Genomic DNA, 144,179 nt, shown 5'->3' on the forward strand with positions numbered 1-144,179 from the left:
GGATTCTATTTTTCTATATGGCCCCTTGCATTGTTAAGGATTGCCTAGTCCAAACTAGTTTGAAAAGTTAGTTTCTTTTTTGTTTTTAACAAAAACGAGTGAAACAATACAAAATATCAGTTGTGACATAGCTGGTTGGAACAAGTAAATTTCAGGTTGTACATGCAGTATTTTACTGAATTTGAATATTATGTTTAAAGAGATGAAATGTGTTCTCTCCCCTTTAAAGGGCAAACTAAAACATGAATCAAGAAAAATGAAACACTAAATCAGTGAAACCGTCTAGTAATGGTAGATATTTTTAAAAGCACAATACTAAGAATTCTTTTTTGCTTGCTTGTTTTGGGTACCAGGGATTGAACCAGTGGTGTTTAATCACTGAGCCATATCTCCAAACCTTTTTATTTTTTTATTTTGAGACAGGGTCTTGCTAAGTTGCTGAAGGCCTGGCTGAGTTGTTGAGGCCAGTCTTAAACTTGAGATTTTTCTGCCTCAGTCTCCCAAGAAGCTGGGATGACAGGTGTGAGCCATCTCACCTGGCCTAGGAATTATTTTTGCTAGCATTCTCCATGCTTCATACACTGATCAAATGTGCAAAATAATCAGATACGTACAGACAAAGGTGGTAAAGTTTAAATAATGGAATCATTCTTGAGCTTCTTTGTTATTCCTGGAAGAATGTTCTTGAACCCACAGAAGAGAAGCTGAAACAACTGAATGATCATGGACAGACATAATCGTCTGTCGTGGTCAAGGATATGACAAAGCTGAAACTATGACAGGTGCTCACAGTGGTGTCAGGCACAAATCAGGAATGTCCCAATCCTTGAGTATATGTTACAAAAACCATTATTTTTTTTTTTTCTTTGCAGAGTTCATTCTTTTGAAAGTGTTGCCTTATACATAGTTCCTTTGAAAATTTGGAGAAAAAAAATATTCATTCATTTCATTCTTGCTGCAGTAGTAGGAAAAACTGCAGCATGTGTGTCTAACAGTGAAAAGATTGTCCCAGACTAGATGGGATACTTGTTATGAATTGCACAGTCCAAACTAGTTTGAAAAGTTAGTTTCGATCTTTAAAGTACCATGCAATCTAAAATAAAATGTGGACCCAAGAGAATTTGTTTAAAATTTCTCTTTGTTGCATGACTTTTTTCTTTTGTGGGGTTTTTTTGTTTTGTTTTTCTGATGTGAAGTTTTAGATGAGATTACTAAAATCCAAAAATGTCTGTAGACAGTCAAAATCAGCTGTGGGCAATGTATAATTAGACAACAAACTTTAATACTGCTGCTTTAAGATTAAGACACAGAAATTCTGAATACTGTAATTATGCCACAAAACACCAAAGAGACCAAAAGCCTACCAAAATGGCATCAAGTGAAAATGCCTGAGCTATGGAGGAAGGAGAAAGAAGTCTTATCTGAATTTCCCTTATTGGATCATATACAGATTTAGGAGAGGTTGCTGCTGCAGAGGCCCTCCAAACTCCCAGGGGTGGTCTTCAGTTAGGGAGGTAGCTGACCTTGGAAACTGGGCTATTCCAAAAATATTGTACAGACAAACCTCATCAAAAATTTTCAGGACTGGGGATATAGCTCAGTAGGTAGAGTGCTTGCCTTGCATGCACGAGGCCCTGGGTTGCAACCCCAGCACCACACACCCACAATTCCAGACTTCGAAGTCCTAACACCCCCATACCCAGTACCTCTACCTACTAGACTGTTATATAAACTTTTATCCACAGATGCTCAGGGAGCAGCTCTCTCTACAGAGTATTCCTGCATGTACAATAAATTCTTCTCCTTTTAATCTACTGTCAAATAATTCTCAGGGTCCTAACCATTCAGACTTAAGTTGGTAGAAGAGAAATTTTCCTCCCAAAAACATATAAAAATGAAAGAAAAATTTATCAGATTCTGGAGAAAAATCCCAAGAGAAATAACAAGAGATGCCGGTCATAGATTGCTAGGAGATCTTGAAATGACTGGGATTGGTTCATTTTATTGTTCTTACCAGATGTTCTAAGGCAAAGGATCAAATAATATTTCTGATTCTTGTAGCTAAAGAAAAATTTTGAAAGTTGTTTTTACAAAATATGACCTATACAAATTTACTAATAAGAATTTTTTTTTTCTTTTGCTGGAGACATTTGAAAGCAACTAGAATGAATCCCAAAGACAAAATGACATGTTCAGTATTACAATTTCTAGAATTTATTGTGAAATTGGATTTATTTGAGTCTCTGATAAGCTTATCCTGACACTTAAGACTTCTCCCTACTATTTGTATATGTGCTGCTTCAAGAAAAAGTAGCTTTTGAAATTAAAATTAATAAAAAGTGTTTTTGAATCAACCATGAGGGACAATAGATTGAAAAATTGAGCTTGGAAATCATTGAACATGAAACTGTAAAGATCCTTCGGGATGACATTAAGGTTTGAAAACAAAAATACATAATTCTATCATTATTATAATATTATTCATTAATATAACAGAACAATCTGAAGGCATAAACTTTTCCCCATTTTTTCCAAAAATCTCATTGCAACCATTGAAATATATTAATTCATTATTTTTTCTTTCTTCTGAATATTTTGGTAATCTTTTATTTTTTACTGACATGATTATATATATATATAAATCAATGCAACATTTCTAACTATTTGCATTTCTTTTCTGCCCATATTATTTCTTTCAGCTTGTAATATCAATGGTGATTTCCTAAACACAAAATCTTTTGACTATGTTTCATAAGAATTCGTTTATGTAGACATGCTATCTGCTTATATTCTAGAACTGGTACCAAAGAATGACCGGGTTGAATCAATGCTTCGTTGGCTTTTTCTACTGGAAATAAAGCCACACAATGCTGTATACTAGAAATTATATGATAGTGATTTATAAATGTTCTTTGTTGGTAAAATCCAAAAGATAGAATATCTAGTTCTTAAGAAACTTAAGCAAATTAAAAATCTATATAATACATAGAAAAATTCTATTTGGAAGAGACATAAGCAGATTTAACTAAGGTTTAAAATGTATTAATTTCCTTATTTACTGTGTCATGAGGTGAAGCAGGATATGAAAAAACAATCGATTTGGCTATCAGATCTTCTAGGTCTGCCTCCAGCTGCACCAGTGTGTGCCCCCATGACCCCCTTCTCTGCCTTCCCACCCTTCCTGGCCTTCCTCCTGGTGTCCCCCTCTCCCTCTGGGCTATTATTTTAGCCAGGGTGGTGGTGTTCAGGTGGAGGTTTCGTGCCAGTGGGGTAAAGCCACAAACTCCTGGACCCACTTCTCATCATCCTTTGTCCTGGAATGTGGGCACTCAGTACAGTTTGCTCTTGATCTCCAATTCTAGAACATAGGGAAGATTTTGCTCAGCCCCACACACCACCGCACAGTTTAAAACAACCGGGAGATCTGTTCTTAGATGTCTTCTTCTTTTGAACCTGACTGTACCAGACCAGCATTGCTTAAGATGATGCAGTGATTTTTTTATTTAATGGATAATTTCGAGACTTTCCCTAGTAACATTTTTTAAAATTCCAGCTTTAGTTATTATTTACATCACTTCAACCTAAAGTTTTACAGTAGAGTGGGGAGAGAATTTTAAAATAGGGAATGAGATAACTTTAATGAATAGAAGAAAAAAATAAAAGGTGAATTAACTCTTCTTTCCAGTTCTCAATACCAAGAGGATTCGGCAGTCATGGAAAACTTTGCTTCCTTTTCCAATTGATACACACAATGATATTTTGCAAAGATGTATGTTTATTAAATTAGGTTTTAAAACTTGAGATTTCAAGACATAAATCCTCTCTGAAATTATTCAAAGTTGCTCTCAGACAAGCCTTATTCCAGTTTCTTCATCTGCTTTTGCTTCCTCAGGCCAGAAGTATGAGAGTTTGAGGGTGAATGATTCTCTCCATGGTTCCCTCCTGGGGAGAAGCCATCATACAGACCTGCAAATGAGCAGCCAATGCTCTCTGTGTTCCCAGGTCAGTGAACCAGAATGGTGGGCAAATGGAAGCCAGTTTTATTTTTCTCTTTTCCTCCTGTTATTGGGTGGTAATTTAGGGACATGAGATCAGTGTGTAGTTGATTTTCTCTGGCTAAGCTAACCCATCAGGTGGAGCCCTTGTAATAACACTGCAGAAAGGGAAAGAGAAAAACAAGATAATGAAATTTCTGTGTCTTTTGATTTGGAAGGAGTTTTATACTTTGCTTAATGATTTCTTTATAGCATACACTGCATGAAAAGAGAAAATTAAGGTCTTTGTACGTCTGCTTTCCATTTAAAGAGAATGTTAGTTCTAGTTCGTTCACAGAGGCAGGAAAATTAGTAAGCCAAATTCAATCATCATGATTGATGCCATCCTCAGAAAATCTTTAAAATTATGCATCTTTTCTTTTTTAACAAGAGGCTATCTAGATTTGAATTTTGAAAAAGAATCTCTCTACATGTTTAAAGGCTCATACTTCAAAGGAAAAAAGCTTAATCCTAAAGGTTGCTACAGTACAGTCTTAATCCATATAATGTCTTTTATTTGGGCTATACCCATAGCATTAGGTCATTTCTTTTACCACATTTTTTTCTTGAAATACCAATACTGCAATGACATCCACTGGAAGCTGGAATAAATATTTTCATGGTTAATTAAGAATGGCTCCCTGCTCTATAAGTCAGACACCACTTGACTAATGCTTCAAAACCTTTTTTTTGAACACCTCAAACTTGCCTTTCAAATCCATGTTTGCACAGGGTAAGGTAACAATTGTGAAACTATAAATAGACATGAACTAGAAATAAAATATTGACTGTTAATTGTATTCATTTATAGCAAGTTAACTGAGACTGCTATGGATTTTGTCCACCTAAACGACTTTCCAATTGTCTTCTCAAAACAGACCCTGATCCATGGATCAAGGCATGAGCCTGTGGCCAAAGCAGAGCCAATCATAGCCCTCACTTGGAGTCATGAAATGAATGTTCAGAGGAAGAGAAGTTCTCTTGATTCCAGCTGGGCTACTAAATTGGGACTACCAGAGGACAGGATCCCTGCTACAAAGAGATCATCAGTAAGAGAGAGTGACTTCACACAGAGAACTTGAGGGCAAGCAGAGAGAAAGAATCCAGGTCTGTGATCTCCAGATCTCTTCTCTCAGACCCAGTTCCTGAAGCCCTTCTTTTAGATTTGTCATTTATGGCAGTATTATTTCCAGTTATTTGAGTAATGAATTATCTCCCTTTTCCCTATTAAAAAAAATCATTTCAGTTTGTACAATTTGCAACCAGTATGTCCCGACTAATACATATACTATTTTTATAGCACTTATTTTTTTATTTAGTTTTTTGTTTATATACAGGAATACTTTGTATATTGAGTTGTATGATTTTCTGTTAGCTTTGGAAAGTGCGTAGAGATGTATAAGAACCATCATAATTAAGATGCAGAACAGTTGCTTCACACCCAAAAATGCTCTTGTCTATAGTCAGTTCCTATACCTGAAATGATCCCTGGGAATCAGTGATCTCCATCTCGGTGGTTTTATCTTCTCCAGAATGTCATATAAGTGAAACTACAGAGTACGAAGGCTTCTGTATCTGACTCCCTTCACTTATCACGGGGATTGGCAAACTTTTTCTGTAAAAGACCAACTAATAAATATTTTCAACTTTGCAAATCATATCCTCCCCATTACAGCTACCCAACTTTGCTGTTGTAGCATGAAAGCACCCACAGACAATACATAAACCAATAGATGTGGTAGGATTTGGCCTGCACACCAAAGTTTGCTGACCCCTGCCTTAATATAATGTAGTTGAGGTTCATCCATCTTATTGCCTGTATTAATAGTTTGTTCTTTTTTCCCCCCTTTTCTTTCTTTGTTTTTTTGTTTCAGTTTGTTTGTTTGTCTTGATGCTGGAGATTGAACCATGGGCACTTTACCACCAAACTGTACCCTCAGTGGGTTCTTTTTGTTTTGTTTTGTTTTTAATTTTGAGATAGGGTCTCACTAAGCTGCTGAGGCAGGTCTCAAACTTGATCATCCTCCTGTTTCAGCCTCTGGAATCACTGGAAATAGAAGGATGACCATCAATCCTGGCAACAATTTGTTCTTTTTAATTGCTGAGTAATATTTTATAATATGAATGAATTACAGTGTATTTATCCATTCGGCAGGTGAAAGCACTTGTGTCGTTTCCAGTTTGGGGTGAATATGAATTAAATTGTGCTATGATCGAATGTGTCCTCCCAAATTCATATGTTGAAGCTTAATCAACAATGTAATAGTATTAAGAGGTGGGGCTTTTAGGAGACCCCTCCCTCATGAATGGGATTAAGGCTGTTACAAAAGAGGCTTCTCTGGGACTTGGTCTTTCTGCAGTTCTACTACATGAAGGCACAACATTCACCCCCTCTAAAGGATGCAGGCACGAGCTTAATTCTTTTATGGAGCAAATGTTTTTAAATTCTGATGAAGCTCCATTGATCAATGTTTTCTTTTATAGTCATGCTTTTAGAGTCATATCTAAGATCTCTCTCCCCAGCTCAAGGTCATAAAGATTTTCTCCTATGTTTTCTTCTGGAAGTTTTATAGTGTCATATTTTATGTTTAGGTTTATAATTCATTTGGAATTAATTTCTGCATAAGATCTATAATTTCAAGGTCCATATTTTTGCATATGACTGTCCAGTTGTTCCAGGTGAAAGGACTATTCTTTCTCCATTGAACTGTCTTTTTATCATTACCAAAAATCAACCAACATATTTCAGTGGATCTATTTATGGGCTCTCTATTCTGTTCCATGAGTCTACATTTTGCCAATATCACACTATCTTGACTTCTGTAACTTTATAGTAAATCTTGAAATCAGGTGATATATATAGAATCATTTAGCAAATCTGTTTTATTATTTGCAGGTAGTGATTCCCACATTCAAAACCTATGTTCATGAACCACTGAGGGTTCAGCCTGGGACCTGGGCAGTAAGGGTAGATCATAGTTGAGTCCTCAAATTTTTTGCTTAGCTTCATTGTGCATTTTGAAATGCACTATTTGGGTTGGCCTTAAGACAGTGAGAAAGAGAGGGGAAGAAAGAATGCCTTACCCTGTTATAAGGAATAACAACTTCCTATAACAAATTAGCAAAGATTAAATGGCTTTAAAGCAATAGAACTTTATTTCTCACAATTCTGGAAACTAGAATTCTGAGATCAAGGTGTCAACATCATTGGTTTCTGGTGAGGGCCCTCTTTGGAGTTGCGGAATATAGATTTCTCACTGCATCCTCCCATAGTAGAAGGTCAACTCTCTGGGGCCTCTTTTGCAAGGACACTAATCCCAACCATGAGGGCTTCACCCTCATGATCTAATACCCCTCAAAAGGCCCTGCCTCCTAATGCAGGGGTTAGATTTTCTGTATATGAATTTGGGAGAACCCAGATATTCAGTTCGTTGCAGAGGGGAATCCTCTATACTCTCGAGCTAGATCCTTTCCCCAGTCATTCCTTTGGCTAGAAAGAGCAATTGAGTTCCTTGACTATGCCCACCATACTGTTCCCAGACTTGGCTCATCCGCAGGTGAAAGCTGCCGTAAAAGGGGAACATATATTGGAAAATCATGATTGTGCTGAAGGCCTTAGTTTCAGGTTTTGACTTCCCTGTTTAATTGCCTTTTATTGCTTACTTTTCAGAGTCCTCAGGTGGTCACATTTTATAGTCTGTCCAAATTTTAGTTATAATACTAAAAGAAAAATTGTAGTGGGTTTACTCTATCTAGGCCAGCACTGGAATTTCACATTGCCTTTTTGGGGGGTGTGAAGGGTACTAGGGGTTGAACCAATGATCTTGCCCATCTAGGCAGGTATTCTACCACTTATATTGCTTGTTTTTAATACTAACCTTTAAACTTCTTAAGTTAGAAATTATAAATAATATTTTTCTCTGTCCTCATTTGGAAACTTTCAATTTTACAACCTCTTTCCCTGCCTCTGATGTTTCATTAAAGTCAGTTCCTAGGCCCTATTTTGATCAGGCTCCAGACCTGCACTTAATCTTTGTACCTAACCTGAGAAATCTTTATGTTCTTTTTGTGTTTGATTTGGATAGCAGAAAATCATGAGAAGTTTCAATGAGAAAGTGCTAGATTATTAAAAATAAAGGTCTTATATTGTATGAATATTGGATTCTTTCAGGAAATCTGATCACTTAAAACTACCAAACATTCAGTTTTTAAAAATAATATTGCTGCAGTGATTGAAGGGATACTTGGCATCTAAGAATAAAAGAAGTTATTTGTGTAACATTTCCTGAATGCTTAATAAATGTATATTGCACTTTAAAAAATAACCTACCTAACATTCAATAGTCCCTATTTTCTAACTGTCTCAGTTCTTCTGACATGAGCAATATGGAAGAACACGTCAGAGAAGACAGAAGAACCAAACTGTGTTAGTATACCCTGCTTCCCCCATATCCATGTTTCTGAAGTGCTTTAAAAGTGTACAATAGACTGACTCAGAGGTGGAGATCTTGCCTAGCATGCATGAGGCAGGCCCTGGGTTCAGTCCCTAGTACTGCAAAACAAACAAACAAACAAACTAACAAAACACAGAAGATTACACTCCAAAGTCCTGATTATTAAAAGTGTAGATCAAGAGAGATGAACTTTAATCCTGACGCTACCCTTTACTGACTTGTGAACTTTGATTATTTTGTTTCTCAAACTTAATTTCCTCATTTGTTAAATGGACTTATTGGACAACAGGTCTCTAAAACCCTTCTTTTTCCAGTTAGGACATTCTATGAATTATTTGAAAATAGACTGTTCCAAATGTGAACCTGAATGGGGAATTAGGGAATCACTAATCAATTATACCACTGAGCCCACTAAACAAGTAGGTAATCAGTATGATCCCTGTTTTTAAGAAAAGCAACAATCACCGAGTAATTAATCTAATATTTTTGGACAGTTAGTGGCTGTCCAATTAGATTACAATTTGAAAATGTATGATTTGCAATTAAGCTAAAGTCATGCCTGAATAATTCTGAGTTTATGATTGAGTTGGCATCTCAGTTCTGCATTGATAGTGAGGCTGAGGAGTTGGCAGATTTAAGATGAAAGGAAATAGCATTCCCTGGGATGTAGAGGTAATTATTATAAGTTAAATTCAGTCACTTCCCCTCTTGCTGAAGAGCTCTGAGAGAAGAGAGAATGAAATGTGCCCACGTTCCAAGCAGAGCTGACCTATTTGGTTAAAAAGAATTTGAAATAATAAGAAAAAAAAATGAAAAACAAAAACCCCAAGAATGTGAAATAAACAGATGGAGAATTACAAAACCACTTAAACTTTCATAAAAAGAGATAGGAAAGTCTGAGCAATTGCAATAAATAAAAATCACCAATTTTTTGATGAAAATATTAATTTTATACAAGTTTGCTGAGTTTTGGTCAAATTCACTTTTCACTTCCCCTTCCCCTCCCATTTTTTCAGATTTTAAAACATTTAGATAAATATTATCATACTAGATATATATCTTTCAACTTGATTTTTCTTCCAACTGCAGACCATTAATAGATATTACATTACAACTCATCCACATGACATAATCTGTTACTTACCATTGAACAATTGTGCAAACATTGGTCTATTCTCCTTTTGGTGATTGCTATATTGTTTATTGTCTTATGCTATTGCAAACAATGGTATCTTGTTTCTATCATTCTATTGTATTTTCTGTTTACCTTTATTTTTTCCTCCCAATTTTCCCCCTGACAATTTTGAAGCTATATATTTTAGGCAATTAAAATTATTCTTAATTTAAAAATAGAAATATTTTAAGTTTATTTTTTTCTAACAATATTGAAAAGTTTTTCAGTGCTTCAGTATTCCTCGATAGGACATAGACCATACTTCAGCTTATTAATCAATCCCTTCCCTTCTGTTATTTTTACAAATTTAAATTAAAATTTTTTTCAACACAAAAAAATAGTTGAAGTGGTACAGTCCAAAGATAATTAGTGCTTATTTTTATCTCTTTATGATAAATTTTATTTCTTATAACTCAGTCTTATGAATTCACTTCTTTTGGGAACTTGTAAAGTGTAAACACTTCAATTTGGTCTGAAAATGTCTTTTTACCTCAACTTTGATTAATAATTTATCTAGACAATAAAATTTCAGGTTGCTAGTTATTATTGTTCCTTTAGCACTTTGAGGATAGTAGTGCTTTACTTTTTACTTTTCATTGTTGCTGGTGACAACTATGAGTTTGTCTGTTCAATCTAATCATCATTCCTCTGTAGCAATAGCTAACAATTTTGGAATGCCTACTCTGTATCAGTGTGCTGAGCACAAATGTGACTCATATTTCACAACAGCCCTTGAGGTAAATGCTGTTAATGTTTCCTTGTGATGGATGAGGAAACCAGAGCACTTGCACTTTCAGTATCTTGATCAATGTCCACAGCCAAGTCGTGACAGCTGGGATTGTGTATTTACCTTTATCATGCTCAGTACTTTGAGTGTGCTTTTGGGCCATGTCCTTCTACTCTGCAAAATTTTGAACTTAACTCTTTTCAAAATCTCTGCTTTTCCACAATTCCCTGCTTATTTTCATCAAACTCTTTTTCTTGGCAAAGACACTCTGTATATTTGTACAGGTAACACATTGCACAATTCTGGAGGGACTGTTCAAACCAGAGTCTGTGAACTGTTTTCAACTTATTTTCAGTCAATTCACCTGGAAATATTTTCATCAATTATCAAAGAATTGATGTTTAAATAAATTTCCACTATTTGTCAAGTAGTTATTATATATTTGGTGCTCAGAGAAGACTGTTTCTGATTATTAATTGCCAAATAATTCAGGTTGACCTATCTCCTAAATATACTACTACTAATGGCAGTGATAATAACACCTTCCTCATGTGTCATGTTCCACTGTCTTAAAACTGATGATTCATGTACATTACTTAACCTGATTCTCACCATAAGCCCGTGAGAAAGTTTCAGAGTATGGTACCATCATGCCCATTTGATAGATAAGGAAATGGTATCCCAGAGAAATCAACCAACCTACCCAAGGCTACAAAGCTCCTGGATGGCAAATACACGCATGTCTTCTGAGTCTAAAACAGCACTCTTCATGCTCAGAGCTAGTGATGGGCATGTTAAGGAGGTCCTTTGAGATTAGTAGGGTCTTCTGTACCACCCATGACTTGTCATTACTATGAGTAAACATGAAATGAACTTCATTCAGGAACACAATAGACTATGGTACAGGGTAACATGTTCTGGTGTGACACACAGTTGTTCAACATAAATATTGCCAGGGGTTACCCATGATACAAGAATGAAGTCCAGGCACCAGAGCATGGCCCAGATAGCCTTTTGTGTCTTGCCTCCTCCGCAAGGTTTTTCTGGTCACTTATTATCCCTGTCCCAGGAACCATAATTTTTCAATGTTCCTAAGTACCTTGAGTCGTTTCAGAATTGACATTTCTCTTCTCTCTGGTTTCTGCCTCCTCTGCTCTCAGGGCACAGGAGACCCCCATGAGGTTGCCACGGATGAGTTAACCTCATTTTTTACTTCCTTCCCAATTCTCTTCTTAGCTCTGCCTGCTTCTTTCCCCCTTTCTCTGGCTCCTAGAGAGAGGGGCCAGTTCTTTTTTGTCTGCGAATCCACAATTCTTAGCACAGGGTTCGGCCCCCCCCCACAGTGTGTCTAACATTTTGAGAAGGAACAAATTAATTAAAACAAAAAAGCACTTTTAGATAAAATATTTTTATGAAGTTTGACAATTTGAAAACACTTTTATATGTCAATACCTAACCTTTTAAGCTCTCTGAAAAATATTAAATGTTACATTATTATATGTCAAATGAATAGTGAGCAAATTATCATATGAATGAGTTAGTGGATCATAACAATAACGTAAGGTAATACCTCCATTTGTGGGGTCTAATAATAACTGCTCTCACTTTAATATTTAATGCAGTTGGTTTCATGTGTAATTCCTCCCACTCTTATTGACATTTAAATCTATAAGCTCAAAAACGTAATCCTTAAAATAAATGCAATGTAAAATGTTTAAAATTTGTCAAAGAATCAGAATAAAAAAGTGTGAGCAAATATAACTTGCCATGTTAGATATTGATTTCATCATTTCTCACCCAGGAAAATAAAATCAATGTTTATCACGGGGGTAAATGAGGAATGGCGGGAGCTAAATGAGCTTCCTGTGTGTATTCATTCTGATAATAAGTGAAACAAAAGGAATCCACCGTGAATTACATCTGTGGTGAAGTTGATTAAACCTGTGTGCCACTGTCACAGCGTGACTGAAATATCATCGCATCCATGATGAGTTGCCCTTCCGGATACTGTTTGCCTTGTGGGAGCAGCAGGCGGGCAGCTCTTCCTCAGTTCAGTGATTTTACTGCATATACACAATTTCAGCCAAGTGCAACAGAAAATACTCAGAATCAGGGCAGCCCCAGAAATACAGCCAAGCCCTGAATGACAGAATGGCTGTTCCAGAGAACCCCCATGCAAGAAACAGTGCAGTTTAATAAGCATTAAGAAAGGGGCAACAGACGCAATGTCAAAGCCAGACTTGAGAAAATCCTGTCTCTTTGTTGACTTTCTCAGCAGCTAAGAAAGGAGGAATATAAACAAATATTCAAGGAGAGAAAAATATAAAAGTATTGTTTTCACACCTGGTCCCAGTACATCATGCTGTATTATACAAGGAATTTAAGAGGCATGGGAGAGCCACTCCTACAGAGAGAAAATTCTATCATATGGTCAACCTCTCTTCTTCATTCACCACATATTAATATGGCTTTTGCCAGGATACAGAAAGGATGCAAAGACATCTGTGCTCAGGTAGATGGCTAAAATGCACTTGCTATTATCAATTGGACTGTAGTTAGAAGTTATAAAGAAGAGCACTTGTTTTTATGTTTGTTTGTTTTGCTTGAATACATTGGCCCACATAGAGTTCACAGAGTTCTTTGTTACGCTGGATTCCATGACTATTATGTTATCATAGAGACATTTATTTTGGGAAGAATTTAGCATCTTGTGGGCTGTAGGAATGTAGCTAAAGAAATGATTTCTTCAAGTCCCTTAACATTAGTATCTATTTTAGCAGAGGTAACATTCAGGAGTCTTTTATTTATTTACATTCAAATTCAGCAATTTGCCTATTTCCTAAGGCTTTTTATTAATCTGGTATTTTTCCAGCCCATTTTAGAAATCTCTATTAGGCACATCCATTAAAACTGAATTATATTTCTTCCACAGCAAGATATTAATACTAGGTGACAGCTAAAAGCTTATAAACCTTTTTTTTTATACCCAATACAATCGTGAAAATAAACATGAATCCAAAAGCTCATAGGTTAAAATATCTGCACAAGTAGGAACCAGGGGGCACTTCTCCTTTTGTGAGGCAGTGTTTTAGAGCAACTGACTTCTCTGCACTTCACAAGTTGAACATGAAAACTGGAGGAGGAAGGGGGAAACATCAGCAACCGCTGAGTACAATGCTTGTCAGGGGCCTTGTGCTATTTTAAATAATTCTCTGAAATGTTATCTAGGCTTCTTAGAGATAAGCTGCCTCTATATATCTTGACTGTTTTCTCAATTATTTGGCATTTGGAACAAACGCTTCACTTTATATTATGTTATGCTTGTTTAATTCTGTTTAATAAACATTTTAAAGCTTCTACTAAGACTGTGTATCCCCAGTGTCATAGCTAGAAGTTCTGACTAACTAAAGCATAAACAGTGACAGTTTCTGGAGTATAAGCTTTACATAGGAGTCAACTTTATTTATTTATTTATTTTTATCTCACCCTGTTTCCCAGGCTGGCCTTGCTCTCATGACTCTCCTGTCTCAGCCTCTCAAGTACATAGGATTACAGGCATACACCACCATGAATGGCCTTACATTTAAGCATTTTTATATTAAAATTACTAATACCAAAGGAAACAGTTCACTGCAAAATTCACATGAATTTCTAAGCTAAAGCACATTTTCAAAGAAATTCCGTCTCTTAGCAATCCTTAGGCCTGTGTTCCTCTGCTATAAGTAGTACTCAGGGAGAAAAGGTGAGAACATTCTCTGTAAGGCAGGTTATTAGGCAGAGAACACTGGGAAGTACAGAGAGTCTAGCCATGGTCCTTTTACTCATGGAGCTTAAAATTAGAAAGTAGAAAATGTGCTCACCACAGAAACAAAGAGAATCTGTGGGAAGACACCATGGAAAAATCAATTTTGATGAATGGAAATGCCATGTGAGTGTTGGTTCTTGGAAAGAGCATGGAAATCTGGGTAGAATTGGAGCAGGTGGAGTGTGGGCGAGAGCTTTCCAAGCAGAGCGACCAGCTTGTGCAAAGGCACAACCAGGATGATAATTTAGGAACAAAAAGCCGAGGCAAGTGACTAGAATTTGAGGTGGGACAGTGGGAAAAAGAAATCAAAAGTTGTGCTCATGTATATTTTTTCTATTATTCCAAATAAACCAACGTCTGGTCCTTAAGAAACTTCTAGTAACATGTTAACTTTATAAAGGTGAAATAATTTCTGTATTTATCTGCAAAAGGATTGGATTTTAAAATTCATTTAGGACTGGGGGTGTGGCTTGGTGGTGGAGTACTTACCATGCTAGCATGAGCAAGGCCCTGAATTCCATCCCCATGTCTGCAAATACTACTAATAATAGATTGGGGCAAAATGCATGTTAGCTTCTACAATACATTGGATGAGGATTTTTCCCTTCATTTGTCCACAGTGGGGTATTATTTATTTATTCCACAAATGACATTGCCAGGCACGGTGTTGGAACCAACTGGCTAAGAATTCTTCCCAATTCCCCCTCAAAGAAGACAGACAACCTTCTCTGAAAGAAGGCACTAAGCCTATCTTTATTTAAACACTAATGCTCCTCTGAGCCCCAGAAGAATACCCGGGCTTATTCCAGTGTTGGGTTAATCCAGGAGAGTGGCTACCTGCTGTATTCCTTTTACTAACACTTCCCAGCTAAGGCCTGACCTTAAGTGCACAAAAAGGTCATTCTCTGAGATACCACTGTATTTATACTGTAGACAGTATAAATAATGAAACATAAATGAATTTAGACTTGAGTGCATACACAAGACATATCATTATGTATATGTAAATATTCCAAAATTTAAAAAAAAAACAGAAATCAGAAACACTTCTAGTCCAAAGCATGTTAGATGAGGGATACCTCTACCTGTACCAATATTTCTTCCCAAAGAGTTGCAGGATTTCTATAGAAATTTCCCTTAATCCCACTTGCCTTTACTCAGAAATGAATCCCTGGTTTCCTATGAATGATATTGAGAAATTTAAAATTATGAAAAATCAAGAATAATGCCCACATTTAAGACTTTTTATTGGGATGAAAGGCACAGCTGTTCAGATAATTTATGTCAGTGTCAGAAAGAATATTAACACAGATCCACATTAAGTCCATAGAATGACATAGATGGCAAAATCAATTGGGACCTTGTCAGAAGAATTCCATGGTGCCTGAGACAGGCCAAGAGGGGTGAGGAAGACTGACGAGGACAGAGGGCAATGCATGATGAGGTGATTCCTCCTTGTGGTCACTATAGCCAGGGCCTGCACACCAGCTTTCCAGGGTCAGGAACTGAATTTTTCTGTATTCCCCTAATTATCAGTCTTGAGTGATTTAAAAAAAAAAAAAAAAAAAAAGCAAAGCAAAAATTCCTTTCCCTGATACGTGGATGATGATATATAATGGCAGTTGGGGGGGGTGAGGAGTAAGAGAAGAATGGAGGAACTTTGGATTATGTCAAAGGAAATGAGAGGGAGGGGGTGTATGAAAAATTGTGGAATGAGACAGACATCATTACCCTATGTACATGTATGATTACATGAATGGTATGAATCTACGTCATGTACAACCATAGAAACAAAATGATGTACCCCATGTGTGAACAATGACTCAAAATGCAGCCTGTAAAAAATAAAAACTAAATAATAAATAATTTTTAAAAGAAATTCCTAAGGTACTAGGCACAATACCAATTTACTAATCCTGGGATTAGTGGTTAGAAATATTCTTTTCTGGTGGATGGTCATACACTGCCACACAGAGAACCTATCTATCAGTATCTTGGGAAGGCCTCAGAAGCTTCTAGACAAAGGTGAATTGGAACGAAGGAGGGTGGAGCTGGAAGTCTAAGTCACACAGGTCTCTGTGTAGTAATAAAAGGGGAATCCCCTCTATCATACCAGAGACTACAAGGTACTGGGGACATGTTTGGGGTCAGATCTGGGTTTCAGCCCAGCCCAATCATGTATCAACTCTGGAACCCTGGCTAGTTATGCAGTCTCTTTTACTGCCTCACATTCCTCATCTACAAAGTGCTGTGTGGATGGCAGTGATAGCTAACCCTCAGTGAGCAGCCACGGTGAACCAGGCTATGTGATTGGTGCTTTATATACATATTTCAACATACTACAACTTTCAGAGGTAGGTGCTATCATGACTCAAATTCTGCAGATGAGGAAATTGAGGCACTTCTTCCTATAGAGATGATGAAGGTACATTCCACTACAATGCCCTGTGATCCTTTCCTGGAAGGCTGTTTTCCTTCTCCAGGTTTCTCCTGGCTCACAGAAAAGTGCTCTCTGGATCCACAGACTCTTTCTGAGGGCAGGTGGAAGAAAATATCATGAACTCTGGGCTTGTGATTCAGAAGGGGAAACCAGTGGTGAATTGGACCTTCTCATCTGCTGAATTATCTAAGATCAAATGTACATCACACCATAAGATGTCATTTTATTTCCTCTTCTCTCTAAATCTTAATCTGGCCCATGAAAGGGATTCATATCCTTATTTAAATATTTTACCTTATTTTTTGTTAACTAATAATCCTGATATTAGTCCATTGAGTGCATATGAAACACCCTCACTTCTCCATGGTATATTCTTAAACTTTCCCCCACTGACCAGCAGTGACGGGGCCAGTCCCCAAATATGGTTCCCTTCTCCCTTGCTTCTTCTCATGGACTGGATACAATTACATTCAACCATATCACCCAGCCACAAGAATTCTTCATCTAGTGACCAAAATATCAACGTGCCAGAACATGCGTTTTTGCTTTTATGGAAAAAACACTGGCACATTGTTTGGTTTCATGCATCACACCCCAGATAAGAATAAATCCAGCTAAGAATGCTATGGACTAAATGTTTTGGCCCCTCAATCCATAAGTTGAAGCCCAAACTCCTAATTGGATGGTATTTGGAGATGAGACCTTTGGGAGGTAATGTAGATGAGGTCATGAGGGTGGGGAGTCCATGACAGGATTTGTATTCCTATAAAAAGATACCAGAGTTTTCTCTCTCCACTCCTTTTCTCCTTCCTCCCATCTCACCCCTGCTTCTACTCCTTCACCCCCCTTCTCTCTCTCTCTCTTTCTCTCTCTCTCACACACACACACACACACACACACTCACATACACACACACACTCACTCACTTACAGTAAGAATGTGACCATATATAAGCCAGGAAAAAACAAACAAACAAACAAAAAACACCATCTTATCCCAACTTGACCATCCCAGCACCCTGATCTCAGACTTCAAGCCCCCAGAACTAAGTGAAAGTAAATTTCTGCTATTTAATTCACCCCATCCATGGTACAGATGCTTTTCAACTTACAATGGAGTTACATCCCTGTGAACTCATTGGGAAAAAAATCCCAAATTAAAGATGCTCTGAATTCACCTAATCTACCAAACACTAGCCTGGGGAAAGATCAGATTCGAAATTCCAAGAACAGTTTCTACTGAGAGTATCACTTTCACACCATTGAAAGTCAAAAATTGCAAACCAAACCAAGAAGAGAGTTTGTATCTAACCTGGTCTTCCTGCCAGGATCTTAGAGATAATTACTAATTACTTTGAAATATAGGTTATTATCTGGGTATATCAAGGCTCGCAAATCAGAGACAACTGTGATTGAAAAGATAGATGGGGGCTTGGGGTAGTGTTAGCACAATTGCCTAGCACGGGGGAAGCCCTGCGTTGCCTCCCCAGCACCACCAAAAAGAAGAGAAGAGAAAAGGTAGATTGCTTTATTCAGAGATCCAATGAAAAGGTGGGACACCATGCTATTTAGGGAGTTAGGTCGGGGAGGTACCTGAGTTGCTCAGGAGGCAGAGGGAGCTGGGGGGAAATGTGAACATGAGCCTTTATTGTGGGGAGGAACTGGTGAGGCAGAATTTCCCAGAGGTCTGGGGTATAGAAACCGTTCCTGCTGTCTGATCCTTAACCCTGAGGTGATTTGGACAAGTGCATAGTGGCTAAGAGTGAGACAGCAAATGAAAGAGGTTGTTGGTGAGAGGGGTACACACTTTGAGTTGGTTGATGCACTTAATGGCTGAGTAGTTTGTTATCTCTAGAAATTCGCTAATCCTGGGAGGGGCAATCCTCCAAGGTCAGCAAAGCCTCAAGATGTCAAAGCATCAGAAAATGAAAAGCATGGTAAATACACCAATCAAGGTCAATTTGATATAGACATTAATTCTAGAGAATCTCATTAATTCAGTCCTTAATAAAGATCACAAAAGGAATAATAACTTAATGAACAGAATAATTAATGAAGACCATGTGAATTAAGAGTTATAAACAAATTACTCTGAATTAATTTGTGCATAGTATTTACTAAAAACTATAAACACTATGCACAGTGTTTATAACTATCAATGTGATCTTACTGGGACTCTTAGAACCCTTAGCAGCATGGCTAAAGGAAGTTTTCTTTTTTTTTTTTTTTTATTTATTTTTATTGTAAACAAATGGGATACATGTTGTTTCTGTTTGTACATGGAGTGACAGCATACCATCTGCGTAGTCATACATTTACATAGGGTAATGGTGTTTGATTCATTCTGTTATTTTTTCCTTCCCCCCCACCCCTCCCCCCCCGCTTTTCCCTCTATACAGTCCCTCCTTCCTCCATTCTTGCCTCCCTCCCACCCCCCATTATGTGTCATCATCCGCTTATCAGCGAGATCATTGATCCTTTGGTTTTTTGAGATTGCCTTATCTCACTTAGCATGATATTCTCCAATTTCATCCATTTGCCTACAAACGCCATAATTTTATTATTCTTTATGGCCAAATAATATTCCATTGTATATATATACCACAGTTTCTTTATCCATTCATCAATTGAAGGACATCTAGGTTGGTTCCACAATCTGGCTACTGTGAATTGAGCAGCTATGAACATTGATGTGGCTATATCTCTGTAGTATGCTGATTTTAAGTCCTTTGGGTATAGGTCAAGGAGTGGGATAGCTGGGTCAAATGGTGGGTCCATTCCAAGTTTTCTAAGGAATCTCCACACTGCTTTCCAGAGTGGCTGCACTAATTTGCAGCCCTACCGGCAATGTATGAGTGTACCTTTTCCCCCACATCCTCTCCAACACCTATTGTTGCTTATATTCTTGATAATCGCCATTCTAATTGGGGTGAGATGGAATCTTAGGGTAGTTTTGATTTGCATTTCTCTTATTACTAAAGATGTTGAACATTTTTTCATATGTTTGTTGATTGCTTGTAGATCTTCTTCTGTGAAGTGTCTGTCCATATCCTTAGCCAATTTATTGATTGGGTTATTTGTATTCTTAAGGAAGTTTTCTTGTTTGTTTCTTTCTTTTCTGCTTCAGTCCTGATATTGCATCCCCAGCTGATCCTCTTTTGTGACTCTCGTCAGAATGTTGGAATGGTCACTTGTTTATATTCTTTATCACTAATTTCGACATTTTTCAATCTCTTGCATGGCAACCATTGAAAATTTGGATTTTAGGAATGTGAAATCTTCCCCAATTTTATTTCTACAACTGTCAGTCTATTAACTTAACTTAAACTTTTTTTCAGATGATCTTCATGAAAGGTCCTTTGACAGTGATGTACCTGGGAATCATGCTGATTTGCCCAGTTAGGAAATTTGACTGGTTGGTGTTTTAAGAGGTTTGTATCTAATATGATTATGAAAAAGGTTACATTTTCTTCTCTTCGCCTTGACTTTTGGTGTTCATGGTTAGATCTAACCCATCTGAGCCTCCTTATCTCTGCTCTTCTTCCCTCAGGGCCACGCTGACAAACCCCCCAACCCCCACCCTCGGCCTCCCTGAGCTCTGCTAACCCCACAGAGTCTTCAGTGTCCTTCCACAGAGGTGGGGGCATATTTGCATTCTTCAAATCAAACTTATGTTCAAATCCTCTGCTACTTACCAAGCAGGTGACATTCAGTCAGTTAACCTAATGTTTACAGCCTCAAATTCTTCTTCTATATATGGGCCCATGATAATGCTAACTCACAAGACTCTGTTGAAGACTAAGCGAGAGAGTGCCCATATCACACTTAGTGCAGCCCCTGGCACGTCGTAAACGCTCAGAATGGTTAGAACTATATCATGGATCTCCCAACTTTGCTCTTCCCAGGAAGCTTCATATATTTTAAAGTTATTTTTATAAATTATTGGTCTCATTCATTATGTTCATTTTACTAGTTTTACTCTCAAACTGTCACTTTATGTCTAAATATAGCCATGAAATACCAACTACTAGTCCTAGAATGCAGAGACCCTTACAGTCTCTGCTAGTTTTCATCAAATCTGAAATTTTATAAATTCCTCTACATCAAGACCTATAGTAGATAGGGCTTCACTATAACTCACAGGCCCTTTTCTCCATTAAAAAGTCATAAAAATTAAATTTTATGACTAAGTTGGTATAAAATATAATCCAGACTGCATTTATCACTGTATTAACTATTATGATCATATTTTTATTCTGATTAAAATTGATTACAATTAAAACAATTTCCATGGACCCCTAAAAGTATCATGGACCATAGTGCCTACTGTTTTTAAACCTTAAATCAACCCTGACAGTGTACTCAGATCATAGTGAGCTTCAAGGACCCACTCCATAATATTTCTGAAGACACAATTTAAGATATTACTATAGCTCTTTTGTTGATGTGAACAATAGGTCCATTACTAAAATCATTCTTGTAGTAAAATCCAGAATGGTAATAGTTCTATATCCCTTGAAGATGACCTAGTTCAAGACCCATAATTCACAGATGGAAATCAAGACTCAGTGTGTGAGAGGCTTGGTCCCCAGGGTGATGCTATTGGGAGGTGATGGAAGCTTTAAGAGGTGGGGCCTAGTGAGAGGTCTTTAGGTTATTGGAGGTATATCCTTAAAGGGGATTGTGGGACCCTGGCCCCTTCTTCTTCCTCTCTTTTGCTCCCTGGCTCTTTATGAGTGGTTTTGCTCTTGCCACAGCTTTTGCCATAATGTGCTGCCCAATCATTAATTGTAATATCCCAAACTGTAAGTCAAAATAAAACTTTTCTTTTTATAAGTTAATTATCTCAGCTATTTTGTTCTAGTGAGGGAAGTGGACCAACACACAGTGTCGAAGTGATGGTTGGGCTGGACCCTGTTCTTCTGATACCAGGCAATGATTTTTTACCGCACTACCTATTGTTCTTCTAAGTTTTATTTGAGCTTAAGCCAAAATGTAGTTTAATCTGTTCCCACAGAAAAGCAGTGCCCTCAAAACTATAATGTCTTGGATATTTATTGACTCTCATAAAATTACACATAAGTTGTTACCTATGGGATGGCATTTGAAATTTCTCTTGCCCACTGCACTATTAGCAACTATCTTTCAGGGCAAACTGACACTAGGTTTATTTAAAATACCACTTATTACTTCTCAACCTGAGATAAGCCAATTTAACCATTAATAGATAAACAACACAACGTTGATATATTTGGTGACTCTCGAAAATGATGTGCTAACATGGTGCTAAAATGGTAAGTATCAAATAGAAAAAAGTAAATGATGTTAAATATTCAGCCCACGGATAAGCAACCACCTGTCAAATATTCAGTCCACGGATAAGCAACCACCTGTCCTCTGCCAGGTCCTATACTAATCACTGATCTTAGTCCTCTAAAATGGAGAGCACCTTTTGTCTTGCTTCTCTAAAGCATCCTTTACTCACAGTGTTACACGTGAGTAGTAGTTTTGGTTTCTGATTATGGAAATAATATGTTCATTGAGGATGACGTGTAACTCTTTAAGTTAGACATTACATGTTATTTTTAGAGCATATAGAGAACTTAAAATGAACATTCTTGGCTTTGTCTGAAAATTTATTTATTTTGCTCACTCTAAAAAGGGTTTCTGTGAACACACTAATCTAAGTTGATGTTATTTTCTTTCAGCACTTTGAAGATATTATTTCACTATTTTCTACTGTTAGCTAGCATTCATTGATTCTGTTGAGAAGTTGCCCATTAGTCTAGTTTTAGTATAATTTGTCTCTTGATCCCCCTAGATCATTTTATAAACTTCTCTATGTCCTTTCATAGCAATGGATATAAGTAAAAATCATTTTTTTTAATTTTAGATTTGTTTGTGTTTCCTGGACCTTAGAATTGAGTCTTCCTACAATTTGGGGGGGAAAAAAATTCAGTATCTTCTTGCATATCACCTTTTCTCCATTCTGTTGCCTTTTTAAACTATGACTCAAATATTGTTAAACCTCCTTACACTAGATCTTTTTAAAAATATTTTATCTTGTTTATCTCTATCATTTATTCTGTGTAATATTTTTAGTTGTATATGGATACAACACCTTTATTTAATTTATTTATTTGTATGTGATGCTGAACATTGAACCCAGTGCCTCACACATGCAAGACAAGTACTCCACCACTGAGCTACAGCCCCAATCCCTGTGTAATTTTTTGTTTTTTTAGATCCTAACTTACTATTCACAAATCTCCTTTTAGCTAGGTCTAAATGCTATAAAGTTACCCATGAAGTTTCCTATTGCAATTATTATATAGTTCTCTATTTGAAAAGTTTTTATTTTAACTTTCCTGGTCATTTTGTACATCTCTTGGTGCTCTTCATGTTTTTAATACTTCTAAATAAGTTCTTTATGTCCATTAAACATACTTATTCTTTTCTACCTAGCCTCAAATTCTTCATTTTGTTGAGTCTGAAAACTCCTGGTTCGGTGATTTATTTCTTCTTTTCTTTAGTGGTTTTTTATTTGAGCTCATCTTTCCTGATCATTCTCTGTAAGACGTTCTTGTTTCTGGGTGTACCCTGCTTACAGTGGAAGACCCCATTTTCCAGTGTTTGTGACACTGGAGCATCTTGTACAGTTAGTTCTCCCCTCTGTCCTGCCCCTCAATTCCTTCAGTGCACCTCTATTCCGTGGAAGTGTGTGGGCTGGTCAAAGGGTCTGGAAGAGGACTCCTTTGGACATGACTCCTCCTTAGGGATGGAAACCTCAAAATCCAGGCAGCAAAGGAGGGGAAAGGGAATTAATAACTGTTAAGCGACATATATATTTATAACAGGGTCCTAACTAGATTATTTTTTCAGTGCTGAGGATCAGATCTGGGGCCTTGCACATGTTTGGCAAATGCTCTACCACTGAACAATACCCCCAACCCCAAACTGGATGTTTTATGACTAATCTTTCTTCTAATCTGGAAAGTACTTGTTGTTATCTCTTATCTTAAAGACTTCTAGAACCACTTGCTAAGTGAATCAAGTATCTAGTGAAGCCTGGTGCTAGTTAGTCTTCTCAATATACTGGACCTCTTAGACAACCATCTTGTCATTGACTCGCAATTTTATAGTGAATCCTAACACTAATTTAGCCTCTGGGGTCATAAATCTAGGCTTTCCCAAGACCCATACATATTTGAATATCACATCCTCTGCAAGATGTACCAAGTGGACTAGCAACGATGGTTCCAACTTTGCTATAAAATGGGCTAATTATATTCTTGTGACAATTCCAAAAGTAGCCTGAACAGCCTTAGAGACTATTTTCCTGCAGTGATTAAATGGCCATCCACATTTCTCAGAATGGCCCTCCTGGTATTTCACAGCCCTCCTAATGTAGCTAGGTCAATCCTCTTTGTTACAAAGCATCAATACTTCCATAGGATAGTTTCCATACGGATCATCCCCACGTCAACATATCAAAACAGTATATAAGATGAAATATTTAGCCCAAATGGAGAGGCATTTAAAACAAGGGCCAGCTGTTGTGTCTGTACTTAGTGAAGAAACAGCTGGAATTGATAGAACTTTTAAACCCATGGCTAAAGATGTGCTTGGAGTAAGGAATGTGCTCTTGGGGGGAAAGAACCTTGCATTCATGTACAACTGAAGCAGAAAAGAAAAAAATCTTAAAAGCCAGGGATTAACCTAAGCTACGTGACAGACATGGAGAGTGAAAGCTGTGAGAGTTATTGATTATAAGAAAGCCATGATAAACTGCAGAGTTTTAATTAAGTCCAGCACAGTGGCAGTGAGGGCCAGTCCCAACCTTGTCCTAAGTCTTAGGAATCAAGAATTAGTTGAGCCTCTTATAGCGTCTTAGTGGCCTGCACTTTAGATCTGTGCTGCCCAGTGTGGCAGTACTAGCCAAATGTGGCTATCTAAATGTAAGTTAACTGAAGTTAAACGTAGTATAAATTCAGTTCCTCAGTTTTGCAATCCACATTTTTAATGTTCAAGGGTTACATGTGGCTAGAGCATACTGTATTGGATAGCACAGATATAGAACGTTTCTGTCTCTACAGAAAGTCATTTTGGACAGCACTCTACTAGATGTTCAAAAAGTACATGTCGAGGGCTGGGGAGATAGCTCAGTCGGTAGAGTGCTTGCCTTGTAAGCACAAGGCTGTGGGTTCAATCTCCAGCATCAAAAAAAAAAAAAAAAAAAAAAAGTACATGTCAAATGGATGAACAAATGAATACCTTTTATGGTTCAGAAATGGGTTATCCCCCAAAAACTCATGTGTGAGATAACACAAGAAAGTTTAGAGGTGAAATTATTGGGTTATGAGAGCCTTAATCACATAAGTGCATTAATTCACTGATAGGGATTAATGGTGTGGTAACTGAAGGCAGGCAGTGTGTGACTGGAAGAGGTGGGTCAGTGGGGCTGTGCCCTTAGGGTTTATATTTTGTCCCTGGTGAGTGGGGTCTCTCTCTGGTACCTGGTGCCATGTCCTGAGCTGCTTTCCTCCACCACACTTCTCCACAATGATGTTCTGCCTCACCTCAGGCCCTAAGCACTGGAGTTAGCTATCTATGGATTGAGACCTTTGAAACTGTAAGCACTGAAAAAGTTTTTTCCTCCTCTAATTAGTCTTGTCGGAACTTTTGTTCACAGTGGCAAAAATCAGACCAAAACAATACCCAACATTCAAAAGGGCAGAAAAGTTATCACTTTTGTAAAAAGTTAGGTCTGTTCTCTTAAAGAAGATATATATTCTCTTAAAGGAGGTATATTCTTTATTTGTGAAAAAAGGCAAAAAAAAAAAAAAAACCAGCAATGAAACGATAGAATGACATTTTAAGAAGTACATAATGTCACAATTATGCTAGACATTGCTTCGATTTCTGTGACAAATCCTCCACTCAATTCCTAAGTAAGTTCAGTTTTGTTTAAGCAGACAAGTGGTTAGGAGCATCTTTGAGGGGCTTAGTTAAGGGGATGTATTTCATAGCGGGGTTCATAAGGTATAGGAAAATGTCTGACATAAGGAAGAAGGTGAGGTCATAAGATCCTGTGTGTACCCTAAACAGGAAACTTAGGAATGGCTTTGAAATTCCACAGGTGGAACTGTGTTCAACCCAGTTTTGCTTCTAATTAAAGTACCCTGGTTTATATCTAGGCCCTTCTTTAATATACTATATAAAGTGTTGGCAAACTATAGTCTGCAGACCAAATCTGGCTGATCACCTGCTTTTGTAAAGCCTATAAGCTAAGAATGCTTTTTACATCTTTAAATGACTGTAAAAGAAGCCAAAGGGAATGTTTAATCACACATGAAACATATATAATTCAAATTTCAATGTTCATAAAAGTTTTGTTGGAATACAACCTCACCACTTATTTATGTATTATATTTTGCTGACTTGACATTACAATTCCAGAGCTGAGTGGTTATGACAGGGACCACAGGGTCTTAAAAGCTTGAAATATATACACTCTGGTCCTTCATGTAAAAATTTTGTCAAATTCTATACTACATCATCAGCAGTGAGAGAAGGGATTCACATCACGAAACATCAAGGCTAGGAATGGGTTACACTAAGCTACCGCTGCTTCATAGGAGGCCAGGACAAAATGAAAGTTTTAATAGAAAAACAATGGGAGAATGAAAGAATTACTTAACAGGAATAAAACCTCTCTATCAAGCATAAACTGTTAAGGTTTCTATTGATAATAGCATGGAATTGGACAAAAACACCAGAAAATGGTATGCACTAAAATAGTAATCTACCCTTTCTGAGGATCAGTTTAATATACTCCTCACATTTCATGAGATTATTTTGAAGTTCAAATGTGAACATACATATATATATGTGTATATATATATATATATATATACATGCATACATATATATATGTGTGTAGTGTATATGCACTCAGACATATATAAGCACTTTGTCACGTAAGTATGAGGTACAATTCCTACTGATAATAAGTATGGTTAAAAAATTAAACACATAATAGAAACAGATAAAATTATGAACAATATCTCACAGGGGAATTAGTAGACAAAGTGTTCTAAAATACCTAATGAGAGTATCGCTGAGCTGCAGCCAGGGCCAGGTGACCAGGTAAATTCCAAGTATGCCAAACATTCAACTAAATGGGCAACGGGTGCTCACATGTTGTCTCACCCTCTCTGGACTGGGGAAAAGGACAAGCTGTCTGTCAGACAGCAGGCAAAAGTCCATATTTGATGTAAGATAGCTCACCACTGGAGGCTACAGGTCATTTGCTCAACAGATGCTCACTCAGCACCTTCCATGGGCAAACTGTGCTAAAAGCAATGGAGGGAAGGTTGGAAAGCCAAAATTATAGTACCTATTCTTCAACAGCTGTAATCATCTTGGATAGATAAGAAAATCAGATTAGGTTGACAATTATGAGGCAAAAGAGAAATTTTGGAAACAAGTTGCAATACCTTTCAGAAAAGAATGAGCTTAAACTCAGAAAAAGTAGTCAGAGAAGGAAGTATAGAGAAGGAAGGACAGCCTTGGACTGACACCCTGGACTGATGGGAGCAAGGGGAACGGAAAAGCCATTCCTGATGGTGGTTTGGCACAGGGTGAGAAAAAGGCACAATCCAAAAAAGAAGAGCCCAACCAGGCTGAAGGTGGGTATGATGGGAAGCTGGAGATGGAGTCAGGTAGGACAGGAATGAGGGTTTTGGAAGGTTTTTGCAAGGCAGGATGAAAGATTTTTTCATTTGACAATGGAGAAACTGAATGTTTATGCAGAGAGATAAGAACTTGATAGCCATCAAAGCAATAACACAGAGAAGAGCTATATAAACAGAAAGGAAACAGAAAATTATGATATTTAGTCAGAGAGAGATGAGAAGCTTTAAATAGAGTATACACCTTAGTCCTTACAAGACACAGAAAGGATACAGTTCTAATAGACACATCATATAGAATTCCTGAGGATAAAATATAACAAGGGTCTAAGAGCAAAGGTAGAAATTGCTGTACTGTGAAATCGGGTATATCATGGGGATGACCAACTGCAGGCCACATGGCCAGTGGCTTCATTTACACACCAAAACTGATGAACCTCTTTGAAAACATGAGTGGAAGCATTGGAATAGACTCACTTCCAAGAAAAGCATCCTAAAGAACTGGAGGACCACAGATATCGCTTACCCTACCAAACAAAGGATTAGAATTCAAGGAGTGAGATTCAGAGGACACTTGCCGAGGCTATTGATGTGATCTGAATTCTTGTGACCCTCAAAGTGCACATTTTAAAATTTTAACAACACGATGATAGTATAGGAATGGAGACTTTGGGGGCATACTAGATCATGAGGGTGAACCTTTGGGGAGGGGATTGGTGCCTTTAGAAACACACCCCTTGGAGCAGCTTTGCCTATTCTACCATGTGGGGAAATGGGCCCTTGTCAGAAACCAAATCTGCCAGTGCCTTGTGATCTTGACTTCCCAGCCTCCAGAACTGTGAGAAATAATTTTCTGCTCTTTATAAGCTACCAGTCTGAGTTATGTTTTAGAGATGTGCATAGACTAAGCCATCGACCTCAGTGAGGGAGGAGGAGTCATTCTGAGTGGATCCCTGGGCGACTTTCTTATTATTCCTTGACATAGTATTTACAGAGCTTCCCTCCAAATTCTTGGAGAGGAGGGTGAAGGAAGTGTAATGTTTGAGAGTGAACCAGACACAGTAGTTTACTATGACAGAAGCTGATGAAAACTTTTTTTTTTCCACCTTCTTTGCTGACATAAGGAGGTGTTTCTCTTCTCAGTGTGGTAACAATCAGAATGAAGTAATGGCAAAAATACTGACCCCAGAGACTGATAGGTGACCACGTCCCCACTGGTAATACTGAAAAACAGTACTCAGAGCCATTAAGCTTGGAGAAGACCATTATAAGAGAAGCTTGAAGCACAAAGGTATATGAAAGTCCATGACTACCTATCCAAGATGATAGGAGTCTAGGAACTGCCACTGAAGAAAGTTCACTAAAATGGTTAATAGTAGATGATAATATTTTTATGCTGTCCTTGAGATCCAAGACTTTTTTCCACTCAAGTTAGTGGCCAACCCTAAAAATTTGGTTCATACATTAAAACAAAATTATCTTTTAAATAAATCAAAGAAGAAAAATGTTGTTAGTTTGCCAGTAGGTTTAGCATTGGATATGGTTTTCATTAGGAGTCTCTGAGTCCCAGTGGTAATGCGGTTATGGTAATCCTCTCAGGGAATGCTTCAGGGACTCCGATCCTGCCTCATTCTTTGAGATGTTAGTGGAACTCTTTAAGACCCCACAACTCTTGTATTCTGCATGCCTACAAAATCAGCATCTTGTGGATAATACCAAAGTCTCCCACCAGCTTGAGTATTAATGGCCTGTGATTGCATGGGTGACTGAATATGGGGAAATGAATCATGGGGAAATAGCTCCTCAGGCAACCCTGTGCAACAGTTGCCTTGGGGCTCTCTTCTCAATCTAAGGTCTTTGAGCCTAAAGTGGGAGGATCTTGCTGATTCCTAAGCTACCCCAAGACATCTTTCCTAATGTCCCAGTGCAAAGTACTTGGCTTTTTAAAGACACTGATCTCTTTAACAAGCATACCCTCCTTGGTTGTGACTTTGAACACAATTCTTTGCTCGGAAAACTGCAGGTTTTTCAAAACTTTCTGCTCCATTTTTTATTATTGATTCTCACTATAAGTCTGGCTAAAAGTGGCCAGAAATACCTAGACTACGTAAATGCTGTATTGCCTTGAAATGTCTTCCACTGAACTAATTACCTTTAACCTCAGTCTTGCACAAGGTCTGAGGGCATGCACAGAATGTAGACTAGTTCTCTGCCCGAATGTAACACAAGGGCCTATAGTCCAATTCCCAACACACTCTTTATTTCTATCTGAAATCTCATGAGCACAGCCTTAATTATCAGCATTCCTGTTAGGATTCTGGTCTTCTGAGCTCCCACCAAAATCATTCATTAAGCTCCACTCACAGCATTCTAAGAATATTCTAGTCTGCTTCTCCAAACTTTTCCAAATTCCTCCTGCAAACCAATTCCAAAGACTTCTGAACCACATTGTCAGGTATAGTCACAGGAAGGACCCCACTTCTCGGACCTAATTTTCCATATTAGTCAGCTTTTCATCACTGTGAACAAAATACCTGAGAAAATCAACATAAAAGGAGGAAAAAATATTTTTGTCCATGGTTTCAGTCCATCATCATCTGGCACCATCATTTTGGGCCTGTATCAAGTAAACATGGTGACATTGGAGCATGTGATGGACAAAGCTGCTCACTCCATGGTGGCTGGGAAGCAAGAATAGCTTACTTTTATAATGAAGTCCCTTCCCCCAAACCCATTAAGCCATGAATCCATAAATGGGTTAATGTACTCATGAGGTCAGTGCCCTTATGGTTGAATCACCTTCCAAAGGCCCCACCTCTAAACATTGCTGCACTGATGACCAAACCTTCAACACATAAGACTTTGAAGAACACTCTGGATCCAAAGTATTACACCAAGAAATAGTGGCATAAAGTTGTTTTGTTTGTTTTGTGTATATGTGTGTACACATGTGTGCATGTGTGTATGTGTGTGGTGCTGGGGATTGAACATAGGGCCTCATACATACCAAGCACATCAGCCTACTTGGAAGTTTTCTTGTGTATGGTCTTGAGGATCGAACCCAGGGCCTTTTGCATGCTAAGCAAGTACTGTTTCACTGAGTTACATCCCCAGCCCTGGTGTAAAATGTTTATCAACTTTTTTTGTTTCATAATAAAGCTGTTTCCCTAATCACACAAGATCTATCTGTCAATTGATTATCTTCTATTTCATACCTACAGGAGCCTTCTTAATCAAGGAATAGTTTTTATTTTTTCAGCAGTTACTTTGTTCTCATAGGAACAATAAGTATATTTATGATTAGTATTGACAGGATCTTTCACGTAAGATAAAGATAACTTTTGGAACATTCATTCCAAACAAGTATGACTTACTCAAATCAGGGGTCACTGATGTGGCAGGTTAGTCTTACAGGCAATTAGAGGCCACTGCAGCCATGGTTCAAGCAGACCTGGCTATTGCTGGTGGGAGACCTTGGCACCGTTCACATGATGCTGGTTTTGTAGGCACAAAGAATTTGAGAGATGTGGGGTCTTAGAGAATTTCCATTTGATTGCCAGTGCAGCAATGTTAAGAGATGGGGGTCTTTGTAAGGTGATTGGATCATGAGGGCACTGACCTCATGAGGGGATTAATCCACTTATGGATTCATAGCTTAATGGGTTTGGGGAGAGGGGCATTTTCTTTTGTGTGAAAGTAAGCTTATTTTTTTGCTCTTCGGAAGCCATGAGTTGAGAGTTTTGCTACACCATATGCTCCCTGCTGTGATGTTCTGCCTTGCCACAGGCCTAAAAGCAATGGAGTCAACAGAACATGGACTGAAACATCTGAAACTGTAAAAAATAAATCTTCCCTCCTTTGAAGTTGTTTATTTCAAGTATTGGTCCAGTGATGGAAAGATGACTAACACACTTGGTAAACGGAACTCATTTTCATTATATCCATGTATAAGATTTAGTGTGAATGGTGAGAAGACATGAACTTCACTGTTTTATGTTTAAGATGGTCAAAACGCTTAATCTTATTCATCAATCCACAATCACATGAGTAACTTGAATAAACAGATATTGACGGCACTAAAATTGAAACATGGTTCTAGACTAATTTTTATAGAATAGGGATAAATTAAATTCTATGGTGAAAGAAAGTGTGCTATAATATAATATCAATGACTTATTTTGCCAACAGAGAAGGGGAATGTTTAAACATAATAATAAAATATACCGGGTTGTTAGAGAAACTATATCTAAAAGCTTTTCCATTTAAAACTAGACCTTTTAGGTTAAATACTTCCTATTGCACTGGAATGATTATAATTAGAATTAGATTATAAGAATTCTAGAAAATGCTTCCAAAAGTAAAGATGAACTTTAAAAGACAAATGTTATCTTGGAAAAATTATATGTGCATGTTTCACTGAAAGTAAAGCACATTTAAATGCTTAGGTATTTAAGAAGTCTATTTTATCATGAAGTTCAGGTCAGTTCTTGCAGTGCATCCTAATAAATTGTGAATAGCTATTCTGGTACTATCTCCAACACCATAAATTCAACAATGGTACAATGTGAAAATAAAGGAATATATTTACTCATCTTTTGGGAACTCCATTTCCTGAATCCTAATTAGAGAGCAATGCATAAAACATTTTCTTGCTAACCAACCTATTTGGAGTTGGGATATGGTCCAGGGAATATGTCCTCAAACGAAGAGGAGAATATATTTTGGGTAATCGTTATTCTTGATTATTAAACATCTCTCTCTTCTGAAAATTGAATTGCTCCGAGGGAAATGTTTATTTTTAAAACAGTAAGTTAGGGAAATGAAGTAGGTATAGCAAAACTCACAGTTATGAGATAAAGATATGCTCGTAGGTGAAATTTAAACTTAAATGTATTTACGACTCACTTTTACCTCAACAAAAACAGGGAGGGGGGCAGGGGAAGAATCATCCCTTTTCAATTAACAATTGTATTGAACACAAACTAGAAGTTCAGAGGTAGAAGAAGTCAGGGCACACGCCACAAGTGCCCAACCTAACTTACTTCAGGGTGGGGAATACGGCTCTCTGGCCAGCAAGTGCAGGCCACTGAGATGGTTTACAGTGCTCTTGTGTTAGGGAGGCTCTGTTCACTCTGACAGAATACGGAATTCAACAGGGATCAGAACTGTCCCGATTAGAGACTAAAAAAATCCCTAGAATATTAACAAAATGGTGCCTTCTACTATCAGAGCATCCTAAGACACACTTGCCCTGCAGCCTAGGAGCCCATGTCCTATGGCTCTGAGAGAAGTATCTGCAGGTTCATTAAGTGCCATCTTTGAATGCCAGCATCACAGTTAGACACCATAATAAAACGTCTTGCTCTTTTGAGAAAACAGACTATTCTTATTTGACTGAACTGATCAAGATCTTCCAGTGTTCAGGGTGGATTCAAATTTTATGAAACTTGAGATTATCCAAAATTAGAATACAAAATCATACTTATAAGTATTTATACTCAAAATCACACTTAAAATGCTTATAAAATAAGAAAAGATATTACATCAATTATACATTTAAAAACTGATAACATTACCAAATTCAGAAAGATTACGTTTTTATCATTAAATATCTAGCACATCTCTGTAATACCATTTCCTACATTTTTATTATATGTTCTTTGATCATCTCTCCATAGGAAAATTATTTAGTAATCCAAATTGTAGAAAAAGTTGAATTCATTTTCTCTTCTAGCATATTTGATTGAACTTTCAAAAAATATTGGTAGTATAGAAAAATTGCCCCAATTCATCATTGGGAATGATATGTATGTTTTTAGGATGCATCTATAAAGTTTATGTTACATAGGTGTTATAAGATTTCAGGGCATTTCAAGTTTTTTATGCAGTGACTAATCTTAAGTATTCTATGAATTCAGTTTTGTGGGTCATTCTGTCTGGAACCACCAGACTGTGTCAGGGCAGCATGTGTCAGGATTGCTAAGATCAATGCAATGCGTTGTGAAGCATAAAATAAGTGACATCACATACACACTCACTGATATGCTATAGGTTTGTGATTCCAAACAGAAATTCCAATAAATTTTATTGGAATTCTGAACAATTCCCATAAAACAAAACAAAATTCCATATTGCTTTTATAATTACGTATGCCACTTACATCCTATACTCCTGACCAGGGAGAACTTTGTTTTTGACAAGGAAACAGGAAGAATAACTGTACACACTGATTAATGGAAGGACATTTCACAGACTAGCTTATGGCTCTGTACATTATAAACCTTATTTTTTTTCAATGCCTGTTTTCTTCAATGGAAGTTGCTGTTGGACATGATTATGGTACGTTTCTATTCTTGGCCCTTTGTCATTGTGCCATGGTACCATGAGTCAGCATGGTGGGCAAGGGGAAGATTCCTGGAGCTCATGCCACACCTGGTAATAACTTCCCCATAGAAAAAGTGACCACAGAACATACAAATATTTCTCAAACCTAATGTATCCCCAATTCGACTCCCCTTTGACTGTCAATCCAATACTCTGACTCAAGAGAAGTGGTGATAAGTGTGTGCAAAGAGACAGTCTTAGTTGGTTTTATGGATGATTTTGCACAAATATATGATCATATGAGCACATTGCTAGGGCTCCTTCCATAGCCTTGAAAGGCAACTGCAAATCAGGGGTCCTGAAGCTTAACGATTATAACTAAATTCACCTCTTTCAGTTATTAATTCAACCATAGACTTCTTGGTTTTTCCAAAAAGACACTTACTATTTGGTCTTTCTTTAAGCTGGAGATAGTGAAATTGAGACTAGATGTTATAACTAAATGTGAAGAGCTTCTCCCAAGGCATTCTGAGCTAAAATCAATCACTTATATTAAGAATCAGTGTGGGCAACTCTGAAACAGTTAAGCAGCATTTTAGTCATTTGAAATAGTGTTCCAATTTGAGGGCATAAAAAGCTATATAATTACTATGTTGGAAAAAGCATATTCTTATTTAAAGTGGAAAATCCTAGCACTCTATGCTGTTTCTGACCAGTTACTTCCCACCATACATTTAATTTTTTATGATAGATAAATAAACTTCCATGGAGCTTAATCCATCGTAACTGGGTTTCAACCACTGGTTGCAACTCACTGACCTTAACTGAGAGAGGGTGGTATCAGGACTCCATGTGGAGCTCTGCTGAGTTATCTCCTCCTCCACCCACTGTGCTCCAGCACAAGGAGGCCCAGAGCTCTGTGCCTCCTGCTGGGAGGAGGCCTAAGCAGAGAGAACACCTGGCTGATTGTGGGTTCAGTTATCTGTTGTAGTGAAACAAAGGACCTGAAACTTGACTTACAACACCTTATTATTTCTTGTGATTCTGTCGAATGGATGGGCCTGGCTGGGCAGTTCTACTCCACAGGATGCTGGTTGGGATTTCACGTGTGGTTGTGTTCAGTCTGGCTCAGTGTGCACTGACCATCTCTTACCACATGGTCTGTCATTATTGGGTAGTTGAGCTTCCTTACATGGTAACAAGAGATCAAGAGAGTAAAAGCAAAAGCTCACAGAACAGAGGTTTAAAATTAGTAGTGTCATTTTCACCACATTGTACTGGTCAATGTAAGTCACTAGGCCAGGCAAGATTCACAAGGATGGGAGATGGACACCCTCTTGACGGTGATGTGGTCTGTGAGTTCAGGAATGGGGAAGTGTGATGGCAATCATCTTCAGACAGTCTACGTGCAAAGAGGTGGGTAGAGAAGTAAAAGGACTCCTGAAAGGACAATAAGGTAGTGGTGGAGTGGAACTCAGGTTTTCACTCTTTTGGCACAAGAATCCCACCGTCTCCACCTGTCAGACTCCAGCCCCTCTCCCTCTCTATTCAGTTCTTGCCCCTATAGAAAACTGAGAAGGCTGGCTTCAAAAAGAGGCTGCCTGCTTGCCTAGACTGGGCCGCCTAGTCTAGTGGGAACAAATTGGGGTAGCCAGGTTCCACAGTCCAGCCTTCAGTGGTACAGGCCTCCAAAAGAATTTTTTTAGTACAAGCCGAATTGATTCATTTAGAAATAAACAACATATGCATGCACACACACTTACAAGGGTTGTGATGGTTTGCTGATTTATTAAGTTTGAAATTAGAAACTACTAGTAAGTACTCCAGAAAACCTATGTTTTCTGGTCAGCACATTCTTTTTAAGTTCCAAAAAAAAAAAAAAAAGAACTAGAATCAGAACAGAGGAATTAGATTATCTTAATGAGGTGTGTTCTTCTATAAGGCTTGAGGGAAGTGCTTGCCAAGTGGACAATCAGCTAGGCTACCAGCCCACACACTAAATCAAGTCTGTTTATGTGCAAGCTAAGAGTGATTATATATTTTTAAAGGATTATTTTAAAAAACAAAGAGGAGCATATGATAGAGATCATATGTGGCCCACAAAATTTAAAATATTTACTAACTGGTCCCTTATAGAAAAAGCATACCGATCCCTAAGCTGAAAAGTAAATGATTTGAAGGGACATACTGTTTTGACTAGAACAGTGTTGACTAACTAAAACAGTGTTTTACAGACTGCCCAGAGAAAAGCCCTGGCATGGAAGGTAGGGGAGGCTTAGGAGAGAGGCTGGAAGTGGGATTCAATACCAGGTGAATTCTATTATGCACACTATGCAGCAGGAAAGGACGTGTGTGACTGGGAATGATGACAGTAAGCACTTAGTGTTAAAGGAATGAAGATCATCTGCAGGAGGCCTCCCTGCAGGGCCGGTGACTGAACTAAACTAATTAATAGGCAATTTAAAAATCTTTCAGATTCATTATGATTTATTTAGAGGAGAAAATTATTATATATATTGACTGAGTAAAAATAAATATTCCAACAAGTATAGCAATTAGTCTCTCATTTTTAGTTGTGATTACTTTTTTTAAAAAGGGGACAAAAATAATGGGAACAAAAAGGACATCTTCATATCAAAGTTTGGTACATTATTCTAGAATGGCCAAAGGTAGAGATAAGACACAACTAGGTACTGAAGTATCTGTGTGGGTATTGCTATTCTTCCACATAGTAGACTTTCTAGGCTTTGCTTCCTGAGTAGAACTGATGCCTGGAAGCACACACTTTTTTCAAGACACTAAAAAAAACTAAATAAATAAAAATTAGTTATAAATGCTAGATAAATTACAAAAGTAAATGATAAATAATAAGTAGATAAATAAAAAACCATAAGTAAGATAAATATTAAAAATAAATGACAAAAAGCTTGTTGTATTCCAGAGAATAAGTTGAATTAAGACAGTTCTTAAATTAAGAACATGATGAAGCCCACCCAGTTTCTAATGCACTAAGAATTACACAAAGGAGTGACATGCCAAGAGGAATAGCCCTATTACAGAAAGTCTCCAACATATTATGTAGCGTGACCAACCAACCGAGAAGCTATTATTTAGGTTAGACAATAGGAAGGTTTACCCTTCCTGCTATTAATGAGACAGTGCAAAACTTAAAACACTCTTAATGACCACATTTTAAAATAGTGAGTTGCCCCGCCCTCACATTACATATTTTTAACTTCCTTCTCTGATTTATTTCGTAAAAATCCTCATAGAGTCGTTAGCATTTCTGACCTCCATTTTCCTCAGTCTTCACCTTCTCATTTCTGGGCTCCCAATGTTTTGTTGGTTCTCCTAAGCTTTTGCTGCAGTGTCCTCCTTTTTTAATGCTTGCCTGCTTCCAGGAGAGTCCTTAACAGCACACCTGCTACTAGAATTTTCTTGCCCCAACTTAAGTTTTTTCTTTAGTAATTTTCTGTAGGCATCACTGGCTCTATTCCATTTCTTTTCACTATTGTTCCATTTCAGCAACTGTTTCTATATTTTTTGTCATATAAATAATTAAGGATTTTATCCAAAACTCAGATCCAAAACCAAATCCAAAGGATGTGCCCTAGTGTTTGTTTGACCTGACTTTTCTGAGATCCTTCTGTCCCTTGACTTTTCATAAAATACTTTCTATTGTTTTTCTCAATTTTGGAAGCAACCCTTGTTTTCTGTTCTTCAGGTTTAGCTATGAAGTGTCCTCTAAAAGTTCATGTATGAGACAATGCAAGATGTTTCCAAGGTAAAATGATTAGATGTGAGAGTTGTAACCAATCCACTGATACAGATTAACTGGGTGGAAACTGTAGGCAGGTAGGAGTGTGGCTGGAGGAAGTAGATCACTAGGTGCATGATTTTAGGGTTTATGTATTGTCCCTGATGAGCAATGCTCTCTGCTTCCTTGTTTCCATGTTCTCAGCTGCTTTCCTCTTCTGCCATGAAGTTCTGCCTCATCTCCAGCCCATTGGTATGGAGTCAGTGGACCATGGACTGAACTTCTGAAACTGTGAGCCAAAATAAACATTTAAACATTTCCTCTTGCATTGTTCTCAATCAGCTCTTTTGATCACAGTGACACAAAGCTGACTAAGACAGATATACTTACTTTAAATCCTTCAAAGTTTTTTTTTTTTTTTACCTCTATAGCACTGTTTCACAAATACAGTTGTGACTGAATCACCCGAGGATCTTGTTAAAATGGAATTTCTAACTGGAGTGGCATCTAATAAGCTCCACATGATGCTGCTGGTCCGTGGACCACACTTTGAGTAGTAAAAGTTTATAATGTTTGAATCTCATAGCATGGAACACCAGGCCTCTTAACAATCTAGTCCATATACCTCCATCATTCCAAACCTTTATTCTATCTCAGTACCCTCAGACATGCCATTATCTCTGACTGAGGCTCTCTCCTTTCAGGTTCCCTCCCCAGGAAATCCCTTTCTATTGATTGATCATTCATTTATTCACTTATCTATGATTTCAGCTTAAACCAGACCTAACAAGACCTTTCTGGCAGACTCTTCAAGACCAAATTAAGTTACATGACTTTCCACCATGTGTTGGTAGCACTTTCATTGTGGTTATCTTACAAATAAATCATCTAACGCATAAAATGACTGATCTGTTTACCCTTGTCTGTCCACCTTTGTTATGCAGCTGGGCTGTTTTTCCCTGAAGGGAACTTTTTTGTCTTGCAGATCTAGCACAAAGTGTGTTTGCAGCTTCTTGTTAATCTTCATGCTCTTCTTATCAAAACCTTCCAGTCCACAAGCTTTTCAGGCAAAGGATCTGCATAGGTTTGGAGACTCAATTCAGTGGCCCTCAGGGTCTTTAGCTACACTTCTCCTATCTGTTGTCAGTCAGTGAAATAGGCACCAGCTATTGGATTAGTTCATATTCAAAAGATAAAAAATCAAATACAATTTCCATAATAGCAGGGAAATAGATGTTTTACAAGTTCTTTAGTGTAAAATGGTTCAATAATATCACATTTGTTTCACATTTCTTAACAATTCACCTTTGGGTCTTTACCACGGAGATCTTTTTCTTCTTAATGAAAATCTCACTAAAATTTTCATGAGGCTAGTGGTGAGAGAACAAAACTATATTAAGAGTCTTATGAAAAATATATTATACATCCTTCTCTAGAATTGTCTTTTAATAATTTCATTGGATCATCAAATGCATATCTCCATTCCAGCATTATAGTTTTTTGTTTTTTTTATCAGTAGAAGTGGCTAATAAAAAGGTAGATTAAAATGCATTTGACTGTTTGACAGGAGTTGGACACAATTTCCTATACCATGAACAACTGGGAAGCAGTGTTTATATAACAGATCCACCTCTTTTCTTTTCTTTTTCTTTTTTTTTAAACCCAGAACAGCTAGTACTGTAAAAAGGCCAGTCCCTCTTAACATAGCTAAGTCATTAGAGATAGCCTGATTTCCTACCACTTTCAGCAACACAACCTAACATCTTATTAATCATGGAAACTATGAACTATTTTCTACATTTCTGGGTCTTTACATACACTATTTACTCTGCTTAAAATTACCTATATTACCCATCTGGCTAACTCTTCCTGATTGGTCAGAGCTAAGTCAAATGTCACCTGCCCAGACATCTGAACTGATTACCTCATCTGAGCTAGTCTGTTACTAAGTTACCTATAATTACAACCTGGCCCTGTTGGAGAATCTGATTTACCTAAGTGATCCTAACCTCGCTCCATTAGAGGTAGGGACTTTATATATCCTAGTGCCTGGTTCACAGGCTTGGCTGATATATTGCATTGGTAGGAAAAATTATGTCCTCCCCTACCAAAGATGTCCATGTCCTAATCCTTGGCACCTGCAAGTGCGTTTGCCTCTCCATGACAGAGGTGACTTTGCAGGCGGATTCTAAAGATGTGTTTATGCCAGATTATTACATCGGTGGGTCCAATGTAATAGTCACAAGAGTCTTTTCAAGAGGGAGGTAGGAGTGCCTCAGTCAGAGAGAGGGGAGGTGAGATGTAAGCAGCAGGGCAAGTGATGTGGCCTTGAGCCACAGAATGCAGGCAGCCTCCAGAAGCTTGAAAAGGCAAGGAAGTGGATTCTCTTCTGCAGCCAGTGGAAAGGAGAGCATCCTACCAGCATCTTGATTGTATCCTGTGAGATCCACCTTGGACTTCTGATCTTCCAAATTCTACGATGTCTCTGTGTTGTTTTAAGCCATTAAGTTTGGCTAGTTTCTTGCAGCAGCAACAGGAACCCAATATGCTGCTGAATTAATGTTCTTGTACAGAATGTATGAATAGAAAGCTACCCCAGTCTCGTCTGCTACGTCCTTTATTCATTCTATCTCCTCTCTCCCTGAGCAGCAAGGGAAGCTGTAGGTGAGAACTCTGGGGCCTGACCAAGGTATCTTTTGCACCCATGGGTATTCTGCCCCAGCATTCTGTAGAGTGCCTCACCGTATCACTTCACCAAACACAAAGTCAAGCTTATTGAAATATTTTCTATTGCCCACTGATGCAAGATCCTATGACTGGTGCTGTGGGAAATCTTAGTTGGTCTATGATTTAGTTTTTTTTTTAAATTATTTTTAAATTTTTTTAATTTTTTACAGACTGCATTTTGATTCATTTTACACAGATGGGGTACATCGTTTCGTTTCTATGGTTGTGCACCATGTAGATTCATATCATTCATGTAATCATACATGTACATAGAGTGATGATGTGATTTAAAGTCTCTAGAATTCCTTAAGAATAAGCACTGCAGTAAAGCATAATGCTTCTGGTCCTGGGCTCTTGCCCTCTCCCAGGTCTCTGGTCTCTCTACCCCTGGGGCCCCTGCAAGAGAATAGGCACACCCACCTCCCTTCAGAAACAGGTAACTTTCTGAAACTCTGCAAAACTTCCCCTTCCCTAACCCTTCATTTTCAACTTAAGTAAACATTATATACTAAAGACTTTTTGAAAGGTAGGTTTCATTTTCCCAGCTATGTTTGCACTTTCTTTTTTTTGCCTTGGTTAACAGTGAAAATTTAACACAAAGCTCAGCCTGTAACTTGTACTCAGCTATCAGGCCTCTAGGTGTCGCCATGACCCAAGTTCTGACATGAAAGGGCACCTGGCTCTGTACATACGCCACATATTCAATGTTTTTTTTTCAAAATGGTATTATCCAGCAAATATATCTATATATATTCATCATAGAACATTGACATTTTCTTCTGTCCCATCCTAGCTCTAGTTTTTTGTGTAAAATTCAAACTAAGAGAATATGATGTGCCTGGTTACTTATGTTTTATTTTTTTGTTCTGTTTTGTCTATTTTAGCACCAGAACATCCAGATTTTTTTTTTTTTAATCTGAGTATTGATTAAAAGTGAATCCAGTTCTGTGGACGCACAAAAGTTGTTTTCCTTATACAACACTGTTTTTGTACTTTTCCTTCCATTAGATTTGTTTGCATTTTTGGAAGTAATTCTAAGTCATTTGGTCTTCAAGACAGATGGAAGGCAGCAAGCAGTGAAGGACAGATGAATTAAAGTGCTGGAAGTAAACTCTGAAAGCTCACTCGTCAGTCACTAACACTTGCTCCTTTCCCATGCTCAAACTAAGTATACTAGGTGGGAGAATTTAGGATTTATAGAAAAGGTGAAAACCCTACTTCCCAATCCCACCCTTTCTGATTTTATGAATAGTATTTCTCCACGTTGCAAATTCAGAAGACTTGCCTCTCTTGATTTTAAAACGTGACGATTGTTTTTTTGTGTTCGTTTTTGTTTTGCAAAAGTTGTCAGTTCACTTTTCCTTTTTATGCTAGAATTGCCTCTTTTGTTCTTGTGTCCTTATTTCCAAGGTATTGCTAACCACTTCTGCAATTCTGCCTGCGATTCTCTCCCAATGATTGTTCCTGTTACTGATTTTGTAATTGCTGCATTTTACACCTGATGGTTGCTGTAGGTCACATTTCATAGCTAAGGCTAAGACTTAAAGTCAAAATACCTGGAAAGAATATTCTGTTTTAAAATTCTCTCTCTCTCTCTCTCTCTCTCTCAGATTTAGTAGAAATAAATATTGAGACAAATGTCCACTAAGATATATATGTAAGTATGCGTATATACAACATGTGCACACACATCAAAAATGAGAGATTTCTCAATCTTACTTTTAATATTTATGCAGTCATTCTCCAACGGCTTTAAATATAACCACAGTTTTTGTTAGGCAAAGAACTTCGCCTAAAATCAAGGTTATTGTAAGACAAGAGAACATGGCTGTTTTTATCATCCACCCACTTGCTCTACTCAAGAAAAACACTGAACAGCAGTTAGCTCATATTAAGGACTATATCTAGTAACTGCTAAACTGTCAGACTTCTGTCAGGCTTCTATAAGCAGTTTGTATTGATTTTTGACATTACAGCTAAAATTAATAAGAAGCCCAAGAAGGTCAGGATTTCTTCTCAATCAGTGAAATAATCCAAAGGTTGTTAGTGAGTAAATTGTGCTAGTTCGGGGTTTTAAAAAAATGTGCATGCAAATAAAACAATATCAATCTAAGTGAAAAGGTCAGGTTTTGGTCTGTTTTCATTGTAAGCCAGTAGTAATCCTTCCATTTGGAGAAATTAGTTAACTAATATTTTGCCAAAATTATAAATAGTCCCAAATCTCCCTATTTGTCCCTAGTATGCATATAAATGCCTGGCAAATTCTAGGTTTATGGGGTGAGCGAATTAACATCTGGAACTAACACCAATGTTAGGCACTGACTTGGAGATATCTGTAAAAATCCTTTCCACAGAATTAAAAGGCTCCAGAGGTGTCCAAGGCTGCCTCCCTACAAACACAGCATCCTTTCTACTGGTGGGCTTGACCACACCATACTGGTGTCACTACTGCACAACAAGCTCCTAAGATAATAAAGCCACACTAGAAGTTAATCTCATATTCCCAAAAAGGTCCAGAATGGTACTGGTACTTTATCAGCATGTCTGGATGGCACACAAGCCTCCACGGTACTGATGAGAAAAATCAAAATAGAAAACAGGTACTTCAGGGTTCAAGCACCAAGGTGAGAGCTGCACTGATAAGGAAGGGCATGTCCTTCCTGAGCCAGCCATCTTTCAAAGTCAGTTATTTTCTCAGTGAAATGAATTTTTCCTTGACTTCAGTTTTGCACAGAGTTAATAAAAGGCATATAGCAGGATCCCCTGTCTACCCAGCCACTTAAGTGCTAGTATCCCTGGACTAAGAGTCAAGGCATGCACACTATTGTTGGATTTAGTTGGATCTGGTGCCTACCATTTCCAAATAGTCCTCTGCTTTGTTTTCTATACCAGGTAAAATCTTTCAGGGTGAATGAATGGGTCATATATCATAGAAACTTTTTTCAGTCCCCATTTGCCACAGGATAAAATTAAAAACAAAAAGAGAGCCAATAGCTATGTCCTTTATAGAACTATTGGGTTCTTCATATTTATTGTTTTGGAATTACAGAGGGATTACAGGGCTGTAGAACAATGTTCTAAAAGTAGTTAGTGCATTTCACTGAATAACTGATCACATGAGGAGTCATGTTTATAAGTTGTAAAACAGACTTCAGCACCATGCTTTTTCCTTGAAATTAAAATTTCAATGTGTTTATGAAATTGGGTTTAGAATCACAAAGTAAGGAAGACTAGAAGATTTGTAATCTGATTTTGTGTCTTTCTATAACATCTGTATTTGTGACAAGACACTCATCAGCTTTGTCACTGAGTCACTTGCTTCCCATAGTAAACCTCCAGATACTTGGTAGCAAGGCATCAATATTGCTGGTAATAGAGATTTTCACTTCAATTACCTACACTTTACAAATTGCTGACAATCCTTTTGCTCTTGATGAACAGGACTAATTCCAGATGAGAGGCCCCTAAGACAATCCTTTCACAGAATCCTTTTATGAAATGTGCTTGTCATCCATTTATGGCATCTCCTTTCCAAATCCACTCTTTAAGCGAGGCTCTGTGGTAGTGGGCAGAGTGCTCTTCCACAGTGAGCATGACATTTACTTTCTGAGTAGTGTGTTGGAGGGATACCAGAGGAGGAAGGGGTTCTTCTGTAGAGTCCAGCTGCTGCACAGTGGGACAGTGGTGTGATTAGCTCAACTCAAGGTCCCAGATAATGTGGTCCCTGAGGACCTTGCCACCTTGGCCTGGCCTTGACAATAATTTCCCGAGGTCCTTGCAACATGGACACGTGTGCTCTAGACCAGTCTGCACTGCCACTCCTCCCTGAGTTCACGTGCTCAGTCACTTGCTGTGGCTCACTTGGCCCTGCCTGTGCTCAGAGGACTGCTTCCTGCTTCCTCAGAGAACTTCCCTGCCATCCAGGAGCTACAATTATGACTTCAAGGTCTGGGGGCCAGTCTCCCTTCAAGTTTGTCCTTCCTTGGACATCCTTCCTTACCTCTAGGGTAGAATCTCTAGGGTAAAATGCAGAGTTTCCTTATATCTGATAGCTACTCTTTAATCAGAGTTTATCGGTTCTTATGTTTGACTTCCCTGTTTAAATCTCCCTGTGTTTATTTCCTGACTGGTCTTAGAATGACACAACATATTTCGAACTTATTAACTGGTAATTGTTAGCAGGAAAGAAGGTAAAAGGAATCAAAGTTCTAGTGATACAATAAGAAAAAAACTAAACTTTTCAGTACGTGGTCACATGTTTAAATATCAAATAGACTGTTGAACACATTCTAATAAACCATGTATTTCATTTGACTGTAGAATCAGCTTTTATGACAAATTTATTGTATAACAGTAAAAAGAGTACAAGTAATTGCTCTCTTAGGACAAAGCTGGTCCAAACCAAATAAAATTAAATACACCTAAAAAAAAAAAGCAGCTTCTGAAATAATAAATAGTAAATATTCACACTGTTAAATTACAAATACCATACTTCAGCAATATCAGGCAACGTAACTACAATACTTGGTATCAAAAAACTCCGTAAAATGATCTTACTATGAGACAAGAAAGGACAAATCAGTTTTTTATAACAATACATTTGGGTTTAAACTGACTGGTGATTATGCCCTTAATGAAATAGCAAAGGATTTATTTTCCTCTCCCTCAGATATTCACCAAGTAAAAGACACAAGACAAGGCACAAATCACCACATGATGCAAATTCAATCAGCAAAAAAGTAGAATATAAATTATAATACATTGAAAATTCTACCCAATAAAGGGCCATTTGCATAAGCATGACTAATAAACAGTTTTCAGTTAAAGGGAGAACAATGGAGAAAACAGATCTCCATCAACACCTAAAATCCATGTTTGGCTAAAATGCTGCACTAAGAGACAGTTCCTCTCCCACCAGTGGATCATTTTGCTTGCATTCGATTCGAGCGGATCTGTCTATCCTCAATGAAGGAATCCGTGTTTACGTGTTCAGGGTTCTGGTAAAGCTGCCCCCAGAGAACTGGCTCACTCTGGAGCAGCTTCCTGAGAGGCAGTCAGGCACCCTCAACGAGTCATGACAGGGAAGGGGTCTCTTGTGTTGTATGAAGCTGTCCCCCAGTCTGAATGCTGTAGTCACTGTAGCTGTAAAATACCAACTGCTAAAATTCTGTTTGCAGGGCCACCTTATGATGGCTAAAAAATTTGTCAGCATTCAGTTTATTTTTATTGCAATACTGTATAATAATAAGCATTTATCAGGCATGTGAAATGGGACATGCAGTAAGGGAAGCTGCAGCAGTCATCCTTCTGATTCCCAGTCTTGTGTGGGGGGATATGTAAAAATACTATTGTCATCATTTCTGTTACACTTACTATTTAGTTGGGACATGGCTTGGAGCATATTGTTTAAGTGGTTTACCACAAAGACAGCAAGAGAGGGAGGAAAAGTTAGGACTGGGCTAGGGTCAGTCAGTCCTGAATTGCTGGTTATTGGTCTCAGTCTTTGAGTCAAACTGTGGGCCCTCCCAGACCCTAAATCTGTATTCATACCTAGTAATGTATTAGTTTGTGATATGAACTAGATTGGTTGGGATAAAAATGAGAGAACTTAAATGGGATAATACCAAAAAAACTAAATCAAATTAGCACGAAGAATATTTGTCTATATTTACCTTGGACAAGTTGTTCAATACCATCTCCAAAAGCTTAATCCTTCATAGGTGTGGCAGTTCATTAGAATGACCAATAAGGAAGCCTAAAGCAACAGCATTACTAGCTACATGAAATACAGTACTTGGCATCTCTTAAATTTGCAAGGGCTATAATTCAATAGCTCTCTTATTTCAGGGAAGAATTCCAAACAAAATCATACCAAAAAAAAAAAAAAAAAAGGAAAAAGGGAAATTACTCCCCTTAATGAAAACTGTCAGTTATTTTAATAATAAAAATACAGGTCCCCTCCCTGAAAAATATTTTTTTCTAATAGAATAGCACAAAGAAAATGTTAAAAATCTGAACAGAGCCAAGCACAATGGTGCACACCTATAATCCCAGGGGCTCGGAAGGCTGAGGTAGGAGGATTGTGAGTTCAAAGCCAGCCTCAGCAAAGGTGATGCGCTAAGCAACTCAGTGAGACCCTGTCTCTAAATAAAATACAAAATAGGGATGGGGATGTGGCTAAGTGGTTAAGCACCCTGGGTTCAATCCCCGGTACCAAAAAACAAAATCAAAAACAAAAATATTTGGAAAGAGAAAGAAATAATTTTCCTGTAATACAACATTCTGTTTTAATCTTTGGCAATGAGATCGAGGAAGATTATCCAAATATTCTTATGAGCTCAAGTAAGTTTTATAGATACAGAGAAATCTGGGACTAAATCCTATTAATATTCATCAGTGTTCTGAAGATTAAAGATGGTTATCTGTGTGGTTCATTAAATCCCCTTTTCAAAAAAAGAAAAAAATACAAAAAATAACACTGTGACTTAGTTCAAACATAATCCAATTCAACAGGAAGCATAGACTTTATAAGATGGCAGAATAACAAGAGACTGGACAGAGAGAGATGTCACATGTTATGATAACCCATAACATTACTTTTAACTGTTATTCCAGGCAAAAAATAAACAAAAAACCTTACAAAACACAATACAAATAAAAAATCACCTTTTCTTTTACCAGGAAATGCTTCAAGTTAGAGGGACAAAAAGCAAAATGAGAAAAGTCTTTATTTGACAGCATTATTAGAAAATTATGTCCCCAAAGACATTCACACATCTTTCATTATTACAAATGAAGGAGATATTTTGCCAAACATTTTTAGAGGTATTTGTTTCTCTATTGTAATTTGGGGTAAAAATGTTGGTATAGAACAGTGCAGTCCTGGAGAAATACAATAAAAGTCATATATGTAATTTAAAATTTTCTAGTGGCTACCTTTTTAAAAAGTAAAAAGGTAAAAGTAATTTTAATATTCAAAACTCAATATATCCAAAAATTATCATTTGAATATATAATCAATGTAAAATTAATGTGATATTTTACTCTTTACAACAAAGTCTGCAAAATCTGAAATATATTTATACTCAACGTGTCACAAATTCAACTTAGGCACATTTTAAAAAATTTGTTCTTTTTTGATATACATGACAGTAGAACGTATTTTGATGTATCATACATACATGGAGTATAACTTCCCATTCTTGTGGTTGTACATGATGTGGAGTTACACTGGTTGTGTATTCATTTATGAACCTAGAAAATGTCTAATTCATTCTACTGTCTTTCCTCTCATCCTCCCTCCCTTCCCTTCATTCTCCTTCATCTAATCCACTGAACTTCTATTTTTCTTTCCCCTTCCCCTTATTATGTGTTAGCATCCACATATCAGAGACAACATTCAGCATTTGGTTTGGAGGGATCAGCTTATTTCACTTAGCATGACATTCTCCAGTTCCATCCATTTACTGGCAATTGCCATTTTTCATTCTTTATGGTGTATATATACATTTTCTTAATTCATTAATCTGTTGAAGGACACCTAGGTTGGTCCCATAGCTTAGCTACTGTGAACTGAGCTGCTATAATCATTGATGTGGCCATATCACTTTAGTATGCTGATTTTAAGTCCTTTGGGTATATGCGAGCGGGATAACTGGGTCAAATAGTGGTTCCATTCCAAATTTTCTGATGAATCTATGTGGAGTCCCACCAGAAATATATCAGTTTTCCTTTTCCCCCACATTCTTGCCAACATTTATTGTATTTTTGATAATTGTCATTCTGACTGGAATGAGATGAAATCTCAGTGTGGTTTTAATTTGCATTTCTCTAATTGCTAGAGATGTTGAATATTTTTTCATATATTTGTTGACCTATTGTATTTCTTCTTCTGTGAAGTACAACTAGGCACATTTTAAGAGCTCAACAGCTTATGTGGTTTATTGGTACCATATTGGACAGCACTGTTCTGTACCCTGGAACTTTGTTTCTGCAACATTGGTGCAGACAGAGACTTTTCATAGAGCTTTTTAGTGAAAGCTTTGGTTATAGTGCATTTTATTATTACAGGGCCAAAAATGATATATCTTACAACAGGGTAGTCCTGTTACATAAAAAGGCCTAAATCGTTGTTCTGTTCATTACAAAAATACTAAGTTTTCAGTTAATACATTTTCAAATTCCAGTGTCCTCAGTCTATTAAAAATGCCTCAAGTTAGCAGGAGTCTCAGAAGGTGAGACTGCACTCCAGTCTTTTGTTCCTCTGTGTGCCAATCAGTCCCTGCACATGTAAACATGCTGCCAGCACAGTACTTGGGGTTATATTCAGTGTGACACTGATCTATCTCATTCAGCTGAAAGGTTCAGTAATGATAAGCAGAGGTTCAATACAATCTCCTATGACTTAGAGAAATAATTTTAATTTTTTAAGTATAATATCATTGTGACTTATTGCTACAGGCCCATTGCATTTTGACATACTGAAGAAACAAGTATATACAAACATCAAGTCTATATAAAGATTTCCTTTTGGTGAAATCCTGTAGCAGAAAACTAAACCATAACACTAATGATGTTAATTTCCTGTCAAATAACTGGAACTGATAAGCCTTAAAATAGCTTCACAGAAGGAACCATCCTACAGCAAAGAAAGGTGCCCAAAGTATCTCTTGGCTGATATGCTGACAGGCTGAAAATCAACATGCAGAAGCACGTAATATATTCACTCAACTTTATTTTCTCCAAATAAAGATTCACATGCGTTTCATATTCCTGGAAATTGCTTTAGAAGATTTTTCTACTCTTTATCTGGTTTGTCTTCCCTTTAATAGTTAAATCATGGTAGAGCATTTGCCTAGAACGTGCAAGGACCTGGCATCACAAACAACAAAAAGCTAAATCAGTATTGACTAATAAAAGGAAAGTATAAAGAACATTTTAAAATTAATAGTAAATGAACAACTGAATAGGAAAAAAGGCAAAAGACATTAAGAGGTATTTTCTAGAAGAAGAAACAGAAATTTCTATAATAAACACATTCAAATAAGTAATAAGAGAAAATATGCCAAGTGAGACCACAATAGATACCACTTTATGAGATATCCAACTTGGCAAAAATTTGATTCTTCCAAAGGTAGGCCAGGATCTGCAGTCCTGAAAATTTAATATTCTGCTGGGAGCATTAAGTTGGTACCATTACTTTAAAAAGCAATTTGACCTTATCAATTAAAGTTGATGATGTGTTTTTATTGTTCAATCCAGCAATTCTATTCAAGGTATATGTCCACTCTCATGAATGTGCACCACAAGACACATAAAAGAATGTTCATAGCAACATTTCCTTTTCTATTTCAAAGATGCAGTTCACTAAGCAGCAGCTAGAGAAGGGAAAAATTGGGATATTTTCATTCAGTGCAATATTTAGCAGTAAAAACTCCCATTGCAATAAATGTAATAAGGAAATGACAGAAGAATATATCCAGCTTAATTCCATTTATTATCCTTTATGGATACACACATGAAAGCAAAATGATAAAGAATAGGAAGGTTATAATCAGCATGAATGCAGAATAGGGCTCCTTTTATCAGACAGGGAGGAGGACAAGTTGAGGGAAGAACACACAGTGCTTCAAAGGAAGACAGTAAGGTAGGTGGCAGGCGCACAGGGATTTATTATTATTATTATTATGCTTCATCTTTAATATACGTGTATGTAGGTGTCTGTGTGCATTCCACTGCAAGTATGAAATTTTAAAAGTTGGGATGGTTTTAACAAAGGAAAGGATTACATGTAATTTTTTAGATGAACCACAGATGGCCTGGAGTGCTAAGAACTTACTCAACTCTATCATTTACCACCAGATGTAACTGCTGTTTTTATTTCTGCTTCATCTTTGAGGGTGGAGACTACTGTCCTGCTTAGACAGAACCCATCACATTTTAAGGGCTCAATATATGCTGACAGAAAAGATAGCCAATTGCACTTCTAGAAGTAGGAAAACTTTGCAGATCTGGACCACAAGCAGGTAGTGGTCACTCTGCTTATTTAGTTTCATGATTTAGCACATTTCTGCAAACTTACAGCTTGTTCCCTTTGGTCCCTCCCTCCTCCCTCCCTCTATCCTGGTGTTTAAGGTTTGACATAGTTTAGTGATGAGAGCAACCTCAGCTACTGCCTTCGGCGATGTTTTCTTCTGCTTTTCTTCTTCTTTTTTCTGGTGGCTGCCTCAAAGGGACCCTGGCAGAAGTACTGGCTACCCTGTCCTTGTATTCTGCAACCAATAGGGGGCCATGTCCATTAGCTGTGGCTTCATTTGAGACCACATATGGAACTAACCAAGGCCATGGCCAAGTGATTAACTCTGTCCTTGGCCCTGATTACTGTCTGAGATGACCCTGTGTTCCCCTCCCAACATACTCAGGCAGGGCAATCTGCATGACTCCTCAAATGATCACATGACCTATCTGCATTGTTTCTTTTTTTACAACCAAATCTGCAGTTTTCATGCACAGGTTCTTGGAGGGGAGTTGAAACAAATCTTCCCAACTAAACAGAAAGGATTCAGTCAAACCCAGAACTAAAATTAGAAAGTGTAAGAAATGGGAAGAAACAAGACTTCATCTTCAAAATACTTGTTTTCTGGAATTTATTTTTCTTTAATGCTGAATATAAATATCAATGCCTTGAGAGACAAACACATACAAACAGAAATCTAAACACAATAATTAAGTACACTGAAGTGGATCCTGACACTTAAGAAAAGCTGTTAAATGAAAAGTATGTCTAGAAAAAGCAAAGTCCCACAATAAAATCAGATAATAAAACAAAACAGAAAGAACCTTTGGTACTTTTCAATAATAAAAGATAAAAATAAGTTCAGTTCATTATTAAATTCATGTACTACAAAAACATCTATGTGTGTCAAATTAATCTATAAAACAGAAAAAATTTTCAAATATATTAGTCTGAGGGCAAAATACCTTCCTTTTCTTTTCTTTGATTTTAATAAAACACCAAAATTTGGAAAAACAAGTATTTCCCCAATTAAATTTTCTTCTGGTCTGCATACACCTTGCAAGATGGCACGCTATAGTTTATGTAATTTTAAAATGGCATACTGATTTTAGCAGTACAAGAAGCTTATTACAGGTAACAAAATTTCTGCCTTGAAACATCCTTCTTGATATTAAATCTATGCCTGCAAATCCACTTCTTTCCTAGGTTTTAAAGACTAGGATTATCAAAATCTAAAGGCAGCTAATTAAAGGAAATAAGAACATCATTTCTTTATGCTTGGAATTCAGCTGGTAAGAGTACAATTAAGGACACTATATTCTCTGTAAACAGTGGTGCTGGAGGGCAATATTTCAGTACTCTGTGGAGCCTGGATACTATGGTAGATGCCATACATTGTGCTTCTATATTGACACCCCTGCCCCAAATCATCATAAAAAGATGATTTGTACCTGTTAGTAATTTAACACTATGTTTAATATAATCACACTAAGCATATCAGAGTTAATTTGAAAGTTATCAGAAAAATTTGGGTGGCTTTCTCTGGTTAGCAAGCATGGTATTAATACTACAACCCTAGAATTTGCAAAGCCTCAACCTTACTAAGTTGGTTCTCAGCACTCACTTGAAAGAACAGACTAAATATAAGCTGGATAATCACAACATAACAACTTAAAAATTTGCTGTTATCTTAAAAAAGAAATTCTACCTGGGCATGGTGGTGCATGCCTGTAATCCCAGTGTCTCAGGAGGCTGAGGCATGAGGATGGAAAGTTCAAAGCCAGCCTGAGCAATTTAGCGAGACCTTTTCTCAAAATAATATAAGACAGAGGGGATGGGGAGATAAGCAGTTGAGTGGTAAAGCGCCCCTGGGTTCATACAAAACAAAACAACAACATAAAATACTAAGTCTTAGCAGAAGACTCACATACTAACAAACTTAAACACAATATCCGCTTAGGAATAAACATTCCTAGATAGTCCCTGGGATATATCAAGTGGAAAATGACCTGGATCTTGTTTAATATCAACTAACCAGTAATTCCCATGATTTGACAACAGTTTTCCTTGGAGAGAAAATTGCAGATCATATATCTTCCAGTCAAGAACTCTGTCATGCTTTCCTCTGACTGTAGTCCTGGACTGCAAATCTCAGGCTGCAATTTCAGCTTCAGCATTCAAAAAGTGCTTTAGAATAGTCCACATTTAGCAAGATATGGGGACAGGGTGCGTGGAGCTTCAAACTCATTTGTTCTTTCAATTTCTTATAAATTTCCTTCTCAGAATCATAATGAAAGGACCAGCTTCAGGATGAGTATTTTAGTCAGTCCTCTCCGAGTTTATCATATTCAAGGCTGTTCCCATGTTTGGCAATTCAAAACGCTTAAGATATATAAGGATACAGAAAAGTCACCTCTGTTTTAATGAAGTAACATGTTCAGTGTTTATCAGCATGCACTCCAGTAGGAGATCTGTTTGCCAAGTACAACTTGGAATTTCTCTTTAGACAGCCCCTTTCTCATATATGTTGCTCTGAAACTCACTTGTGCTCATATACGGAATAAGAATGTGTATTAGTTTTACTCTGAAAAGTCTGAGTCTGTGCAGTGGCTAGAAACATGAAAAAACTAGAAGAATGATCAAAAGTAATATGGGAAAAAATTAATTCTACAGCAATATTGGTATCTTTTAATATGCCTCATCAAGGGTCCACAAAATATATCTAACTGAGATCTTCCTTCTCAAAAAAATATAATCCTTTCACAAAATAGAATAAGCAGCTGTTGGGGAGCTGAATTTAAAAATATATGTGCACTTATGTATATATAAATTGCTAGAGCTGAAAATGCCTTCAGATACTAATCAGACAATTTTCCTATAAATTGACTATCTAATTAGTGCACTTCTTAAAATATATCTTTCAAGCAGTCTTGTGCATTTAGGTGAAACTTTCCCCTTTCAAGAGATAAAGAAGCATATATTTTCCAAAATAGTAATTATCTTCATCCCTGTAACTTGGTTGTGATCATGCAACATTGCACCAGTAATTTCTGGAAATATCTGCAGGAGCTTAGAGGATTTGTGAGGGTTAAGAGTTTCCATTATAAAAAGGAGTCTAGAACATCTAACATTTTCAACAGGTGTTATTACAAAGAACTGGAATAGTGATGTTTATGATTCTGTAGCAAAAACCTTCAATGCCTTTTGTCAATCAGCATTGCTTTTGCCTTTCCGATTCAAAGATTCTAACAGCCTGGCAGACTAATTTCAAGGATGCAATCCAGGCAGCTTAAAGAGAAGCAGGTTTATGCAATACTGGCATCTATTATATCCTAGGGCAGACTCAACATTTTCTCCCTAATGGTGCCACCCACTTGTCAATTGTTTATTAAGGAAGCACACCCGTAACAGGAGACAGTACTTTCAGGTGAGTGAGGCAACTGCAGGCAAATTGGGAAGAAAAAAATCCACCACAGTCCTGATTTGGTTTAAAGCAATCATGCAATCCCCATTATACCCACATCTTCCAAAAACACCTTTTCCATGGCAAGCAAAGTTACTGATGCATGTGGCTTTTGTCACAGTGATGCATTAGGTAAGCAGGTGTGCGCTGAGTACCAAGGGGTGCTCCAAAATGCATCTCCGTCATCTTCCACTCTGCCTCTCTAAGGTTCTGCCTGTTAAAAAACAAACCAAAAAAAAAAAAAAAAAAAAAAAAAAAACCCAGTTATGGTACTGCATTATATTGAGAAGAAAATCTGCTTTTGGTTGGTTTTTTTTTTTTTTTTAAATGTGAGGAACAGAGATGTTGGAAGTCACAATACATTACCCCCAAGTGATTGATAAGAGCAAATCCTGGGTTTTGGAATCAGAGCCCAGATTTAAATCACACCCAGTCAACCTGCCAAATACCAAAAATAGAAAGCAACATCCCACTAAGTCTCCTCTTAAAGGTACCTTTCTTCTAGTTCATGGGTAGGTGGGCATTATCTCACCCAGGGGGCATGCAGAGGCCCTGGTTTATGATGACCCTATGTGAAGAACAGCACTAGTATGGCTGTAACTGCTGGTAAATAGTTGCTGCTCCAATCACCCAAGTGCCACTCCACGGCTTTCCCATGATCCAACTGCTAAACAGCTGTCGCCTGGCACAGGAGACCTCCATGGCCTCCAGCTCTGGCAGTTTTTCCCTGCTGTTACATATTCTAAATATCACCCCTGAATGGCAGAGATCAGGAAGCAGAAACTTCCATAACAGGCTCTGCTTAGGGTCTATTAAAATAACAAACTGACTAATAACTAAAAGGTATTAGTCAGAAGGCCTCCTTTTCCTGAGGTCACACAGGTACCATGGTGGGCCGACCACTGCTGGCTCCAGCCATTCACAGGGGGGAGTGCTCCCTCACCCTGATTTCGACATCTTCCAACTTCAAGAAAAGATAAAAATCCGTATTTTAAATATTAGCAGCTTACACAATTACATGACCAATGAATTCTACATCATGTACAACCAGAAGAATGAGAAGTCGCACTCCATATGTGTATAATGTGTCAACATACATTCTACTATCATGTATGACTAATAAGAACAAATTTAAAAAAATTAAAAATTAAATAAATATTAACCCATTTACTTTTTACTTTCAAAAATTCTGCACTGGACAAATAACATATCCAGAGCTCACGTGGCCTGTGGGCCACCATTTGGTGATTTCCAACTTTCCTCTGCTCTGCTTGCTTTTGGGAGCGGCTCACTCGGAATCTACACTGCACTTGTGCCTGTGGGGCCCACAAACACTCTTTTCCCACTTGTGGAGCAATTACAGATGCTAACAGCCTCCTTATGTTTCCTGGTTGGCTTTCCTGTCTTTCCACGTGTGTGTACTGCAGTAGAAGTAAGAAAGGAGACGAAAAAGGGGGCTTCATCCTTTAGTATATCAACTCTGTAACACACTGTCAGAGTCTTAATCTGAAGACCATATAATCAATTATTACCAAAGTGGAGAGCAAGTGACTAAAATGGGGGGAAAATCTACATTTTGTTCCTATCATTTCACTCCTGCCATATAAAGATGAAGTCTGAGCTGCTACTAACACTAAGCCCCGGAATGTTTGTGACAGCAAGCAACACAGACACTGCACTATGGACATCTGCTCTGATCCCAAGTGCTCCAAATGGTTGGCTGAATGGGTGGGGTTGCCCAAGGCACTTACTGTTTTTGGACTGGTGTATTGAAATCAAGTCAATTGCAATGGCATGAAGACCAACTTTAACATCATGGCCAAAAGCCATGTTAGAATGTGTATTTTACAGATAATAGATTTTTTGAGACATTTCAGAGAGAATAAATTTTGTTTTGCTACTTTTTTGGGGGGTAAGGGGGATGGGCATGGAACCCAAGGCTTCATGCAGGCTACGCAAGTACTCTACCACTGAACTGTATACCCCCAGGCCCAAATGGCTTAAAGAGTAAAAAAGTCAGTCTGCACAGTGCCTAAGGAATCTACATCTTTGGGGAAAATGATAACAAAGATGGCAAGCACACAGAATTTTTTAAAAGGCTTTTACATAGACAATGGTGTCCACTGGGTTTATACATTCATTAGATTATCCCTACTCTGGTTTTTCTAGTTTTTTGAAGATAAATCTATATTGTTTAATATGTTGGGATGAAACATGTTATAAAAATACTCTAATTTTCCTAACAAGTATTCAAATGTTATATCTTCATAAAAATACTTTTTAAGAACCTGTAAATACTTTATGTGTGGGTTTTGCCTCTGCTTAAAACATGTGCATGGAAACCACCCACAACCATCTGTTGACTTGCTGATGTAAAAACAAAGCAAGATTTCACACTGGCTATGCACTGCAGGTGCTAGTGTATAATTTACATCACTGATGGCTGCTGTCTTCCTCCCACAGGTGTTTCAGAGATGGTACAGATCCTGGGTAGTCTCAAAAGACCTATTACTTATAGACAATAAAATTCCCAGTAATGTACTTCCATTTCAATTATTTTTTTTTAAAACACACACACACATTTTCAAATTTTATTTGTAAATACAGTCAAAACCTCAACTTCCATATATAAAGATTACAAGGAAACACACAAAAATATCAATGTGGATGGCTTGGGGTAGTGATTTTTGTTTTACTTTACACTTTCTTCATGTTTCCAAAATTTCTAAATGAGTCTAGGCTATTTTTATAATCAGCAAAAATTATTTTTTATAAAAATCAATCAAAATATTATCTGACTTAATAAATACCTTTTTAATTTTGAAAGTAATTTATCAAATCCAACGTGAAAACATGTATCATTTTTAGGTCTAAACATGAGACAATCAGGGTCCTGTATGTTTTCCAAAAGACATATGACTTAATAAAGGGTCTTTAAAAATATTTTGATTGGGTTAAGAATATATTTCCCAAGGTTGACCACTTATTATATAACACCCTTTCTTCACTGTAAATAAGTTAAATGTGCAAAAGACTTTTCAAATATGGCTTTAATTTTGCTCTCTCAAAAAATTTAAAGTAGAGTTGTCCCTCAATATCTGTGGGTGTTTGGTTTTGGGACCCCCTTTGGATCTGCAGATGCTAAAGTTCCTTAGAGAAAATATTTGCACACAATGTAGGCCAATCTACCTATATACTTCAGATCAGCTCTAGATCACTTATAATATCCAACATGAGGTAAACAGGTATTATACTATGTTATTTAAGAAATAATGACAAGAAGAAATAGCTGTGTGTGTTCAATGCAAAGGCAATTTTCTTTTCAAATATTCTTGATCCACATTTCAACCCACCAATGCAGAGGGTGAACTATGATATAAATTTGCAATTTAAAATAGAAAGCAGCTACTACCTTGTGCTACCTTAAATTCTTCTTGGAAGAAAGGAGTCTAAATTATAAATAAATCAACATTCCAATTTATGGCAATGACTGAAAATTGGAAAGAAAAAAACTAGGCTTGTGTGTCTTAGAACTGGATAATCTAGAATTATGCATAGGGACTATCTGTGCATCTCTTTAGCACTTTCAACCTCTATCCCTGAGAACAAGAAAGATAATTTTAAAGCAAAAAGAAGAAAAAATTAACCTACCTTTGATGCCAATCGTGGTTTCAGGCCTAAGAATGAAAAGACAGTGTTGCTTTCCTTTGATTCAAAAAAACTGTCATAATCCTAGGAAAAAAGGAGAGGAAAGTAAAACTAATAAACAAAAGCAAACAATTTGGTTGGTGCTTTTGACAAATTCTTTTTCTTTCTTTCTTTTTTTTTTTCTGGTATTGGGCTTGAACCCAGGGGCATTTAACAACTAGGCCACATCCCCAACCCTTTTTAACATTTTATTTCTTTATGGAAGTAGAAAGTGTATCATTGCTCTGTCCAGGCCAGAGAGGAATGACACATACCTACTAGATTTAATCTATTAGGGTCTAAAATTTTCCTTGAGTATGATGATGAATGTAACAAGTTTTTAATTCAAAATCTGTGACAGGATTAAAATGTACAACGTTTGACAACAGAAATGAAATAGGGATACATGCCTTTTTCCTCATGTGCCAAACTAACACCTGTCTGTGTGAGTCACATTGACCTAAGGTTTTACTTGAGGCTTCAACATGGAAGGATGCCTCCCAATTACACTCTTGATATTTTGCTATCTGTGGCTTAAAAAAAAAAAATCAGTGGGTAAATATAAAGCCACAAAGTCTCCATGTGTCAATGATAGTGCTTCTATTCTGCTTTTGAAGTTTTCCACATTCTTTCAGACTATGTCTTCAGAGAGAATAAAAAGATCAAATAAAGACCAAAAGAAACTATATTCTCTATAACATTTATCTTTGCTTTAGACACAGAACCATTTTTCTCTTGCTACTTTCACAAGAGAGGCTATGGAGAAATTCTAGTCAGTGTATTAATTCTTTCCTTGCCAAAGTTCGCATGTATCACACTGCCAAGTTTCCAAATTGATGTAAATCAGTTTTAAAATTGACTACTTTAATAACTTTATCCTAAGGATAAATACTGTAAGTAGACAATAATTAGAGTCATTTGCAGGCCTTCGTTTTGTGCTAGGTGCCTTAAAATCATACATCATTTAATCTTCACCACAGTTCACCAGATTGGAGACTGGCTCCAAGAGAAGCAATATGGTGTCCAAGTTTGACCACCAAGTGGGAAAGCTGAGATATGGGGCCATCTTTAACTGGTGTTGAAACAGTTATTCTATGATGCATTCTGCCCAAGAGGAACCAGGCACAGGGTACCCTGTATGCTGCAGACACTGAGCCCTAAGGAATCTCTTGCCGAGCAGAGTCAATGGCATTACAAGTACTTTTGAAATTGGTCTAGAAATCTAAATGAGTTGGCAACCTGTAGTATAGAGGTTTGCTTTTTGCAAAGCATGCCTCATTTGATGAAAAATCTTTGAATTGTTTGGTTCTGTGGACAGATCCTCTTGTCCAAAATCTTCATCAAGCCGAGTCTCATGATTTTGAAGTTAAGTAATTTTAATTCATGGTCATTTTGCCTCAGGCTTTGCATTTAAGTTGAAATATGAAGAAGCAGAATTAGCACAGGAAGTGTTGGGACAGGGTCATCCAGAGCAGGGAAAAGCACAGTAAAGGGCAGGGTTGACTGAGATCTGCATGTGCTGACTTTGTAAACCAGGAAAGAGTCTGAATTTAATTTAAATACCAAAGGAAATCATGTAAAGGTTTTGAGCAAAGGAACAAACTGATTCACTTTCCTTTCAGGAAATACCTAAATAGTCATATGAAGAATGGCTCAGAGAGGGGACAGCAAGAAGGAAACCAGAGAGAAAAGTGAGGAGAACACCATGGTAATTCAGGTAAGAGATGTCAGGGACAGCTTGCAGCAGAATGATGGCAGTGTAGATAGTGACCTAGACAGAACAGAGAAACTTTTAGAAGAATTGATACTTGGCTGTGGATCAGATGTGGAGATTAGGAAAAAGTGAGAATAAAGGGGCTCTGAGCTTTCTGACTTGATGGAAAAAGATTTGAGAAAAGGTTTAAGCCAAAACTGGAGTTGAACATGTTAAATTTCAGAAATTATATAAGACACTCAAGCAAAGAAGATATTGAGGCAGTAGAAGGTTGCTTTGCATACAAAATATTTCATGGAATTTATAAGAAAATTTGTAACTTTATAGGACAAAATATGATTCTAATGATAACACAAATTGTCTAAGTTCAATATATAATGTAGGCAACATTCCATGAACTAAAAATATTACATTCTTTGTCACAAAGTAATTTTCAAAAAGTCCAGTGACATTTCACTGATGTAGATTCAAGAAATAATCCTGTTCCATGGATATTTCTTTAACAATTTTTTTTGCTTAGAGTAAAATATGGTAAGAGAAGGAAGAGAGTTAAATTATGGGCTAGATTTATTCCATCCTTTTAGATATGCACTATATAAATTCAGTTACTTGTTCCTCTTTATAGTATATTCTACTTCTCTTGGATCTAAATTCTTTTCCTAGGAAATCCATTCTAATTAAGTTCATATGTCCTAGATCTGAACTCTCCTTTGAGCTCAGGTTCCACATAAGCAAAAAACTGTTCATAGACTCTTAAACAAAATAGGTCTAAACCACAATGCATGATCTTCCACTCCACAATAAGGACCTCTGAGAAACTGGCACCCTATTACCCTGCACTTAATCCCTTTGCTTCAAGAGGTCTCCCTGCTCATGTGATATGGACTAAAATCTTTGATATGGTAAAAGAGAACAACAACAACAAAAAGCCCTATGTAATCTGGTTCTGCCTAACTCCTCAGTTTTGAGAAGACCAATGCACTAACCACTGTCTGCTTCACAAATTACATTTCTGGGACACTGAGTGGGGTATATGCTCAAGCATCAGCATCTGTGGATCTGTGGTTTTAACACCCACCAGTGTACCATGTGAGTTATAGGACCTGATCATTTCACCTCCTCAAACTTTCTGCCCAGGTATGTCAGATACTATGAGTCCCACCGACTCCAGATTTTATTGATAACCTGATAGATAATTCCAGACTTCTCAGAAATAATGTAGCATCCAGTAGAGCTGCTCTTCAGTGGACCATAAGTTATATCCAAGCACAAAATCCAAGCTAGATATTCCTATTACTGGAGAGAGCAAATTAAAAACTTGTTCCTCTTGTATTTAACTGAATAGAAAAGACCGAGGACCAGTAACTTAGTCATTAAAATGCTGTTCCTGCTCTTGAGTTTAAAAGGCTTCTATTTGACTAAAAAGCTCTGATGTCATTGTGAAATTCAGTAGTGTGAAATTAACAATGTAAGAAATTTGAAAATGAGAAATGATGACTCAATTTCTATAAATATAGTGTGAATTTTACTTTCAAATGATTATAATAGTAACATTAAAATATCTGCATATAGATGAATAAAAAGCAAGTTGCAATGAAATAATAATTATACTTCAGGTTTCAGTGTTTATATTTAAAATACCAAAATCATCACAATTCCTCAAATCACAAACTGGAAATCAGGTAAGCTTGCATCTAAGTTTCATATACATAAAAACAACATCTAAAAACATACATATAAATGCAAGTAGAGAAAACATGTAACATGATCAACAAATCACTTCTCCACATTAAATTGCTCTTATAAGTTTTCATCACTAGCAAAAGTCAGATATTTAAAAATCTCAAAATGACATTTCTAATTTATTAAAAGAAAATTTTCTCTTAAACAGTATTTGTGTCATAAAAATCATAAATATTATTTTTATTTTATGAACTTTTAACTCAATACCATATCACTAAGGCTCGGTGGCTTCTTGCCCAAACACTGAATTAGATTCACTGAAGAGTTTAGGAAATTTCATTTACGGTATGAAAATAACAAGTACAAAGTCTGCTAATTAACTTTAAAAGCAAAATAATTCATAGAAAATTATTTTTAAAAATCAAACAGACTAGTACGTGACATATATCAGGTTACTAACACAATCTGTGTCATAAGGACAGATGAGTTGTGTTTGTAAATAAATGACCAATGTGTCACGCCTTAGGTAATATCCTGCTAGTAATATGGTTTGAGTAAATCCTATTCCTACTCTATTATTTACCAGTTTTAAAAACAGCATAAAAATTTTACTTTCCGACATTCAAAAACTTTTTCGTGTTTTGATAAATCCTAAAGTGTACAAGTTAAACTATTTTCTTTGTCATGTTTGGACAAAGAGTAGATGAATGATAATTTAACTTCTAAAATCTCTTAATAGTTAATGCCTCCTTTCAGAGTTAAATTTTATGATGTGAAACCCTTTAGGAGGAACATAGCTTTAGGAATTTAAATATCACTTCCTATTACATTATAACTTTTTATATTATGGCCTTGAGCCATAATATTCTGTAATAAAACAAAAAATTCTGCTTTGTTACCAAATTTGCTTCACTTGTCAAGATGATTTTTTTTTTTAAATATTAGAGTTACTACTACAAAGGTTAAAAGCATTATAGAGTTTAAAATTCACATAAGGTTTCTAAACAGACTCGCTGAATTCCATAGAGTTTTAAAGGTACTTTCCCAGAAGTGTTTGTAAATATGTGTCTGCAGACTGCAAATTTCAGGACAATCAGCATTCTGCAATATAAATATCAGTTAGTACTGACTTTGCAGAGGATACAAACACACAAATCACATGCAAAATTAGAGCACCCAGTTTCAGAAGCCACTACATTTTCATTACATTGAAGACAAAGGATAAAAAGTATTTCTAATGCTGTTTGCTTAGAAAAAGAAAAAAATTTAAACTGTATAGATAATAGCATAACTCAGCATTCCTATTCACTAGAGTTAATATTTATTTAAAAGCTATAATTTTAAGAAGGAAAAAAGCAAGCTAAAGAGTTTTAAAAAAAGGAAAAGGAAAAGAAAAGTCTCCCCCCACCTATACTTCTGTTTGGGGTTCAAGTGAAAACCAATGTGAGAGACATTTCAAAGCTCAAGATAAAATCTACAACAGGTAGAGTTAACAATAGTCTCATTCTTCCAGGAGCTCACATAAGGACATTATCTGTACACCCCAATTAGACCATTACAGACTAAGCAAGCATTTGAGACAAAGATCTTAAAGTTCTTTGCCCTTTCAGTGTTCCCTAAGAGAACAGTTAGGAAAGCCCACAGCAGCGGGCTCTGAAAAGCTGTATTGCTTCCCACAGCTCAATGACAATTAAGTGACAGAACCATATTATTTCTACATGCCAGGGGCACAAGCAAATAGGAGGCTGCAGGGAACAAAAACAACACACGGCCAACAAGGAAATGGTGGCAGCAATCAGTTTACATGACTCAAGAGGAAATCTGGTCTACCCAAAAAAAAAACTTACAGGGAACTTTTTTTTTAAGACTACCAGAGTTGCTACCACAACTGCTGCTGCTGTTACTGCTGCTGTTTAATATGGGGAGAGATTCCTTCTGCTTAAGTTCTTTCAGGTCTAAAAGGTAGCCTCTGAGCAAATTTCTTGATTTAGTGGATAATGATCTTTGATGATACACTCTGTGTTATGAAATCTTGATGCAGAAAGAAAAAAGCAGTTGGCAGTTCCAGTTCAGGTAGGATAGGTGAGATGTAGTTATCTAACATGGCTTCACTCAGCGATTTCTATGCCAAACACCGAAATAAGCACAAGCCCAAAGCTGAGGCTTTCAAATTCTTAATTCATGTTTAATATTTGTGACCATACTGGTTCAAGATGGCAGTGTAAGCACATGCATCCATCTCTTCTCTTATCCAAGTGCCACTGAAGTGGGAGGGGAAAAAATCTTCGTGCTAAACCTAGGAAAGGGATCCAGCGATAAAATTTTAAGAAATGCCTGGAATAGCTGGGTGCGGTGGCACACTGGTAATCCCAGCAGCTTGGGAGGCTGAAGCAGGAGGATCTTGAGTTCAAAGCCAGCCTCAGCAACTCAGTGATACCCTGTTTCTAAATAAAATACAAAATAGGGCTGGGAATGTGGCTCAGTGGCCGAGTGCCCTGAGTTCAATCCTTGGTACCCTCCCCCAACAAAAAAAAAAAAAAAAGAAAGAAAAAGAAATGCCTAGAATATATAAAACAAATACAACTGGACTGGTAGAAAAAACAGCAGAGGAAACCATGGCCCAAAACAACAGAAGAGCAATCCTTCCCAAAGGAACTCCCACAGAAACTAAAAGCCTGAGACAATGACTACAATGATCTGGAGAAGTCTGTGTTGGGCCAACACCAAAGCACAAAGGTGTGTGTGTGTGTGTGTGTGTGTGTGTGTGTGTGTGATACATCGCAGAGGCAATCCTTGGCACAGTGTATCACAAAGGTGTGTGTGTGTGTGTGTGATACATCGCAGAGGCAATCCTTGGCACAGTGTAGCCAGAGCTCTCAAGAAGTGCTCTCAGGACAACACTGATTGCGACCTGATGCAAACTCCTGAGTCTGTGGTCAATCTGGGCTCCAAATCAGACAGAAAGCAATGGAAAGGAGATGTGTCCTAGAAGGACACTGTCCTCCACTGCCTTCGTAACGCTCTTGCTCTTTCTTTAGCATGTGAGGGATCCAGGCTGCTTCTCTGTGCCACCCAGCCTTGTACAGTCTTAGTCCTCCTACCAAAGGGAAAAGGCCTGTGCAAGTCTGGGGAGAAGTCATACCAGCTCTTAAGGGAGAAAGACAGAAGTCAGAAACCAGAAGTAATGCTGGAGAACATGGAGATAGCTTAGAGAACACAAGAAAAAAAAAAAATGCTTCTAACTAATGTTTTTGGAGCAATTAAAGAAAATACCACATCAACAAACCAGAACAAGCCAATATTTTTAAAGGAATAATAAGAAAACAGCAACAAAAGGGCTCCTGGTAATTAAATTTGAATGCTAAATTAAAAAATTGATAAATGCATTAAATAACAGAATGATACAGGACTAAAAACCAAGCTAGTGATCTAGAAAATAAAATGTAAGAGTGTCTCTCAAAGTGTACAGCATTAAGACTAAGAGATGGAAATTATTAATCAGGTTAATTATTGATGGTATGAAGGGTAAAAAGTCCCCAAAACAACAAATCCTGCAGGGGAAGAAGAAAGACAATGGAGGGGAGGAAAAAGTCAAATCACAGGACTTTTCCAAAGTGAAAGAGAAGTTTTCAGATTGAAACTTCCAACAATTGCTGTGCATAGTAAATTTAAAACACACACACACACACACACACTCCAGAACTGAAACACACACACACACACAAGCTTAAAACCTTCCAGAAAGAAAAGTAAAAAAAAAAATCTACCTCTAAGAATCTAATCTAGCAGATGTGAAGTCTTCCAGAAAATACCATAAATACAGAAAATGAAGTAATACTTCCTAAGGGAACATGATTTTAATTCTAGAACTTTAGACCCAACAATATTATCTACTAAAAATGAAAATCAAATGAAGACTTTAAAAAAAAAATTAGAAAGTTTACCAGGTAGAGATACCAAGTATTTTTTCAGAAGTTAGTCTAAGCAAACAAAAAAGCAATGTAAGAGAAAAGGTATGTTTCTTCTCGTGTTTCCAGACAAGTATGTGCTGGAGTGAGTGAAATTGCTGAACTTTGTGAGGAGAATCCCTTGGATACTGATGTTTGTGTCATTCTCCTCTAAGCCAGGGACTGAAAAGGTTATATACCCTCTGTGGCTGCTCACTCTACTGAACAGTTTTGTAGGGAGCAGTATTTACAGAATCACACCAATATATTTATATAAACGATTATCACAGTCAATATTATGTACATATGGGTATTTGATCAAAATGGGGGAGACCTGACAGAAGTTACCTCCCTTCATCTATCAAAGAACAAAGTAAACACTTCAAATTTTAAATCAAGGAATAGAGATATTAATAAATTAATCAGAGAGGAGAAAGAATTTAGCAAACAAGGCAGGACTTACATGAAGAGGCTCCATTTTGGGAAAATGGAGGGGGTCACCTACAAAGAAAGCAAAGGAAGTCTGCTTTCCATTCCTGACTTTTTAAAAAATTACTTTTTAATTTTTTACTGACTGCATTTTGATTCTTTTGTACCCAAATGGGGCACATCATTTCGTTTTCATTCCTGCCTTTTGGAAAACAAGCTTTGCTGAACTGACATTGATATCAACATGCCCTTACTGTCTTAACCATTTTGCCCTTTCTTCATTATCTTTAATTTAATTGTATATAGCTAAGGAAGGAAGAAAAATGTTAAACAGAAAAAAAATCTAACAGTTTGGATGTTAGTTCACATATACTTCTAAACATGCACCTGGGGTGGCCTCAGACTGTCTGGATGAAAGCTTTCAATATTCACAGCACAAGTCATCATTTTTATGAAAGTCACATCCCAGGGATTCGTCACTGTAGAATATCCGAGGCAAACATCTTGGTAAGGTGAAAATGGAAGATTAAACATTTATAGACAGAAGAATAAAAATTACAGTTATAGGAAAGAGAACTGCAAAGATTATCTAACTCAACTGTTTTGCTTCTGGGCATACGGCTGATCACTAATTAGCGACAAAGAGGAATTTCTATCACCTGCTCCCCACCACTTGAGTTTCCCCTTCCTAGTATCTGAGATTACGCCACATAAGAATATTTACAGTAAAACACATGATGGAGAAGATTCTCCTTGATTAGATAACTGATGTTTTAGACAGAAGGGCTTGGAATACAGATTTTCAATTTCAGAAAAAAAGATTCCTAAGAAAATTCTACGCGTGAAATAGATGAGGTTCTAATAGAGGTACTTTCCCAAACAATTTTCATTGTAAAAGTCTACAAGAAGGTTCACTGGATTTGTTTTTGACAAATTTGGCTTTGACCTTTATTAATAAAATGGGAATGCTACAGTCTGGCCTAACAGACTTCAAATCATACACCCCAAAGGCTCAGTCCTTGATGAGGAGACCCAACAGAAGGACTGATGTTTATAAAGTATGTCCCACGTTCCTAGCATTTTAACGAGTAACAGATTATAAGATAAGCAGGCCACATAACATGATGAGGGTGAATGGGCACAAGGAACTTAGGGACCAACTGAAGGCAAAGACATCAAGAAAATTTTTGAGATAAAGGTCAATAGCAGTAAAAAGTCAATAGCAGTAAAAAGTCCAGAGTTGCTGGGAATGGGAAGGGGAAGTAATAACCAAAGTCCTAGTTAATTAGAAGTATAATAACAGGCACATCTGAATTGAGTTTTGAAAGTGAAACAAGACAGAATAATTGGGATTTGGTACTCTGGATGTATGAAGTGAAGAAAAGGGTGTGAGGATTTTCAGGGCTCTACTCCAAGTATCATATAGATGATGCACCATTAACTCTTCAATAATATCTACACCTTAGAGCACAGCCTCCTGGGGATGAGGAGGAAAATCTGGGACTTTAGTTTCCCTTATTTTTCCCCCTATTAACTCTTAAAATAGAGTTCTGTTGGCACACAGTTACTAGAGACAGGCTATGAAACAGGTGCAAATTTCTTCCTCTCATTATGTTCTAGTCTGCTCCACTGTCAGAGGATAGACTTAAATGCCATGAAGGGACTGGGGAAACAGCCAATTAAGGGCTTCTCAAATGTGACCATGGAAGAACTCTGGGAACCTGAGGGAAGGGTGAGTGACCCATCCTGAGAAGGGTAAACTACAGCAGGTGCCATGAGCACTGAACAGTGTTAACATTTTGTAAACAGTTGGGAAACAAAATAAAACCAGACAAAAATCAAAAGAAAACAATATATGCAGCAGAAAACTATGTGGCTCTCGAAACCTAAAATATTTATTGATCACCTGATCCCTGATCTAGAGCACTGGAAGATAATTTTGAAACAGTCCCTGCCAATGTGAAATTCCTGAGAAGCTTAGCTTAATCCTAAAAATTCATGAAATTGGAACATCCTGCCCTATAAATTGTCAGTGTTTATTTTGCTGTTTAAAATATATGTTTTGCAATGTGCCCAATCGCCAAGTCGAATGGATGTTTTGAGTAGACAGACTTTATTCTATGATATTGGGCATCTGTGGGCAACAAGAAACTCCTCTGATTATGTCCGCAATGTATACAATAATCATCGAGTTTTAAATTTTCTTACTTTTATTTCATCAAATGACTTTTTCTTGACCTTGAAACCAGATTCTAGAACTAATAATAACTTGGCTCATATTGATAACCATATATCACAAACATTGCTGTTGCTTGACAGAGACTTTGAGGACAGAAAGAATGGAATAGCCTAGTTGGGCATGTTGGTGCATGCCTGTATTCCCAGTGACTCAGAAGACTGAGACAGGAGGATCCAAGTAGAAGGCCAGCTTCAGCAACTGAGCAAGGCCCTATCTCAAAAGAAAAAGGACTGAGAATGGAAGAGCCTAAAATGAGAATGTATTTTCTAAAATAGCTTTCAATTTACTGCCCTTCAGGACAGCTTGTCAGTAATTAACTGTCATTTCAAGTGACTGAAAACAAACTAAATAGCCCAGTAGGGGAATGATTAAGTTAATTATAATAATCCACCCACAGGAATAGTATGCAACTTCTAAAAAATAAATTTGGGGTGTAGGAGGGGGGCAAGAATGGAGGAAGGAGGGACTGTATAGAAGAATAAGAGGGGTGGTGGGGGGAAATAACAGAATGAATCAAAAACTATTACCCTAGGTAAATGTATGATTACAAAAACGGTATGCCTCTACTTCATGTACAAACAGAGAAACAAGATGTATCCCATTTGTTTACAATAAAAATGAATTAAAAAAAAATAAGTTTACAAAGGGCATAGGAACTATTTTTGTTAGAGAATAAAGCAGGGCACAAAATGAAGACATACAGTATGTTCAACAGTGTGATTTTAAAAGTTTAAAACTATTTTAAGAAAAGAGAAAGTATAGAGAACAGAGGTTTGCAGTATTATTAGAAAGGTAAAACTGACTGCTGCCCCTACTTTACCATTCTCATTTTTCAAATTATCTCTACTTGCATATTCATTTTAGTGTTGAAAAATCAGAAACATTAATAACAATAATGCTAGAAAACCAATTACTTCAATGTGTAAACATTTTAAGTATCTCTTCCCAACACCTTCTTGGTGAGACCATGGTTGAAGATCATTTCTTATGTTCATATGTGGGCATTTAAACACACACACACACACACACACACACACACACACACACACAGAATAGTAGTAAGCCTTTTCAAAATGAAATCTTACATCCAAATCACAGATTTGTAAAACATAATTATAGGAGCAGGTTGTTCAGGATTCAAAAATAAGTTCCCAAATACACTTAAAATACATGATCCCAAGACAATCTTCTCAAAAATCTCACATAAGCACTGTACCTGGGATAACTGTGGCTGCATATACTTAGGTGTGCTTGGGGCGAGGTCCTAAGCCTCTGCCAAGGCACTTCTCCTTGTCTTCTTACATGGGAGAGGTGAAGGAGTGACATAAAAACCTACTGCTGGTCATTCGCCCTTTCTGCTCCTGCTGAAAATTAGTTTAACCCATCTCTAGTCTACTTTCAGGTCTCAATTCAGCTAGCATGTGGTAAGGCAGGCATAGTTAGCCCAAAATCACCATATAAAAACAACCAGCCAATAATGTCCTCTGATTTGCTTTAGCAATACATCCAATGATTAAACACAAATTTAACATTCTAATTCATTTAAATACCATTTGAAAGTGTAAAAAAAGCAATAATTTTAAAACATTCTTATAAGTTGCCTAATGGAAATGGTCAAAAGGTTATCATTACATAAAATTGTCCATTTGTCTTTCAGATAAACTGTCCTTTCTCATTTTAAGACAGTATTTTCACAACAAACTCTAACTACATCTAATCCGGCTCCATGTCTCCTCCCTGTTGCCCTAAGCCTGACTGAGCACTGGCATCCTCAGTCAAACCTACACCGACTTGACTATCTGAACAGTCACTGCTTTTCCCCCCTTGATAGGTAATCCATGAATCAGTGAATCCATGGAACTTCACTGAGTTTCCATTTCTAAGTAACTTGTTAAAAAAAAAAAAAAAAACCTAAAAACTGAATTCAGCAAAGCTGGAGGACAGAAAGAAGGAGAGGTAAAAACAACCCCTGAATCGACCAAACCTGCACACCACTGCACCCCCATGTCCAGTGCCTGTGTCCTGCCACCATTGCCATCATTGCCACCAAAGAAGGAAGAGACAGTATCTAAGGGGAAGAAGGAGAAATATGCCCCTGACAGGGATGTGAAGAACCCTGAGAAAATGGAGATGCCAAACTGGCCAGGCACAGAAAGCTGAAGGTGCCACAGATGCCAAGGGATGTGTGTGTGTATTTTTTACAACTGTGTATGTAATGGTTTCAATAGATAAATGGTTTCAAATAGATAAATGGAAAAACATAAGACTTGAAAACACTTTTGTTCATCAAAGGACACAGTCCACAAAGTAAAAACACAAGTTCTGGAATAAGAGAAAGTATTTGCAAGTCAGATAACTAAAAAAGGATAACTATCTGACGAGAATATAAAAGAATTTCTATAACTCAGCAACAAAAAAGTCAAATAACTTGACTAAAATAAGGAAACAGGAGGTGACCATTTTCCCACAGATAAAATACAAATGACTAACAAACATATTAAAAAGATATTCAATATCACTAATCATCAGAGATATGCAAATCAAAACCACAATGAGACTTTACTCCCACAAGAATGACTACCATAAGAACTAAACAAAACAAAGCAGAAAATAATAGGTGTGAGTGAGGATGGAGAAGCTGGAACTTCAGTGCACTGCTGGTAGGACTATAAAATGATCCAAGAGCTATGGAAAATGGTTTGGCTGCTTCTAATGAAATTAAAAGTAGAACTTACCATATGATCTAGCAACCCTGCTCCTAGGTATAGATCAAAAGGAATTTAAAATTTGTAAACCCATGTTCATAGCAGCACTATTCATAACTGCCAGGAGATGGAAGCAACCCAAATGTCTGCTGATGGATAAATGGATAAACAAAATATGGTGTATACCCAAAATGAAACAGTATGCAGCCTTAAAAGGAAGTAAGTCTTGTCACAAGTTATGACATGGATGAACCTTAAGAATATTATGCTAAGTAAAAGAAGCCAGTCAGGAAGGGATAAACACTGTGTGCAATTTCACTTATATGAGGTATCTAGAGTAGTCAAATTCTTAGAAATAGGAAGAATGATGATGGTCAGCGGCTGGGAAGGAAACAGAAGGGAGTTACTTAATGGTCATACAGTTTCAATTATGCAAGATAAAAAGTTCTAGGGGTTTGTTTTATACCAGTGTAAATCAATTTAATACTACTGAACTATACACTTAAAATGGCTAAGATGGTAAATTTTATGATACATTTTTTTACCACAATAAAGATTTCTAATAATAAAATAAAAACATATTTAAAAATCCAAAAAATAAAATAAATATTAATTTAAAAAAATCCAAATCATCTACTTGCTAAACAGAAAGAAAAGGAATAAAAGGAGAGTAAATATTTTCCCTTTGGATATATGGATTTCATTTCTAGTACATTCCACACATGCCAGTTCTACAGAAAGAACAAAGAATTAAACCTTGAACATGAGGATCCCAGCTTTCTAAAATCCAAATCAGACATTAAAACTCATCAGAAAAGTCTAGCTGTTGGGATGTTTACTTTTAGAACCCATCAGCCAGATTTGCAGAGAAGAATCCTGCTCACAGCAGAACACTCCAGGGAATCAGCTAGAATAACATGGCTGTGCCACACACAATACCTTTATTTTATCTGTTTATTTATATGTGGTGCTGAGGATCCAATCCAGGGCCTCACGCGTGCTAGACAAGCGCTCCGCCACTGAGCCACACCCCAGTCCCCAGTTCTGGTTCTTGAATGCAAACTAGAAAGGTCACTGGCAACTTTAGGGGAAAGGAATTTATGGAGGTATAGTGGGGAACTGACAGAATCCACTTAAAGCTGGGGAACCAGTTTAGAAAACAGGAAGAATTTCGTTGTCTGAGCAGTCAAGAACACACCCAGTTTCTGCTGTGTAAAGACACCTGACACAGCTATAGTCTGGCCCATCCACCCCAGACACTCACTGCCACAGACTCCAACTGAACTTGTTTCTTCATCATCCTCTGATTGTTCAAAATCTGGGTGAGAGGAACTGATAGTCAAGCCAGGGAACTTCCAAACAGCTCAAATTCCTCCCAACAGGTGGGATATTCTAATGCTAAATTTGATAGAGAAGTCCACTGGTTACACTTACTCCATGTCCCACATGCTTAGTTCATTCAGTTGGAAATAAAGTAATAAATCTGTAGCCAATTCAGGGTTTAGAAGAATGGGCAGGCTCTCTGTCACTTGGAATGTGATAGGTTTCTACAGGTTAACCAACCAGATGAGACCACTCATAAAACCATCCTTGGGTAAAGCAAGGTACCCAGGAGCAGGTGGATGAATGAGGTCTAGAGTTGGTTGCCCTCTAATGCTTTTGTCAGGGTCATATTTACTTGATGCGGATAAAAGCAGACATTGTCTTCAACACACCTGCCAGAACAGACGATAATGACAGGACACATACCAGCAGCTCTGTCTTCACTACCTGGGAGCAAAACCGCTGGAGCAGAGAAGATGCCATTTATCCGGCAGTTTAATCAATAGATAGCCTTTAGCCTGCTCCCAGACGGTCTACCTAAAACGACCTCCACCGACTTCACAGGGCAAGATACAGAGATTCAGAAGTCATAAACAAGTAAAAATAGGGGGAATGAAGTTAACTACTTCACAACATTACACCCTTTCATTCATTCTATACATTCCCCTGTTCAAGGGGCTTTAAAGGCTTTTACGCTTTTAATGATACAGCAAGGACGTCTCCACTGCCTTTCTTTCAAACAATCAACATAACAAGGGATTTTAAAAATAGAAACTTCATTTTTTGGATAAAGCTGGAGACATCTACTGCCCTGATCCATGACATACGTGGGTAGTGGGTGGACAAAGGGTGAGGGGATGTTAGAGAACAGAAGATGGTGAAACCTCAGAGTCTGCAGAGGCAACACAAACAAGAAGCGAGCTGCAGGGTCCCAGTCAAGCTTGGGAACTGGAGGCACCAGCTACTGGGAGGGTAAAGTAAAGGGGCAAAGGCAGAAAATAGAATGACTATTTGAAAGTCTATATGGGCAGCAGTTGGACTCCAAGGACTCCTTAATTTCTTAGAAGAAGCAAGGAGGGACATTAGAATAACAGATATGCCTTCAGGGAAGTCAAACACTTAAAAACACAGGTATTGAAGAGAGTGGGTGAAAACAGGGATATGAAGAGGTATGACAGAGGGCCACCCTCCAGTTCCCTCACCTGACAGGTCCACCACTCCAATAGCCAGGATGTTATTCCCAAACCACGAGACTGAGAAAAGCATTAGAGAGCACTGTAGCTCCTTCTCCAGGCCATTGTTGAAAGAACTGTGGTCCCAAAATAAACACTGACTCTGTACTTAGAGTTGCAGCAAATGGCAAATCTTAACCTACTCATTAGAAAGAAAAATGTCATTTTTTTTTCTTAACTGAAGGAATAAGAAGGTAGGTAGATAATTAGAAAAAAATTATCTTCACCTTCTTAAATAGTACATAAAGCAGAAAGACACCTAATAGATTTTAGATGTTCATAGTGATCCTTCTTGGTTCATAATCATAAAATATGGAACTCCGGTTTATAATCAGTTTTTAGTAGTTATTTAAGCCATACAGGGATAAAGATTCAAGAATAATTCCCTCTTCTACTCTGCCCCACCAACTGTATTAATTGAAAGATAAGTTTCATTTAGAAAATAACGAATACATAGTTTCCCTCCTATCCCCTCTTTCAAAGCAGAGAGGAACAGGAAAACCAATAAACATACATGGATTCACACTCACACACCACACAACCAGTCACATACACACGCTAACTGTAACGCTGGATTCATATGCCCTCCAACTTCGCCTCTGTTGGACTTGTGACCTTGAGACAGGCCCTGAGTGAAGGGGTCACAGTCTTCACTGTAAAAAAACCCAACTGCACTCTAGCTGACATGCTATGAGTAAGAAAAGAAAATAGTGTAGTAACAATCCAGCCACTTACTCCACAGTATCGGTCACCATTAAATATTTGAGGTGGCAGTGGGTTGCCCTGAGCGGGCTTCTTCTCTGGGGGGATGTTTTTGTACATCCATTGCCTCTGTTCTTCTGACATTGTGATATCCACCTCCTCAAACTCTATCTTGTTGGCTTCCAGAAATCTGACCACATCCTGCTGCTTCTTCTTTATCTAGAGAGAAGACAAACAAAAAAGGAGAAATGCTCATCTGAAACAATAAATAAGTTTCCAAATTGAACTAGATTCAATTTCTCATTGTCAGAGGTAACTGATGCAAAAGAGAAGTAGTTGACAAAAGTGTCCTGCACTGTTGGCACTTTGGACATCCAGTGCTGGACTAAGTAAGTCCTAACACAGAGACTCCTCCACCTGGGTTTCCCAGAACACTAAGGCTCCACTCAGATTGCCTGGAAGGAACAGACTCGAGGGGCGAGAGCCACAGTTCTCCATGGGCCACAACCATCCCCATCCCACCCCCAACCCACAAGAAGTTGACATTTATAGTCACAAAAGCTCCCTTTGCCCAAAACCATTTGAAAACCATGGGCATTGTGCCTGAGAAGCTGACGTTTCATTAATTCATGAGAGCAGCAGCATTTTATTCCCCTCAGCAGCTTCTTTCAGATATTCCACAGCTATAACCACTGACATGAAAGAATCCTTTCATCAATTCACGAGAGAAAAATGTTCTCCACTCCTAAGGTGAGAGTAAACATGAGAACCATCTTCCTGTGAACAGTTCTTAACCCTCTCATTCCTCTGATCCTTCTCCTTTCCTTCTTCAGTCACTAGGGGTCAGGTGCACTCCTAAGGAGCTGTGGACACATCTGCAGGCATGCCAAATGTTAATCCACCTTCTAAATCTAAGGGTCTATATTAACTAATATAGACGGGATGACAATATTCAATGTCTTAAACCAGCATGTAAAATGTAAGACAAGCTTGCCTTTTCTAAGTGATTATGGGGAATCTGCATAAAGAACAAACTTAAGGGTGAAGGAAATTTTACAATGACCCAGGCAAAGAATCATTTTGAGAGGTCAAGCAGTCAGAAAGACCTCTCATCCAAGGAAATAAAAAGCTTAGAAAATAAACTCTTACCCACAATTATCTCCATCCCACCCAAATGCCCCTACAAAAAGCCTCAATGGATTGAGAGTGAAAATGTTATATGCTATGAGCAAGGAGCATTTGTTCACTGGGTTGAAGTTCATGAATGACTAACATGATGGTGTGGTTAGTATGGACACAAATAAAATGTTGGAAAAATAGATCAACTTCAAGTTCAGTGATATTGTAAGATGAGAGAATAACATCATGTTTATAATACAAATTGATAAAAGCATTATCTGAATTTCTTGAATACAGACTTTTCTCCTTTCTGAAAAAGCTAACTTTCCCCCTTACTGATACAGTTTTGGAAATGTGGTTATATTATTTTGAAACTTCAACACCTAAAAGCATCATTCACTCCTACTTAATTTCCCCTTAAAAACCTAGTAGGTAGATTTTATTGTTCCTGTTATATAGATGAGGAAACTGAAGTTGAAAGTGGTTACTTATTTTAATCAACAGTAGAATATGTTCTTGTGAAAACAATCATGTCATTTTCCTGCTTAAAATACTTCCAAAGGCTCTCCAATATCCTTGGGTACATAAATTCTGTGTTAACCCATCAGTGTTTCATCACTGGGACTAAAACACCCAACAAAAACAACCTGGAAGAGAAAAGACTTATTTTGGCTCACGATTTCAGATATTTCACTCCATAGTTGACTGGCTTCATTTCTTTGGGCCTGAGGTGAGGCAGAATATTATGGCAGAAGGGCATGGCAAAGGAAAGCTACTCAGATCATGGAGCCAGGAAGCAGACAGAAAGATGGGAGGAACCAGAGACAAGATACAGTTCCAAGTGCATCCCCACCATGACCTACTTCTTCCAACCATGTCCCCCCTGCCTGTAGGTTTCATCACAGTCCATTCGGTTATCAAGGGATTAATCCACTGATGAGGTCAGAGCCCTAATGATCCAATCACTTCCCCAAAGCCCACCCCCGAATGCAGTTGCATTGGGGACCAGGACTTCAACACACAGCTTTCAGGACATATTCCAGATCCAAACCATAACAATCCCTCCTTAGCATATTATGATATCTGATAAACTTCATGATATAGTTTGATTATAAAAGCAACTTATTTGCATTTGTAAAAGTCAGGAAAACATACAACAGTGACCTATAATGCTACTACTAGGCAACCATTGTCAAAATTCAGAGGAATGAACTTAAACTTTCTGCCCCTGAGAACTCCAAGATACATAATAAAACCTTGGTTTTCCAAATAATGTATTTATATGTATGAATGTATGTATGTATGTGTATATATATACAAATATACACACACACGTACACACACACACACACACACACACACATATTTATCTCATTGCCTTTATCCCAAACTGTGGCTACTTTAAAACTCATATTGCTCATTACGAGGAAACATGGCAAAGACAACATAGCTTCTTTGCTTTCCACCCCTATCCTACACACGCTGATACACATTTGGCACACACCACACACATTGATTGCTGCAATCCCTATGACAAATGGTCTTTCCTTTCATAGGATCACACTTGATAGAATGGACTGCGTCTTGCCCCTTTCATTTAACAATACATCATAAATACTGTCTCCAGACTTCTGACATTTTTCAAAAGCATGAATTTTAATATCTGCCTGAAAATTCCACTATGTACATATACAGCTAACTACTACTCTGTTACTGGATAGTTAGTATAGCTGTAACTTATATAGTGGACGTCTTAGTCTATTTGAGTTGTTTTAAGGAAATACCAGACTGTATGGTAAACAAATTTATTCTTCACAGTTCTGAAGGCCTAGAGGTCCAAGATCCAGGTGCTCCAGAATTGGAGTCTGGTGAGGGCCCATTTCCTGATTCTCAGATGGAACCTTCCTGCCATGTCCTCACATGGTGAAAAGGACAAGTTGGTTTTCTGAAGTCTAATCCCCTTCCAGCAGTGCACCTCCTAACGTAATCACATTGGAGCTTAGGTTTCAACATATGAATTCTGGGGGGACACAAACAGACCATAGCAACATCTTTATAAATTTCACTCTCTCAACACTACTTAAGGTCAAAGCCTATGCAAGAAACCCAGGTGTCCAAGAACAGAGACATTTTTCAGGTTCCTTACAACCCCATGCAGGTCTCTGAACAAGGCCACATCAATTTATACCTCCATTAGTGATGTCTGAAAGTGTCCATGTCTCAACACCTCTCCCTTCTTGTGGTATCTTAAAATTGTTTGTGAACATTAATCCTAGAATATTAAAATTAAAATACACCCTTAACACTAACATGTTCAGAAAGAAGCACACTTCCCTACTAACAATAGTGATAACGGACAAGAGTGCTACAAAGAGTAAAATGTATGTAATAATGTCTCTATTTTAAAAGGGGGAAGCAAGAGAGACATGGCTGGGTTTTTATTTCAAAGACATTATTTTAATACAATGCTGCTTAAAAAGAAAAAGGGAGAAGCTCTGTATGTATTTGTTAACACTGTTAGGAAAAGATCTGCAAGATATATCAGTAGGTAAAAAAAGAAAATGGGGAGAACTGTCCATAGATTAGACTCACTGAATAGAAAAAACTGGAAAAAACTGGAATACATTTATAATTGCTTATATTTACATTTTTAAAAAGTCTTGTTAACGAACAGGGACAGAGAAATAGGAACTGGCAAGAGGAGGAGACAAAATGGGAGCAATAGTTTTATTTAAAATTTTTTGACATTAAAAAATGTACTAATATTCAAAAGATTTAATAGAAGTAATGTATCCTGAAAGACAGAGACAGACATATGGGCCGCCAGTATCCTAGCTCCATGTGAAGAACAGCCAGGAGGGGAGTGGTCCATGGCACAGAGATGCTGTGTTTCCTATAAACCAAGTGCTCATGTTGTAACATGAGGCACAACCTGAAGCCTTTTGTTAGCCATTGGTCTCCATGATTCCTTATACTTATATGAAAAACCTAATTGAGTAAAACAAATAAATGGAAGAAAAAAGAAAAAAACTAGGACCATAGAAGGTAGCTAATACTATATAGCAAATCACCCACTACACAAATTGGAAGAAATTTAACCTAGAGAAGGAAGTTTCCCAGTGGATGTTTGTGACCTTAGCATCAGGAAGATATGAGTCACACCATCACGAGTTGTTTTTAAGATCTGCGGAGGTGACTGTGGAGTAGAACATTGGGGCCCAGGCTTTCCAGGCAGAGACGGTTTAGAGCTCATGGCCTGCAGGGTGGGCCCCAGGTAACAGAAAGGTTTCCCACATAGCAACAGGAAGCCACCAGGGGCACCTCATGTGCTGGGCATGATCCCAGAGTCCAAACAACAATACCATGCACAATCACTTCCTTCACACAGTGAGTTCTATTCTCTCCACATTTCAGCTTTTCTTGAAATGTAATGCATCTTACAATCAATATTTTAAAAATCTGTTGAGCAAATGAAGGAGGAGTAAATTGTGGGACAACAGTCTCTGATTCATCTGTGTCAACTTATCCATGGGTGGAAGGTACCTGCAACTCCCATGTTTGTTTTTATTTAAATACACTTATTAGCCAAAGCAGACAATTGCTATTTACCCAGAAACCAATTTCCTTTTCTTAATAAAAGAAGTCTCTTTTGTTTAGGAGAGCAATGAGCTCAGCTACAAAAACTTGTTTACCGGAATGCTTTCGTAGCTCAAGGTGATCACATGATAGTTCTGGCCAAAGAGATGTGAGGTAGATGGTCCTTAGGAAGGCTCCACTTCATGAATGAAAAGACAAAGTCCTGGGCTAGGACTGTAGCTCAGTAGTAGAGTGCATGTGAGGCACTGGATTCGATCCTCAGCACCACATAAATAAATAAAATAAAGGTATTGTGTCCAATTACAACTAAAAAAAACCAAACCATTAAAAAAAAAGATATTGTGTTCATTAAAATATATATAAATAAATAAAAGACAAAGTCCCCTTTTGCCCTCACCTTTCTCTTTCAAATAAATGGAGAAAATCTGGAGTACATTTACAACTGTTTATGTTTATATTTTTTAAAATTCTTGAAGGTCATGAAAGAAATTCACAAAAAGGGTCAGGGAAATAGGAAGGGAAGACATGGTACCTGGAGGTACAGAAATCATTTCACAAGGTGAAAACGAACACCAAGGTTAAGCAGAAAGCAAAAGCCTGTGTCTGTGATGGCATTTTACAGTTGCCAGCCCAGTCTCTTCTTGCACCGTCTACTCTAAACATTTCTGTATCAAACAAAACCCTAACCAGGTAAGCCACTCTTTATCCAATTTCTTACAGTTTGCACCCAAGTGCAATACCACCTGATAAAATTCTTAACTGTTGCTTCAAATGTCTTTAGAAATAATGTATTATCAGGAAGGTTTCTCAATAAAAGCTATTACCAAACAGTAGAACCTAGGAACAAAAGCCGCAAGACATAAATCAAATATAAGTGAGTGAATATTTGGACAAACTGATGAATTTTTACTACTCTCTTCGTAAAACAACCACCAGGGTGTTGGACCTAAAACAGGAAGACATTTACAAAAGGATGAAAACTGCATTCACTTTACTATTTAAACATATGCCATAACATACCATACAGAGCAATTACGGGGAAGAGATACTACCCAATCTCTCAGGTTAGACTGGAAGTAGGCAAAATATCACCGACTATTTTTGTATGGCCTGAGGCTAAAAATGACCTTTATATGTTTAGATGGTTGGGAGAAAATCAAAATAATATTTCATGACATATAAAAGTTATATGAAATGCAAATTTTCGTGCCAAAAATAAAGTGTTTATTAGTGCCATAAATAAAGCAACACTCATTCATTTACATGTTGCCTACGGTTGCATTTGCTCTACAATGGCAGAGCTGAGGAGTTTCAACAGAGAAATTGTGGTCCCCAAAGTCTAAACTAATTACTAAATACCCTGTGCAGGAAAAGCTCATCTACCTGTTGGGTTGGATTTTAGATCTTCACTCTTAATTTATGGTTCAAAGTTCACTTTCTCAGTGAGCCTTCCACTACCCACCAGATTTTACATTTTAACCAGCCATGGCAGAACCCTCTCCATCCTGCCAATGCTTTTTCACCATAGCATTTAGCATGAACATACTCATTTGTCTGACCATCTCCCCCTACTAGAATATAAACTCCCTGAGGGCAAGGGTTTTGTCTGTTTTGTCTACTGCTGTATCACCAATGGCGACTGGCACATGACAATACACACTTGTTAATGAGTACAAAAAATGTTCACAGCACTTGAAGGGCAGTAATACACTCTGTCAGTGCTCTTTTCCTTGGATCTTAGACAGTCCTCTCTCTAACCACTCTGCAAATATTTTATTACCTGTATTTATTGATATTTTATTTACTTATCCATCTCCCTTTTTTTCTTTCCCTCACATCTTCCTCCTTAATGCCACTTCTGTAAGAACAGGGACCGGCACACTCAGGTGGTCTTCAATAAATACTAACTGAATAGATGATTATCACTTCAGCAAGGAACATCAGAGATTTCTAGGTGAAATTAAAGAAAAGCTTTTCAAACTGACTTGGTAATTTAACTCAGGAACAAATGTAACTGAGGTTTAGCCTAACAGAAACATGGATCAAACATCAGTATTTCTCAGTTCTCAAGCTGCATGAATTTAAAAAGTGAGTGTCTAGGATTCTATATCTAACTGTAAATAACCAAAATAATTCAGAAGAGTCTCTAGATCCTGAATGTTTGTTTACTTCTAACTTTGACGAGGTTTGAAGTTGTAAGACTAAGTTTAAATTCTATTAGTTAATTTTTAAAATTGCAAGAACATAACATAGTGCTTCACTTAAATGATTTTAAATTGTTATTACATTTGCAAATTGATGGTAATTGAGAATTAAGCAAAAATGTTGGGTATTTCCCTCATTCTGCCTCTAATTGCTATCATAAGACTCTTAACATCCTGAACCATTTCCCCCAAGTATTTCCAGGAGCTCTGGAAGAAGATCCTCAGATGTGCTTCAAGCAGTCTTCTTGGCCATGTCACAGATAAACCTTTACCCTTTCAACTCTAGGATCCACTGAGGGCCCTAAGGCCTCATCCAAGCCCTCGTGAATCACCGCCATAGGCCTTGGGAAGCTGTCCAGGCTGTGCTGCAGATTTTGCTGACATGGCATGGACACTCAACGACCCGTGGAAATAAATCTTTGTGAAGACCGATGTAGCTTTCACTGACAACCTCCTGGCCCCAAGAGTCCCCAGGGAGTAGATCAGAAGACAGGCTAAATAAATTACATTGCAATTGTCTCAGACTTACCCCCTACTCTGCAGCAATGACCTCTAAGTAAACTTGCATGCTTTTACTCCCTTTTGTAGGATTAGTACTTTCCCAGGAGGCTGCCAGTTAACTTATATAATTAGGCAGCCCTTGCAAATTCCTTCCAGAGACTTCCAGACATGTCTCATCATGTTTAAATTCCGAGTGTGCACAGTTGAGGACCTTTGTATACACTAGTAAATAAGGAGGCAAAATCAATTTGATAAGATGGGTTTATTTTTTTAATTCAGATTGAATATGAACAACTGTGGGAAAACAAGTTTAATTATAGACAAATGAGACACAGATAGAGGACAAAGAGGATAAGGAAGGAAGGAAGGAAAAGAAAAGAAAAGAAAGAGAGAGAACCCATGTACTTCAGAGATAAGACTATTTTGGTTATAATCAGGGTTCTGTCATTTGGGTAGTCCTAATAGAGAAATTACTTAGCTTCTCTCCCAGCCTCAGTTTCTAAATCCATGAAATGAAACCAGTAGCTTTCTTTTTTCAATATGTCTAGTGGAGAATTAAATAAGAGCTAAGCAGTAACAGACACTTGCTCAACTGTTCATTTAAACATATTAGTCTTTTTCTCTTTGCCCTCGATGTGACCTTCTGTAAAAAGTATAAAACGATGTCTAAGTGCTTTCAAAGGCAACAGGTTTTTATTTCACCTACTTTCATACTTCAAATACACAGCTTCCTTTTTTATGATACGAGATAGATATAAGGCTTTTTATGTATCTCATGATTAGGGCTTTTTATGTATTTCAAACGGAAAAAAGTCAAAAGGCAGAAAGAGGAAAGAGATGAGAAAGAGGGATGTTCTTAAAACTTGACAAAATTAGCAAAGGAGAGGCTGGACTGGACTAGGGGAGGGAGAAGGCCCAAGACAACTCCTCCTTTCAACTAAAAAGGGAGGATGGGATAGTTCTTTTCCCTGTTAAAGACCCCAGGAACTTTTCAGCAATTGGGCAGATAACTCAGATATATGTGATTTCATGGAAAATTCTTTAAATAACATTTGACTCTTAGACTCACTGGGCATTACCTTGTCATAAAGGGATGCAGTATGACCTAGCTACAACACTCCTTGGTATCTACACTGAAGAATTAGTCATCTTATTACAGTGATACAAGCATACCAATGTTTACCCGTAGCACAATTCACAAGAGCATAGCCAAACTATGGAACCAGCCTAAGTGTCCAACAACGAATGAATGGATAAAGAAAATGTGGTATAAATATACAATGGCTGTTTATTCAACCATAAATAAAAATGAAATTATGGCATTTGCAGGAAAATGGATGGAACTAGAGACCATCATGTTAAGCAAAATAATTCAAATGCAGGTTAAAGGTGGTGTATTTTCTCTCATATGTGGAAGCTACAGAGAAAAAAGGAAAACAGGTAAGGGTAATCTCATGAAAAACAAAGGGAGGTCAGTAGAGGAAAGGGATCAAGGGGTGGGAGGATGGGGAGTACTGGGGAGTGATATTGGCCAAATTATATTGTTAAATTGTGTGCATGTACAAATATGTAACAACAAATCCCACCAACATGTACAATTATAATGCACCAATTAAAAAAAAATGTGGGGAAAAAAATGAAGCGGATACAAATGGCAGGAAGTACCATGGTAGACACTGCACATGTTACCCCAAAGCCATTCCATACCTCTCCTGTGAAAGCTAAAAAAACAAAAGTTCTAGTTTCCCCGCCGTTCTTCTGTTTGACACCACCACATGACACAGATCAGGCCAGTGAGGTGTGAGCCCTCCTGGTGCAGCAGATAGATTAAGATGCCCAGATCTTTCCCTGTCCCTCCTGTTCTTCTTCCTTGGAACCCAGGTGTGAGCCTAGAGATGGCGGGGGTCAGCCTTTCCCCCTTGAGGGAACAAGCAACAGGTAAAGGACAAGAGAATCCCAGTAATACAGGCCCTGAACAAAGTTTAGCCTCCAGACTTCCCAGGAGACACCGTAATACCTCTGTTTAAGCTCAAGTTGGTTGGGTTCTATATTACCTGCAGGTAAACACATTCTAATTGAGCCACTCACCGATGTTTCACTGTTGGGGAGGATGGCAGAATAAGCGTAGAATAAGCCCTAACAAGCCATCGGCTGTCAACATCCCAACAATACTTAAAAATGAGATTACACGTGCCTCTAGTTTCTATTTCAGTTTATCTTACTAGAAAGAAAATACCAAGTTATTAAGTCAAAGGTGACAAAGAGGCTGTCTTGCAAGAAATTGAAGCTTGGATTTCAGAGAATCAGAATCTCAGAAAGATGGGTTGTAAAACACAGGGCAATTTTTGAAAGAACCATTATTGTATGCTGTAAATTAAAACAATACAATTTTAATAATGCAAAGGCTATGTTTTTTCCATCTATGTGTCATTAGAACAGTTCTTAATATTTAGTAGACACTCATATTTCTAGTCAACAAATAAATATTAATGAGCTTGATTGAGTAAATAATCTTATCGTGTTTTTCTTTTTAACCAGTCAACATTTTTGGTCCTATTTTCTTGAACAACTTGCACTGATTTCTTTTCTCCGTGTTTATAATGCTAAATCATCGTTTTCATTTGAGAAGTTTTAACGTTAAAAAAAATCTCATCATCCTAAAGTATTTATTTTCCATACTCCCTTCCAGGTACTCAGCATTTACCTTACAGAGCTTCCGTAATAATACATGTGTTTGAGGTAAAGATGTTTCGGTTGCATTACAAAATTTTCTGTTTCTATAATCTTCATAGTTATCATAATCTATGCAAAAAAATTCTATTCAGTACTTAATACTACTATATTAAAACATTATGCTAACATTGGAAATTCATTGTTTTAAAGATTTTTTCTTTCATATAAAAAACAAGTTTTTCAAATTTGCTGGTTCTTTTCATGATAACAAATGGTTGTCAGAGTAGGCTACCTAGCAGTTATTAAAACACACACAGATGCCAGGTGTGGTGGCACACACCTATAACCCCAGCGACTCAGGAGGGTAAGGGAGGAGGGTAACAAGTTCAAGGATAGCATAGGCAACTCAGCAAGACTCTTGTCTCAAAAAGTGAAAAGGGCTGGGGATGTAGTTCAGTGGCAGAGCACCCCTGTGTTCAATCTCCAGCCCCTTTAAGAAATGTCTGACACTGCTATTTTGTTACTGAAAACAACACCATCAACTATAAAAACTGTCACTAAGAATACCTAGACAGATTTTTCTACTTTCCTAAAAGTCTTTCAAATGAAAGCTTTAATGAGTTTTTTAAATGTAAAAATGTACCATCTTTCAAGTTGATTTTCTGGAATAACAGATGGATATTTGAGAATACAGTATGATTTTAAGTATCAAAATTTTAACAACCTTTGCATGACTAGAATGGAATCAGAAAATGATCACCATTGTTCTTCAATTCTAATGACATTCATCCTTCCTTCACATATACATGTTTTGTGGATTTTCTTTTTGAGCAATGACAACTGTTAAAAGCAAATCTTCAAATTATAATATTTATCATTAGCTCACATTGTTCTCACGAGTAAAAACTGGTGAGGGAAAAAAGGAATATACTTAATCATTAAAAAAAATTAAAAATAATGTTAACTGTATCTCATCATTTTAATTATTATTTTGTGAACATTTTATAATGTACACAGTTCATTAGAATAGTAATATATGCGCTGAATTTATTTAAAAGTACAGTTTATAAATTACTATTATATAAAACTTTAAAAACAGAAGAAAAAACCTCACATTATATTTTCTACAAGCATGGCTTGTGTCCCCATATGCTTTGCTTATAAACATTCTAGCACATCTATGATGAGAAAAAAATATCAAACTAAAAGTACTAGAAAATTAACTAGAATTACAGTGTAAATACAGAAGAATACTATGTAGAAATATACTAAGTATACTATGTACAGAAGTATACTTTAAATCCCCAGTACCATTATAGACAGACAGATAGATATGAGACATGGTAATAACCTAAAAGCATAAAGGACAGGAATGTAACGCGTACTGACACAATTGAATCGGGCAAAATGAAGACATAAACCCTCAAAAAATCCTTCAGGATCTGTTTTCCCTTCACACTGGTACTTTTACCCTTCGTGATATCACATACTCCCACAACTTCAGCTGTCACCTCTATGAAGATATATCTAAAATTTGCATCTTGAAACTGGCCTCTTTCACAAAGGCCAACACCACAGCTCCAATGCCTTTCTGAAAATTTATGTTTAAAAGTCCCATCACTACCTCAATTTCATTGGTAAAAGAGAACACCAAAAACCCTTGTTGTCACACATCAACCCATCCATCTGCCTCTTCCTCCTCACCCTTCTGTTTCTATTATCAATAACACCACCACTTTGTTGGCCACTCAGCATGACAACAGAACTGCCTACAAGTGCAAAACTTAACACTGCTACAAAAATAACCCTCACAAGATGAAAATTCTCTCTCACACACACACACACACACACACACACACACACACACCATGTCGATTTGGCAGCAGTAACACAGGAATGGTCTAGAGAAGGTAGGGAGGTTAGTGTGAATGGGACGGGCAAGATGCTAGGTCTGTGAGAGACCTGGTCGATCTATGAACAGGTGGCCCTGTGGTCTGAAAATGGTGTGGCCCGATCCTCATCTTTTAGCTTGCAGTTACATTCTAGTCATGAACCTTGCTAGTCCAAAACAGTCAGAAAGGATGCACCTTTGTCCCCTTGGGCAAGTTACTAATTCTACCAAAGCCTTGGTCTCCTCATCTGTAAAACATAGGTAGCAACTCAGCTCAGAGAGTGGCAATGACAACTAAGTCGCAATAGGCTCGTAGAGTTCTCAGAGGAGTGCCAGCATGTCAAACAAGAGTTCACCAGACATTACTTATTATTTTTATAGTTTTTATTCTAAGGTCATAAACCTCATGAACAATTCTGTTCTTCAGCAAGTGGAATCCATGCTACTCACTGGTGACATCAGTACAACTCCATGGCCAGTTGGCTTCTCCTCCATTCATCTATTGATTGACTCATTTGTTCACTCTACAAGTATATTCTAGCAAGCGCCTGGCACTGGTCAAGGCATGGGTGGGCATACAACTGCCTCTGCTTTGTCCCAGTGCACCCCCAGAGAGCTATGAGTTACAACTGGGAATCAGTTTTCAAACACTGATAGTACCAAAACTATAAAACCATATTTAAACAGAGGATCCACCCTCTGGGAGCATATGCTCTGGTAAGAATCAGTTTCCTTTTTAAATATGAGCACAGTGCTATCTAGCAGAACATGTTCTCTGAGATTTATATCTTCCACCCAGGCTTATGCTAACCAGTCAAACACTCATCCAACCCCAGCAGCAGGTTAAGGCAGAATGGAAGTGATCAGAACAGAAAAAAGGGGTTCCTCATGTGTAGCTCTAACCACCTTGTGGAAGACTCGTCATTAGCAGAATAGGATTCAACTAGTCTGTTCGCATTAGTCAAACTTAGGAACGAAAAGGCACTACTTATTCATGTGTGTTCAAGAGACTAAACTTTTTAATTCTCTCATCTTTGATGCACACAGCAACTCAGAAAAGGAAATTCAAGTTAAAATGAGAGTAGAATAGGGAGAACAAGAGACTTTGGCCAGGTAAAGAGGAATTAACAAATGTTCCCACTATGGTCCCCTGGGGGACTTGAAACATCTTTCCTGATCTGTTTTAAAACTGACACTTTGCATGAATTTAAACACCTTTTATTTTTAATCAATACCCCATTTTGTTTTTCTTTCAGAATTACATATTAAACTCAAGAAGTTAATATGTAATTAGGGGCTGGGGCTGGGGCTCAGTGGTAGAGTGCTTGCCTAGCATGTGTGAGGCACTGGGTTCGATTCTCAGAACCACATATAAATAAATGAATAAAATAAAGGTCTATCAACATCTAAAACAATCTAAAATTAAAAAGAAACAAAAAAGAAGTTAATATGTAATTAAATCCAATCACTTCATTAGTTTCCTAACTGAAACTTGCATATGGTCTGCTATTTTGAGTTGAAAGGAATATATTTGAATAGATCAAGGAGTTAACATTGCCCTGTTAGTGGCTGAATGCTTCCTCCTGTGACCCTAATCCACTCATGATTTGAATTTGGAATGTTCCCCAAAGACTCATGTGTTGAAGGTGTGGTTCCCAGCTGGTAGCACTATTGGGAGGTAGTGAAAACTTCAAGAGATGGGGCCTAGTTGGAGAAAGTAGGTCACTGGGAGCGTGCCTTAAAGGGTAAATCTTGTCCCTGGCCTCTCTAACCCCTCTCTGCTTTTGAACTGACACAATGTGGAGCAGCTCTGTTCTGCTACACGTTCCCGGCTATCATTTTTTGCCGCACCACAGGCCCAGAGCAATGGGGTAGGAGACCAGGAACTGAAATTTCTGAGACCATGAGCCCAAATAAATCTTTTCTCCTTTAAGATGATTTCCTCAGGTATTGTGTCACAGCAACAAAAAACTGACCATCACATTTATCAACGATGAAAATATCACCTGTATTTTCTGATTGGAAATAGTATTATCAAAATACCTCAGTCAGTTCCTTTCACATTCCAGATTATACATTACTAAAGCAATAATTTCTCCTAATCTTTGTGTAATTTAAAAATATTTAAGTAGGACAATAGTAAACTAAGTTAAAATTTTAAAAGATCAACAGATCTATAAAACCTATTACCTCAAATTAATATTTTTTTGAAATTTTTTTGAAATTATACTAAAATGTTTAATTCCATGTACTTAATCATGAAGACTAAAACCAGCGTCTTCCACAGCTCTCTCCTCCACAATTCCTCCACCACTAGCTACAACAGTCACATCCTCTTCCAGTTTCCTAGTGACCTCTCATCATCTCCTTCCCTTCCTTCTTTGCTCTTTCCTTTAGCTGGCAAATCCTGGAAATTCCACTACTCCTGAGTTTACAGTCCCTATCTGGCTGCTATCTACACCTCCAAAAATCTACGGTCCTACCCACTTTCATCAAAAAGTACACAAGAGTGCTCTTCTTGAGCACATGTCGCTGCCTTTCAGAGTTCTATAATTTCTTACTGGTTCTTGCTTTAAGAAAAAAAAAAAAAGTTCCACAGCCTTCTGGTCCTACATTACCATGTCTCTCACCAGCCACCCTGGACTCTATCTCACCTTCAGAATCCTGAAATCTTAACAGGTGCTGCTTTTCAAAGTGGCTGAAAACGCAAATCTCTTCTTCTTTCTCATCAAAACACTCCCATCTTTTCCCTCTGAATCATGCAAATGCACTTTGCTTGGAAAGACTTCTACACACAAACCTAGATCTAAACACTTTGATGACATCTTTATTTTCCACCTTCTCAGACATTTATATTCTTCATTTTGTACAGTTACTGCAGGCTGAGTGTGTGTACTGATTACATGGATCCAGAGGTGCTGTAGTGTGTCCTCTCAAGAGTATTTTCCACATGGTCCATGTTGCAATGCCATCTGATGTATTTTCTCTGGGGCTGTCTAAAAGAACAGATTCTAGAGGGAGGAATGAGTGACCAAGATTTAAGTACATAACAGAAAATTCAGAAGACCTTAGTGATGATGCCACCACCCACTGATCGGCCCAACCTAGAAACCTGGATTTCACCTTGGTTCTCCCTGATGACACAAAAAAAACCAATAAGTCATGGCTTTTCTGCACTTAAAACTTTCCCATTCATATTTCTCCATCTTTACTAAAAAAGCTAAAATGAATTGTTTTAAAAACATCAACCAGATGATTTCACAGCCCTGCTTTAAAACCTTTCAATAACTTCCCAGCATCCTTAAGATGAGGGTAAACACCAAGGACCAGCAGTAATAAAACCACTCAGCTCTCCAGCTTCACATCACCCTTCTCCCAGCCACCTGGAAACAGTATCTCTTGACCAATAAGTAAATCTGGGTTCATCTGAAGGACTTATTCGAACACAGATTACAGGACAGTATCCCCTAGAATTTCTGACTCAGTAAGATTAAGGTGGGACTCAAGAAGTTGCATTTTACATTTTTAAATAATGGAACATTATTTGGCCATGAAAATAAATGAAGTACCGAGACATGCCGCAACATGGATAAACTGAAAACATGATGCTAAGTGAAAGAAGCCAGCCCCAATGGACCACATAGTGTATGATTCCATCGAGACAATATGTCCAGACCAAGTGAATCTAGAGCAGACTAGTACCCGATTAGGGTTAGAGAGAGGAGTGTGGAAGACTCGGGTATGATGGCTAAAGGTGGTTTTGAGATTTCTTTGTAGGGTAACAAAAAAGTTCTAAAAAAATAGTTGAACATTACAGAGTAACATTCTAAACTCTAAATGTCCTGAAAGTCAATGAATTGTATACTTTAAAAGGGTGAAGTGTATGGTATGTTCATTGTATCTCAATACAGCTGTTTTTTAAAGTCCATAATTTGCATTTCTTATAAGTTCCTAGGTAATTCATAGATTAAAGGGCTACTGCCCTAAAACACTACCCAGGTCTCCCCTCAATTATTCCAATCTTTCTGCATCAAACATAGAATGATCAACAATCTATGAAATCTCTTCCCCCTCCATTCGCCCTCACCTAGCTAACTCAATCTGCTTTCGTATGGCCTCAGTCTTACCAGCCCTTCTCAAGTAAATCTTTCCTGACAAAAGCACCCAGGTTAGGTAAGGTCTTCCTTTGTACACATTTTCACTGTGCTCTTAATTCTTTCTTGTACCACCAATTACACTTTTAATGAATTAAGTAATAGGTTCATTAAATTTTATCTCTTCTACTACAATGTGAAGTAGGTTAGATAGAAGGAATGTCGGCCCTCTTTTCAGATGAATCACAAGGGCAAGCCATGACAGAATCTCAGTAGATCCCAGCACCAAAAATGAATGGAAGTAAAGGTGAACTTTAACACCATGACCCTTAAGCAGGCTAACAGCAAAGATTCTCAACCCTGTGCCACAATAGACATACTGTTAAACAAAACCCCACACAAATTCCATCCACTTATTCACTGTAAAGAACTGAGGAATTCACTTGATTTTTAATAAAAATATATCACTGTGTGCTCATACCACACCAAGTATTCTTACTTTTCCTTTTCAAAAGGTAAATTTTTTTCCACTGAGTATACTCACTTTTCACAAAGTGAATAAAACACAAATTTTGACCCACAGAACTTCATATCAACCATGTTAAAAATAAGTAGCAGTTGAAATTTTTTTTTAATTTTGAAGATCATTGAAAACATTATTTCTTCTTTCATACACTGTGTTTAAGTTTAAAGTTCTCCCTCTCTGTTCACCTACATCCTAACGAGATCCTGCCACTCCTCCCACTAAGAGAGTCTATTTCTCCACCCCTAGAGTCTGAAATGTCATGTGACTTTCTTTCCTCAAAGGGGTATTCACAAGTCTGATGTAAGCAGTGTACTGTAAACCACTTAGGGCTTGCACTACTGCTGCAATAAGGACTGTGACACTACCACCAAGTGAAGAAGCCTGAACTAGCCCACTGGACAATAAAGCATACATGGCTCAGTCACCCCCGTCATCCTGGCCAACAGTCAGACCCCCTCCTCAACTTGCAGCTGCTACCCCTGGCATGCTTTCCAAATCTTTGTTGATTCCATGTCTATTCTTTCTTAAGTTCTACTCATTTGCTCTTTTGCATATGCCATCTCTATGACACCACTTTCTTAATAGGACCCAAATAATATACCATTCCTGTTTATTCTATATTGGTGAATATCTTGAAAATTCATTTACATATCATTTGATTGGCCTAAAAACCTTCCTAAAAACCTTATTCTGACTATAGAATAAAGTTCGCACTCTGAGCCTGGCACTTGAGGCTTATCACAGCACAGTTCCAACCGATTTATTCATCTAATCTCCTCCCACCTCTTCCTTCCCTATACCTACTTCCTCACTACAGTGACTGTGCCCTGGAAATCTTCATTGGTTTTCTCCATTCACCTTGCCTCAAATGCCCTCTTGCCTTCTTAAGTCCTGCTCACCCTACAAGACCCAACTTAGAGCCTACCTCTCACATAATACCACCCCAGTCCAAAATATTCACTTACTTCCTCTCAACTACCAAAGAACATGCTACCTATATTCATTCTATTACTGTCTAAGAGTTACTGGGTCTTATCTAGATGAGTAATTTTAAATTCTGGACAGGAGGTAATATGTGCTATGTCTCTTTAATTTTAAGGTAATTTGCACAGTACCTCTATAGATGATGAAGTTGCAAAAACAGTGGATATGAAGTTGCCAATGCCTAGACCATGCTTCTGAAATCATTCATTCATCCCACAGCTATTTAATGACCTAACAACCTATTATGTGACAAGATAATACAACAGATGCAGAGAGGTTAGTAATGTACCACAAACAATTCAGTATGTAAGTGGTAGCTGTCAAAACTGGAACCCAGATCTTCTAAGAAGCAATCCAATATCTACTTCCCCATTCTGATGAATGGTTTGAATTTCATACATTTCATGACAAATGAAAATACAAGGCCTAAAGCTTCACATATTATTTCAAGCAATTAATTTTGGGAAAGTAGGAAGAATATTCAAAAATTAATCACTCCAAGAAATAACACATTGCATCATGAGCTAGAGTTGCAAAAAAAAAAAACAGGAGGAAGGGGACAAAAAAAATCTCACAAGCACTTCAGATTGAAATGATCAGACATAGGATATAAAACATGTATGTTTGATTTGGTCAATGAAATCCATCCCATACTCATGGACTTGTAGTATCAACATTGTTAAATTTCCAAACTACCCAAAGAAACCAACAGATTTAAGGCTTCCATGCAATCCTTATCAAAATACCAAAGACATTCTTCATGAAACTAGAAAAAAACAATCCTAAAATTTATATGGAACCAAAAAAACAAAAACAAAACAATAGCCAAAGCCATCTTGGGTAAAAAGAATAAAGCAGGAAGCGTCATACTATCTGTCTTCAAAATATGCTACAAAGACGTAGTCATCAAAACAGCATGGTTTGGGCAAAGAAACAGATACAGACCAATGGAACAGAATAAAGTCTGTTTTATCTACAGTCAACTGATCGTCAAAACAGGTGCTAAGAACATGCACTGGAGAAAGGTCAGTCTCTTCAATAAATGGTGCTGGGGAAACTGAACACCCACATAAGAATGAAACTAAACTATATGGCTCACTGTATACAAAAATCAATTCCATATGGATTAAAGACCTGAAGTACTGAAACTATACAATCACTAGAGGAAAATGTAGGGGAAATGCCTCAGGATATTGGAATGGAAAGGATATTTTAGGAAAGTCCCCCAAAGCATAGAAAACAAAAATAAAAATAGACAAATGGGATTATAAACTAAAAAGTTTCTACAAATCAAGCCGGTACAGTGGTGCACACCAGTAATTCCAGCAGCTTGGGAGGCTGAGGCAGGAGGGTCGTAAGTTCAAAGCCAGCCTCAGCCAAAGTGAGGGGCTAAGCAACTCAGTGAGACCCTGTCTCTAAATAAAATATAAAATAGGGTTGGGGATGTGGCTCAGTGCTCAAGTGCCCCTGAGTTCAATTCCCAGTACTGCCCACGCAAAAAAAAAAAAAAAAAGTTGCTAAAAATCAAACTAAGAAACTTGTGCACAGCAAAGGAAATAATCAACAGAGTGAAGAGACAACCCACAGAATGGGAGAAAACATATTCAAACTATACATCTGACAGGGGGTTAATATCTAGAGAATATGAGGAACTCAAACAATTCTAAAGCAAAAAAAACCTACAAATAATCTGATTTAAAACAGGCAATAAACCTTAAAAGATTATTTCTCAAAAAAAAAAATATACGAATGGCCACCAGGTAAATGAAAAAATGCTCAACACTCATTGGAAAAACCCAGCTCAAAACCACAATGAGACAGATATCACTCACTCCAGTTAGAATAGTTATTTTCAAAATGAAAGATAACAAGTGCTGATAAAGATGTGGAAAATCGATAACTCTTAAACAATGAGGTGGGAATGTAAATTAGTACAGTCATTGTGGAAAACAAAATGGAGGTTCCCCCCCAAATTACAATGGAATGACCATATGATCCAACAGTGCCACTGCCGCGTACATATCCAAAGGAAATTAAATCAGTATGTCAGAGAGACATCTGCACGCCCATGTTTACTGCAGCACTATTCACAATAGTAAGAAATGTTCATCAACTGATAAATGAATGAAGAAAATGTACATATATACAATGAAACACTATTCAGCCATAAAAAAGAATGAAATCCTGTTTTTTACTACAACATGGATGGAACTAGAGCTCATTATGTTAAGTCATAATCTAAGCACAGAAAGATAAATACCACACAATCTCCCTTGTATGTGCAATCTAAAAGAGTTGGTCACACAGATGTTGAGAGTAGAAGGTAGTTACCAGAGGCTAGGGAGATCAGTGAGAAAGGAAGCATGGAGAAAGATTGATCAATGGGTTTATAGTTGGTTGGGAGGAACAAGTTCTGGTGTTATATTACACAGTGGTGATTATAGACAATGATAATGTACTATGTGTTCAAAAAAGCTAAACAATTCAGAATTTTTTCACCACACATAAAGGATAAACACTTAAGGGCTTGGGTTGTAGCTCAGTGTTAGAGCACTTGCCTAGCACACGTGAGGCACTAGGTTTAATCCTTAGCACCACATAAAAATAAATAAATAAAATAAAAGTATTGTGTTCACATACGATGCAAAAATTATTTTATAAAAATGGATAAACATTTAAGGAGAGAGATTTACCCTGAACATTTCACAGTGTATACATGTACTGAAACATCACAATACTCCATAAATATGCATAATTTTTATGGGTCAATAAATGAATACAGTTTAAAATAACAATAATAAATAAAGTCCCTGTCAACTTTATCATCTGGGTGATCTGTTGCTGTTTCTATTAATATTTTTCTCTTGATTATGAGTCACATGTTCTTGCTTCTTATGTCTAGAAAGGTTTTATTGTATACTAAACACTGAAGATGATACATAAAGCTTTAAGTATATTTAAAGTCTATTTAGGGTCTTTTAAGTCTATTATCTTAAGGTGTTTTATGTTTCCCTTTTAAATGCCACTGAATCTAGGTATTACTTAATGTAATATGTATATCTGAGTTTGTTTCTGAAGTATTCATCCTATATATTGAGGTATTTGTCCATTGGCTTCCAGTACAAAACTTGACTATCTTTCTCTGCAGAGAATTGGATTCTGTTCCATCAGACAATTAAATTAGTGTGTGGGGTAAGGCAAGAGGAGTCAGGGTGGAGGGAGGAGAGAGAAAGAAAAAGAAAGGGGAAAAGGAAAGGAGGTAGGTGTGTAGGTAATAGATGGAGTCTCAGCAAACTCAAACTCTCTAAAGATTCTAAAGCAGATGTGGGCACAGGGCCATGGCTACAGGCTAAGCAGTCAGTCCTCCCAATCTCGCACCACTGCTAATCCACTGGTCAACTAGGTAGAGATGCATAGATCCACCCACACCACTACAGAAACAATGCCAAGGGCACAGACCCTTTCCTACTCAAGAGAAGGCAAATGAACCAAAATGCATTTTCCTTTATTTATTTAAGGGACAGCTATAAGCAACATCAAATAATCACAAGAAATGCTTTGTGCCAAAGACATTAAAAAGTATTTACAATCTCAAGAGTCAAGGACATACATAATTTGACACATGAGGTCCTAAATGCATAAATTATAGCATCAAATGGGCCATTATCAATTCAGGATTATAGCCCAAGGGCAAGCAACTAGAAAATGCTTCTAAATAGAAATAATCAGGCGACTGGCAGACTAAAACCACAGAGACAGTAATTAACATACTCCTAAAAGTCACTTCCATCTCCACAACAGCTACTGCCTGCTACTTCCTTACTCCTAGGTCCTTTCTCCTCTACTTGGAGGTTTTCTAGACATTTATTCATCCTAAAAATATTTATTGAATACCAGGCCCAAGATGTGTCAGGCACTTGGAAGATCTTAGAAACCACTCTGACTTCATGCTCCATCTGGACAATAACTAGCATATCTGATTTCCCTAGTGTGCACCTGATATTCAACCTGGTCTCAGTGATAAAGGACTAGTTTGGTGGTGTTCTTGTTTAAATATTCCAAAGATAGTTTTATAAAACAAGAAAAAGAATCTCTAGAAATACAAATAATACAGATATACAAAATATAAGTCTTTTGCAATTGATAGACATAAAATTACTCTGTAAAGATGCTATAAGAGTTTCCAAGTGATTATCCGCAATTGACATACTTACAGTTTCATCCACAGACCACATTTTGAGTGGCACTCCTCTAGATATTCTTCTGGGTCTTCACTTGAATGGTTCTTCTCAACTAATGTAACCTCCATATTGCTCACCTTCCTATCCAAGTTCTATTTATTCTCAAGGCAGTTGACTGCACTCAACTGTGCTCCAGGAAGCAATCCCAATGGTTCTCAACCGGGGGTGATTCTGCTCTCCCAGGAGATACTTGGCAATGTCTACAGACATTTTTGACTATTACCACACTGCTACAGGCACCTGGTAGACAGAAGCAACGCTGCTAAACATCATATGATATACAAGGTAACCCTTCACAGGAGTTACCTAGCTCAAAATGTCAATAATGACAAGGCTAGCCTGGCAGAGTCATACACACTTGTCAAGCAACTTGGGAAGCTGAGGCATGAGGATCACAAGTTCAAGGCCAGCCTGGGCAACTTAGCAAGATCCTGTCTCAATATGAAAAAAAATAATAATAATAAAAGTGGGGGCTGCGACTGTGGCTCAGTGGTAGAGTGTTTGCCTAGCACATGTGAGGCACTGGGTTCGATTCTCAGCACCACATAAAAAAATAAATAAAGGTATTGTGTCCATCTATAACTAATAAAAATATTTTTTTAAAAAAGTGGTAGAATACCCTGAGTTCAAGGTTCAGTATCCCCACTCTGACACACACACACAACACTACTACCCACTGCCCTCAAGGATCATATCCTTCACCAACTCCTATTTTGTGTGTGTGTGTGTGTGTGTGTGTGTGTGTGTGTGTGTATGTATAGATAGATAGATACATAGATAGATACATAGATAGATAGATAGATAAATAGATCAATCTCCATGGTCACCAGGAACCTAGGATTTAATGATAGACAATCTCACACTGTTTAATAACAACTGTGGCTAGGCACAGCGGCCCACACCTGTAATCCCAGTTACTCGGGAGGCTGAGGCGGGAGGCTCACAAATTCAAGACCAGCCTGGGTAACTTAGCAAAACCATCTCAAAATAAAAATAAATAAATAAATAGAGCTAGGGATGTAGCTCAGTGGTAGAGTCCCCCTGCATTTCATCCCTAGTATCAAAAAGTTTAGAAAACAAAATAATAGTCACATAGGTCTGTGCTTCATCCCCCAACTTAGCCATAAATTCCTCTGGAGGATAAAATAACATGAGCATCCCATGGGGACCCCTATGGGTCTCCATAGTAGTGTGGCTTTGGAGGAGCTTCTCATCACACACCAGCAGATGATTATCTCCTTTCCCACCTGTCTGATGTAATATAATGGCTCTAACAAGTTTCTCTATCAACAGATATATTAACAATCTACTTTTAGTCTACTCTTTTTTAAAAACTTGCATTACTTGGTGATGTGAAACCATAGCAAAACATTAGCAGAAACATGAAATGAAAGATAATGGGTGCTGGATTTTTATTGTTTTTACATTTTCTGTGAAGATTACACATTTATTTCCTAAAGAAAAAAAGTCAGTCAAGCATAAAATATGAATTTACGATGCCACTATTTGGCAAGATTCTCTCTCAAAATTATATACAACTCCTCATACATGTGCTTCCTGTTAATTAGAGGATACTTTGTAGAAGAGCTGTTCCAGCAAAATTTGCTATAATAGTCAAAATCCCTGCAGTAAGGAGGAAATCCTGCTGAGCACAGTATTTTCCATGGGCACGAATTACAGGACTTCAGCCAAAGGCGGTGCCTTTATCAATGTCCAGAGGCGGTGCTCTGCAACACTGTGTTTGGGAATACGTCGTTCCCCTTTCTGTATCAGTCAGACCTCAACTGTACAAAAAGTGACTCCAGAGATGATTTAACAACTACTTTTACTTACATCTGAAAAACAATTTGTGGAACAGCAGATCATTTTTAATTACATTTTATATAATGTGTAATTATATAACTGGTTCACATTTCCAAAGTAGGCATAAGACAACAAACTTTAGACAAAGTCTGAAGGCTCTTACATGCATTCTGCGGCCCTGCCTCCTGTCTTGGGTTGGTCATATCACCAGTTCTTTCTTCCTCCTTGAGCTACTCTGCAATGCTAGTGTGTCCTGTCCACAAAAATTACAACTAGCTAACTTCAGTTGGATACTCAGTGTTGTTTCCAACTTTATAAAATGCAGCTGGGAGCCTTCATGTCCTTCTCAGATCTCTGTGGACACTTGCCCTTCTTGCAGATGACCCTAACTCCTGCATTCCAGATAAGATAACCTATAACTTGAAGAGTGCTTCCAAACTCTGGTCTCTACCTCAAATTTCTCTGTATCATCAGCCATATAGTTCTCCACTTCACCTTGACCCAAAACAAAAAGTGGAGAAATTAAAACCAACAAAGAGAAAGAATGAATAAGAGCCAGCAGAAAGAAAAAATAAAATCTCTTCAAAAGACAGAGACCATTCTCTCAACAGCTGTTTATAAGACCTGTGACATGCTAAATGCTGCCCAGGAAATAAAGGAACACAGGTGACAAATAAGGCCTCTAATTTGATGCATTGCTTGCCAATAAGTGACTTCAATATGAAACTGGCTCTAACAGAGGACAGCCTGTAGGACCAGGTCAGTCAGAGGTAGGTACCCTGCAGGGAAGGCACGTGGGAGACAGCAAAGCTGCAGTGATGTGTGAGCAAAGAACAAAAGCACAGCACCAGAAATGTCAAGAGGAGGAGCACAGAGTGAACGGCTCCAAGGACAGGAAGAACGTGGAAGGTATTCAGAAGGTGGAAAGAGCGATAATGGAAGGCAGAAAAGAAGTCACAACATCAGGGGCAAAGTTAGAGCAAATGAACTACCTTCTCCTGGAACCAGAGCTGATGGCTTTCTGTACAGTGGAAGCTCACCCCTTAAGACACAAATTTATTGCTACATTTTATTTTAAACCATTTTTAGTTGAGAAATCTTTCTAAAATGTACCCCATTTGTTCTGCATTGTTAAGCAGAGTACATCAAACCCACTTAAGCCAAACCTGATTTAATCTTTTCTGGACCAAGAATCATCATGACATTCCGTGTTTGCACTCTGATGTGGTGCACTGACATTCTCAGAGTTCATTTAAGTGTAAACATCTATCCAAACAGAGCCCAAACCTAGAGTTCTTCAGGTCTGCCATCACAAGGCAGCTGTCACTTCTGTGCTCTTCCCCCCTGACTCCATCCCTGGGGCTCTGCCAACTTCACCTGCTTCCTGGAAAGTCTTGGTGAAGGCTCCCCTCAAGGGAGCCCCTGCCCTGCAGGATGTCCTCTGAATATACAATTGCCTCTTCCTGCTTCATTCCACATGGGGGTTCTAGAAGTCTGATATCTAAACAGAAGCAATAATACAATAAAATTATGCTCATAACTTCATGCCACTTATTTTAAGAATCTGTAAAACAAATCATGTCCCTCACAGTCTTGATGTTTTTCAAAGCAGACTTCTATCAATAAACTCCATTCCTGTTCCTTTGTGGTGTGATCATAAATTTTTCTTTTAATTTATTTTTTATTTTTTACAGATTGCATTTTGATTCATTGTACACAAATGGGGTACATCATTTCGTTTCTATGGTTGTGCACAATGTAGATTCATACCATTCATGTAATCATACATGAACACAGGGTAACGATGTCTGTCTCAGTTCACCATTTTTTGTACTCCCCTCCCTCTTATTTCCCTCTACGTAATCTAAAGTTCCTCCATTCTACTCTCACCTCCCTCCCTCACTCCTGTGATATGGGAACTACAGAAACAATATTTCTCTTGCAATTATTCAATAAAACATTACATGCCAAGTTTTCTTATAGGAAACTTGGGGGAATATCAAGGTAAATGGAACAGCTCCTAACCTCAAAGAACTCAGAACTCCCACAACTAAGGGTGGAAGGTATCCAGGCCACCAGGAAGCAGTCCCACAGGCTGTCCTGGAGTGAGTGGAGGAAGAGTACTCTAGAGAGTGAAAAAGAAGGGAAGAGAGAGGGGAACACTTCCTGGGGAAATGGCCCTAGACTGGGCTGTGAAGACAGGAGGGACTGTGACTATTGTGATGCAGACACAGACAAGGCAAAGAAATGGGCATGAGAAAAGACATAGAAGAGTGGGGGAAACAGGTGCAGTTACAGAGCAGCCTAAGGAAGAGACTGAAAATGTTGCAAAGGTAGGTCAGAAGCAGATCTGGGTCCACAGTGCCAGGTCAAACAGTGAGGCCTGGAAGCCATAAGCTCTGGAGGTTCAATGAGGTTTTTCCAACTTTATTTGAACCTAACACAGAGACTTAATCTTGTTAACAGGATGATGTCTTTTTTAAATTTTATTTTTATGGAAAAGGAATCCAAAATATAAATTATTAATCATCTCATCCTTGTTAATTATCTCTTAGAACCAAGCTCACTATTAAAACATCAATGTGAAACTAACCATGGAGTACCCATTTGTCTTGCTCTCAAACTACTAAAAAATACACAAATGAAAAAAGGAGTCTCAAGTTTAAAACAAAGGGCAGCATGAATAAACAAACCAAATTCATTCCACTGACCAAAAAAAAAAACAAAAACGAAAAGTCATGGAAAATACCTGTTCCAGTTCACAATCTCATACTAAATATTTTGAAAGTCTTTTTGTTTCCCACTGGAAATATTGAAGTAAAATTTTCTAGAATCTTAAAAATGGCCACTTTCCCAGCTCAGCAAATGCTATTTTTCTGTCTAAGCTATGTATATGACTTTCTCTGCTCTCATTCAAACAAATTAATCTGCCCTTGTGACAAACTATAGAATAGGTAATTTCAGGAGTACATTCCCTATGGCCCTAAGTCATTGTCCATTTTCTGTTTATCTTTTCTCCTCATCAGATTATGAATTATATGGTAGGGAAAAGATCATATTGAATACTTGTTCTGCATACTGAACATGGCTGAACACTGGGAATTAGAAGGTACTCATAAATACACAGCAACTGATTAACTCAATTAATTTTCAAAATATATATCCCTAAAGGCTTAATTATGTGTTATTAGTATTTGTGTGTGGAATGGAAGGAAAAACTTAAAATTCAGAGCTACATGATATGTGTTTAAAAAGCAATAATAATCATAACCAGTCTTAAAAAACAATGTCAATATTATTGGTCATTACAGAGATACAAATCAGAATCACACTGAAATCCCAATACTTGTCCATTAACAAAAAGACAGACAAGAACAAGTGCTGTTGAGAAATTGGAACACTTGTACATTGCTATGCAAGTGAAAAATGGAACAGCCACTTTGGAAGACCATTTGGCAGTTCCTCAAAGCCATAAAACATAGATTTAAATATGACCTATCAATTTTATTCCTAAATAAGAAAAGTAGAAACACGTTCACACAGAAACTATGTACAAATGTTCATAGCAGCATTGTTCACAATAGTCAAAAAGTGGAAACAACCCAAATTATTCATCAACTAATGAATGGATAAATAAAATGTGGTATATTCATACAACAGAATATCAGTCATAACAAGAATGAAATGTTGATACATTCCACAACATGAATGAATCTTAAAAACATACTAAGTGAAAGAAAACCAAACATAAAGGATCTCAGTTGTCTGATTTCATTTATATGAAATATCCAGAATAGGCAAATTCATTGTAGTCAAATCACGAGATCTCCAGACAATCTCAGTGGAACATCCAGGTCATGTTTGTGTGAGACACAGATATCCTCCAGCATTTAAAATACATTTGCTCGAAAATTTCAAAATCCTGTATTAATTCACACGAGAGGTTTTTAGACTCTACAATCAGATTGTAACTTCAATTCTACACTCACCTTAATAAACAATGTCAGTTTAGGGTCTTCCTAAGCCTATATTCTGTCTAACTCAGGAACTATTATTTGATTACAAGAACAATTTTCTCCTTAATTCAATCTTAAAAACTCATTTAAAATTGAAAATTCACAAAAAATAGAGAATGACTGGTATATTAAATTTAAACAACACTCATAATAATAATGGTTGTCATTTCATCAAGCTTTAACAATGCTACAAATAGTAATTATGAGATCCAGAGAAGTGAAAGAACTTGCTCAGCCTCCTTGCTCATTAGGGGAGCAGAGCCATAATTCAAACCCAGGTCTCTCTGCTACTGAAGTTCACATTCTTTCCATGTACTTGTAACACAAATTTCTTGTCTCCCACATTTATGAGGCTCTGAGAGTAAATTACACATAAAGAATCTGATCTTAGAGAAATGGCTGACAAAAAACAAAGCACAAGAATCTTGGAACAATTAAACTAGACAGATGAAGTCTGTGACAGCAGCTTCACCACCACTCCTGCAGAGTTCCTGCCTTCCCAAGTGTGTGTGTGTGTGTGTGTGTGTGTGTGTGTGTGAGAGAGAGAGAGAGAGAGAGAGAGAGAGAAAGAACACTGCGTCTCTCTCTTTCCCCTTGGAGGCCGTCTGCACTCTGCTAGGCCCTGCAGTTACCAATGGTCTGAACTCTGGCCTTCCACTTTCTACTCTCTCTCTCTCACACTGAACTTCCACTGTAGGCTGGAACATACTGATAAACTCTGTTCACCCACAAAAATACTTGTTACACAGAGTAGAAAATAAGGAATGATCAGCCTGTGAAGATCAGCTCTTTGTCTCAGGGACCCCGAGTCTAACATGGGAAGGATGATGACACAAGTCTCCAATTGTCCCAGCAGATCTCACGTTATTCCAAAAGTCCCAATGTACTACATTCTTCTGCCTCAACCTCATCTCTGAGTTTCAGCCACCTGGCCAACCTTTCCTCTCCCAAATTACCCTACTCCCCCTCATCCATTCCATTCATTCCAATTTAACACATCGAGTCAGTTCTATGCAAATTTATCAAAAATAAAAGGAGAATTACATTTTAGCACATCATACATTTAGTTTTAGGTCACCCAACAAAATATTAAATAGTCCCTTGAGAGCACTGCCCAATCTCATTTCCTTCTAATCTCTGAATTCTTTCTCTGAGACAGGGCTGATAGGAAGAGGGTGGCATTGGACCTTCTGGGATCTGTGACAAGGCAAGTTATCTGAAGGTTTGGTTTCCTACTCTGTGACAAAGAAGAAATATGAATGACTACTATATTTAGTTACTTTAAGGAATATAAATAACAAAGTCCCCTAGCACTTCCTATATTGTGAAATACTAGCTTTTCATTTCAAATCATATTCCTTTTGGCTTTTCTCAGTTTCTACAGGAGCAAAGCCATTGCTTTCACCTGCCTGAAGGACATTACCTACAGCTCAATAGCCCAAGGGGACTCCTGGAACTGCTCCTTCGGAAATCCTGCCCCATCCCCATGTTTTAGCATGAGCTCATACACTGTCATTCCAGCCTTAAGATCAGCACAACCCAAGTTCTCACAGGTCTCTGGTCAGGAGCTCTTGTGCTAAACAAGGTGGGGTAACGGGAAAAGTACAGGACACAAAATTAGAAGGCAAGTGTTAAAGCTAGGACCACAGAGCAGAATGAATCTGGCATTATATGTAAGCACCGTGTGCCTTAATATTCTCATCTATAAAATGGGTATAACTACAGGGCAATTTAAGGGTTAAATAACCATCAGCAAAAATCTAACCACACTGCTCAATATAAGAATAATTATTTACCTGCCCTTTCAATGTTCCAAGGCTCAACACAGTGAGTCTACTCCAGGCAGACTCCAGGTGTTTTCTCCCTCTCCTATCTCCACCACATTTTCTCACAAGGCCCCTTACCTTTTTTACCATCGACTACCTGCTCATAGCCAGATGTGAACATGCCTACCTTTCATTCCACAGCATTCAAAACTCAGTGTTTAACTTCACCATGAGGATTCTGGTAAGTACCACTCATCTTCATTAAATACAGAAAACCTGGTCCTTTTATGCTATCCCACATCTCCAATTTGAAGTGTGAGACAAGAAAGAATATTTGCAAAGGACATTATCCATTAATTCAACTTAGTATCTCATATTCCTCTTCCCTGTTGTTCAGGGACTCAAAATATTCTACATTCATTACATAAATTTAAAAGAGAGTCCAAATGCACAGTCTACGACAGGGATGGCATGTATGTGGTATAGCCCTGAACCTGCTTCCTCAGGTGCCAGAGCAGGCACCAACCATCAATCACAGCATTTCCCTTCTGATCTCAGACAAAGTTCTAACACACCCTCCCAGCTCTGCAGGCAGCTATGGCCCATCAGTCAAAGCTATCGTTTGGGATGAAATCTATTTGCCACGTTTGGAAAACCTTAAATCAAGCCAAAACTCTAAAACCAGGTACAACATACAGCAAGATAGTGACCATGAGCATAGCAGTAAGCACACTGCAGGCAGTAAATCTTGAGGACTCATGCACAGCAGACTGTGTACACACAGAATGTTCGAAAATGACAGGTATCTATAAGTGGTATGTCTGGGGAATGACACGCTCAAGTTGTAATTTTTTATTAATTCAAGTTTAAGTAGAAAACCCTTTACATTTAAAATTTACTAAAAACTCTCCTAAAATTAGACCAGAATGCATCCGCAGTTTAACAAGTACTATGTACTATACATAATGTTTCAGATGTTTAAAGCTCTTACACAGTTCAAGGTCTTGATTTCAATTTACTGCTATTACTACCACTGCTGAGGACAATGATGACGTAACAGGAATAACAGGTGACTTGCACTGAGCACTCACTGTGCACCTGGCACTCTAAATGCCTACATGGCACCATTCATTCACTCCAGTCTCACAGCGACCCTATGCTTAAGGTACATTCCTATCCCACTTTCACAAATGAAGTGGCTGGTTACTTGCCTAAGGTCGTGCCCTTCATCAGCAGCAGAGTTAGGATTTCAACTGAGCTCCTGCCTTAATCATGATGTGCACTGCCCTCCAATAACAGCCATCTCATAGATGGGACATAAGTAGGGGCTTGGGTTGAATAGAAAACTCCAGAATCAAATAAATCAGCAAATACTCAACCCAAACACCTGTTCTGGCTAGTAAGTAGTTTATTTATCACAGAAGGGAAGTGTAACTCAAAGTTCCTGTCCACTGGGGGTCTGGGTCAACTGGAGGTGGCCAATTTCCACTTGAAGAAGCTATACAAGGGAACATAATAAAGCAGAAAACCAATGAGCTCCAATCCACGTGGGAATGTCATGAATGAGGAAGACCACACTCCCACTCCTTGTGCAACCCACAGAAGGAAAACAAACTAAGTCAAAAGCTATGCTGGTTACTGTTGCTTTGGGCTTTTTGTTTTGCTTTGTTTTGTTTTCAATATCAGATTGGTATGTAGCAATAGCTGCTGACTTATATTACTGCATTTACCAAATACCACTGAACTGACCTGTCAAGCAAGTTACCTAATTGGTCTCTTACTCTCAGCCCTACACTTCCGAAGCCACTAGATCCAGATTTGGGCTATTACCCAGAGAAATGGAAAACACATCCTGAAGTAATTAGAACCCTCTGCCTTCAGTCACAGCCAACATTCCACTTCTGCTTCAGAAGCTCTGAAGCTCTGCTGGAAGAAGATTCTCAAAGGTCCACAACAAAGCAGACACACCCTGATGTACACCTCATCCTCTTCCAGGAAACGCACCCCCATTCGGTTCTGCCACATACTGAGCCAGCTCCAATCAGATCCCCTCAGAAATAAGCTCTCAATGGTGATGAAGAGAAATAGAGGAACCAACTAAATTGTAACAGAGTCTCCCACAAGCTGCACAAGCCTCAAAGTACCTAGGTTTGTAGGTAGGTGGGCCTCCATTGGCCTATACACTGGCACATAGGAACAGTTTTCTGTCACACATCCAGAAAGGAAATACTCAATTAAATGCTTTTCCTAGGTTGATTTCTTTTTTAGATTTTGGGGGGAAACCCAACCAAATATATAAGAGATAACAAAACTAATCCTGCAAATTATCACAGTCCAGTTCCTGAGTAACTAGCCAGTGCCGGCAGATAAAACCAGATAAGGCTATTAAAAGAGGGAGACAGAAGGGAGGTTGCACTGCCTTAAACTAGATTGCCTTGCCCAGCTTCTAGATGATTCGGAATTTCATCTTCCAACTCCTTCCTTCCTCCCCAACCCCTTCCAGCCACCACCCCAACCGCCTCCCCAAAAAAAACAGGCAATGGTACATGTTAGTCACTCTCTAAAACAACCCTAAACAGAAAAGCTCAGGGACCCAAAAGTGAAGGTTGTACACAATCTGAAGTAGAAAATTTCCCTCACATGTTAATTTGCCATTTCACAGATCTATTAGTCCATTTTCCATGCTACAAAAAAATATCTAAGGCTGGGTAATAAGTAAGGAAAACGATTTATTTAGCACATAGGTTTGGAGATTGAAAGCCCAAACCAGGCAGCCCCCTGAGTTCAGCCTCCAGTGTGGCTCCATCAGTTGTGTCACATCATAACTGATAGTTTCATGGCAGAAACACACATGAGAGAGAGATAACACATGGTAAGACAGGAAGCCAGACCGCAGGGAGGAGTCAAGCTTGGGATTTTATTTATTTATTTGTTCATTTATTTTGGTGCTAAGGATTGAATCTAGGGGTGCTTTACCACTGATCTATATCTGTAGCCTTCTTTATTTTTTTATTTTGAGACAAGGTTGCTTATGGCTTAAGTTACTGACGCTGGCCTTAAACTTGTCAGCTCCTGCCTTAGCCTCCAGAGTGACTGGGATTACAGGGACATGCCACCAAGCCTAGTTGGGTCTTTTATAATGACCCCTCTCTCAGGAGCTAATGGGTCAGAGGACTACCTTAATTCCTTCTGAGGGCAGCATTCCCAGTGAGTTAACCCCTCCCACAGCCCCACCTCATAAAGTTTCCACCACCTCTTAGCATCACCATACTGGGAACTAACTTTCTAATGGCAACACATGACCTTTGGGAAACAAACCACAGCCAAACCACAACAACAGAAAAAAGAAATTCTTCACTAAATTTCTAATTTGGAAAGCTGTTTTACACTCTGGACAAATAGCATAACTTAAAATTAATCACAGAAAATAATGAATATGGAATGTGATTGAAATCAGAATACTTTTAAGTTTCTAACCCTGCAGCTACAGTAACACCCAATAAAGCACTTCTTGCTGAAGGGCTGCTGAAATCTGAAAGGGTCTCCTGAGTTTAGAGCTTGCAGGCTGACTTTTTAAATAATTGATATTTAACAGGTGAATAATTTCTTGATCTCATTTTTTAAAAATCTACATTTCAAAATAAAGTACTGTTAAGTTTCGGATATGAGGTGTCCCCCAAAAGCTCCTGTGATCATGCAGGAATAGTCAGAGGTGAAATGATTCAATTAAAAGAGCTATAAGATAATCAGTCCATCCTAATTTGAATTGGCTGATAGTGGTAAGTGTAGGCAGGTGGGGCCTGAGTGAAGGAGGTGTGGCACTGGAGGTATGCCCTGAAAAGGTTTATCTTTCCTGAAGCCCCTTTTCCCTTCTCTCTGTGCCCTGGCCAACATAAATGGAGAAGCTTTCCTCCTCCATGCCCTTCTGCCATTGATTTCCTGCCTAACCTTGGGACTAGAGCAATGAACTCAGCAGACCATGGACTAAATCTCTGAAATATGCACCGAAATAAACATTCCCTCCTCTAAGTTGTTCTTGTCAGGTATTTCAGTCTCAGCAAAGAAAAATTGACTAACAGAGACTGATACCAAGAAGAGGGGTCATTGCTGTTACTAACCTAACCATGCTCAGAAGCCTTGAAAAATGGTTTGCAGCAAGAGTTCAGAAAAGTCTGGAGATGCAGTAGAGAAGCCTTAAAAGGCTGTAAGCAGACCAGAATGCAAACAGTAAAGACTGTGCTCATGAGATTTCAGAGGAGAAAAATGATTCTATTGGTAATTGGATTGAGAGGCCAATCATGTTATATTCTGGCAAAGAATTTGCCTACATTTTTCCCATGTCCTAAAGCTTTCAGTGAGGCAGAATTTAAAGGTGATGGATTAATTAATCTGGTGGAGGAAATTTCAAGGCAGCAGAGCAGTCAGTGATATGAATAATGCTATTGGTTTTAGCCAGGTGTACTGTGAGAAATGGGAACCAATAGAAAAGTTGAATAATTTTCAAATTTTGCTGTTTGGCCAGAAAAGTGCATATAAAACTGGGGTCAAGGAAAGTATGATTGTTGAGGAGATTATAGTCACTAAATATATTCTAAGTACTTTGCAGAGACTAAAGGAAAGATGGCTAAGGACATCTCAGGAACTTGCAAGACCATATTCATTGCAAGGAAAATTCCTTTCAGAAGAGATTATGGGGTCATCCTGCCCAAACAGGGAGGCTTAGGAAGTTTTTTTTCACAGTGCTCAGCCACCTAGACATTCAGAAACCACAGCAGCCATGGTTTCAGGGGGCCTAGTTTTTCAGTAATCTGGTGATGAACCTTGAATCATCCAAAGGGTGCTGGTTCTGCAGGAATGCAGGATGCTGGAGTTAAGAGGTCATGGAGGTTTCCATTGAGATTTCAAAGGAAAGCCTAGGAGGCCAGGCAAAATGTAGCAAGGTGAAAATCCCTATAGGCAGCCCACGAGAGGGTGGGCAGCCCTTGGGAGGGTAATGCATGAAGCTGTGTAGGTGAAGCCAAAGCTTGAATGAAAAAATTAAGAGATGCCAGTAACATGGATTATACCAAGAAAAGCTACTGGCTACAGAGACAGTCAGGCTAAGAGTGAGACAAATGGGGCAGGACTGCCCAAGTCCTTTGGAAGTCACATCTTACTACCATGTGCCCCAGATGCCAGAGATGGATCTACAAAAACTGTTTGTCCAGCTGAGTTTCAGTCTTGCTTTGGTCCCATCCCTTCTTTTTATGTCCCTGTTCTTCCCTTTTGGAATGGAAATGTTTACTCTATGAGACTACATATTGTGCATCTGCAACTTGCTTTTGATTTTCACAGGGGCTCATAATCATGAGTTTGCCCTGAGTCTCAGAGAAAACTTTGAACTTGGACTTTGGACAATGGTGGAATTGTTAACACTATGGAATCTTGGATATGGATTTCATGCATTTTGTACAAGAAGAACTTGAGCTTTGAGGGGGCAGGGGCAGATTATTATGATTTGGTTATGAGGTGTCTCCCAAAAGCTTCTGTGTTAATACAGGAATATTCAGAGGTGAGATGATTAAGATTATCAGAGCTATAACATGATCAGTCCATCCCAGTTTGAATGGGTGGTTTCTGTAGGCAGGTGGGGCATGAATGGAGGAGGTGGGTACCTGGGGCCATGCCCTGGAAACATTCATCTTCCCTGCAGTCCTTTTGCATCTCTCTACTTCCAAGCCACCATGAATGATGTAGCACTCCTCCACCACACCTTCATGTTCTGCCATGATGTTCTGCCTCACCTTGGGCCTAGAGCAATGGACTCCACCAACTATGAACTAAATCTCTGAAACTGTGAGTCAAAATAAACTTTCCCTCCTTCAAGTTGTTCTTGTCAGGTATTTTGGTAACAGCAAAGAAAAGCTGAATAAAACAAGTACTTTAATTTTTAACAGATGTAATGATCAGAAAATCATGCCAATTTTTATTTTAAAGAGTGAAGCATTCACTATAAATCTAGACTTTGTCACTCATTTCTAACTTGACTAAGAAAAACACAATTCATTTCAGAATTTTTAAATAAATTATACACAGAGAAAACCTAAAGAAAAATATTCTTTAGTAAGTAGCCCACAGTGCTTCCTGCTGAACTCTTGAGTCTTTTATAATAGTTGTTCTCCTTTTCTATTTCATTAAAAAATAATAATAAATTGAAAAACAGAAAAGAACACATATTACATTCCTGCCTGCAATGTGAAAACCACCTTGTACTTCACATTATAAATACCTGTCAAAATTTAGTTCCCCCAAATGGACTGAAATGCTTATTTAACATGTCCAAATGCAATTGGATAAAAAGACCCAAATTTCATAAAGTAATCTATGCCCTTATATTTGTTATTATAGAATTTAATAACTTATAAATTATATTTATCAGTATTACAGAATTTTCATTATTGTAAAATGGAAAAAATATTCAAATTGGGAAATATTAAAATGTACTAGAAAAACTGAGGTCAGGTCTTCCCTTTCTAAATCTCCCTTACTATAAATAGACCTTATATACAGACTATAATTCCATAATTTGATATGCAGCTGCTGACTTTAAGATTAAGGAACTTCGGCTAGGGATGTAGCTCAGTGGTAGAACACTTGTCTAGAATGTGTGAGGCCCTGGGTTAAATCCCTGCTCCCCCACCCCCCCCCCCCAAAAAAATTAAAGAAATTTGCCTATAGTTTTTCCAGGTGGAAATTCCATCAGTTTTTTTACTTCGACCTTCATATTACATCCTATTAACAGGTTTAATAAGTTCCCTCAAAAGATGTTCAAGTACTAACTCCCAAAACCTGTGAATGTGGCCTGTGAATCTGTAATGTTGCAGATTAAGATGAGATCATTAGGGTAGGCTCCACTTCAATGACTACATCCTCATAAAAGGTTAACCTGGATACAGGAGGAATAGACAGACATGCACACAGGGAGAAGGCCACAAACATAAAGGCAAATATTGGGCTGGGTATATAGCTCAGTTGGTAGAGTGCTTGATTTGTAAGCACAAGGCCCTGGGTTCAATCCCCAGCACAAAAAAATAAAATAAAATAAAAGCGATATCAGGGTGATACATCTACAAGTCAAGGATGCTAAAGGTTGCCAGCCAATCACCAGAAACTAGGAAACAAATATGGAACAGATTCTCCCTCCTAGTACCCAGAAGGATAGCAACTTTGCCAACACCTTGATCTTGAACTTCTATCTTTGAAAATGGTTGAGACATATTTCTGTTATTTAAGCACCACAGCTTTAGATGCTTTGTTGATGGTGGCCCTAGGAAACCAATAAAAACCTTCTCAGCCTGACCTTCCATTATAACTACATCCTTGTCTTTGGACCCCTAACTTGTCTCTGCCTCTCCTGATCACTTCTTGAATAATTTCATTTTTAATCTTGCTCCACTCTTTCCCCCTGCCATGACCTTCAGCGCTGTTTCTGATCAGGAGGTACCACTGGCACTTTGGGTGGGGCAATTCTCTGTGTGGGACTGTCCTGCACAATGCAGGCTGTCATGCATTCCTGATACTCTCATTCCCCCAGGGTGGGACAAAGACCAGGAGACCACTACTACTCCGGAAGCTTTGGAGTCAGTTGCCTGCCAGGATTTGACTCAGGGGCCCTACCTTCTTCATCTGTAAAAGTGTAATAAATAACTACCTTGTCATGTGACAGTGACAATCCAACGAGCTAAAAGATCTAAAAAACCCAGACTTTCACTGGTTCACTGGAGCATTAGAATAACTTAAAATAACACTGTCTATTCTACATAATCACATTCTAACTTTAACTGCTTCAGAACTCTTTTCTAAGGCAGCTTAGAAATTCTTACACAATGCAGCTTCATTGAATACTCTCTAAAGGGATGCAAAAGCTTGACTGGTACATGATAATTATATGTTTAAAATAATAAGCAACCATGCAAAATAGTAGGTATACATTTTACAGTTGCAAAGAACAAGGCAACTCTGAGCAGTTTCTGTGTCTTCTCCCTTCGGACCCGCCCTCACTTGAAATTAGTGTCCTAGCCCTGGACAAAGCTCCATATTTTCCAACTTTGCTTCGAATTTCTTTGTCTCTTTGGCTCTCAGTGATAGTGGCTCTACAACACCCAGGGATATACTGCTGTCTAGCTCATTTCACCCTCCCCCATCAAAACATCTCTCAAGCCAGAATCTCCTTCATCCCTCTTGATTAAGTAGTTTGCATGCTAAATCTCCGAGCCTCAGGGAGACAGGCACTGATTTGTGCCATGTTTGTTTCCCTAGCACAGAGCCTGCTACTCAGTTTTCAATGTTTGCTTGACAAACATACGATTTAATCAATACAGGCCTGGGGATGTAGCTCAGTGGTAGTGGACTTACTTAGCATGTACAAGGCCTGGTTTCAACCTCCAGCGTGGGGGTGGAGCAAGGTGAAGTTTAACATGTGAACCAAAGCATGGATGATTGAACTCATAAATGAATGCATTCAAGAATCAGAAATCTGGCTCCAATTATATCCCAGCTCTATAATGACCAGTAAAAATTATCTTAGGACAAGCCACTTAAGCTCTATGCCCAAATTTCCTTTTCTATAAAATTAGGTAGGTGGACTTCACTAGAAAATCTCTTTAGGTTTCCCCCTAATTCTAACTCAGCCAAGAGACTTTAATCAAGTGTAAAATTCTTTATTTGCTTTTTGAGAAATTTTAGTCAAGGCAGTGGGAAGGTAGAATCTTCTGAAATCACATGAGGGGAGGCGGTTTCCTCCCTGCCATACAGCACCTTATTCTATAAGGGACAAAAGGCTCCAGGAAACAGATAAGAACAGATACTTTAGACATCTCTGAGATGCTGAGCACTGTGGATTTTGTTATCATGGGTTTCTCTCAGGAAGTTGAGTTCATCTTGTCCTGAAAAGAGGACTATAGGGACCTCTCCTGCCCATCTACCCCACCCCCTTAAGCTCCTCCCTTTCCAGCCTGAGGAAGATGGACAAATGAACTGTCTCCCAGGCTCCAAATCTAACTCAGTTCTCCTTCCTGCCATCTGCATAAGGCTCCCACATGCGTATTTTGCAATTTTGGGCATATTTCCTCCTTATCTGACAGCCAGCAATGCAGCACTCTGCATCCTATATGATTTCTATCTCTGATAAGAATGTTCCTGAATGAGGAACCTGTTTGGGGGGCTGTACTTTATTATGTTGGTTTCACCTTCCCTATCTAATCTCCTCACCTGGTCTGTTAATTCCTTCAGAACAGAGACCACACCCTCTATTCTCTGGTTCCCCACAAGACCAAGGACAGAGCTAGGCAGGCTGCAAATGCTTAGAAAATACAGTGAATGAATACATGCATGAAATAATTGACTGATTTTAATGGTTTTAAGTTAAAAGGCCATATTAACTTATTTCCTGGACAAGGTTACCAAGTCCTCCCCTTTTGAGTATATATTTAGAATAAATTAAATTTTAAAATGAAATTTCTATGATTATGCCTTTTCTTAGAATGGAAATAAAACATCCCTTCACTATAACATGAATGACATCAACATTATCAGTTGTATAAGAGATCTGATTTGGGGGTATCCACGACATAATAATGTGGCATCACTTTCATTTCCTAGTAGAAGCAGACTTGACCTTGAGCTGGGGAAGATGACAGGGCAATCCCCCTACTATGTTAGTTATTCCAACAGTTGAAGCTTCTGAACTCAGAGGAATCAGAATAAGATTTTCTCTAAATAGTTGATTTAAGCATAATGCTAACTGCAGCAAATTATCTTTTTGCAAATCCCTGGGACTTAGCTAAGTCTAATTCTAGTCACATTCCTTCCTTGTAGTTTAATAAACTTCAACTAAAACCAAACTGACTTGGGAATCAAATTATTTGTTCTCCCATGCACTTGCTGGTCATACTGGAGTATTGAATAAAACCCCATCAACAGCAAGCCCAACACTGCTGGGATGAAAACAGCTTTCCCAGGAAAGCTTAGCAGAGTTTAATACTGTAAGTAACATTAGCCTCTCCAACCCAGGAGTTGACCTCAACAACTTCATTATTTCCAAGAAATCATTATTCTTGCAAATGAGCATAAACTTTATAGTACCAAAAGTATCAGTATTACAGAAAAATTATATACTGATATCGAAGACAGTATTATAATTGGGAACACTCAATGAATGGGGTCTGAGACCTGAAAAACTTGGATCTTCACACACCAGATCATTAAAATGGATAATTAGTGTTTATGGATTATGTGGTAACCTTCAGATCAAATGAAACCATTCCAGAACACATGCTACCAGACAGTACAATGATGAGACCTGAGACAACACAGTGAAACACCCAAGGAAAAGAATAAACTCACTGTGAAGCTAATAGGTATATTGTCTAAGTAAAAAAAGCTTTTATAAATCATCTGTCACATTTACTCAACTGATGAAGTCAAAGCATTTGAAAGTTAGAATGCAATTCTGAGTTATTCATCAAAATCCTTCATTTTATAGAAGAAAAACTCAGGCTGAGAAAGAGTACCTAATTCAAACTTACACTATTAGCCAATATACACACTAAAACTTAAGTTTCTTAATCTTGTTTCCATATGCAAACACATATGATTAAATTTAAAAATTAAAAGGTATACAGCAAGCAGGGATTAGCATTTGTTCATGGGATTGATGAAACAGGGAAGCAGGGTTCTAGAACTATTGACAGAATAAGCCAATTAAGTACTTGGAATTTGACCTGGGCTTGCCTGATGTAGCCTAGGCTCAATACTATAAGGCATTCTATCCACAAGCAATAAAATGCCACTGGAACAATTATCAAAGTGGGCAATTTTGTGGTGAAACTAAAAGCTTTATAGCATCTTTAGCAAGAAGTACAGGTTTCCAAACACATGAAGTGCAGTTTCAATGAGGAAAATCTATAAAAGGCAGGTATGACTAAGCAACCACAAATAATTAGAAACACCAGAAACTGTCAGGAGTTTGAGAACCAGAACATGCCTGCACATAAAGATAAGATGGAGTTTCCCATATATTGTTTCTAGTGCAAATGGAGAGCTTTGTACTATGTAGATTTATTTTTAAATTAAAAAGCTTCAGTAATTTATAAGGCTATTCAAATGATATCTTATTCCATCTTCTGTTCCCACCCACTTAAACAAATTTTGGGACAATCTGGTTAAGCTACTGGGCAGGCAAACTTTAAACAATCAACATTGCACTTTTAGATGTATCTGATTATGTATTTCGGGAGTCTTTTGAATCTATAGCTTAATTCTTAGCTAGGGAAACCAAGTTTCAATAAACATGTAAAACACACCTGCCATATGTCTTAGAGGGCTGTCAACTATACTACTGATTTTTTCCTTAAAGTCTGTCATCTTTGGTTATTTAACTTTTTCTTAAAATTAAAAATAAACAATCTTCTTAAAGAAATTCATCATCCACCAAACAACATCTAAAAGTAATTACAGACCACAACTTAGAGATCCCCAAGATGAAACCACAGCATTATGAGGAGAAAGAACACACACGTTTACATAAAAATGTAAAAATATTTATAGCACCCTGGGCAAAAAAGTGATCAAACAACACTAGCACAACAGGACAAACCTGGTTTACTGTTCTCTTTGCTCAGGTATAAAAGTAAAGAAAGGTACATGGTCGCAGGTAGAAGGGTGGAGAGCAATTCCCATCTAAACTTGCCTCACTTAGGAGCCAGGTTAGCAAACCAAAGTAGCCCAAAAAAGCCTCAGTATAAAATAAAAGCAGACTGAACGTCCCAAATCCGGAAGAACTAAACTAAGGGAAGGGGGACCCACGAACCTCTCGAACCACGACTTCCCCAAATTCCCGAGTCGCACTAGAGGAGCAGGGGGCTCCCCTCGGACTCCATTTTCCGGCCGCGCCGCCTCTCTAGCAGGCAGCGCAGGGTGGGCAAGTAGGTGAGCCCGGGGTCCCCCACCCACCTTTCTTCCCCGCCCTTTTCATTGTTGTCCAAGTGTGATGGATCACCTGCCCGGTGCCGGCTCTGCAGGAGGACGCACCGGGACGCGCAGGGGCGAGCGCAGCACGCCGACCGCAGGATCCCCGCCCAGCGCCCCACGACCCCAGCCCGCCGCCGTCCCCACCGCACTCACCGCCACGAAGCCCGAGGAAGAGGCGATGAACACGCGGATGACCATCCTCTAGCCGCGCGCGGGACGGACCCTGTGCGCCGCGGGCTCGGGGCTGGACAGATGCGGAGGCTAAAGCCGGCTTAAGCTGCCGCCGCCGTCGACCAAGTCTCTGCCGTCGGGGAAGATCGCCGAGATCTGGCTCCCTCCCGCTGGTCCGCAGATGAAAGCCCAACGCCGCCCGGCCGCAGGCTGAGGGGTGGAGGGGAGGCGGGAGCGGCTGCGGGGCGTGATGGGAGTTGTAGTTTCCGTCTCTCCCCAGTGTGCCCGGTGGACCGCTGTTTCCAGCCCTCTCCTCCTGCGCTCGGATCCCCTAGGCGCGCAGGTGGCTGGAGGGGACACAGCGGCCCTGGAGAAACAGTGAGTTGTGGTGGCAAGGAACCCAGTGATACAAAGAAAAAGCAAACTAGGCAAAAGAGCTTGGTTCAAAGTCCGAGCTTAGGTTCTGCATTGTGGTTTACTGATTCTGGAGCATCCCCATCCATAAACGCCTGTGAACGTGATCGTGCCACGGAGACCCACAAGACTGACCCCAGCGACCTGAGGCTGACAGGATGGGGCGGGTCAGGTTCTCAAGACGTAGTGTCTGTGGGGCTGGGCTCGCCTGTTTTTCCAGCATCTCTGGAGATTGTAGAAAGGCAATTCTTTTAGGTAAATGAGAGGTTTTCTTTTTTTTTTTTTTTTTTTTTTTTTTTTTTTTTTTTTTTTTTTTTTCCTGTAGACGCTGAAAATTAAAAACCTAGATGAGGGTAAAACCGATATTTTATTTTTCTTAACAAAACTGTAATTGTAGTAGAAAAAAGTAAATACCAAGCGAAATTAGAATCCTTCTATCAACATTGGGAATCAGGACCCCACCCGCCCCACCCCCTACCCTACACAATGGCTCTGCTTCTGTGCACCTAATATTTAGAGTTGAGCCAAATCTGTGCCTTTTTCAAAACTGCTGCACATTCCTGCGCAGTCTCCCTGGAGGATGCCGTTAAATAGAAAGCTTTTATGTAGTTGCTAGTAGTTTAGGAATAGTTCTTTAGCAAGTGTTTTCTGTTTGACAAAAGCTCAAGCCTCTCACAGTTTGGTGGAAATCAATCTGTTTTCCCGCAATACTGTATTTACTTTCTTTGTTTCAGCAGGGGAGTTTAGCAGAGTTCTGGGAACAAAGTTAATTAATAGGTCTAGAAAAAAGAAATTAGATGATGAGATCTCTGACTTTGGTAAATTTCTTGCTTAAATCATTCAGGTGTATATTTTAGAGCAATTTGAACCTTTCAATTCCTAACCTTTCCCATTGCTTATCTTAAGCAAGCCATTCCTGTAGTATTCCTTTTTTATTAGTATAGTAAAAGAATATACAATCCTGATGGGAATTTATTTCTTCTTAGTGTTGAAAAATTTAAGTTTTGCTGTAGCTAATATGAATCTGCAAGTATACTTTAATTTGCTACTTTAAATGTGGACATAAATGTTTGTAAAATATAATTCTCATAAAATAGATACCATATTTCCTGTGTAAATGCAAGCCTTTACAAAAGTCAACTTTTTCTTCATTTTGAAATTGTTTAGCTGTGAAGATATAAACTCAACAAATTTTAACTCAGCCTACTCTGTGAAAGGTACCAGAGTGTATAAAAAGTTAAGCAAGTCATTTCTTCAGCAGAGCACCTATTTTCTGTGAAACAAAAAGATGGGTACAAAAATAGCAACAGAAGAGGCACACTGTACTAATAGAATGTTGTGCCACTGACCTTTTGTAGACGGGACTTTAAAGATGAATACAATGTCAGCTTGCAGATAGGAAAGATGCAGGGTAGTATTCAGTGTATGAGGAAAACAGCAAAGAGCTGGTATACCTTCAGAAGGGTCAGGAGAAGGCTAGCAGGTGAAAACATACAGAGGATTTGAATGGATACAACAAAGGATTCTTAACTGACTTATCAGCCCATCTCATTTCACTTTTCTGGGATCCATTTCTCAGTTCTGATCTAGAGTGATAGAGGTAGAAACCCCCCCACTACCACCACCACCAAAGCCCTGTTCATACAACAAGCACCAGTCCTGTGGCCATAGCTGATTGATCCAAGGGTTAGCGCCTGAATCAAGCAAGGCCAGACCACATCCCTGTCCTAAGGTTTTGGAACTGGGACTGTGAAACTATGAAAGCTTGAATTTATGACCTAGAAGCTCAAAGTTTTTAGGAGCTGTGTTACTCAGTTTTCCATTGTTGAAACAAATATCCGGTATAAACAACTTAAAGGAAGAAATATTTATTCTGGCTCATGGTTTCAGAGATTTCAGACCGTAGTTAGTTGGCTCCATTGTTTTTGGACCTGTGGAGAGGTAGATCATCATGATAGGAGTATGTAGTTGAAGAGACTATTCACCAAATGACATTCAGAAAGCAAAGAGAGAAAGAGGAGGTGACCAGGTCCAATATCCCCTTCAAAGGCACATCCTTAGGGTTGTAACTTCTTTCCCTTAGACCCCACCTCCTAAAAGTTTCACCATGTCCCCGTAGTGCCACAGACCAGTGACCAAGCCTTTAAAACATGAGTTTTTGGGGGACATTTAATATTCAAACCATTAATAGAAACCATGTTCCAACATGAGAACCAAAGAAGCTAGTCAGTAGAAGAGGACAAAACAGCCATGTGAAGGGTGACAAAAACTTCAGAGTCCTGACAGTGATTTAATCTACAGCATCCTCAAACTACAACCTGTGTGTTGAATTTGGACAGCACTGTTTTGTAAATAAAGTTCTGTTGGAACACATTCCTTTTCATATTATCTATAGCAGAGCAATAGAGACCATATAATCCACAAAACCTAATGCCTTTACTGTCTGACCCCTTACAGAAAAAGTTTACCAATCCCAGTTTCTGGTTTAACCTGTTCTTATAACCCTTCGTTGAGGGCAGTATCCATATCCTGTGTTCCTAGTTTTGTTAAAGCCACCACGAACAAAAGTACAAACCAAAGTGCCCTGAGAATTTTGCATTTAATTTATAAGCATTCCAGTGATCTGTACTTGAAGATTACTCTGGTAATAACTATTTTTTCCCACTCTGATTGAAGCAGTTAATCTCTACAGTTTACATGCACAATGAAGTGCGGGAACCAGGTAAGTATAGAGTTGGGACCTGGAGTTAGTAAACAAAGGTGAAGAGTGATTGAGGATTGAAAGTAACCAGGGATATAAGCTACAGGTTCAATTCCAAAACCAAGGTATCATATCATGGAGCAGATTAGATACCAATCAGATGAGTAAAGTCTTCAGATAGAATAGGCAGCTAAAACTTGAAGTCAGGGCTCAGAAAACTGATTAGATCATTAGGCTTTGGAAAAGTTGCTGGGACTTGTCCCACGTACAAATCACGATAGACTATCTGGCAAGACTGCTTTAAAATAGGCGTCCTTAACCTTTTGTGTGTAGAGGGGAGGGGAGAACACTAGGGACCTTTAGCAGTCTAATGAAGTCCATGGACCCTTTCTCAAAAGTATTTTTGTTTCCAATACTGCATAGAAAATAAAAGGATTGCCAAGGAAACTAATTACATTGCAAAAGAGTTATCAAAATATTAAACAGATTTTTTATATTATATGAATATTAATGCATAAAGGTCTAGTAGTAGATGAACTAGCTACCCTGATTCTGAAGTAGCAATGGAAAAACAAAATTTTTTGATATTTACAACAATTAGAAAACAAAACTACCTATCATTTCTATTGGTAATAAAATCAGAAGTGTTGCTCTTGTTGTGGTTTATTGCCTACAATCATAATTGAAGGAATTGGTAAATTTTGGTTAGCATTTAGTGAAAATATAAAGATGTGATTTTTTTTTTCTCCTTCAAGTTCATGAGCCCTTTTAATTCCTTCCAGAAGTCTCTAGGCTTGGCTGGGAAGAGGTCCAAGAAGCCCAGGTTAAGAAATCATGGAGTCTGTATCCAAATTTGTAGAACTCTGATTTTGTATAAGAGGAATGTATAGAAAAAAAAAAAAAAAAAAAAAAGAATTGAAAGGAATACCAGAAATTAAAAAGGTTGGAGGAGTAACCAGAATGGTACAAAATGCGAAAGTATTCAGTAGCACAGAACCCAAGAGTGTCAAGTTTTAGAAAGTAGACAACAGCTAAGGAATAGCTTAACAGCTAAAGGAAACAAAGTAGAGAATAGCTAATAGCTAAAGGAAATTCCCAGTCCATCTGGTCACAGATGTTTGGACATCTGTGTTCTTGCCCCTGCCTGACCTAGTGCAGCTTGAAAGTAATGTATGAAATATATGACCAGGCTTGAAAATACATGCTAGCCCATCGAGTTCCTCTTTCAAGAGCTTACAGTTGGCAAATTGATGACTAAGGTAGTTGGTAGTAGGAATAAAAAGGGAGATGCTGAGGCTGCGTGAGGAGGGGATAAGGAGCTTTGAACAAATTGGGGCAAGCAGGGACTAAGTGAAAGGAAACTGGTCTGTGACAAAAGGAGAATGGAGTCACTGTGCAGGAAGAAGCAGAGCCTGCAGGCCAGTGCTGTCTTCTAGGCTCAGCTTCCATGGATCCAAATTTGCCATAGTTCTGTCTTTGAGTTGCTGTCCCTAAGAGCCCCTCTCCTCCTTTAATCTTAATCTAGTTTAAGTGGGTCTCTTTTCCTAGAAGCTATAAAATCCTGAAAGAATACCCACGGAAAGCACAAATAGTAAGTTATGCTCCCTTAGGGGTTAGGCAGGTGACATAAACAAAGGAGATGAGGAAGGGCCACATCATATGAAGTGTGGGGGCACTCTGAGGACTGTACCAAACAGAATGGTGCATCTCATTCACATTTTTGTCTGAAATATTTGACTTTTCAGTCTCAATTTTCAAATACTGAATCCACTAAGCCAAAACCAACTGCAGGTCCTGTGTGGCCCTATGGTTTCTCCAGGTTTCTCCCTCCAATGTCAAGTACTGAGCCCAGGGTTTGTCACCCATTAAGAAGCACTAGTGATACGGTGATGGTTTCTTATCATCATTGACCTTTATGAGAACACTTCCAGCAGAGGGGAGGAGGCAGAAGCCAAATGGCAGCGGCTTGAGGACCAAGAACCAGTGAGGGAGCAGAGGCAATGACAGACTTTGTCTCTCATTTGGAAATTGAGCAATGATGAGACGAGATGAAAACAAGGGCAGAAGCTAGGAAGCTAAATGTCCTTCATTTAGGTCTATCTGCTGATGAAATAAAATTCTATAAACAGTCTGGAGTCTCGACTGTCCCGATTTTATTTTTAGAATGGAATTGAATCTGATTGATATTCTGTTTCATCAGGGAAGCCCTATTCTTAACAGCACTTAAAACAATACTGTCTAGATTCTGAAGGATTTGACTCTTTAAGGAACCTCACAGGCACATCATGCCTGTCACAATCTCCTTTCTCCAAGTGATTGCTCCTCTGAGAGTAGAGTTAGTGGCTTTGATAGATTTGTGGGTGAGAAAGGGTAGGTCAGAAAGGTTAAGGAATAGTCCAGAGACAAACCTGGAGAAATGTCAGAGCTGTATGACCTCAGGCAATTTACTCAACTTGCCAATATCTCACCTTTCTCGTTTTTTTTTTTCTAACTACTTTATATTACTATGCTTAAGTTATGTGGGAAAAGACAACCAAGCAGTTTTGTCCCATTTCAGAAAAAGTTTCCAATCAACACCATTTATGTGGTGACAAGTAACTAGGAATGGTGACATCTTTGGGCTCTGGCCCTACGGTTCATCTCCAAGGAGAATATGGCATATAGGCCAGTACAAGTCATGCTATCACTGAGCCTTTAGTGCTGGGCATAGATTTGGATCTCTTCTCTGAAGCTAGCAAATCAAGTGAAATAACTGGGTTTTTTAAAAAAAAAAGTTCCAAAATGAAGCCCAAATAAATTTTAAAACCATTCTCTTGACATATTCTCCATTCAAAATTTACATAAAACACACTTCGTTTTACTCTAATAGCCCAGATTTTTTTTCCTCACATAGCCCATCATGTAGCTGTAGACACTTCTGCCTCAAGATGTAAATATGGGGGGGGGGGGGGGCGGAATAACAGCAACTACATAATATTCTTTCTACACACACACAAAAAAAAAAAAAAAAGAAAGAAAGAAAGAAAGAAAAGAAAAGAAAAAGAAAGGAAGGAAAGAAGGTAGTTCCATCTTAGATTCTCACAATCTCTTGTTCCACAGTTCATGAATCCGATTCTGATACTAAGATAACAGTGCATGTAAGTAGATTTTTGTTTTCAGTGAAGGAGACCTGGGAAAATGTTGATTTCTCTCTTTTTAATTCAAGAGTTATCAGATAGTACCTGCTCCTCAGAGCCCTCACTCTCTCCAACTAGAGCATGTTCCAGGATCACATGGCCTTAGAATGCTGTCTGTCGTCAGTAGCAAACTCATAGATCCAATTTACTATTGCAGTTTTTGCAAGCTCACATCCAGAACCATGTGGCAGCCAGTGAGTATGAACTTCACTGTACTGCAGGTTAACCACCTTGTTAAAATGAAAGGATCTGTGAACCCAGCGAAGATGAGTTGTGAGTGGTTAGTCAGGATGTGTCACAGTTTGCACAAGAAAACTGACTTAAACGACCAATATGATCAAGGAAAATTCTGCCCATTTTTGATAGCTGAAGTTCTAAAAAACCCCGAGCGGCGGTGAGATCCGCGCTGCCAGCGACTCTTCGCTATTCATTTGGGACGGAGCCCCTCAGCCACCAAGTCTCCCTGTTTAGACAGGCCTTGGCCCCGCCTCTCCCTGGTTGGGCCTCAGCGTCAATCACCCGGCGTAACTCCGCCTCCCCCGCCCACACTTTCCTCATTATTAAGGGGCTCAACAAAGATGATGTATGTAGTTTTTTTTGTTGTTGTTGTTTTGTTTTTTTTTAACTCGGTTTTTGGCACATAGTTAGGACTCAATAAGTCTCTTTATGTTGCCAAGGTTGACCTTGAACTCATGGACTCAATGACTCAGCTTCCCAGGTAGCTGCGACTACAGGTATGTACCACAACATCCAGCTCAAAGGCTGTTACTGATCATATGAAAAAAAAAAAACAGGAAAAAGCGTGCATCGGCATAAAGCATACAAATCCTAAAAATATTTGTATCATGTCTGTAATTTTAGCTTTCAAAGTTACAGGGATTTGGTTTGTATAAACCTCTTTGTACAGTGCCATGTTCCCTTAAAGTACTTAACAAAATCTTTTTGATGTTAATGAAGTTTAGAGGCCATGCTTAAGATAAAAGGGATATTAGCCAAATGGAACAGCAATAAAGTTAAATAATGCAGCTTGAATTTCGTAAGAGAATTCATTCACTGCTTTATGTTGCTTTGTCAGGCAGATTCTGTCTATTCTTAATCTATTAAAATGGAGGCAAATCATAAAGTAAGAAATTAGGTGTGAAACCAACATTTCAGGGCATGGTCTTGAAATAGTTAACATTCTTCCCAACCAATAGAGTTCTCTTTCCTCTCCGAAAGGGAAAAAAAAAAAAAAATCTTTCATTTCCCTGATGACTTATTCCCACTGGAAAACCCAGCAACTGTGAAAAAGTGAAAAAGGCATGAGACAGGATGAGAATGGTAGGCACCATCTTGGAACTGTAACAGGAGGACCTAGATCTGCTGGCTGGGTGACCATGGGAAGAACCAACCGCCTGTGTGTAGTTCATTTCTTGTAGCTATATTCATTCATTTGGCATCAGATGCTATACCAGTTGCTGGGGATTCAACAGTCTATCAAACACTGTCTCTAGCTTCATGGAGATTATGGCCTATTTGGGGAAGATGGAAATTGAACATATTATTATAAATGTTTACAGTGCTTAAAGGAAAAAAAATAAATAATTTTTTCTGGGCTTTACTTTTGTTTTTTAATTATGTAGGACTCTCCTAGTCAATATACATACATAACATTTTAGGACATATTCTTTAATCATTACAACAAAATTAAGATTCAAAATTGATTTTTGCTTGACTAGATCTAGGCAACATAGGTTTTAGGAATTTCTAATACTCTACATTTTGTGTACTAGTTGACTGCTTTGTAAACAACTCCCATGTTATGGTAGACATAAAATTTGCATTTAGGTTAGTGTTGAATTCAGAAACTCTTTTGATTCCTCATAAATACAATGCTAATGAGTTTTTAGAATTCATTATAATTTCTCATTATGCTAGACATAAAGGCCATTTAGAATAATTGCACTAAAGTATAAGAAGTATAAGAAAATGTTTATAGACAGACACAATTAGAGAAAATGGAAAAGTCGGGTTAAAAAAATAGTGTTACTATTGTTGAAGCAATATATTTATCATTGTTTTCTCTGACTTTCAAAGGCCTACTGAATGGAAATGATGTTTTTAATGCTTTTTAGTATGGTGAGTTATAAGATTTTTTTAAAAGAACAAGGAGGTCTTTACCTTTAAATTCCTCAACTCTTTCCTAAAAGTAAAATCAAAAGGATGAAAAAAAAAAAAAATAGAGCACCTTAACATTAGGTTATCACTTTTTTCCCTCTATCCTTTGCATCCACTTCTCCCTGCTACATGCAGAGTCAACTTAAATTGCAGATATCACACCACACTGCACAGCACTGTCTACACCACACAGGAACATCTTTCATGGGGGAAGCATTTCTGAATTAAGTGGAATTCCATTTAACAGTGATGTCAGAGAGCAAGACTTTCCTGTGAATGCAACTTAGCTATGCTCAGGATCCCTGATCTGACCCGGATATCTCTGAGTTTATGACAAAATAAAGCATTCGGTAATGGAATTTAATCCTTCCTGTGTTAATTGCGCCCTGGTTGTAAATCATATTTTAAAAGTTCATTAAATTCTTTTTGCCCCAAGAACAATTTAGTAAAATGCCTTATCACTTTAATCATAGTTAACATTTGCCTGGAACATATAACATTTTAAAAGTTCAACTCATTTGTTGAGTACCTGCACCCTATCAATAACATAGTCAACCTCTCTTCATCAATTTGCATTTCTTTAAAATTTTAATAACTCTTAAGAAGTCATCTTTCTTTTTTAAAATATATTTTTAGTTGTAGATGGACACAGTACCTTGTTATTTATTTATTATTATGTAGTGCTGAGGATTGAATCCAGTGCCTCACACATGCTTGATGAGCCCTCTACCACTGAGCTACAACCCCAGCCCCAAGAAGTCATCTTTCAAGAGCAAAAGTGTTAATATGTCCTTATAATTTCTAAGAAGACTATAATTTTGGTAACTTCAATAGGGAGGATATTATGCAATTTTAATTCCACACCAGAAGCATTTATCAAGATCCTACTATGCACTAGACCCTGTACCAAGATGTGGGAAATACAAAGATTAATAAAATGGAGGGTGCATGTTATAGATGAAGTGAAAAGGTTTTATCACAAACTGAAGACCTGGGTAGAAGCACAAAGATCGGTGAGGGAGTGATTGTGTAAAAACCATGCAGAATGACATGGAATAGGGATATTTCCAAAGAATTCTTTGTAGTATGCTCAAAAGTTTATTTGTAATATGCATCATTATTGTTCTGTTCTTAGTAAAACAGAAAAGTAATAATTTAGATAATTAAAAAGTCATCATTGTCTATTTTCCTACTATTTGCTACATTTTGCCTGTTTCTTTGTTAAGAATAACAAGTATATATGTGGAGTCAAGGCTGGAAGGTGGGGAGTGCTGAGTGGAATTCTATAGTACCTAATAACAACCTATCAATCTAAAAAAAAGACTTCCTATTTCCAAAATCCACATCTGCTCCATGTCAGTTGATAAATATGCAGCTGCAACTTGCACCAAACCTGACACATCTATGGACTGAGACCTCTGAAACCGTGAGCATCAAATAAACTTTTCCTCTCTAAAATTGTTTTTATCAGTTCTTTTAGTCACAGAAGGAATAATAGCTGACTAAAACAATGAGGGTCATTCCCTCATGATGTAGTCTATCTCTTAAAAAGCCCAGACTCATTGCCATCACACTGGACTTCAAAATACATTTGGGGGAGACACTCAGACATCAGCCCATCTGTGCCTCCATTTCCACATCAGTAAGATGGACATAATGATAAAAATTAATTTCTAGACTTCGTGTGAGAATGAAATGACATAACTAATGCAAGTGCTTGAATAAGTGCCTGACACATGGTATGCACTACTCTATACCTACTATTAAAAAGAGGCACTGTATTTTCCAAAGTGCTTGACTTAACAACCAGATTCCCCAGATTCTCTGGATAGCACCTGTGCAAAAGGCAGAACTGGAAAGCATGCCTTCCAACTCTCAGCAGTGAGTTCTTCCTACCAGTCCTATGTCTGTGATCTAGATCAGACCCTCTCTACTCTTCCCTGCACTGTCCCTCACCTCCCTCCTCTGGCTTCCTTTCATTTGCCTCTGCATTTTCTTTTACCATTCTCTTTCAAGACACCTTCCCCTTTCTTTCAGGCCAGGAAATTATCATGACTACACCTTGTTCCTGACTTTAAGGTTTAAAAAGATTTTGACCCAATATATGAAAAAGTGCTCATCATCCCTAGTAATTAGAGAAATGCAAATCAAACCACCCTAAGATTTTATCTAATCCAATTAGAATGGCGATTATCAAGAACACAAACACTAGTAAGTGTTGGTGTGGATGTAGGGAAAAAGGAACATTCATACATTGCTGGTGGAGTTGCAAATTGGTGCAACCACTCTGGAAAGCAGTATGGAGATGCCTCAGAAAACTTGGAATGGACCCACCATTTGACCCAGCTATCCCCCTCCTTGACCTATACCCAAAGGACTTAAAATCAGCATACTACAGAGATACAGCCACATCAATGTTCATAGCAGCTCAATTCACAACAACCAGATTGTGGAACCAATCTAGATACCCTTCAACTGACAAATGGATAAAGAAATTGCGGTATATATACACAATGGAGTATATTACTCAGCCATAAAGAAGAATAAAATGATGGCATTTGCTGGTAAATGGATGAAGTTGGAAAATATCATGCTAAGTGAAATAGGTCAAGTCCAAAAAACCAAAGGTTGAATTTTTTCTCATGATAAGTGCATGACAATATATAATGAGGAGGAGTGGTGGGGAGAAGAGAAGAATGAAGGAACTTTGGATGGTGTAGAGGAAAATGGGGTGGGAGTGGGTGGGGGACAGGAAGATAGTAGAATGAAACAGACAGTATTACCCTATGTATATGTATGATTACATGAATGGTGTGAATCTACATTGTGTACAACCATAGAAATGAAAAGTTGTACCCCATTTGTGTACAATGAATCAAAATGCAGTCTATAAAAATAAAAAAGATTTTAATTAAAAAAAAAGATTCTGACCCTCATACAGGACTCTTCTGATTTCTATGAAATGTTATCCTCCAAGGACTAATAGGTGGCATATTGACAGCTTGGTTAATTTATTCTGCATGCATTAGAACATAAGGAATTTATAATCCAGGTAATAGTCAGTGTTCATTGGTTGTCTGATGTACACACTCATGAATGCTTTCTTTTTGGCACACCCTTCTAAGAAGAAAGAAGGAGATCAACTTAGAGAAAGGCAAACAAACAACAAACAAAAATAGCTTTACATTTAACCAATGTTTATTCATCATTTTTTAAAGATTGGGGTAGAAATAGGAGACACAACCTACAAAATGAGCTTCAAAGATAGGTTTGCAAAAGAAAGAACATTTATTTATCATTTCAAAAAAGGAAGAACCACTTTTCTTTTAGCACTTTTTTCTTTTATATTGGAGTCTCTCCCTTACTGCAGAAGCCAAGATAAAATCTGTCTTGCTACTTTTGGCAAATATCTGGTTCTGTTTCTCCTTGACGCTACTCTACAACAGGTTCATAAGTTTGATAAAATGCTTACTTAAAGGGAAAGCAACCTGTGTAAGACTAAGTTCTCAACTACCTGTGTCCATCCTCTGTGCAGTGTGCATTTTGCTGTGTCAATACATATGGTGAGTGAATTATTTGCCACAGCTGCAATAATAAAAAGTCATAGACTGACTTACATAGCAGAAATTTATATTCTCATAGTTTTGGAGGTTAAAATTCCATGGTCTAGGTGTTAGAGGATTTTATTTCTTCTGACACCTCTCTCCTTAGTTTGCAATTGAAGTGTTCTTGTTGTGTTCTCACTTAGTCTTTTCACTGTCATGCTTCACTGCTGTCTCTTCTGTGTGTTCAAACTTCTTCATCTTCTAGGGATATCAGTTGGTTCCCCATTCTGAGATACTGGGAGCTTCAACATATAAATTTTGGAAGGACACAATTCAACCCTTGCAGTAGTTAGCTTTATGTTGCTATGATAACAATATCTGACAAGAACAACTCAGGAGAAAATATTTTTTTTTTTTGGCTCACAGTTTCCGAGGAGTCAGTCCATGGTCAGTCAGCTCCAAATAGAAACATCATGGTAGAAAGGCATGCAGAGAAAATCTCAGCACATGGCAGGTGGGAAAGCACAGAGAGCACCTAAAGGGTCAGGGAAAGATATAGCCCAAGGCATGTCTCCAAGGATGTTTCTCCTCTAGTCATGCAAAGTTACCTACATTACCACCCAGTAGACCATTCAATATGAGTGGATTAATCCAGCAAATGGGTCAGAGATCTAATCATTGCCTAAAACCCCACCTTTTTAATCTTGCTGTATTGGGCACAATGCTTTCAAAACATGTGTTTTGCATGGAACATTCTAGATCCAAATCATAACCACCCATAATAGTGAGTGTTTAAGATAAATAGTTCTATGGACTGAGATTGTATTAGTCCATATTCTGTTACTATAATGAAATACCCAAGACTGTGTAACTTTATAAAGAAAAGAAGTGTATTTAACTCACAGATTTGGAGATTTCAGGACATGGCACCAGTAGAAGAACTTAGTGAGGAGAGATGGCACTGCCGTGGCAGGAGCAAGAGTCCTTTCTAAGGACACTCCCTTAATAACCTGAGGGCCTCCCAGTAGTCTCCAACACTTTGTGCGTGTGTGTGTGTGTATGTGTGTGTTTGTGTGTGTGTGTGTGGTCGTGGTGGTGCTAGGGATCGAATCCATGGCCTCAATACTCAACCACTGAACTAAACGACCAGCCCAGTCTCCAGCTCCTAGAAGTCCACCAACTCAACACCACCACACTGAAAATCAAGCCTCCGAAACCTGTGTCCTTGAGAGTCAAATACGCCCAAACTATAGCATAGACAGGTACTGTGGTTACTATAGTATATAGTGTTTAACAGCATGGACTCTGGAATTTGACTGTCTTCATTACCTTGCTTGTTATCATTTGCAAATACTCTGGTTACAAGCAGCATAACCTTAGAAAATTCTCATCAAACATTAATCTCTTTACCTGTAATAAAACGAAAAAGCTGTATTTACTCACTAAAGAAGGAGGCAGCACCAAACTCCTATGAGTAATGAAAGGAGAAAAGAAAACTAGGGCGTGTGTATGCTACAAGCTTTGGAGATGAGCAGGGGAAAAGCACGGAGAATTCATTTATATATATTTAAGTTATTTTGAGTAAACTGAAACATTTCTTTTTGAAAATGGAAGTTTCAGCTTCCTTGTGCAATAAAATCTTTCTTTGCTTTCCATTAAAACCAAATGGTGTGGCTTCTGAAATTTAGTAAGTCCTTTAGTCCTTTTACTTTTTCTTAAATTATCCCCAGAGGGAAATGTTTCCCACTTGTGCCTACTAGAGAGGGAAAGGAAATAGATACAGAAGTTAAGACCAGGCTGCACTGAAACCATATCTCTTTCCTCCTGCCTTCCTGCCCTGTTTTCCATCTGAAGGAGAAAAAGAAAAATTTTATTTAGAAATTTCAGTACAAATTCATGTTTTTGTGGTTTGTTATCTTTTTGTTTGTTTGTTTGTTTGTTTTTGCAGTGCTGGGGATTGACCTCAAGGCCTCATGTGTGCTAGACAAGTACTCTACCACAGAGCTACTCCTCAGTCCCTGAGCTCAGGATTTAAATAACTATATTGGCTAACATTGGCACCGAAGGAGCTTAGAGGCAATGACATGCTAGTGGCAAAGAACTCACTGAGTACATTGATCTCAGTTTTAAAATACTAATCTCCAATACAAGGTCCTGGGGTTCCTTGGAGAAACATCTGGTTCTGAGTTTGGTACAGGAAAAGCCCAAAGTGAACCCAGGTGTTTTCTTCTACCCCAAACTAAGAAGTACCCAACAGAATGATAGGAACATCCCAAAAGGACACAGGAACTAGTCAGTTTTTGAAAAGGAGCTCCATTTAGCCAATTTTGGAGTAACCTGAAAACCAAAAGAAATGACTGCAAGTGATTATAAAAATTAAGTAAAATTTGATAGTCCATAAGATCATTCAAAGAAAGACAGAAAACTGTTTTACCCTTGAAATTGCTAATTCTGCAAATTAACAAAGAGAAAGAAAATTATTTCCCCTACCTTTTTCGAAATATCTCTGCCACAATGTTTAATATAACTTCAATCCAGCTTTTGGATTCAATTTCCCATTCACAGGAAGGTGGGGAGAGTGAACTAACACCCTGAGGAAACAATCAGACAAATCCAGAAGGTAGGTTAATTCACAAACTATGGCCTGGACTCTTCTAAAGGTCAATGTTGAAACAAAACAAACAAGCCAAAGATTGAAAGACTGTTCTTGTTTAACTTGATTGAGGGACTGTTCTTGTTTAACTTGCTTAACCAAATACAATGCGTGAAACTTGTTTGAGTCTTTACTCAAAAAACAAAAGCTATGAAAGACCTTTTGGAGACAAGGAAATTTTAATCTAAACGGGATTTTAAAGTTGGTTATCAATAGGGAGTTATGTTAATTTTCTTGCGTATAATAATAGTATAAGGATTATATAAGAAAATGGTACTTTTAGGAGATTCAGGGTAAAATATTTAGGGGTGAAGTTTCAAGATGTCTTCTCTCCTTAACTTAAAAAAATGCAGTTAGATGGATAGACACATAGATACAGAAGAATCAAATCTAACTAACTGTTAATAATTATTGAATCAAAGTGATATTTTTCATAATTGAAAATTTGGTGGAAATTCATATGTGAATTACATATATATAGTAAGAGATAATATCTGGTGTTTAGTAAGTAGCTAACAACCCTGAATCACTGAGTAGAGGTTCCCAAAGTGATAAGAGCAGCATCGTATGGGGGTGGAAGAACCACAGGGTCATCGTGTCTAACCTCTGAATGTCGCCTTAGGAGGATGAGGTTTGGTTCCTGAACACTGTCTGGTGCAGATTCAGGCCCAGTCTCCTTGAAGCTTTGTCATTCTTCCCAGTAAGAGAATAAGCTCTGGAATCAGAAAGATATGAATGCAAAATCTGCCTATGTGGTCTTGGGCCAGACACTTAAAGTCACTGAGATGCACGTTCCTCATCAGTAAACAAAAATAATAAGCCATGTCTCACATGGTTATTCTAAGGGTAAAGTGAGAAAAAAGTGAAAGAAGTGCTTAGAACAGAAATTCCACATAGCCAAGAATCCAAGTCAATGCCGGCTTCTATTCCCAGCCTCCAGGTCCTTACCACCCTCCTGTTATTTTTCTCCTTCTGCTTTTCTTGCAGTCACCCTTTCTGCATTTATCTCACTTGGGTATCATGAGAAATGCCATGTGCAGAATTATAATGCAAATAGGCTCCTGTGTCTCCTTGTGGGTGTTCTTGCCCTGCCATCTGATGTGAGCCATGCTGTGCCGTTCTGCTGAGACAGCGTCATCAACAGCTGCTCTGGGCCTTGCTGCCTCCCAAACACGACAGAAGAAGGTGGTTTCACCCACATAGTTACAAAATAAAAACAAAGAAGAAATCAGTGAAGATTTAAAAACAAATTATTTTAAACAAATACAAAATATTAGGAAAACATAAATCCAGAAATTACTTGACATTTAGTTTGTCGTGTGTTACAACTCATACACAGGAAAAGTCAAAGGCTTTTAAAGTAAAAAATAATAATAATTTGTGGAATGTTTAGTATGTATCATGTACCACTATAGACATTTTATAAGTATGATCACATTTAATTCTGATAGCAGCTCTTTAGAGGAGATATTCCCCTTTTACAGATGAGAACACTGAGGTTCAGAGAGATTTGTCTAGAAAGTGATTGATCTAATAAAGTGCAGAACCACATTGCATCTGGATCCCGCTGGTAACAGTCACAGGCTGTAGAGATATCCTGCCCAGAAGAAGCTTCACAGGGGCCAGCTGTGCAAAGGGTCCAGCTGGATGCTGATTTTTTTTTTCAGAATGTCATCCTGGAAGTACAGTCCAGGTAATTTCATGGCATAACCCAACCCCACTTGTTGCTTGGCTGAAACCAAGCTCCATTTGAACTCCTTGCTGTCACTCTAAGAAGATGTGATCCCTGCTGTCATCTCACAAAACTAAAGCAACCATGAGGCTTGTGAGCCAGAGGGTGGTCCAATCCAAGAGTGCTTGAGTGCTGGTGTCCAGGGCATTGCTCACTGCAAATGTTTGCAATGAGTTTTCTGGCTGCTTCTGCCTGTTGTCTGGGTCAGTCCCCTGTGCAAGCAATCTCGGAAGACCCAGAAATGCTTACCTGGAGCAGAATGCCTTACCTGGGAATAAATTCTCAGGTCACTTGGGGTCACTTCTGCAGTTCTTTCTATTTCTGCTCCCTAATCAGAAAGTGACTTTCAGATCTCCTCTTCACCATGTACCTGGTTTCTTGCTGTCTGTCCTGGGATGCAATTCCAGTCCTGCCTATAACTACCCTCTTCCTCTCTGTGGCCTCCATGACTCACAAATGTATACATTGTTCCCGTCCATAGACTTGACTCAACATTTATTTGAGATTGAATATGAGACTTTTCTGCATAATTTTCCAAGTATACACTTGTAATCTGCCCTAATACCTTCACAGAACTAGTTGGGTAATTAAATCAATGAGTGGTTACTATGTGAAAACCTCTACTATAGGTTCTGGAAGAAATGCTTAAAATCTGTCAATGGATAAAACTAACAGATGTTCCAGTGTGAAGCTCAATGCAAATGCTGTAAGAATAATACCAAACAAATGCCCTCTCTGGTGCCCAGCTCTCTTGCTATTCCTATGTATACATTCTATCTTCCAGCCAGGGCAAATCATTTGCTTTACCCATAATGTTCTCTACCTCCAACTTTATATTCTTTCAACATGGACCACCTTCAACCTACTAGGTCCAGCTGATTAAACCTACATTACCTTTCAAGACTCATGGCAAGGGTCGTCTCCTCCAGGAGATGTCCTCTAATGGACTTCCACAGCAAAATGTGTCTCCCCTTATAATTGATGGTATGGGGTGGTCATTACAGGCATGACTTCTGGAGCCAGATTGTCTGGCTGTGAATTCTGGCCCCACCACCTTCCAGATAAATAAAATTTACCTACTAAGAGGACTGAGTTCATATGCATAAAACATATGGAAGAGTGCCTAGTCATAGAAAGCATCAGATACTAATTTTTACTGCTACCATTAGTGCCTCCGGTGGCAGCATAGCATATGTCACTGTGGATTGTAATTCTTTACGTGTCTAATCCATGACTAGGATCTTCCTAAGCACAAGAATTGTGCATTTTAAACTTGGTATCCTCCTCTCCAAATGCATTTTCTAGCACATGGTAGCAATCAATAATACCAGAGGTGGGAAGTGGGGTAAAGTAAAATGAATATGAGCCGTTTCACAGGATAAGACCTGAGAACAGTTTCAGGGCTGGTGTGACCTAAGATATGATCTTATTTCTAGTGATGAAGGTAGAACGGAGGTCACCAGAATCTAGGAAGTCATAGACGTATAAAACCTGATATTAGTGGGATCATCCAAGTGGGTTTAAATCCACAAGATTGTACCAGGAAATGCAGGGATGTCTTAGGAAAATAGAAAGTCCCAGGAATGAGATCTTCCATTAATGGGGGTTTATATGCAAGGGCTGGAAGATGTTATTACCAAGGAGGAATGTGTGACATTGAGAAAAGGAGAGATGGCCTCCCCCTGATCTCCACCTCTATTACAGCCTCACTGCTCTGGCCAGCAGAGAGTTAAGAACATACACTTGGACAGTTAGCTTCTTCCTTGGCTCCCAAAGATTGCATAGTGTTTGTGTGTGTAAATGTGTGTGTTGGCACATAGAAGTTTGTGTTTGGGCTCTACTGACCTCACTACCCTCCATTCCCCTGTCTCCGCCTCTCTCCACTGCATCCTGTTTCCTCCTTGCCTTCAAATTTCCTGTTTGCTCTATTTTTATGGCTTTATTCAAACTTCATCTAGCCAGTTAAGTCTCTCTTCAATACTTCACTGAACTGTCACTCTAGGAAGTCTTCCTGGATCATGCAATTTTTAAAAAACTTTTTTATTTATATATAATTTTTAGTTGTAGGTGGGCACAGATACCTTTATTTTATTTTTATGTGGTGCTGAGGATCCAATCCAGGGCCTCACGTGTTCTAAGTGAGTGCGCTACCACTGAGCCACGAACCCCACCCAGGGATCATGCAATTTGATTCATGCTGCCCCAAGAGCCAATGCTGACTATGTGGCAGTGTGTCTTACATTATAAATTATTGGACTGTGACCTCCTTGAGGGCAGAAGTTGGAACCCATCATGTTTGTATCTCCAACATCATTCCTCCGAAACATTAGTTTTGTCAAGTGGATGAATGAATAGATAAGGAGGATGAAGGCCACATGGGTTCTTCTACCTTCTGATGGCATGAGCTGGAGAATGAACAATCACTACTGGTAATGCTTTGGTTAACTAAGAACAATGGTCACAATCCTACTGAGTAGCTGGTTTGGCTTCATCAAAAATTATTTATTGCATAATGAAACATCTAATGGTTTATCTATGAATTCAGTAGTCAAATAGAGCATAAGAGCCAATGAAATGAAAACCTGAGTTCCATCCTTGTTCCCTGTCACTAACTTCTCCATAACTATTTTTTATATGACCCTCAGTAAGTCATTTCATCTTGATCTGTAATTCAAACAGTATTTTTTAAACTTTAAGTCATAACTCATTAGTAGATCAAAACAATTTATTGGGTCAAAACAAACATGAAAATATGAAGTACAATAAACAATAAGTGATAATATGACAGATATTAGATATTGGAACATGTGTATATGGGGGTTCCTATGTAAATCTATTTCTTACTGTGAATTATCATCAAAAAAGATGAAAAAGCACTTCTCTTTAGATTCCTTCCAGCTCTAAAATTCAAGATATATGGCATATTTCCAACTTTTCCTTGCAGCTTTCAGGATGGAAATGAATAGAAAAACTCATTTTTAAGGAAGAACTACTTGTACCAACAACCAGCAACTTCAGATTCTGCTGATAAAGCAGTTATCCTATGCTGCTTCAATTCAATAATTGTTCATGACAGTGCAATGACAGGTGCCATACTTCCAGGATGACACAGTATCTAGCTCAATATTTCATGCTTGGAGGTATAGGAAAAATCCCTTTAGGCCCTTCAGTGTCAACTTTTCTGTTTGGCTGCATATTGAACATAGCACATCTACCAAAGGAAGAGAAAGAGAGAAAGGAAGAGAAGGAGGAAGGGGGAGGCAAAAAGGGATGAGGAGAATGAGGAAGAGAAATTAGTATTTCCTTCTCCCAATCATACTACGACATGAAATTTTTCCCTCCTTGATATACAAAATTCCACTATTACCAACCTAGTGATGTGTGTGAATCATTAACCTATCTTGATAATTATAAAATAATAATGCAACATACAACAGTGCCCTAAAATGAGGTGTCAGAGCCTGGGATTTTGTTAAGGTCCTGATTTGGTACTCATGGAAATCACAAAATCAGTTCCAGTTCTGGTGGTCACAGCCTGGCCATCCTTCAGCGTGTTTTTGAATGCCACTCGTAAGTCTGCTTTTCCTTCTCTGATACAAAGATCAAGGTGCAAGTAGATTTGGTTCAGATGTGAGCCCACTTCCTGGATTGCAGCCTTCCAACCTTGCCTTCTGCTATGTTTTCCCATGGTGTCATGGTTTGGATATGAGGTGTCCCCTAAAAGCTCCTTTGTTGATTCAGGATTATTCAGAGGTTAATGAGTAGTAGATAAGAGCCGTAACCTAATCAGTATATCCTAATTTAAATGGACTAACTGGATAATAATCATAGGGAGGTGGGGTGTGGCTAGGGGAGATGTATCAGGGGGAATGTGCCCTAAAATGGTTCATCTTCGATGAACACCCCTCCTGTCTCCTCCCCCTCCTCCTCCTCCTCCTTCTTCTTCTCTTTCTTTCTCTCCCTCTCAGTCACCATGAGATAAGCAGCTTTACTCTACTGTTGCCATGATGTTCTGCCCCATCTTGGGCCTAGAGCAATGGAGTGGGATGCCTATGGACTGAACCTCTGAAACCATGAGCTCTAACTTTACTGTGTTGTTCTCTTCGAGTATTTTGGTCGTAGCAACAAAAAGCTGACTAACACAGAAATTGGTACCAATAAGTGGGGTTGTTGCTATGACTAGACCATGTGGTTCATAAGTCTTTGGAACTGGTTCATGGAGGTGCTTTGAAAAGTTTGGAGATTCAGGCTGGAGAAGCTTTAGAATGCTGTAAACAGAGCTCAATGGGCAATTCTGGTGGGAGCTCAAAAGATCAGAATGTTGATTGGAATGCAGTCAAGTAAAGACTGTGCTCATGAGGTTTCAGAGGGGAATGAAAATTCTTTTCGAGATTGAACTAGAGACCATTTATGTCATATTTTGGCAAAGAACTTGTCTACATTTTGTCCATGTCCTGAGACTTTGTTTGAAGACAAATTTAAAGGACATGGACTAATTAATCCATCTGAGAAAATTTCCAGGCAACATAGCATTCAAACAGTGGCATGGATTTTGCCAGCACTTTTTAGCCAGTACTGTGAGAAATGAGAACTGATAATAGAGTCCAAAGATTCTAAAAACTTGCACTTTGGATCTTTTGGGAATGGAAATGTTTACTCTGTGCCATTGTATATTGGATATATGTAACTTGCTTTTGATTTTTACAGGGGCTTATAGCCAAGAGTTTGTCTTGAGTTTCAAAGAGACTTTGGACTTAGACTTTTGGGCAATGCTGAAAAGTTAAATCTATGGGACCTTGCAGATGGTCTAAATGTATTTTGCCTTGTTAGATAGACATGAATTTTGGGGGTGCTGGATCAGAATGTTATGGTTTGTATATGAGGTATTCTCCCAAATCTACTGTGTTAATGCAGGAATACTCAGAGGTGAAATTATTAGGATATGAGAGCAATAATCTAACTAGTCCGTTCTAGTGTGAATGGACTAACTGGGTGGTAAATGTAGACAGGTGGGGGCAAGACTGAAAGGAAGGGGATTTGGGGGCATTCCCTGAAAGTGTTCATTTTCCCTGTGACCCCTTTCCCTTCTCTCTCTCTCTCTCTCTCTCTCTCTCTCTCTCTCTCTCTCTCTCTCTCTCTCTGTTTACCAGCCACCATTAGATGAGTAACCTTCTTCTGCCCTGTCCTTTAGGCATGATGCTCTACCTTGCCTTGGACCCAGAGCAATGGAGTCAGCCACCATTGCCTGAACTTCTGAAATTGTGAGTCCAAAATAAACTTTTCTCCTCTAAGTTGTTCTTGTCAGGTCTTTTGGTCACAACAATGAAAAACTGACTAACACAGATGATCTTCTCTCAGTGCGTGTGTATGTGCAGACAGCTCTCACGTCTTACTCTCTTATAAGGGTGCTAATCCCATCATGAGGATCTCAACCCTCATATCTATTTTAAGTATAATTATTTCCCAAAGATCTCACTTCCTAAGACCATCCATTGGGATTAGGGCTTCAATACATGAATTTTGAGAGAACATAAATAATCAGTTCCTAATACTGCGGGAACCCCTCAATAGGAGAGTTGGTGGTCCTGAATCTGCCATCTATCACCCAAGCTGTGCACTCTGGGCCTAGGTGTGTCCTCATCAGGAGTCCTCTGAAGTCATGTCCCTGAGGCTTGATGCCCTCCTTAGAGCAGGGCCCTCTAGTCCTGTACAGAAGTCAGTAGAAATCTACAGTGCACTTTCCCCCACTTAGTAGACACCTGGGGAATTTTTTTTTTTTTTTTTTTTTCTAATCCAGAGGGAGAACTTCTCTCCCTCCCACAGCCCCCAGGGCTCTGCCTGGTCTTCTTCTAGCAGGTTAGGATTCTGGAAAACAAATGCAGAATGACCTACAGCTCATTTGCTTCCCATCTCCCCTTATACCTCCCTGAGGTAATGAAACAAGAATGGTGAGAAGTGAGTGGGTGGGGAACAGAGATTGTTCAGGGAGAAAGAACAAGTGAATGGTTCCATTGTCGTCTGGCCACAACGTACATGCACACAGTATCTTTTCAACACTTGGGGTAGGCATGGTTTCTCCCCTCTCACTGTTGTGTCCCTGTTCCTCTTCCCAGCCCACTCTGGAACAAAGGCTTCACATCACTTAATGCCCCAAACTTACCTTCCTTCAAAGAAAGTCAAATCAAAAAACTTTTGCTTTTCAGTGGTAAAACTGCAGGTGGTGGTTCCAAAGGTCACCAAATATTGTTCCTAAAAGTCTTATCACTGGAGTACAAGTACTGGCAGATGTAGAGAAAGAGTAGTTTGACTCATTTTTTACATAACTTCCCTGAAATGTTCCCAGGACTAAGGACTATCGTGTGTGTGTGTGTGTGTGTGTGTGTGTGTGTGTGTGTGTATTATAAACTATAATGAAATATTTTTAAAAATGAGTCTATCTCACCCACCTAAAAGTAAAGACAGTTCTTTCCTTCACTGGGTCAGTACTGACCTATTTCAGACATCTCAGGCATAAACACCTGCTTCAGGCATTTGAACTGATGGTTTTTGATGTTGGTTTTGAAGTTGGAATAAGAATGAAGGGAGATGCCCTTCAAAACATTCTTCCTTTTGTGCTGCAGATTTCTTTCTTTCTTTTTTTTTTTTTTTTTCCCTTTTCTGGTTCTAAAAGAGACAGCCTCTAAAAGTTGGGTCATTTTTTAAGCTATGATCTAAACAGAGTTCTACTTTCCACTGGGGCTAAGGTATCCCCAACTCTCAGGTAACAAAAGTCCCAGCAAGACTGGCCTTCTTCAGGAAGGGGTCTGGGCCCCCTGGACAGACTTCCTTCAATAACTGTACAGTTTATATCTTAAATATCCCCACAAAGGCCAAGTATGAAAGGCTTGGTCCCCAGCTTGGCACTTTTGGGAGGTGGTGGAAACTTAAAGAGGGAGGCCCAGTGGGAGATCTTAATTCATTGAGGATATATCCTTGAGGGATATATTGGGTCCCTGGCTTCTTGTCTTTCTTGTTTTCATTTCCTGGCCATAATGATGTAAGCAGTTCAGCTCTGCCTGGATGAGCTGCCTCACCAAAAGCAATAAGGTCAACAGCTATCATCAACTGAAACATCTAAAACTCTCTCCCTCTTTCTCTCCCCATACCCGGCCGGTGTGTGTGTGTGTGTGTGTTTGCGTGTGTCTGCCTGTCTCTTTCTCTCTCTCCCCCCACTCCCTCCCTCTCATCTTATGTTTATTTTTTTGCAGTACTGGAGTTTGAGCCCAGGACCTTTATGCATGCTCTACCACTGAGCTATATCCCCAGGCAACCTTTTTCTCTTTATACATTAATTATCTCAAGTATTTGTTATAGTAATAGAAAGCTGACTAGCACAAGAAACAGTGACAACAAGGTCAGCCATCGAATGTCCCCAACAGCTGCTACCAGACTCATAGGTGGCCAGGAAGGACACAGATGCATGTGAGTGGAACTGGCTAATGCCTGCCAAATTCATAGAATCAATATTCTCTCAACATTTCCCATTTAATGAATAGATGAATTCTTGTCCTGTGCAATTGGGGGATCACTAAGGGTTTTCTGTAGCAAAGTGGGTTTCTTTGAAACCAGGTAGGTTTTAGAGCTGCCTCTTTCTGCTCTCAGTTGATGTGAGCTCAGGAAACAGGAATTGATTTTTATCCCAGACAGAACTTAATTAGAGAGGAAGTTTGTTGCCAAAACAGCTCAAGCTTCATTTCAAAGTCAAATCCAAATGACTTTTGAATAACCACTGGCTTGCTTTGCATGGGTGTTCCACACCTGCATTTGGCAGCACTGGAACTGGGAGTGGGTTGCAGTTAATGATTCTTATTCTTAGAACCTGTTTCCCATCCATTTGTTAACAAATCTCTAATAATCTGGGAGTTTCCAGATAAAGATGAGGTGGGGAAATAAAAACCCTTTGGTGAAAGTTGTCAGTAATCCTTATAGACTTCAGCTGGGAAAATAGAATTGAATAGACTATGAGTACCTGGTCTCCTCCATGGATGAAGTTATAAAACCCAGGGTTGGTTCATCCTTGCCTAACACCACAAATTTATGATTATATCAATATTTAATAAGATTTCTATGTCAGATTATTCACGTATAATTAATCTTCACAGAAAACCAGTAAGAGAGGCATAATTATCCATATTTTACAGATGAGGATGCTGAAGTTCTGAGTGAGCCATCCAAGTTTATACAACCAGTAAGTGACAGCATTATTGGACTCTGAATTTGCTCAATGTTGACTACCATGATTGAAGATTTTCAAACTAGAGAATTTATATGTTATAGTTACTACAAGCCCAATCAATTAGCTTAAAGAATAGAGTGAAAACTATAATTTAATATAAAAATAACAACAACTATCATTTTTTTGGTTGCCTTCTGTTTGTCAGGAATGTTTCTAGGCAACTCATGTGCTTATTTTACATAATATACAAGACAGCTGTTTTCACCTTCTTAGGTAAGAACAACAGACTCAGAGTTTATCTACCATTCTTTTACAGAGCAGTTCAGTGGGTATTGGGCCCTACACTGGAAGGTCCACGTCAAGAGTAAAGCTATGATATAAAATAATAAAATCATAGAATTTCAGAGTAGAAAGGGCAGTCAAGATGACCTCATCTAAATCTCCCACTTTGAAATGTGGGGAAATTTTGGTTTAGGACCTTGCTCTCTAAAATCATACATTATCCAGTTGGTTGTAAATCCAAACTAGAGTACAGACTCAGTTCAACTAATCAATTTGACTTGGGTACCTAATATGTACCATACATGGCCAGGTATCGTCTTTCCCAGATCCCCAATTTTTTTCTTTGACCTTGTGCAGACAAAAGGAAATGGGCAGGGAGCATGCAATCAGGACACAAGACCTAAGTCATGGGACTGACTGCGGTTATAAGGAAAATGTTCAGTCTGTCCTGAAGCCAGAGGGGAGGGGCCAGAACTGGAGCAGCAAGTATAATTTGATCCAAATCTGGAAAGTCAAAAATATTCTGAATTACTTTGGAATTGACTTGTCTTGAATGAAATGAAGGTCAAGTCTTTTGATTTGTTCCTCCCTGAACCCTAGAATGATTTATTTTAACACAGTTAAGGTTAGTGCTTTATTTTTGAGACTTTTCTGGCTCTAAACATTTGCACATATTTCAAGAAATGTATGTTGAATGAAAAAATGCATGGCTGAGAAAAGTGAGCTCAATGGGTTAAGTGAGTATCCTAAGTTATTTAACTACCAGCAATCTTGGACTTGAAGCTTTCATCCAATTTCAATTTCATTGTCACAGCGTGCCTCCTTGGAATCTTTCACCACCATCAAAAAGATTAGTAATATTGTGCCTTCCTTCACTCTAGAATATGAATATCAGCAAAATGTCTTGCAATCTTTGAAGAAGCCAATGTAAAATCAGTGTGTGGAAAAGCAGGCATTATCTCCAGCAGCATATCTCTAGAATAGATTGAACAATGATTGTATTTCTAAAATTCACTAATCTGACATTAGACATGTGCTTTTCCATTTGCAGAAATACAATAATATTTCTATTTGCTGGGATATGAGAAATGATACCTGAGCAACCTGCCTTCTTTAGTCAAATAAATGGATAAGCTTTAGCCAGCCCCATGTAACTGTGTCCACAAACTTATTTGCTGCATTAGTAGAAAGTAAGATTGTCTTTGTAATAAAGGCAGCCAGGATGAGATTCCACTGATTTAGTGTTTAGAATTCTGACAGTTAATGGGAATATAGCTGTGTGACTGCTTGGATCAATATGACTATTAGATTCACTGTGATGAATGAACCATTAATAAATGCCATAGAAAAAAGATTGTGCCAACTCAGTTTTGTTGACTTAACCATGCTGTAGGACTGGGAGTCAATGAGGCTGGACATACATATGAGGAACCGAGGAATAATAGAAAACCCTCTGCTGCTTGGGAGAGGCCCTCCCAGTGGGGGAGAGGGCAGGGCTGGACCCCAAGTATGGAAAGGCAGGGCACATTCTTGAAGCAAACACAGTATTAGTAGGCAGACAGAAACTTTCCAAATATTATAGACTTCCTTCCCTTTACATATCTTTTTATTTTCCTCTCATACAACTTCCAACGTGCAGTCAATGCTACCTAATTACTTTCACTATCCACATTCCAGCCTCAAATTCATATTCCAATGTCCTGAATAGAAAAGGAGCTTATCTCACAAGTGGAAATTCTGTTGCTTGCCAACAAGGAGACACCTCTAGCAACAAGAGTTGATGTATATTTAGTGTAAATGATCAACTTGAATCTCCCCCGCTCCTGTTTCAAACCCTGATAGGAAGCAAAGTGTTAAGCTTGAAGTTCTACACCTTCCGCCTCCCCAGCAATTTTTCAGGGTAGAATTAGTCTTGTCACTTTCTTAACACAGGCTCTGTGTTTCAGTTTTCTCTGGAGGCAGTGTGTTTAACTAGACCTTACCAGACATGAGACAATCACCGGGCGACTTAAGCAGTTTCCACCTGTATCCTACATCTCAGGAGCCAAAACTGGTGACGAGGGGAATGGGCAAGGTAAAACATTTGCAGTGTCAGTGAGCACTCCCAGCTTCCTGGGTGGTTGGATTTCTTCTCTCTCTCTCTCTCTCTCTCTCTCTCTCTCTCTCTCTCTCTCTCTCTCTCACTCGCACACACACACACACACACACACACACACACACACAAATTTTGTATGTCAGAAACTCCCCCCTGCATAATAATTACTGAGGCATTCTAGGAATCTTTATAAGACTGTTGCTATAATGCTCCATGTCAATGCCTTCACTTTGCATTGTAACCTTTTTTGGAGGAAGTTCTGGATCCTATTAAATCAGAACCTCTAAGAATTAAGTCCTATGTGCCAAGCCCTCTGGGCAATACATTGCATTAAACATGTTTTCTGTCCACAGGAAACTAACAGTAAATTCAAACTATGAAATATAAGACTCTCAGACATGAATGATCAGCTAATAATCTAGAAAGGAAAAGAGCTTCAGGTACTGAAGCAATGATCCTGGTACATTTTGGTCCAGGTGCTGTTGGTAACTGTCCTCCTAGAAGACCATGGAGGCCTCTCTTGCTACCACTCTTCCCAGTGACTAAAGAAACACGCAAAGGTGCAGTGAATCTGTACAGGGTACAGCTGTCTCCGTGGAGTTAGGCTGATGCAGTGGGGAGGAGAACTGAAGAAAACTTGGAGCATCCAAGGAGGCCATAGAGCCGAGGGGTAAATACTCAATAGAACTGTGAGTTTTAAGAAAGAGGACGGTAGTGATAATGGAGATGGAAGGAAGAAATGAAAGGAACCACTCTTATTTCAAGTAAAAAGAGCATTCTGCCTGGTAAGCTGGAAGCTCAGCACATGTGGTTTGCCCACCTATGTATTTTGAGCCTAATATTCCAGTACTCTGCTTCCATCCTTGGATCTGTTCATCAGACTGCTGATTTTCTTATGCATCCATGTTTCACAGCAAGGCTAGACTTCCACTCCTGTGACTTGGAAGTCACAGGCATTAGCTAAGGATAGGAAAATCCAAACTGCAGAAAATTTTAAGACCAGCTGAACCAAACTGCATCACCCTGAGATCACAACCATCCGGGAGCAACCAGGTCTATGTACAAAAGGCTATGGTGTGAAACAGATTGTTTACATTCTTACAAAACCAGCATAGGTGGGGGTGGGGGATGGGGTAAGAGATGGATAGGGTTCTGGTAGCTAAGTCAGCTGTGTGTCCCTTGTAAAAGTATGAAGAATTTCTCAATATGCTGGGAGGGGTATTTGTTTCTATTCTAATATAGTAGCAAAATGTGTTTTCATTTTAAACAACCAGGAATAAATGTTTACGTCTATCTCAAAACTGGAATATGTTTAATTATGAAAATAAGAAAAAAAAATAAGGCACATCCAAAATTTTAATAGTTTTGTTTAAAAGAAAACAAAAAGTATACCTTTGTAAGTAACAATGTTACTCATGCAATGTATATATTAGAAGAACTTTTCACCCAGATTTTAGCATGTAAATAAATGACAAAAGTTATCAACTTATACAAACTCATCTGGAAAAGGAGATTGTTCTGAGCTTAAATGACAAAAAAAAAAAAAAAAGTTGTGGAGTTAAAAATAAAAGAAGAATGTGGGTTTCTGTTTCTAAAAAGCTAAAGATCAAATTTCCTTGACACAGTAACCCATAACATTTTAACCAAAGAGCGAATGGTTTCTAAAGGGTCTGCCAGCCAGTCAGGCAGACACCAAGGGCCAGACTACTTTCCTGTGAGGAACCAGTGTCAGGCCCTGTATCATTACTTAGCAGTGTTTATCATAATAGAAGAAATGTAGTCAAAGCATAATTGTGACAACGGAAAAATCCAAATTTGCAGTACAAAGAAAATAAAATTTTCAGAGGCATGATAATACAAAAGAAGATAGCTATAGGTATATGTAGTACTAAAAAGAATAAGGAAGTTCAAAAACATTTTTTACCACCCAAAACATTAAGATCTTGTGTAAGGATTTTCCTGAGACTTTAGGCATCACCAGAATTGTAAGCAGGGACAACTTTTCCTTTCCTTCAAAAACAAAAATTAGCTTTGTAATCCTCCATCCATTCCCCAAATCAGGAGGACATAGGACAGGTTGTTTTTTAGTGCATCCTTAGCCAGCTGTTCCATCCTACTGTCTTCCAATTCTGGAAAGCCCCCTTCTACACTTTAGCATGTTTCCCAACTTGCAAAGTCTGCCAATCTTTCATTGATCTTTAAAAGTCTGCAAACTTTCATTATGTTGTTGTTTATTCTAAATTAGAAAACTCTAGATTCTTTCTACTGGGGGTTTAAAATATTAAGTTTATAAGTAAATGTCCAGAAAGAAATAACCAAATTTAAAAATTTCACCAAGAT

At 38.2% G+C, this 144,179-nt stretch overlaps 1 protein-coding gene and 1 pseudogene across 1 annotated transcript; both read right to left on the bottom strand.

Moving 5' to 3' along the window:
• Window positions 1-51,569: 51,569 nt before the first annotated feature.
• On the bottom strand, window positions 51,570-115,537 carry Sh3bgrl2 (SH3 domain binding glutamate rich protein like 2). The gene is made up of 4 exons (XM_047559362.1): window positions 114,852-115,537; window positions 73,308-73,493; window positions 57,265-57,345; window positions 51,570-53,827 (listed from the first exon to the last, which is right to left on the bottom strand). The coding sequence occupies exons 1-4, from the start codon at window positions 114,894-114,896 to the stop codon at window positions 53,816-53,818; spliced, it is 324 nt and encodes a 107-aa protein (XP_047415318.1). The 5' UTR covers window positions 114,897-115,537; the 3' UTR covers window positions 51,570-53,815.
• A 5,647-nt stretch (window positions 115,538-121,184) lies between these two features.
• On the bottom strand, window positions 121,185-121,517 carry LOC124989529 (protein yippee-like 5; annotated as a pseudogene).
• Between the last annotated feature and the right edge of the window lie 22,662 nt (window positions 121,518-144,179).

This window comes from Sciurus carolinensis, chromosome 7 (assembly GCF_902686445.1).
Source record: "Sciurus carolinensis chromosome 7, mSciCar1.2, whole genome shotgun sequence".
NCBI classification, from domain to species: domain Eukaryota; kingdom Metazoa; phylum Chordata; class Mammalia; order Rodentia; family Sciuridae; genus Sciurus; species Sciurus carolinensis.

Bases quoted from the DNA above. Each gene is read 5' to 3' on its own strand.
- Sh3bgrl2 (XM_047559362.1), bottom strand. From the start codon at position 114,896: ATGGTCATCCGCGTGTTCATCGCCTCTTCCTCGGGCTTCGTGGCG. The intron at 73,494-114,851 runs GTGAGTGCGGTG...TCTTCTCTCTAG, and splicing joins CTTCCTCGGGCTTCGTGGCG to ATAAAGAAGAAGCAGCAGGA. The intron at 57,346-73,307 runs GTAAGTGGCTGG...CTTTTTTCCTAG, and splicing joins ATGGTGACCGATACTGTGGA to GATTATGACAGTTTTTTTGA.